Below are 122,583 nucleotides of genomic sequence, written 5' to 3' on the forward strand. Positions count from 1 at the left end.
CACAAAATATCAGTCGCATCTTGCACCATAGGCTACACTTTGTCCATCACGCATGTAAATAACTAGCTTGCCTACTCTATCAACACTTGATTGGTGAAGTAATTCAATGAGCTCAATGTAAAATATATATATATATATATATATATATATATATATATATAAACCAGTACTTTAAAAAAAAAGCTTTATGAATGCATGCATAGAAACACCTACAGTAAAGTGTTACCAAATATTTTCTGTTGCAATCTTCAGTTGGCTCCTCTTTTATTAAATGGATAAAAAAGTATTAGTGTGATACATTCTCAAGTAAGCATTATAAGTGCAGTTTACATTCGGCCATAGAATCAATTACCAAAAAAATACATATTTTCAACTTCTGGAATTGACGTTCTCAACTTTTTTTCAGAACATAAAATTAACCCGATTTCAACGTCCCCAAAAAAACATATTTTCAACATCCAGTTAATATGTATGGTGAAAATGATGAATCAGACACCTTATCGATAGCAACAGCTCATAGTCCTCCTGGAATCAGAAGGTTTTTTGACTCAATGGAGGAACATAGTCAGAGAAATGCTGATGAACGTCTTGCTCGAGCTGTGTATGCAACTGGTTGACCTCTGATGCTCACAGGCAATGTGTAGTATTGGAAGAGATTTCTGAATGTTCTTCGCCCAGCATACACCTCTCCAACCAGACATGCTTTATCTACTCATTTGCTGGATGCAGAGTTCAAATGAAGGTCAAGCAAATCATAGAGAAAGCAGACTGCTCATCTCTGATGGGTGGTCGAATGTTCGTGGGCAAGGAATAATTAACTACATCTCCACCCTTCAACCGGTAATCTACAAGAGCACAGACACAAGGGACAACAGACACGCCGGTCTCTACATTGGAGATGAGCTGAAGGCTGTCATCAATGACCTTGGACCACAGAAGGTATTTGCACTGGTGTCAGACAATGCTGTGAACACGAAGGCTGCTTGGTCTAAAGTGGAGGAGTCCTACCCTCACATCACACCCATTGGCCGTGTTGCTCATGCAATTGAATCTGCTCCTCAAGGACATCATGGCACTGAAAACAATGGATACACTCTACAAGAGAGCAATGGAAATGGTTAGGTATGTGAAGGGTCATCAAGCTATAGCAGCAATCTACCTCACCAAGCAAAGTGAGAAGAATAAGAGCACCACATTGAAGCTGCCCAGCAAAACCCGTTGGGGTGAGGAAGGAGTCTCTCCAAGATATGGCCATATCACAGTCTGCCGATATGGACAGCCCTATCAAGAGGATCCTCTAGGATTATGTATTTTCCAGCAGCCTGAAACCTATAGCAGTAGCCGTTGCATGGATTGAGGGAGACAATGCCATCCTGTCTGATGTTCAAACTCTGCTTGAACATGTAAGAGAAGAAACCGGTACTGCCCTCCCAACTTCACAGTTGCTCCAAGCAGTGGAAACTACAGTTCTGAAATACATCAAAAAGCATGAAGACTTCTGCCTGAAGTCCATACACACCACAGCGTACATGTTGGTCCCCAAGTATGCTGGCAAGAGCATCCTGTCTGGTGCAGAGATCAACAAGGCCTATGGTGTCATCACTACCATGTCTTGCCACCTTGGCCTGGATGAGGGAAAGGCTCTTTGCAGTCTGGCGAAGTACAAGGGCTTTGGGATGGTGATGCAATATGGCAGTTGTGCCAACATATCTCAGCAGCCACCTGCTGGGAGGGACTTTATGGATCTGAGCCTCTTTCCCCTATTGCCTCCATCCTCCTCCAAATCCCACCAACATCAGCCGCCTCAAAGCGCAACTGGTCCTTGGACATTGAGGAGGTCCAGGGAGAAGACATGGAAGCCCGAGAGGAAGACAGTCTAGAAACTGAAGCTTTGGTTATCATTTTACAGATGTACTGTATGTTGAAATGTTTTTTGGAGATGCGATGGATCATTGGGGATCATTCAATATTCCCTTTTGTTGTTCAGTGAAATCATCCCATATGAAGAATCAGCTTCCTAGAACTGTTTGGCCATAATGACCATTGTTATGTTTGGAGGAAAAAGGGCGAGGCTTGCAAGTCGAAGAACACCATCCCAACCATTAAGCACAGGGCTAGCAGCATCCTGTTGTGAGGGTGCTTTGCTGTAGGAGGGACTGGTGCACTTCACAAAATAGATGGCATCATGAGGGAATAAAATTATGTGGATATATTGAAGCAACATCAAGACATCAGTCGGGAAGTTAAAGCTTGGTCGCAAATGGGTCTTCCAAATGGACAATGGCTTAAGGACAACAAAGTCAAGGTATTGGAGTGACCATCACGAAGCCCTGACCTCATCTATAGACAATTTGTGGGCAGAACTAAAAAAGCATGTGCGAGCAAGGAGGCCTAGAAACCTGACTCAGTTACACCATCTCTGTCAGGAGGAATGGGCCAAAATTCACCCAACTTATTGTGGGAAACTTGTGGAAGGCTACCTGAAACGTTTGACCCAAGTTAAACAATTTAAAGGCAATGCTACCAAATACTAATTCAGTGTATGTAAACTTCTGACCCACTGGGAATGTGATGAAAGAAATAAAAGCTGAAATAAATAATTCTCTCTACTATTATTCTGACATTTCACATTCTTAAAATAAAGTGGTGTGCCTAACTGACCTTTTTTACTGGGATTCAATGTCAGGAATTGTGAAAATCTGAGTTTAAATGCGTTTGGCTAAGGTGTATGTAAACTTCTGACTTCAACTGAGTTTATATACACGTATATATATATATATATATATATATATATACATATACACACACAGTAGAATGACTCCATCTACACTGGATGTTTTCTTACATGCTTTTACTGGTCCAGTTATTAGTGTGGATTACATGTACATATTTAACAGGCTACACTCTATCCCGATTAAAAGAAGGACAAGAGAGCATAGCCAATAAGACTATTAGGATGATCCCCTTGTTTGTTTGTCACCGTTTACTGACTGACTGGAATTGCACTTACCACAGTGATTTTAGGAATTCCAATGGAATAGATCTTTAATAGTGCTAAAAAAGAAGGCAACATATGGGTTATAATTGAGACTAATCAATAAAAAATAACATAATCAAGTGGCACAACGTTAACATAAATATATGTCTGTCGTACCACCTGATGTGATTTTTAGAAGCTTGTCTTGCATATCAGGTGTTGCTGGAAGTTGATAGACAGACACCCATAGGCCCACACCACAGCAGCCTGGTATTCACATGGAAGAAAAACAGAAAAAACAACCTATCATGTGATCAAATCCTTTCCCTTTAGAATATACATTATTTGTTCCACAATCTCCACACATCTTTGAGTAGGTAGGTGGAACACATTGAGCAAACGTGGCCATCCTTACTGTGGTCTGTGCTTACCAGACTTCCAGTGAGGCTGCTGCCTACATACAGACTTGTAAGCACTGGCCACTTTAATAAATGGAACACTAGTCACTTTAAAAATGTTTACATATCTTGCATTACTCATCTCATATGTATATACTGTATTCTATACTATCTATTGCATCTTAGCCTATGCCGCTCTGATATTGCTCATCCATATAGTTATATATTCTTATTCCATTCCTTACTTAGATGTGTGTATTAGGTATTTGTTAGATATTACTTGTTAGATATTGCTGCACTGTCAGAACTAGAAGCACAAGCATTTCGCTACACTCACAATAACATCTGCTTACCATGTGTATGTGACCAATAACATTTTATTTGATGCCACCAGAGGTCTCTACACAGCCCCCAAGTCTAGAACAGACTATGGGATGCGCACAGTACTACATAGACAGAGCCATGACTAAATGGAATCAAGTAACTCATCCAAGCAGTAAAATTTGATTTAAAAACAGGAAGAAAAAAAAAGACACCTTATGGCACAGTTGGGACTTTGAAGCAACATCGGCACAGACACATGCATACAAATGTAACAGATGTTAGTCGTACTCTACTTGCGTTGTGTTTTATCCAAATAAATCACCCCACCCTGTGGTCCCAGTTGAGCATTACTTATTATCTGCTGTTGTTAAATAGGAAACAGCACGTTAGTTGTGCAGGGCTTGATGATGTTGATGGCTGTCGATGGTAAAATCCCTTGCATCACATTTTCATACGGGGGCTAAACAAAATACAATACAAAATATAACATGTGTAAATAACTGTTATTAAATAGGAAACAGCATGTTAGTTGTGCAGGGCTTGATGATGTTGATGGCTGTCGATGGTAAAATCCCTTGCATCACATTTTCATACGGGGCTAAACAAAATACAATACAAAATATAACATGTGTAAATAACTGTTATTAAATAGGAAACAGCATGTTAGTTGTGCAGGGCTTGATGATGTTGATGGCTGTCGATGGTAAAATCTGTAGCATGAAAACAACTGTGTTAGCAGTGGGCTTATGTGACCAGCATACTAGCTAACACACTTATATACTGCAATCATATACCAAAGCACATCCCCCCAAAAAACTCAATCCCTAACAGGTACCATATACCCACACGTGTATAAATCAGCAATGTACAGCAAACTTGTACACATAGTAAATACAAAACAGTATTCAGAACGTGACCTACCCCTTGCATCACATTTTCATACTGGGGAGACCTGACGTTCACGATCTCCCCCTATCTGCAAGCGGGGCCAATCACAACACATCTTATTGTCATCAGAGTTTAACTAACCAATAAGAATGCTTGAACATTAAATACACATTTCTTTAGAGGCAAGTGGAAACATAACCAACCCTGTTACAACTGCTTAGCCATTGCTGCTCTTAGTTTTTTCCACTTCAAAATAACAGCACTTACAGTTGACAGGGGCAGCTCTATCAGGGCAGTAATTTGACGAACTGACTTGTTGGAAAGGTGGCATCCTAAGACAGTGGCACATTGAAAGTCCCTGAGCTCTTCAGTAAGGCCATTCTACTGCCAATGTTTGTCTATACAGATTGCCTAGTGTGGCTGAAAAAGTCGAATCCACTAATTTGAAGGGGAGTCCACATACTACTTTATATATTGTGTACGTTGCAAAACTGAAAACTATGTTTTGGTTGGTAATGTGAACCATAGATTAAGCTATAATACACACATACTTTATGTTTATAACTGTTTATTATAATAAAACAACAGGTGCATCCGGCGTTCTGTTTTCTGCTATGTGCAGTTTGCGCCACCTTGTGGACTCATGCTTTCAAATTGCTGAAAACCCCCACTATTGATTGAGTTGCATTCACTCATACCATTCAATCCATTACTGAAGTTTAATCTATTACTTGTAAAACCAGATCAACTGTAGGCAACGTTGAAAAGTAACCTATTAAAATAATTAATATCAAACTAGAAAATATATTTACAAACCCCAGGTAGCCTATCGATAACACTAACGGCTATTATTTTCCAGGAAGAAATGAGAGAAATAGTGTATGGAATCCAAACCCAGTGATACTGTATATTGAGCCGGGTTCTTGCATTTTGCGCATGGTTGCGTGCATGGATTTAGAGGGAGGGGTGAAAAAGTTGCTGTGTCTCAAATCGACAATTGAGCATCACATGACAGTCTTATGTCTAGCAAATGCATGTGCTGATAATCAGATCTCTCCTACACAAGTGAAACAAACCCTTAATTTAGGAATCTGCTCACGTCAGTTGAGAGGGAGGGGTTTGGGGTCTGTTGCTGCAGATGCTGTGGTGTGGATATTGCGTTTATCTCTCTTCTAGTCATCGCTGCCTTCACTTCGTGCTTGTCAACACCGGCGGCATTCGCGCCCTAGATGGCTGCACTTGGCAGTCCTTTGTGAGATTATTTTCCCGAGGATTTTTGACCTATAAGTAAACCATGACTGACCCAACGACACAAGATTCCTTCCCCGTCCCGGATCCCACAATCGTGGATCCTTCAGCTGTAAGAAACGGCGGATGCGCTCCGGAGGCGAACCTATCCAAAAGACCGAGTCAGGGCGATCCTTTCAGTATGGACCGGGACCAAGAGATGAAAATCACTGACAGCGTTGAGGGACAAGGTAGTAAGTAATGCAGGGATTACAAACTTTATTGTTGTAAAAGTAAATCCCCACTTCGATGTGATTGGCACTTCTGGACTTTACTTATAGGCCTACCATCTAGAAAGTGGTTTTTAAAATATATAAATTATGAATTTGGTAAATTGTTAATGTGTTCTTCTAATCATTTACAACGTGCATAATAGCCTATCACATACATGGCAATATGTCACACATTTCTTTGAGAGACAAACAATAGTCAAGCATTTTTCTATTCATTATATTTATCAAGGTGTTAATTGAGTGTGGCATCTATTTTTTTCTGGATGATTCACATAAACCCGTATGTGAATGTGTATAGGTTATCAAACAATACACAAATGAATGTACATTCTGAGCCCTAACTCAGTCTGTAACATATATATATATATATACATATATATATATATATATATATATATATTAACAGAGATAATAAGATACAGTTTACAAAACAGTCCTGCAAGAAAGTAGAGAGTCTTTGGGGATGCAGTGGTTATGAAAATTTACTCAATATTCAGAGGTTTTGTCACTCACTCACTCACTCACTCACTCACTCACTCACTCACTCACTCACTCACTCACACACACACACACACACAGGTTAGCACATTTAAGTCCCTGTTTGAAAGAATTGTGTTCACAACCACAAAATATGCTATTGTTCTCAGAAAGGTGGTGAGTACATCATTAATCTTTACTTTATGGTCACATGCAACATAGTCATACATGATTACTATAGCTTATTTGAACTCAATAACTGACATAAATTCTATACATACCTATGTTATATACACTTATAAAACTGTTTGTTTGGATCCTGGATGCTGATTGGACAAGCAGCGTTCCAAGCCGTGCTGTATTGGCAGTCACAGACACACCTATGCCTGCTAACAGTTCCATCTGAAAATGATCACTACTGTGTTCATTGTTGCTGTCCGAATCATCCAGTGGTGTAGTGGTATACCCACTTATTTTTCCCGTGGGTGTTCCGTATACTCACTTCTTAAATCCCCATTCATATGTACCAAAGTAGTGTAGTGGCGGTATACGCCGTTTCAATTAAGAAGGCTGATGGAAAAGATCAGCATGTTTAGCTTAAAATGTTGATAAACTATTATTTCTTCACTTTTTAGTCGCGACAATGTACAGACGGCGGTAGGCCTTCGCTTAAATGTTCCAAAATGCAATTTGCTGGAAAACAACGTTCTATAACGTGCACCGCACATGCGAGCGGATTCATTGACAGATAGACATATCCGTTAGAAATTTAAAGAGAGGGGGATTTAAACATGCAACATTTATCGTGGGTTGCTAATATGACTAGGATAATGCCTTTGGCTGCTAGACAATGAAAGACAGTTGAAAGAAAATCAATAGAACATTAGAAAGCATATGAGTAAGTCATACAAATAATTGCCTCCACGTTTCTATCGTGGGATTTTGGCTATGCGCTACTTTCAAGTATGATAGGCCTAAAACATGCCTCATAATATGAAGTAAAACGTCCAAGTTTCAAACAAATAAGGAATAGCCTATATGTTTTCTAGCGATGCTAATGGTAGGCCTAACCATCTTCTGGTAGATGGAAAAGCTTTCCCAAAACCTTCTATATTAAATGTTAACTACAGTAGCTACAACGTAGTATACCTGTCAGAATAATATCATGATTATTTACATCAATCCAATAGCCATTTATTTTGCAAACTCCAACTCATGTGGTACAGAAACACTGCTAATCAAACAACAATGCTAGGTGCTTCTACACTTTAATTAAGGGTAACTACACTAAAAATATACATTTCTTAGATTTTTCCAAGACCTCAAAAGTGGTCTCCTGATGTAGTTTAGGCATGGTTATGGACTTAGAACTGTGTTTCCCAACCCTGGCCCTCGTGTACCCCCAGCAGCACACATTTTTGTTGTAGCCCTGGACAACCACACCTCATACAACTCATTGAGGGCTTGATGATTAGTTGACAAGTTGAATCAGGTGTGCTTGTCCAGGGTCACAATAAAAAAAGTGTACTGTTGGAGGTACCCCAGGACCAGATTTGGGAAACACTGACTTAGAACATTCCATTTTCTGTTTGTTTCTGTTTAAAAAATGTGTAACTTTGAGAGTGAAAACCTGAAAAAATGTGCAAAAATCTGAAACTTGTGATTTGGATTTTTACAAGTATCTGTTTCAATGGTAGGATTACTAGTAGCCTACTTGCACAGTACAGTTTGGGTTGGCCTGACTGTGAAAGACCAATATGGGATTTATCATTTCAGGGAATTCAGAGTGTATGTCACTGTTTCTCATAGAATTTTTCACACAGGGCGCCTTTCCTTCACATGTTTGAATGAAAAAAATAAAAATAATTTCAGTATACCCACTTCTCCAGACACCACTATACCACTGGAATCATCTCTTGTATTTATCTTGTATTTATGCTAACTCACACATTATTTCCCCTTGCTTCCAGCCTAGTATTTAGTTTGGTACAGTGGTGATTAATATAACCCTGTCCAGCCTCGGAAACAATGTTTCACTTTTGAATTTCTATTTCTGTAGTACCATACATAGAGTGAACGAGACAACCTCGTTGCTTCATGCATAAGAACAACCTTTGGCCGTGTTATATTGGCCATATACCACACCACCTCGGGCCTTATTGCTTAATTATTCATCATTCATTGTTTTCCATAGAATGCATAGCCCCTCGTTTGTGTATATGTGCCCTTTGTTCACCATGGTGGGGTTGATTATTGTTACTAGGTCCGTTGGTGCGGGCGAGTACCTGTGTGCTGCCCTTGTGGATTGCACAGATGATTACGGGTCTCGTCCCGTGTGTTAATCATTGTGAGAGTGTGTGATTTATTCGAGGTACTCCTCTCTCTTTTGTTTGGGTTTCAACTCTGTGTTTTTGTATGGTGTTTGTTTGGTCTTCGTCCCCGTGCCTTTACACGGCATGCCGTAATTTGGGTGCAATAAATACCCCTATTACGCATTCCTGCGTCTGTCTCCCGAATCTCTTTATACCAACGTGACATGGATATGACCAAGGATATGACCAAGGCCCCAATTATGCTTATCATAACTCCCACCCCTACTTGGCATTCATCTTTGTAATAGTGTGAGACTACACATGGTGGCCCTTTCCATGCCAAATTATGAACACATTTTTTTGTGCTTTATGCTGTAATATTTATGCTTAATGGAAATCCATTACCAATTGGGTCATATGATGACCAGAGCCGTTGTAATGAGATGGTAATATAAAGCCCCAAAAATTATAGTATTTATTTTTAGGGCAATCTCATTAGAAATTTTACAAATAGAGAGGTTCAAGACCCTCATAAAACATCACAGTAAAATAGAGGGATGTATTGCAAAAATAAACAATACAATGGTAGTGAACTGGGAAAGATGGGTTAGTCTGTGGACATCTGAGGGTTGGAATTAAGATTGGAGTGATTGGTTTATTGGCAGATGTGCATGGATTCCAGTGCAATTAGGAAATAAACTTACATTTCATTTTTATGTTTTCCATTAAGTCCTCCAACCAGGGGAGAGGGGGGTATCGGCATAATAAATAAAACAATGCAGTATATATTTTAAAAAAGGGGATTAGAAATTATGCAAGTAATGTTACTTGATAGACTTCAATTCTATCTGCTTATTTCATAGCTGATTTATCGCCTCCCCCCGCCAAGGACCGCCTACTCTAGTACTGTAAGTACCTATCAAAAGCGTCTGTTGAAGACAGACAGGTAAAGTGGTGAAGGAGGTGAAACCCTAACTTCCTTAAAAGGAGCCACTCACCTGTCCTCTGGTTCTTCTCAAGCATGCTTCTCTTCCTCACACTCTTGCAAGCAGGGGAATGCGATGATAGATCTCACTCATATTATTAGAGAACAAGAGTTAAGCAAGTAACCTTAAGTTCTCTTTCAAATACTTGACAATTTAAAAAATATTTTTTATATATATAGTCACATAAACCAGATAGGTGTAGTAAAATGTGTTATTTTACAGGGTCAGCCATAGTAGTACGCCACCCCTGGAGCAAATTAATGTTAAATTCCTTGCTCAAGTGCACATCGACAGATTTTTCACCTTGTTTGCGTATGTATTCAAACCAACGACCTTTGTGTTTCTTGCCCAATGCTCTAAACGCTAGGCTACCTGCCACCCCAATTTCACTGCATCACTATGGGGATATGGCCAACATCTGAATTGCAAAACATACTCCCCGAAGCCAGGGAAGTCCCAACATCAGCAACCCTCAGAGGTCCCGAAACTAAGGGAGTACTGCCCCAAAAAGGTGCAGAGACAACCCATTAAGGAAAAACCTCATATCAAAGTGAGGGGAAGCCCAATACAAGGCGCATACAGTCTCAACAAGAAAATAGCTTCAAGTGTTTTGTCCAAATACTCATGGATTCTAGTCCTAAAAGAATGGACAACCTGACCAGAGAGATCCAGGACCTGAAGAACAGTTTGCGTTTTCTCAGGGTCAGCTCGATGAGTTGGAACAGGAGAACGGCAAGAAGACAGCAATCTGTAAGTCATTGATAAAGGACATCAGTTCTGTGGATGAATCCATGATAGCAATGATTGTCTCGAGGGACAATCAAGGCGGAACAACATGGTTGTGGACGGAATTGCAGAATCTCCACATGAGACCTGGATGGATTCTGAGGACAAAGTGAGGGAAATGATCTCTGAGAAATTGAAGATGGACCACAGGAAGATTGAGGTGGAGCACGCCCACAGGACTGGAAAACCCACCACCGTGATAGGCCCAGGCCGATAGTGGTCAAGTTCCTGAGGTTCAAGGACAAGGTAGCTGTTCTGGAAAGAGCAAAGAACTTGAGAGGAACGTATATCTTCCTCAACGAGGACTATCCTGAAGCTGTGCACCAGAAGAGGAAAGAACTGATCCCAGCCATGAAAGCTGCCAGAATGCATGGAGACACTGCTTGCATCTGTTATGACAGGCTCATTATCCACCCTCCCTCCCAGAAGCCTGGAAGGGGTGAGAGAGCCACGCCTATGGTTTCGGAGCTTCAGCCCTGCAGCACACACACACACACACACACACACACACACACACACACACACACACACACACACACACACACACACACACACACACACACACACACACACACACACACACACACACACACACACACACACACACACACACCAATTGATTAATGGACAGCTGAAGGTGTATGTTTATCTCTTGCTTTGTTTGCTCTTTTCAGTTTTATGTCTATCTCTGATAAGCTACACAGGAAAGTGCTAAAAATAGCCCATATTAATATATGTAGCCTTAGAAATAAGGTTCATGAAATCCATAACTTGTTAACATCAGATAACATTCATATATTAGCCATTTACGAGACTCACTTAGATAATTAATTTGATGATACATCAGTAGCAATACAAGGATATAACATCTATAGAAGAGACAGAAATTATTTTTGGGGAGGTGTTGCTGTATATATTCAGAGCCATATCCCTGTAATGCTTAGAGAAGATCTTATGTCAAGTGTTATTGAAGTGTTGTGGTTGCAGGTTCACTTGGCACATCTAAAGCCTTTTCTTTTAGGTTATTGCTATAGGCCACCAAGTGCTAACAGTCAGTATCTAAATAATATGTGTGAAATGCTTAATAGTGTATGTGATGTAAACAGAGAGGTCTACTTTCTTGCGGACCTGAATATTGACTGGTTTTCATCAAGCTGTGCATTTAATTTTGTTCGGGTTATTAATCAACCTACCAGGGTGTTTACAAACTATACAGGAACAAGATCATCTACATGTATCGATCACATTTTTACTAATGCTGTAGAACTTTGTTCTAAAGCTGTATCCGTACCCATTGGATGCAATGATCACAATATAGTGGCTATATCCAGGAAAGCCAAAGTTCCAACAGCTTGGCCTAAAATAGTGTATAAGAGATCATACAAAAGATTTTGTTGTTACTCTTAGGTGGATGATGTTAAAAATATGTGTTGGTCTGATGTGATTAATGAGGAGCATCCAGATGCTGCACTTTACACAATTTATGCAATTGCTTCTTCCAATTATTGATAAACATGCACCTGTCAAGAAACTGACTGTTAGAACTGTTAAAGCACCATGGATTGATGAGGAATTGAAAAACTGTATGGTTGGAAGAGATGGGGCAAAAGGAGAGGCTAATAAGTCTGGCTGCACATCTGACTGGCTGACTTACTGCAAATTGAGAAATTATGTGACTAAACTCAACAAAAAGAAGAATAAACTTTATTATGAAGCCAAGATCAATGATGTAAAGAATATTTTTTTTTGAGTACTTTAAATGAATTTATGGGCAGAAAGACAAATTCAATTCCATCTTTCATCGAATCAGATGGCTTATTCATCACAAAACCATTTGATGTTGCCAATTATAAAAAATTTAAAAATTGGGCAATGTGGGCAAATTTAGGCAGGAAATGCCAACAACGAACAGTGAGCAATTGTATTCATGCATAAAAAAATGAATAAAGAAAGAAAAGCATTGCAAGTTTGAATTTTGTAAAGTTAGTGTGGGAGAGGTGGAAAAATGATTGTTATCAATCAATAATGACAAACCTCCTGTCATTTACAACTTAGATGGTAAGCTACTGAGGATGGTAGCTGACTATATAGCCACTCCTATCTGTCATATCTTTAATCTGAGCCTAGAGGAAAGTCTTTGTCCTCAGTCCTGGAGGGAAGCCAAAGTAATTCCGCTACCCAAAAGTGGTAAAGCGTCCTTTAATGATTCTAACAGCAGACCCTTAAAATTGCTGCCAGCTCTTAGCAAACTTTGACCAAATAGCATTGTATTTCCCTAAAAACAAATTAACAACAGACTTTCAGCATGCTTATAGAGAAGGGCACTCAACATGTACTGCACTGACACAAATGACTGATGATTGGTTGAAAGAAATCGCTAATAAGAAGATTGTGGGAACTGTACTGTTAGATTTCACTGCAGTCTTTGATATTATTGACCATAACCTGTTGTTGAAAAAACTTATGTGCTATGGCTTTTCAACCTCTGCCATAATGTGGATTCAGAGATATCTATCTAATAGAACTCTAAGGGTTTTCTTTAATGGAAGCTCCTCTGATGTCAAATATGTAAAGTGTGGTGTACCGCAGGACAGCTGTCTAGGCCCTCTACTCTCTTCTATTTTTACCAATGACCTGCCACTGGCATTAAACAAAGCATGTGTGTCAATGTATGCTGATGATTCAACCATATACTCATCAGCAACCACAGCTAATGAAGACACTGAAACCCTTAACAAAGAGTTGCAGTTTGTTTTGGAATGGGTGGACAGTAATAAACTGGTCCTGAACATCTCTAAAACTAAGAGCATTTTTATTTGGTACAATTCATTCCTTAAGTGCTAGACCTCAGCTGTATTTTTTAATGAATGGTGTGGCTGTTTAACAAGTTAAGGAGACTAAATTACTTGCGTTACCTTAGATTGTAAACTGTCTAGGTCAAAACATATAGATTCAATGGTTGTAATATGGGGAGAGGTGTAGCCGTAATAAAGAGATACTCTGCTTTTTTGACACCACACTTCAAAAAGCAAGTTCTGCAGGCTCTAGTTTTGTCTAATCTTGATTATTGTTCAGTCGTGTGGTCCAGTGCTGCAAGGAAAGACCTAGTTAAGCTGGCCCAGAACAGAGCGGTACATTTTGCTCTTAATTGTAATCAGAGAGCTGATATAAATACTATGGATGTCTATGGAGTCTTTCTTGGCTAAGAGTTGAGTAGAGACTGACTTAATCACTTCTTCTTTTTATAAGAAACATGAATGTGTTGAAAATCCCTAATTGTTTGCATTGTCAACTTACACACAGCTCTGACACACACACTTACCCCACCTGACATGCCACCAGGGGTCTTTTCACAGTCCCCACATCCAGAACAAATTCAATAAAGCGTACAGTATTATATAGAGCCCTTATTGCATGGAACTTCTCATATTGCTCAAATAAACAGCAAACCTGGTTTGAAAAAAAACAGAAAAAGCAACACCTCACGACACAACGCCTCTCCCCTATTTGACCTAGATAGTTTGTGAGTTGTTCTGTCCTTACCAATTGATGTTCTGTATTATGTAATTCTGTATTATGTTTCATGTTTTGTGTGGACCCCAGGAAGAGTAGCTGCTGCTTTTGCAACAGCTAATCGGGATCCTAATAAAATACCAAATACCAACTGAGATATGTTCCAAAAACAGTTCCAAATAGGTAAACTCATCAGAATATTGTCCCAAAAGAGAAGGGCCCACCCTCTTCTGAGGGTGGTTGCCCAATGAGAGAAGAGCATGCCACCCTTGCCCAAGCTATCTTACAATCCAAGTAGATGCGAACCGCACGTACTGGACAACGACAGGGACACCTTTCCAGGGAAGGCGACAGGTGAAAAGCCATAGTCTCCTAAGGTGCAACAATGGGAGAAGAAAACAATTGACCTGAGCCAAAGATGGGGTTAGGTACATTAACTTGAAAAACCTCTGGGCAGACTGCAGGCGCGAACAGTGGCTGGCAGAGCACAGTCCAGACATATGCTTAGGGCAGTAGTAAAGCAAAAGTTGGAGGAATATTATATCTCCAAGCTTAAGTACAATAGACATGTCCCAGGACGAGCTAAAAGCTTATCGACTGGGCGTAAGCAACATGCCCCCCTTAGAGACGACACAACAGTTATGGATGAACTATAACTGTCGAAGCCTTGGCAGGCAGAGAAAGATGAACCTTCTCTCCATCCAAAAGATCCCACAGGGAGTATAGGACCATGGAAAACAGAGTGTAGGAAGGAACAATCTGTATAGTCACACCACTTCTCCACAAAAAATGTAACAACTGTAAAACAGAGCGTGCATAAGGGGCTGGCACTCTTTTCCAAGAGACTTGGGCATGTCTCTTTTCCTACTCTCTCCCTTTTTTCTCTCATCGGCTATCCCCGAAGGCTAAAGTGTCCTAGCCTGACGACTTATACTAAACTCTTCCACTGCTCTATTGCTTGCTAAATACTTTAGTCTGAGACTGGCACTATTGAAGTCATTTATGGTGACGAGGGGCACGGGTGGTGTTGTACAAAACAAAGTCATCAGCGATTGGATTGTCTCTAACAAATCAGAATATCAAAGCCAATGACACATTTTCTAACTGCCGCTTTCAAATTAAATCAAACTTTATTAGTCACATGCACCAAATACAACAGGTGTAGATGTTACAGTGAAATGCTTACTTACGAGCCTCTAACCAACAATGCAGTTAAAAAAAAAATATGAATAAGAAATAAAGGTAACAAGTAATTAAAGAACAGCAGTGAAATAACAATAGCGACACTATATACAGGGGTGTACCGGTACAGAGTCAATGTGCGGGGGCACCGGTTAGTCGAGGTAATTGAGGTAATATGTACACGTAGGTAGAGTTATTAAAGTGACTATGCATAGATGATAACAACAGAGAGTAGCAGCAGTGTAAACGAGGGTGGAGGGGGGGTGGGGGCAATGCAAATAGTCTGGGTAGCCATTTGATTAGATGTTCAGGAGTCTTATGGCTTGGGGGTAGAAGCTATTTAAAAGCCTCTTAGACCTAGACTTGGCGCTCTGGTACCACTTGTCGTGTGGTAGCAGCCTACCACTGTTGTGTCATCGGCAAACTTAATGATGGTGTTGTAGTCGTGCCTGGTTGTGCAGTCTTGAGTGAACAGGGAGGACAGGAAGGGACTGAGCATACACCCCTGAGGGGCCCCTGTGTTGAGGATCAGCGTGGCGGATGTGTTGTTACCTACCCTTACCACCTGGGGACGGCTCGTCAGGATGTCCAGGATCCAGTTGCAGAGTGAGGTGTTTAGTCCCAGGGTCCTTAGATTATTGATGAGCTTTGAGGGCACTGTGGTGTTAAATGCTGCACTGTATCCAATGAATAGCATTCTTACATAGGTGTTCCTTTTGTCCAGGTGGGAAAGGGCAGTGTGGAGTGCAATAGAGATTGCATCATCTGTGGATCTGTTAGGGCGGTATGCAAATTAGAGTGGGTCTAGGGTTTTCGGGATAATGGTGTTGATGTGAGCCATGACCAGCCTTTCAAAGCACTTCATGGCTACAGCCATGAGGTTACCTTAGTGTTCTTAGACTATGGTGGTCTGCTTAAAACATGTTGGTATTACAGACTCGGACAGGGAGAGGTTGAAAATGTCAGTGAAGACACTTGTCAGTTGGTCAGCACCTGGTAATCCGTCGGGCTCTGCGTCCTTGTGAATGTTAACCTGTTTAAAGGTCTTACTCACATCGGCTGCTTAGAGCATGATCACACAGTCGTCTGGAACAGCTGATGCTCTCATGCATTTTTCAGTGTTATTTGCCTCGAAGCGAGCATAGAAGTTATTCAGCTTGTCTGGTAGACTCGTGTCACTGGGCAGCTCTCGGCTGTGCTTCCCTTTGTAGTCTGTAATGGTTTGCAAGCCCTGCCACATCTGACGAGAATCGGAGCCAGTGTAGTACGATACAATCTTAGTCCTGTATTGACGCTTTGCCTGTTTGATGGTTCGTCGGAGGTCATAGCGGGATTTCTTATAAGCTTCTGGGCTAGAGTCCTGCTCCTTGAAAGCGGCAGTGCGAATGTTGCCTGTAATCCATGGCTTCTGGTTGGGGTATGTACGTACAGTCACTGTCGGGACGAGGTCCTCAATGCACTTATTGATAAAGCAACTGATGTGGTGTACTCTTCAATGCCATCGGAGGAATCCCGGAACATATTCCAGTCTGTATTCCAATCTACTATCCCCCAAAGTTGATGTATTATCTTGGTGAACTTGTCCTTCTGTGAAATAAATATATATTTCAAACTCTGCGATAGATCCCAAATGAATACAACCACTCGCATTGTTTTTTTTACCCCCTTTTTCGATCTTGTTTCGTTTCTGCAACTCCCCAACCGTCTTGGGAGGCAAAGGTCGAGTCATGCGTCCTCTGAAACATGACCTGCCATACCACGCTTCTTAACACCCGCCCGTTTAACCTGGAAGTCAGCCGCACCAATGTGTCAGAGGAAACACCGTTCACCTGACTGAGTTCAGCTCTACATCGGTTGTAAAGCAGATTAACGTGCTTAATTATAAGAAGTTATTTGGCAACGTCAGTTGTGATACAAACCTTATCAAAACATATAGGCCTATGGTCTAGGCTACATGAGTTGTGCGACTGAGATTTGAAAAAGCCTAAAGAAAAAGTAATGCTCTGTTTCTTGCTGTACTGCACACGCTGGGCATCATTCACAAGTGGTAGGCTAATATTGTCTACCATCAGACTATTCTTAATTTAATCTTGTCTTTACATACGCTAAATAGCGATTGCACAAAAATAGCGAATGGAGGACGCTTTCAATTTCATGCCAGTAGGCTATACTCCTGTTGTAAAACGAAGCAATGTGTTTAATATTGTGCAACATTTTGAAACTAGATTAATGTTTTTGGCTCATATCGATGCTGCATAGTGTCACGAGCGTTGGTTGAATTAATGGACCAAGGTGCTCGCAGGCAACTATACATAGACAAGATCCCACAAAAACCCAGTGGGAAAAGGCTGCCTAAATATGATCCCCAATAAGAGACAACGATAGACAGCTGCCTCTGATTGGGAATCATACCAGGCCAACATAGAAATTAAAAACTAGACTACCCACCCTAGTCACACCTTGACCTAACCAAAATAGAGAATAAAAAGGATATCTAAGGTCAGGGCGTGACACATAGACCATTTTCAAAATGAGAAGTTGCTTTTTAGGGACAGGCACTCTTTAAGGATGTCGTGGTAATTTCCTGTATTACTAAACATTGAGAGAGCAAACCACACACAAGTCAGAGTTATATTATAAAGTCCATCTTTAATTATATATGAGCTTCACCATAGCCCTGTGACTCTCAGATCAATTCAGTGTCTATAAATGAATTCTCTGAGAGTGCTTACAAAACAATTCTTAGTATCATTTATAGCCAAGACACACCCCTCTCAACTCACATGACGAATAACAGATCTTAGGAACATTACAAAGGAAGACTATTAATTGAGAGAGAGGAGTATCTCCTAGCCAGACAGCATTAGCTTTAAATTATTGTTCAGTTCTTTAGACGAGATTCTTATCTCCTTCTTGGTACCACTTAGGACCAAAACATTACCTCATCCAATGGCATATATCAATTGTAAATTCTAGATACTCCCATCTCAAATTCACCCCCTCCCTTCTTGGTACCACTTAGGACCAAAACATTACCTCATCCAATGGCATATATCAATTGTCAATTCTAGATACTCCCATCTCAAATTCACCCCCTCCTGGACAAGATCAGAAAAGACAGTGAGCCTCTTAGGTCATATACTAGGTCAAGATAAGGGCAACCTCAGAAGGGACATACAATGGTTCCAGACACTGCCATACTCCTCCCCCCAATGGGAAAAGTAGGGAGTGACTGGTGTACAGACACTGTGGAGCCCTTCACATGGTTTAACAGATACCCTCACATATGAAGACAATCCTGACCTCTCCCCTCTCTGGGCCCCAAGTGACTTTTCCCTGGAGAAGAGAGAGGAAAATGCAACTGCCAACAGTATTATCGAAAAGAAGACATTCTAATGACAAAAATAAGATAAAACATCTTATTTATCTTTGTTACCTAACTAATTCTGATTCAGCCACGACAAGGAAGTGAAACATTTACCGCTCTACCTGTCTGTCTCCAACAGATGATTTTGATAGGTACTTCTAAGAGTAGGTGGTCCTTAGCGAACCCCATAGTGATACATCGAAACCAGTATTTGAAGAAGTCCTAAAGAGACTCCATGTAGAGATAGAAGTACTGTCGGTGCTGAAGCTCTGGCTGGCCAGGGCTGGGTTTCCCAAAAGCATTGTAGCTCTAAAATACTCTAAATTCCATTTAAACTAAATAGATGAAAGATGATCTTAGTGCTACAGTACAAGTCCAGCATCCCAGAGTCACCTCTTCACTGTTGACATTGAGACTGGTGTTTTGCGGGTATTATTTAACGAAGCTGCCAGTTGAGGACTTGTGAGGCATCTGTTTCTCAAACTAGACACTCTAATGTACTTGTCCTCTTGCTCAGTTGTGCACCAGGGCCTCCCACTCTTTCTATTCTGGTTAGAGCCAGTTTGCTCTGTTCTGTGAAGGGAGTAGGACACAGCGTTGCACGAGATCTTCAGTTTCTTGGCAATTTCTCTCATGGAATAGCCTTAATTTCCCAGAACAAGAATAGACTGAAGAGTTTCAGAAGAAAGGTCTTTGTTTCTGACCATTTTGAGCCTGTAATCGAACCCACAAATGTTGATGCTCCAGATACTCAACTAGTCTAAAGAAGGCCAGTTTTATTGTTTCTTTAATCAGTACAACAGTTTTCAGCTGTGCTAACATAATTGCAAAAGGGTTTTCTAATGATCAGTTAGCCTTTTAAAATGATTTCTTGGATTAGCTAACATAACATGCCATTGGAACAAAGGAGTGATGGTTGCTGATAATGGGCCGCTGTACGCCTATATAGATATTCCATAAAAAATATGCTGTTTCCAGCTACAATAGTCATCTACAACATTAACAATGTCTACACTGTATTTCGGATCAATTTGATGTTATTTTAATGCACACAAATTGTGCTTTTCTTTCAAAAACATGGACATTTCCAAGTGACCCCAAACTTTTGAATGGTAGTGTACATGTTAGATGTAACATATCTGTGTCTGTGTGTCTACAACTGTGCCTTTCTGCTCCTCATAGATTGAAACTGAGGTTTCAGTCTTCAGACCCCCATCATATGTTACTTGGAATCACCCCAACCAATCAATTCAGTGCGTTGAATAATTTATGAGTGTTTTTAATTGACAGCTGGCAATATGGGAGACTGTGGGGAGGAGTGGAATGTCAGAGTGAATTGACATTATGTTGGATCTACCATTTGAAAGGGAGGGTTCCATGGGTTTTATTCATATAATTTATTAACATTCTATGAAAGATTATAATCATAGCCTAGAGTGTCATGGGAATCTAATGACCTATTCATTAGAGGGGAAAAAATGGAATTACTGCCAATATGAGTATGTTGAACATTCTGAATCTATTTAATCCACAAAACCAACATGGATGGGAAATCTATGTATTTCTCTGGGATGAATTAAACACTAGCCACTACAGTGATCTTTACCCTCCGTAGTTCTGGGAAAGGGAAAGTGTGAATCATCCAATGTATGCTGTTTATCATCATGACGGCAAATGTAGTGTGTGTGTGTGTGTGTGTGTGTGTGTGTGTGTGTGTGTGTTTGTGCGTGCATGTGTCTACAGAGGGGTTTGTTGGGCACATGCTTCCACTGCTGATCCTAGATGTGGATCATGTGAGTTGAACGAGGCTGCATCCTTCCCTGCTGCTCTCTCTCTCACTCACTAAACACACACACACACACACACACACACACACAGCTGATTGCAGGTCAGTGCTCAACAAGTGATAAGATCTGTTGGGTCCTGATGACATTCAAATCAAATCAAGTCAAATCATATTTGTCACATGCACCGAATACAACACCTTACAGTGAAATGGTTACTTACAAGCCCTTAGCTAACAATGCAGTTTGAAGAAAAATAAGTGTTAGCTAAAAAATAGATACAAATTAAATTAATAAAAGTAACAAATAATTCAAGAGTAGCAGTAAAATATCAATAGCGAGGCTATATACAGGGGATACCGGTACCGCCTCAAGGTGCAGAGGCAATGTGTTAGTCGAGGTAATTGAGGTAATATGTACAGTTAGGTACAGTTAAGGTGACTATGCATGGATAATAAACAGAGTGTAGCAGCGGCGTAAAAGAGGGGGGGGGCAATGCACATAGTCTGGATAGCCAGTTGATTAGCTGTTCAGGAGTCTTATGGCTTGAGGGTAGAAGCTGTTAAGAAGCCTTTTGGACCTAGACTTGGCGCTCCAATACCGCTTGCCGTGCGGTAGCAGCGAGAACAGTCTATGACTAGGGTGGCTGGAGTCTTTGACAATTTTTAGGGCCTTTCTCTGACACCGCCTGGTATAGAGATCCTGGATGGCAGGAAGCTTGGCCCCAGTGGGACGTATGCACTACCCTCTCTAGTGCCTTGCGGTTGGAGGCCGAGCAGTTGCCATACCAGGCAGTGATGCAACCAGTCAGGATGCTCTTGATGGTGCAGCAGTAGAACTTTTTGAGGAGCTGAGGACCCATGCCAAAGCTTTTCAGTCTCCTGAGGGGGAATAGGCTTTGTCGTGCCCTCTTCACAACTGTCTTGGTGTGTTTGGACCATGATAGTTTGTTGGTGATGTAGACACTAAGGAACTTGAAACCCTCAACCTGCTCCACTACAGCCCTGTCGATGAGAATGGGGGCGTGCTTGGTCCTCCTTTTCCTGTAGTCCACAATCATCTCCTTTGTCTTGATCACATTGAGGGAGAGGTTGTTGTCCTGGCACCACACTGCCAGGTCTCTGACCTCTTCCATATAGGCTGTCTCATCGTTGTCACGGATCAGGCCTACCACTGTTGTGTCATCGGCAAACTTAATGATGGCGTTGGGAGTCATGCCTGGCCATGTAGTCATGAGTGAACAGGGAGTACAGGAGGGGACTGATCACGCACCCATGAGGGGCCCCCGTGTTGAGGATCAGCATGGCGGATGTGTTGTTACCTACCCTTACCACCCGAGGGCAGTCCGTCCGGAAGTCCAGGATCCAGTTGCAGAGGGAGGTGTTTAGTCCCAGGGTCCTTAGCTTATTTATGAGCTTTGAGGGCACTGTGGTGTTGAGCTGTAGTCAATGAATAGCGTTCTCACATAGGTGTTTCTTTTGTTCAGGTGGGAAAAGGCAGTGTGGAGTGCAATAGGGATTGGATCATCTGTGGATCTGTTGGGGCAGTATGCAAATTGGAGTGGGACTAGGGTTTCTGGGATGGTGTTGCTGTGAGCCATGACCAGCCTTTCAAAGCACTTTAAAAGCACGGCTACAGACGTGAGTGCTACGGGTCGGTAGTCATTTAGGCAGGTTACCTTAGTGTTCTTGGGCACAGGGACTCTGGTGGTCTGCTTGAAACATGTTGGTATTACAGACTCTGTCAGGGACAGGTTGAAAATGTCAGTGAAGACACTTGCCAGTTGGTCAGCGCAAGTACCTCCTGGTAATCTGGCCTTGTGAATGTTGACCTGTTTAAAGGTCTTACTCACATCGACTGCGGAGAGCGTGATCACACAGTCGTCCGGAACAGCTGAGGCTCTCATGTATGTTTCAGTGTTACTTTCCTCGAGGCGAGCATAGAAGTAATTTAGCTTGTCTGGTAGTCTTGTGTCACTGGGCAGCTCGCGGCTGTGTTTCCTTTGTAGTCTGTAATAGTGTGCAGGCCCTGTCACATCCGACAAGCATCGGAGCCGGTGTAGTACGATTCAATATTAGTCCTGTATTGACGCTTTGCCTGTTTGATGGTTCGTCGGAGGTCATACCGGGATTTCTTATAAGCTTCCGGTTTAGAGTCCCGCTCCTTGAAAGTGTCAGCTCTACCCTTTAGCACCATGCGGATGTTGCCTGTAATCCATGGCTTCTGTTTGGGGTATGTACGTACAGTCACTGTGGGGACGACGTCATTGATGCACTTATTGAAAAAGCCAGTGACTGATGTGGTAATCTCCTCAATGCCATCAGAAGAATCCCGGAACTTATTCCAGGCTGTGCTAGAAAAATAGTCCTATAGCTTAGCATCTGACCACTTTTTTATTGACCTAGTCACTGGTGCTTCCTGTTTTCATTTTTGCTTGTAAGTAGGAATCAGGAGGATAGAATTATGGTCAGATTTGCCAAATGGAGGGCGATGGAGAGATTTGTACGCGTCTCTGTGTGTGGTGTAAAGTTGGTCTTGAGGTTTCTTCCCTCTGGTTGCACATTTAACATGCTGGTAGAAATGAGGTAGAACTGATTTAAGTTTCCCTGTATTAATGTCCCTGGCCACTAGGAGTGCCACCTCTGGGTGAGCGTTTTCCTGTTTTCTTATGGCAGTATACAGCTCATTTAATGTGGTCCTAGTGCCAGCATCAGTTTGTGGTGGTAAATAGATAGCTAGGAAGAATATAGATTGGTAAATAGTGTGGTCTACTCTACCTCAGGCTAGCAAAACCTCGAGACTCCCTTGGATTTCGTGCACCAGCTGTTGTTTACAAATATATACAGACCGCCACCCCTTGTCTTACCCCCTTGTCTTACCAGAGGCAACTGTTCTATCCTGCCGAAAAAGCTTAAAACCCGCCAGCTGTATGTTATTCATGTTGTCGTTCAGCCATGACTCGGTGAAACATAAGATATTACAGTTTTTAAATATTCAGTTGGTAGGATATATGTGCTCGTAGTTCATCTGTTTTATTATCCAATCATTGTACGTTGGCTAATAGGACCGATGGTAAAGGCAGATTACACACTCGCCGTCGGTTCCTTACAAGGCACCCAGACCTACACCCCCGATATCTCCATCTCTTTCTCCTGCGAATGACGGGGATGAGGGCCTTGTCGGGTGGCTGAAGTAAATCCTTTACGTCCAACTCGTTAAAGAAAAAAAATCTTATTCCAGTACGGGGTGAGTAAATCTCTGTCCTGATATCTAGAAGCACTTTTCGGTCATAAGAGACGGTGGCAGAAACATTATGTGCAAAATAAGTTACAAATAACGCTAAAAAACAGACACAATAAATCCGTAAAATGGCAGCCATCTCCTCTGGCGCCATTATTCCTGCCTCCCACTGAATACAAATCAATGAATGAAGGGACTTGGAGAAGAGCTGTGAAGGTTGTTTTCCACCCTTTTGATGTCACTACATGACTTTGCAATCTCCTATCAGTCAGTGTGTATAAAATGTTAAGTCTTAGTGCTCATTCACACGAAGCCACATGACAATGGAGAAGGAAGACATGCCAGATTCACAATCCCAATATCTAGTAATTCTCTCTCTTTGTGCCTTTTCTTTTCAGGAGTCTGTCTTCATGGGTCCATGATCACACCACAACTTGTCAGCACACTATATTTAACTTCGCAACAGCTAACTTAATTCATCCTTTATCAAAAAGAGCAACAAATTATTGAGCCCTGCCGTGTCCTGAGAAACAATTTAGTCAAGCTAATTAAATGTAGCTGTGTTGTACCTTGCTCTCAGTGAGTCATGCATCCTTTACCTCCCTACAACACCCAGCAAATTACACATTCACTGACCCAGTGCTTTCTTTGCTAGCTGGGAAAGGAGGAGAGGGAGAACTACTCAATTGTGGTTTGAAGCAGTGTTAATTAGCTCTTGTTGTAGTGTATTCTTCTCCTGCCTTTGGTTTGACGTGCATGGGTGCTGCCATTAACCACCAGTTTCTCACCTCTCTACAGGCCTGCTGGAAAGCAGCATGCGACTAAAGCCCCACGAGGCTCAAAACTACAGGAAGAAGGCATTGTGGGTGTCTTGGATCTCCATCGTGGTGACACTAATCCTGGCAGTGGCAGCCTTCAGTGAGTACATATCAGACAGATATCAGACAGAACAGAAGACCAAATCTAACTCTTGTTCATAAATATTGTAGAACATAATTATTTTGAAGCCTTCACAATGCATTGTGAAAAAGAAAGCAGGCCTATGAACTACAATTCATAGATACTCTTGCAATGCTGCCATCAATTGCTAGTCGCGTCATGTCAAAAAGTTCACTTCATGATGACTCATTCCGTTTGGTGTCTTTTGGTGTTTAAATTCAAGAGATAAAGAAGAGAGAGATTGTCTCTTCAGGTTCAAAGCACACTAGGGAATTCCATTCCAACTCCCTGTTACAAGTCACTCTAGGGCCCTTGAACTTTCCTGTGACCTTTGACACCATGAAAAGGGGCCAGGATTGTCTTTATGGTGTGGTGCATTCACTTGGCAGGTTTGACTTTTAAATGTCTCCGTGAAAGGCAGCGGTGTCATCATGTAACCTTTTCAAGCTTTCATCCCAGGAGGATGTCTTTTGTCCTCTTTCAGGTGTAACTGTCTCTCACCTCAGTGTTTTAAATTACAGTTGCAGTGCCTTAAACGGCCTTGCGTGACTCAAAGTACAGCTTACTGTTGCTAGCTGCTGCGAACAGCTGTGGCTCAGAATCAACATTTTGTTTCCTTTCATAAACCAGCTTTGGATTGTACGAAGTAGTTGCACAAAGTGGAGCATCTTTAAACTGGCTCAGTCATATCTTTCTGCAAACTCAACAGAAAAATAGAATATAAAGTGTTGGAGGTTTGGAGTAGACAAAATCAAATCAAATTGTATTGGTCACATACACATATTTAGCAGATGTTGTGGATGTTGCGAAATGCTTGTGTACCTAGCTCCAACAGTGAAGTAGTGTCTAAAAATTCCCAACAATACACACCAATCTAAAAGTAAAAGATTGGTATTAAGCGGGGCGGCAGGGTAGCCTGCCTTGCCTAGTTAAATAAAGATAAAATAAAAGTAATAAATAAATATTAGGATGATCAATGTTGGAGTTGCATGGACTAATATACCTCAGAATAGAATACAGTATATACATATGAAATTAGTAAAGCAGTATGTAAACATTATTAAAGCGACTAGTGTGCCATTATTAAAGTGACCCGGGATTCCATGTCTATGTATATAGGTCAGCAGCACTTAATGATGACAGAAGTGAGTGCTACGGAGCGATAGTCATTTAGTTCAGTTACCTTTGCTTTCTTGTGTACAGGAACAATTGTGGACATCTTGAAGTAAGTGGGGACAGCAGACGATGTGCCCTTGAGCAAGGCCCTTCACTCTAATAGGAAATTCAGATCTATCCAAATAGCTTGATTGTCCACATGGTAATGAGTATCTACAGTGGAATAAACTTAATGTATATTCTAATGTTGCACCTTCCAGAATAGTGGCGTTTGTTTTATTTTATTTTTAATTTTTATTTCACCTTTATTTCATTTAACCAGGTAGGCCAGTTGAGAACAAGTTCTCATTTATAACTGTGACCTGGTCAAGATAAAGCAAAGCAGTGCGACAAAAACAACAACACAGTGTTACACATGGGATAAACAAACAGTCAATAACACAATAGAAGAATCTGTATACAGTGTGTGCAAATGAAGTAAGGAGGTAAGGCAATAAATAGGTCAATAGTGGCGAAGTAATTACAATTTAGCAATTAACATAGAAAATACTGGTGTGCAAAAGAGCAGAAAAACCAAGACAACTATGCGGATGAGGTAGGTAGGTGCGTGGGCTATTTACAGATGAGCTGTGGAGAGTTGCAGCGATCGGTAAGCTGCTCTGACAGCTGATGCCTAAAGTTAGTGAGGGAGATATAAGTCTCCAACTTCAGTGATTTTTGCAATTCGTTCCAGTCATTGGCAGCAGAAAACTGGAAGGAAAGGCGGCCAAAGGGTGTGTTGGCTTTGGGGATAACCAGTGAAATATACCTGCTGGAGCACATGCTATGGGTGGGTGTTGCTATGGTGCCCAGTGAACTGAGATAAGGTGGCGCTTTACCTAGCAAAGATTATAGATGACCTGGAGCCAGTGGGTTATGCGACGAATATGTAGCGAGGACCAGCCAACAAGAGCATACAGGTCGCAGTGGTTGGTAGTATATGGGGCTTTGGTGACAAAACTGATGGCACTGTGATGGACTGCATCCAATTTGCTGAGTAGAGTGTTGGAGGCTATATCGCCGAAGTCAAGGATCGGTAGGATAGTCAGTTTTACGAGGGTATGTTTGGCAGCATGAGTGAAGGAGACTTTGTTACGAAATAGGAAGACGATTCTAGATTTCATTTTGGATTGGAGATGCTTAATGTGAGTCTGGAAGGAGAGTTTACAGTCTACCCAGACACCTAGGTATTTATAGTTGTCCACATATTCTAAGTCAGAACCGTCCAAAGTAGTGATGCTAGTCGGGCGGGCAGGTGCGGGCAGTGAAGAGCATGCATTTAGTTTTACTAGAATTTAAGAACAGTTGGAGGCCATGGAAGGAGTGTTATATGGCATTGAAGCTCGTTTGGAGGTTTGTTAACAGAATGACACTTGACAATTACATGTAAATGAGGCAATGTCTCATCTGTTAGACAAACGGTAGGCAATTTGTGGTTGTTAGTAGTAGTGGTCCTCTGTAGCTAAGTTGGTAGAGCACGGCACTTGCAATGCCAGGATAGTGGCTTTCAGTTCCAGGGACCACCTGTATATGAACTGTATGCATGCATAACTGTAAGTCGCTTTGGAAAAATGTGTCTGCTAAATGGCATGTTTTATACTGAACAAAAATATAAATGCAACAATTTCAAATATTTTACTCTGTTACAGTTCATATAAGGAAATCAGTCAATTGAAATATTTTTTTAGGCTCTTATCTATGGATTTCACATGACTGGGAATACAGATATGCATCTGTTAGTCACAGATATCTTTACAAAAAAAGGTAGGGGTGTGGATCACAAAACCAGTCAGTATCTGGTGTGACCATTTGCCTCATGCAGCACGACACATCTTCTTCACATAAAGCTTATGGGAATGTTGTTCCACTCCTCTTCAATGGCTTTGCCAAGTTGTTGGATATTGGCAGGAACTGGAACACGCTGTTGTACACATCGATCCAGAGCATCCCAAACATGCTCAATGGCTAAAATGTCTGCTGAGTATGCATGCCATGGAAGAACTGGGACATTTTCAGCTTCCAGGAATTGTATACAGATCCTTGTGACATGGGGCTGTGCATTATCATGCTGAAACATGAGGTGATGGCGGTGGATGAATGGCACGACAAAGGGCCTCAGGATCTCGTCACGGTATCTCTGTGCATTCAAATTGCCATTGAAAAAATGCAATTGTGTTCTTTGTCCGTAGCTTATTCCTGCCCATAACCCCACCGCCACCATGGGGCACTCTGTTCACAACACTGACATCAGCAAACCGCTTTCCCAGAACAAGGTGCATCTGTTTAATGATCATGCTGTTTAATCAGCTTCTTGATATGCCACACTTGTCAGGTGGATGGATTATCTTGGCAAAGGAGAAATGCTCACTAACTGGGATGTAACCAGATTTGTGCACAACATTTTGGAGAACTAAGGAATCTTTTATTTTAGCTCATGAAACATGGGACCAACACTTTACATGTTGCATTTATATTTTTGTTCAGTGTATATAACCATATCTCTGTGAGATTGTGTGATGCCTGATGCCTGAATGTGTTTTAATTATTGTGCCTGCTCTATCTACAGTAGTCAATGTCTTCGAAGGTTAAATACGGTGTATTACTGTTCTGCCTGCCTGCTGAGAGAGCACTGTATAATAGCAAAGCTGCTTCATATTCAAAGACGTGTTTCTTCACAACAAGCTGATTTCAGAAAGCCTACAGCCCTGTTAGGGATTGTCTGAAGATTCTGGATGGTGACAAATGGTGTGCTGCTCGATTAATCTGTCCCTCTGTCTGGTTCCATTTGATGCTATGTGAGGAGGGACGGAGAGAGATGGATAGAGAGAGAGAAAGCGGGAGAGATGGGGAGAGAGAGAGAGGAGGATGAATAAAGCACATCAGTGCAATCTCTGTTATGGGTGGTCCAAATTATTCCCATCTGAATGTGGAGCGAGCTAATTTGGCTGAGAAAACAGTCGCTCCCTCCTCTTAACCGTCTCTCACAGCAGTAATTGGCTTGGTTTTAACCCAGTTATAGTCTGAACACAAGTTAAAAATAAACACTCAATGATTCTGGCTATTGAATCGGGCCAGCATCATACCACCCTGCATCCCACTGCTGACTTTCCTCTGAAGCTAAGCAAGGATGGTCCTGGTCGGCCCCTGGATGGGATACCAGATGCTGCTGGATGTGGTGTTGGAGAGCCAGTAGGAAGTACACTTTCCTCTGGTCTAAAGAAATATCCCAATGCCCCTGGGCAGTGATTGGGGACAGAGGGTGTCCCACGTTAGACGGTTGTTCTGACTCTCTGTAGTCACTAAAGATCCCATGACAATTGTCATAAGAGTAGGGGTGTTAACTCCGGTGTCCTGGCTAAATTCCCCATCTGTCCCTCATATCATCATAGCCACCTAATCATCCCCAGGTTCCAATTGGCTCATTCATCCCCCCTCCTCTCCCCTGGAACTATTCCTCAGGTCGTTGCTGTAAATATGAATGTTTTCTCAGTCAATTTACCTGGTAAAGTAAGGTTTGAATTAAATTGGCTATCCAGTTCACATTAAACAGATTCTCCGGTACTTTTATATACTTTTTAGCCAGTAGTTCTGAAAGTAGCGCCCACAAGCCAAAAGTGGTCTCCTAAAATTGCATACTACATCACATATGTGCAGATAATGTGCACCAAGTCATTGCTCTCTCTCCCTCTGTCATGTGTGATTCTTGGCTGGAACTTGAATTGCTAGGGGGCTGGCCCATGTAGGGGGAAATGTAGGGGAAATGGTGCAGCACCTCTTCCAGAAAACAGTTGCTTTCAAACTAGGGATGTCTTGGCTAATTGAGGTAAGACAGTAATTCTGCTCATAGATTATGCATGTATGAACTACACATTGAGACATTCACCCCAAAGTGGTTTAAAAAATACTTAGTAGTCCCCAAATACCAGAGCATGTCTTTAAGATAACTTTGTGCATATAAGGGACATTCTCTTGCAGGTACTAAAACAGTTAAATGTGGTAGCTAGTGCAGGCAAATGTTCACAGGAATCTATATATTGTGTACTGGACATCAGATCTGAAGAATTAATTATCTTATTTGAGACCACTTATGTCGTAGAGGTAGCCCTTTAACTAGAATCATTGGCCTTCGACTTGGTGCTGTGTTTTCCTATGTTGCCCCTAGACCTACAGCTTTCCCCTTGGTTTTAAATAAAACATTAGCTGGCTTTCACAAACCGCTGTGCCGCCAGGCTTAGTACACTTCGCTTCCTCCTTCTCCGTTCCCTCTGTTTTCGAATCAACTTCAAATCTAATCATTTCAGCCAAAGTGCAGCATCAAAATTGCTTTTAGAGCACAGGAGTATAAGGGAATGAATACATTCACATCTTTAGAAGATACTGTTCATATTCCATTCGTATAAAATGATATTGTCATATAATATTCTGTTGTTTGAAGTGGATGAGGCATACAGTGCCTTCAGAAAGTATTCACACCCCTTGACTTTTTCCACATTTTGTTGTGTTACAAAGTGGAATTAAAATGGATTTAATTGTCATTTTTTGTGAACAATCTACAGAAAGTACTCTGTCATGTCAAAGTGGAAGAAAAAATCTAACATTTGTATAAAAAAATATAATGTCAAATAAAACAGTCATATATCTTGATTAGATAAGTATTCAATAAAAGTCAATAAATGTTAGAATCACTGAGTCTTTCTGGGTAAGTCTTTAAGAGCTTTCCGCACCTTGATTGTTCAACATTTTCCCATTATTCTTTTCAAAATTCTTCAAGCTCTGTCAAATTGGTTGTTGATCATTGCCAGACAACCATTTTTAGACCTTGCCAAGGATTTTCAAGCAGAAGTTTAAGTCAAAACTGTAACTCTGCCACTCAGGAACATTCAATGTCTTCTTGGTAAGCAACTCCAGTGTAGATTTGGCCTTGTGTTTTAGGTTATTGTCGTGCGGAAAGGTGAATTCATCTCCCAGTGTCTGGTGGAAAGCAGACTGAACCAGGTTTTCCTCTAGGGTTTTTGCATGTGCTTAACTCCACTCCATTTCTTTTTTTATCCTTGCTGATTACAATAACATGATGCAGCAACCACTATGCTTGAAAATATGGAGAGTGGTACTCAGTAATGTGTTGTATTAGTTTTGCCCCAAACATAACACTTGGTATTCAGGAGAAAAGGTTAATTGCTTTGCCATATTTTTTTGCAGTATTACTTTAGTGCCTTGTTGCAAACAGGATACATGTTTTGGAATATTTTTTTCTGTACAGGCGTCCTTCTTTTCACTCTGTTATTTATGTTAGTATTGTGGAGTAACTACAATGTTGTTGATCCATCATCAGGTTTCTCCTATCACAGCCATTAAACTCTGTAACTGTTTTAAGGTCACCTTTCACCTCATGGTGAAATCCCTGAGTGGTGTCCTTCCTCTCTGGAAACTGAGTTAGGGAGGACGCCTGTATTTTTGTAGTGACTGGGTATATTGATACACCACCCAAAGTGTAATTAATAACTTTACTATGTTCAAAGGGATATTTAATGTCTGCTTTAATTATTTTACCCATATACCAATTGGTTCCCTTCTTTGCAAGGCATTGGAAAACCTCCCTGGTCTTTGTGATTGTATCTGTGTTTAAAATTCACTGCTCGACTGAGGGACCTTACATATAATTATATGTCTGGGGTACAGAGATGAGGTAGTCATTCAAAAATCATCTTAAACACTATTATTGCACACAGAGCTAGTCCATGCAACATATTATGTGACTTGTTCTCAACATTTTTACTCCTGAACTTGTTTTCCATAACAAAGAGTTTGAATACTTATTGACTCAAGACACTTCAGCTTTTCATTTTTTATTCATATGTAAGACATTTTACATGATGGGGTATTGTGTGTAGGCCAGTGACACAAAAGTTCAATTTAATCAATTTGAAATTCAGGATGTAACTCAACAAAATGTGAAAAAAGTTGAGGGGTGTGAATGCTTTCTGAAGGTCCTGTATATTTTAATCTAATGTTATTTAGGTTGGTTTCCAACAATAAAGCTGTACATTCCATGGTGAAATTACAATGTGGTGTTGTGAAAAGATTAAACCTTGTTCGAACATAAATGTACCTGAGGTCATTACTCACACAGTATTCAGGAATTTGACAATGACTGGTCCCAGATTCCATGCCAAATACCATAGGAGTTGGTAAAACAGCACAGAGAGATCTGGGACAAGGCGTTGGAATGTGAGTGACACTTGGAAGGAAAGCTTCACTACAGTTGCTGGGCAGCTGAACATGACAGATGGGTGGAAAAGCCACATTACAATGGATGGCAGTCCACCCCCATTCCGTCTGAAAGCTCTGCTAAACTGTTGGTGAATATCTGTGTCCTAAATGGTACCCTTTTCCTACATGGCTCTGGTCAAAAATAGTGCACTATATACATGTAGGGAATAGGGTCCCTATTGGGACTCACTCAAAATATTTTTTTAGAGAGACAGACAGATGTACAGGAGTCTGGAGGGAATACAATAAATAATTTGTAGCTTTGAAAACACCCAGCAAAGGAAAACATTCTCACCGGCTCAGACATTCATCTTGTCGCCTTTTGCTTGGTGGAAAACACGATTATTTATTCATTTGTTTTTCTTTCCTGTTGGTAAATGTCAAAACAACAAGGAGAGATGGACAACAAGGCATGGTGAATAAAAATGGAATCCATTTGTGTCTATAATTAGAGGGGCCAATCAATGTGTGACATCAGGGTTAACATTTCAAAATGGTTTGATATACATTTAAATATGATTTTCTTGCAGCTTCACATGTGCAGTTACATGAATACAATTCTAGGTAGGCACAATGAGACCATAAATCCACCTAGCAACAACAAAACATCTACATGTCATTCAAAATGTCACAAGAAACATGTTTCTTTGTCATGCCTAGTTGCCAGGTCATTTTGTGCTTTAGTAAACTTCTCTATAATTTATAGCCATGCTAAACATTCCTGAATAATGAAAAAGATAAATAACAGCATTTCTATATGTTTTAATAGATGATATAATAATGGAATATAATACAATTATATAATACAATGGGTTTTGTCAACAAAATCATTAACACTTATAACCAATAATGAAATCATTATAATAAGTTAACTCTTCAAGCATTGTGTGTGTGTGAGTCTGTCTGAAAACTAGCCATCAAATTATTTTTTCCTCTGTCCTTCCTCCACTCCTTGTCTCTCCTTGAAAATGCATTGTAGCCTGAGGAGAAGGACCTTCTCTCCTCACCCCCAAAGTGCTTTGAGAGGGATGAGGGGAATGGTGAAAAAAAGGGGAGAATCTCAGTTGCATTTCCTCGCTGCCTTACATCCTCTTTCCTCGCCTCCTTCTCAAAATCCATTGGATAAGAAGGTGAGAGGGGAAGGACCTCTAACATTCTCATCCAATCAGTTTTGAGGAAAGAGGATGTGACGAATCAGGGAAATACAATAAAACATTATACCAAGCACAGAGGAAGTAAGTATTTGACAGCTATTAAAGCCCCCATGCAGTCTTTCTAATTGTATTTTGAAATCATCACTGTATGTCTAATGAATCCCTCCAAAATTTTTGGCTCTTGAAATGCTCAGTCTGATCGTGTGGGTGTTATGAAACAAATTTGAAGATATTTACATACACAGCCCTGATTTGCTGATAGGAGTGTCTAGAGAGCCTACCCACTTACCCAGATGAACAGTCATTGGTGTTTTATAATCAGATCACATTGTGACGTCATGACGTTCCAGAAGGACAACCATCTCTGCAGCACTCCACCAATCAGGCCTTTATGGTAGAGTGGCCAGACAGAAGCATCTCCTCAGTAAAAGGCACATGACAGCCCGGTTGGAGTTTGAAAAAAGGCACTTAAAGGACTCTCAGACCATGAGAAACAAGATTCTCTGGTCTGATGAAACCACGATTGATCTATTTGGCCTGAATGACAAGTGTCATGTCTGGAGGAAATCAGGCACCATCCCTACGGTGGAACATTTTGGTGGCAGCATCATGCTGTGGGGATGTTTTTCAGCGGCAGGGACTGGGAGACGAGTCAGGATTGAGGGAAAGATGAACGGAGAAAAGTACAGAGAGATCCTTGATGATAACCTGCTCCAGAGTGATCAGGACCTCAGACTGGGTCAAAGATTCACCTTCCAACAGGACAATGACCCTACGCAGGAGTGGCTTCAGGACAGGTCTCTGAATGTCCTTGAGTGGCCCAGCCAGAGCCCGGACTTGAACCCAATGGAACATCTCTGAAGAGACCTGAAAATAGCTGTGCAGTGACGCTCCCCTTACAACCTGACAGAGCTTGAGAAGATATGTAGAGAAGAATGGGAGAAACTCCCCAAACGCAGGTGTGCCAAGCTTATAGCGTCATACCCAAGAGGTGTCACTTGACTGTCATTCATTCGAGGATGTAATCGCTGCTAAAGGTGCTTCAACAAAGTACTGAGTAAATGTAAATGTGATATTTCAGAAGTTTTTTAAAATAAATTGGCAAAAATTTCTAGCAACCTGTTTTTGCTTGGTCATTATGGGGTATTGTATGTAGTGTAGATTGATGAGGGAAAAAAACATTTTTAATCCATTTTAGAATAAGGCTTTAAACGTTTTCTTTGGGGGAAAAAGTCAAGGGGTCTGAATACCTTCCGAATGCACTGTATTTACAAACGATCAAAACGTACACAGACCACAATGTTGTTCATGGCTAATTATCTTGACCGCCATAACAACATAGACACAAATGTTCTGTCAATTCTCCAGATCAACATTAATTCCCACACTTTGGCTGTTGTTCAATTGCGTGCAGTATTACACCCACTCTTTATCATTTGACTGTCATTCAGAAAATCCTTTCCTGAATTAGCTGATGTTGCGCGTTCATTTCCCCATGTAACTAAACAGCTATATCAAATGCGCATCAAACAACTATTACGCATAATTATTGAAGAACCCCATTAATGACCCTATCGATTTTTGTTTAATTCATCTTGTTAAACTTACTCTTTCTGTTAGAAGCATTCAATTTTGCAAGCCATACATTATTTTGGATATGTGTACCCATGAAAACTATTGTCACACTAACATAGAGAGATACGAAATGTTAGTAGGTTACAGTGCTCTAACGAGATCTCCATAGAAATAAAGAGTCTGACAGCAACATTGGCATTCATTCATTGATGCCAAGGGAAACCAGGCACCCCCCAAAAATGTTTTATCTTTCGTCTCTGTGTTTATTTTTCTTCAATTCGCAAGAGGTTGAATGCATCTCACCTGAGATGGCATCCGAGCGCCCCTCTGTCTCTGTATGTGTAGCCCATCTATCTGATACTGTCTGGTCAAAAAGAGTAAGATATTGTTGCCCCCTGTAGCATTGAATGCAAGGGAAGCCAGCGAGTATTTGGCCTCGTGATAAAAAATGTATCAAATAATAGCCAATCAGCATTGAGCTAAACTGAGCGAGCTCAACTGTGAATGGTCCTGGCACACCAAAAAAAAAGAGTCAAGGGAAGCCAATTTGACTTCACACCAATCACATCACATCAAAAGCCAAATGTCATTGACAGAAAAACTTGAATTGTTGCATCTTGTAGTGTTGTACTCCAGTGTCCCTTTCCTAAATTAGCCATTTTTTGTAAAAACATTTTTTTTTTTTTTTTGGGGGTAGATCAGCTTTAATATTGCAGATAGATTGTGGCTTCTGTCAATGTAATTGTCTGCATCATTTCCAATCCCCCATATATTATTTATATATAGTTTCACTTAATTCCCCGAACTGGCCAATGATGCCCCTTGCCTGAAAGGATGAAAGTTCAATATGTAGCTAGCTGTATTAGGCTAATGTTAACTAGCTGACTCATTGTTGCCAATGAAAGGAAGGTAGGCTAGCCAGCAAGCTAAAAAGCATGTACTAGAGTTGCCAACTGTCCCGTATTAGCCGGGATGCCCCTTATATTGGGCTAAATTGGTTTGTCCCATACGGGACCTCCATTGTCCCGTAGATTCATCCAACCACAGTATAGAGTAAACTCGCCAATTCCTGCAAAGTAATTTCTGTTAATGTTCGGTCGGTTTGGCATATCAAGGAAATATGGATAAACATGCAAAAAAGAAAACACTGTGCAGCTACAACAAACAATGTGAGGCAAAAAAGACGTGGGTTAAGCCCGTCAGTGGTGACTCAACGAAAGCTGTCTGTACTTTATTCATCGGGAATTCTCAATTGGCCATGAAGAGGAGAATGACCTAACTCAGCATGCATCCACAGAAATGCACAAGGCCACGCTAGCTAAAGGTGCTAGCAATATCGGTGCATTCTTCGTGACGTCTACTGCAGAAACGGACAAAATTGGAAAACACCTCCGTTTACCAGTTATTGAGCAGTGCCAACAATCACATTCTGAAAGCTAATTGCCCAGCCCACATAGCTCATAATGCCTGCAAGCACGCCTGCGATCAGCTGTCAGTGGATATAGAGACAATTGTTTTATAGATCTACAGCCACTTATCAGTATCTGCTTCCCGAAGAGAGGAACTGCTAGCATTTTTTTTGCCTTTGTTGACATTGAGTGGCGTGAAATTCTGCGACTTGTTTGCACACGATGGCTCTCTCTTCATCCAGCTGTCGATCGTCTCCAGCAAAGGTCCCTTGGGGAGACCTGTCCTGTGGCACTGAAGAGTATTTTTGAGTATGAAGAAAAAACGGAAGCTGCTGAGATTTATGTGATTTTTCCACAAAGTGGGTGTGTTTTTGACCAACTCGTAAAAAAGCTGAAGGAAACAACGCTCTGCGTCACAGATGTTTACAAGGAAGTCCAAAAGTTCAAAATGAATATGCTTCAGCTGAAACAGGACAGTTTTTTTTCCGATACCAGACCAAGCAGCTGATGGACAAACAATTGTCAGCACAAAGGTCCAAGCAGCAACATGACTGTGAAGTTCTATGACACTGTCATTACATACATTGACAAGTGGTTTGATTCCTCACCAGAACATGTAATGGTGAAACTGATCTGCCTCTATGAGGAGCTCTCCTTCACTGACCTGGAGCAGGAGGTGGTTGCCCTCAAAATGACAGAGACAGTCAGTATGGACCAACTCTATGAGGAGCTCTCCTTCACTGACCTGGAGCAGGTGGTGGTTGCCCTCAAAATGACAGAGACAGTCAGTATGGACCAACTCTATGAAGAGTTTTGTGCTAGCCGGGAGGAAATACAGAAAGCCAGACAGGATACCACAAATTCCACCAATGAGATGTAGGTGGCAGTTTTCCATAACCTAGGGAAAGCCAACTTGGTCAACATGTTCAGGATTGTCTCATTTGTCCTCAGTGTGCCAGGCTCAAATGCCTTTGTAGAGGATTTTCTGTCTGATGACCATTAAATGGTCAGACTCAAGAAAAAGATGCAGCACAGAGCTGATCAATAATGAACTTCAAATATCTGTGAACTATGACTTGTCATGTAATGACTTCTCTCTGGCTATGCAAAAGGAGAAAGGACTGCTTGAATCAGTCAAGAGCTGCAAAAAAACAAGTAGACTTGGTGAGGTACTCATGCTCCTATTTTCCTCTTTTGCATTTGAAAAGTAGTTTTTTTTTGCTGTAAAGGTCCAATTTGTGATTTCTTTGATCATTTATTTGGAGGTTTATTCACATACGTTTACATAATGATACAGTTTTAGTAAAGCTATAGACTAAATGGAATATACAAAGGTTTTTCTTTTCCAATTGAATAAGAATATGAATATACACTGTATATTCATTCACACAACACCATACCGCCGTGGCACAATGCATTGGCACGCAACCTTTTGTCCCTTATTTGGTAGGGAGAACGTTGGCAACCCTAGCATGTACTGTATGACAGTGTCATAGACCATTTCAGCAAAATGAAAGAGAGGAGGATGGCATTGGCATTTCTTTACAAGTAGGGTGAGTGAGTCAACATGTTTGTTCTACTTAAAAGCACATACACGCACACGCACAGACACGGAAATCAGTTCCACGGACAGCCACATCATATCACACATATGACATCAGCTGACGTTGATTGTAGCCTAACTCTCCGTGGTTTTAAATCAACAATGTTAGTTGTTTAGTAGCCCGGATATGTTGGAAACATTGACTTGCTTGACTGTGCTGTAGGTTTTGTAACTGTTTGTTAAGTGCACTATGCTTTGTGGACTTCACTAGATAGATGTTGCTCCGGTTTTGTGATGAAACACAGGTGTGGTTGAATTCATTCTGCCACTGTGTCTTCTTATTGTCTCGGCCTTAGGCCTATATATCGTGGTGGCAAGGCATATGAACTAATAGGTTATAGCGCAAACAATACAGTTATCACAACACATATAGTGGGTTGTAATATGGCTTTTTTTCCTGGCTTCGCTTTCCCATATAAGGGCACAAGGCGAGACCCAGATGCAGACACGTGAGGCAGATGGTTTGAGTCTTTGATATTTATTAATCAATCCAAAAGGGGCAGACAAGAGAATGGTTGTGGACAGGCAAAAGGTCAAAACCAGTTCAGAGTCCAGGAGGTACAGAGTGGCAGGCAGGCTCGAGGTCAGGGCAGGCAGAATGCTCAGGCAGGCGTGTACCTTAGTCCAGAAAACAGGCAAGGGTCAAAATCGTGAGGACTAGCAAAAAGAGAGTAGAAGCAGGAGTACGGGAAAACACGCTGGTTGACTTGAAAGGCATACAAGACGAACTGGCACAGAGAGACAGGAAACACAGAGATAAATACACTAGGGAAAATAAGCGACACCTGGAGGGGGTGGAGATAATCACAAGGACAGGTGAAACAGATCATGGTGTGACACCCCAGTGATTTTACCAAGGCACCGCTACTGGACAGCAATATCCACACATTTTACAGGATCAAGCTCATTGTGTAATTAAATTGTGAAATGCTTAGTATGATATAAGGACAAACAGCAACATCATAAATGTAAGAAAAGAAAGGTAGTGTTTTATTTCACATGATTTTTGCCAAATCTGTGAAAACTCCAAGCATGAGAAAAGGTTTAAACATTAGGTTTTGATTCAACTCATGAATTATATTGAGTGTATTTATGTTCCTCCTCCCTTTATATCTTAATGTATTAACGTTAAAAAAGGTGAATTATTATGAATGACTTTGTAACAGTTCCAAACAGTTTGTCCACTATAAGAAATAGACTATAGAATGACCCATTTACTGTGGGACATTTACAGATTTTTCTTCAATGTAATTGTGTTTTCCTCCTCCACATAAAGGCAATATACTGTCAGGTACAGTACATTGATTAAAACACTTAGTAAAGCAGTGATCTATGGAATGCGTTGTTTGTATGAACTGCTATAGGAAAATAATGTGTTACTGGAAAGCAAGGACCAGTGAGTTCAAGGCTGCACAGCTTTTATATCCTCTAGTCTACGGGATCGGTGTCCCTATACCGGGATGGTTGATGCTAACTTGCACTAACGTGACTAGAATGACGTTGTCAGTAACAGCAAACCTTCCAGGACATAGACATGTCTTATATGGGCAGAACACTCGAATTATTGTTAATCTAACTGCACTGTCCAATTCACATAAGCTATCACAGTGAAAAAATACCATGCTATTGTTTGAGGAAAGTGCATAACAACAAACTTTTATAACAGTAACTGGTTTGATACATTCACCTCTGAAGGTAAATAATGTACTTACATTCAGTAATCTCGCTCTGATTTGTCATTCTGAGGGCCCCAGAGATAAATTGTAGCATAGTTTTGTTTGATAAAATCAATTTTTATATTCAAATGTAGGGAACTGGGTTTTACTGTTTGAACCCCTGCTGACTCTGGCTCCACACCCACCCCGCCCATCCATCTAGATGTGTGAAAGTTAGTGTATAAGCTAATGATCCATCATGTATGACATTCCTGGGAGTGTGTAAACTTAAATGTTGTATTGCCATATCATTTTTGTATTTTGTCTATAGTTATGTACTTGAAAATGTAGCAATTGACCAAGTCCGCACATTTGGGCAGACTTGATACAAAATACTGTTCCGTATTGCAATGCTTCTATCACGCTTTAAGGTATGACCCAGGTGCAGACAGTGTTGAAGAAACAAAAGTTTATTCTTTAAACAGGGGCAGGCAAACGACAGGCACCAGAATAGCAATGCGGGCTCAGGGTCAGGTCAGGCAGAGGTCAGTAATCCAGAGTAGTGGGGCAAAGGTACAAGATGACAGGCAGGCTCAGGACAGGCAGAATGGTCAGAACCTGGAAACTAGAAAACAGGAGCAAGGAGTAGGCGGGCGCAGGGAAACAAAACGCTAGTAGGTTCTACGAAACAAAACAAACTGGCCCCAGACAAACAAAGAACACAGGTATAAATACACAGGGGATATGGAGATGGGCAACACCTGGAGGGGGGTGGAGACAAGCACAAAGACAGGTGAAACAGATTAGGGTGTGACAGCTTCACTGGATCAATCTGAAACGTTGCACACACACTGCAAAATCAGAATTGCACCTAAACTGCAATATTATATTATGGCCTTTCTCTTACATTTAAAAACATTTGAAAACGCATGTTTTTTTTGTATTATCTCTTACCAGAACTAATGTGTTATATTCTCCTACATGAATTGATCCTACATTAATCACCTTTCCACAAACTTCAAAGTGTTTCATTTCAAATGATAACAAGAATATGTATATCCTTGCTTCAGGTCCTGAGCTACAGGAGGTTAGATTTGGGTATGTAATTTTAGGCGAAAATTTGGAAAAAAAGGGTCTGATCCTTAAGAAGATATTCTAGTGACTTGTGTTATAACATTGTGTTTTTCCACCAAGGCTGCCCACATGACTACATGGTCACAACCACTCACTGGATGTGAGACATAAACGCTGCCTGATTTCGACCCATCTCTTGCATTGGAGTCATTGGAGTGGACTGCATCTCTCTGAGTCTCTCTTTACTGCGGCAGGTAGTCAGGTAGAGAGATAGAGACACTGGGGTGGTGGACTGAAAGATCTCACAGGGAAGTGTTTGTGTGTGATGATAGATACTTTATTATATGTTAGGACAATGCCTTTGTATCACAGGCACCATGGTGGCAGCAATAGTGTGTGTGTGTGTGTGTGTGTGTTCTGTGTTGTGTTTTGTGTGGGACGTGTGTATGTAGGGATGTATCACTGACTATTTGTCTTGTTTATTATCAGGGCCGCCACTTGCCACAGGGTAGAGAATAATTTTGTAATAAAAGTAGCAATGTGCCTCTCCTCTGTCTCCCGAGGTCTGGTGGTATGAATAAATCTTTGTTACGTGTGTCTAGATGACCGGGCTATGGGCAGATCAGCTGGAGCTGTTTTTAATCATTGATGTAATGGTTATGGTGTGTTGAATGCCTTGGATTCTGGCTTCTGCATGACTTAGTACACAAGCACAGTATCTCATGTGAGGGGTGGTATGTACATTGTTGAGATTTACATTGAATTGGGAATCTATTGTGTGCCGTGAGGTTCATCCAACTATGCTGAATACAGCTTTTTCAATCATCAGGGAATTAATGACACAACATGCCCTGTCTCCTGATACATTCCTTGGCATGTATATTTGCTCCCATTAGGCCTGCATTGTAAGCGTTTACAATGCCTGTTGTAAGTAAACTGATAGAAAGTTGATCTGTTAATCAAACAAGGTATGGTAACCCAATTATGTTGAATTAGTTGAAGTAAGTAACAGGAAGCACCCATTGATACCACAACATTTCTTAGTAAATATCAATGGAAACAGTAGCGTAAAATAAAGTGATAAAGTGCAACCTAATAGGTCAAATATCTCAGCAATGGTTTGTAAGTAAGTAGTAAGTAAGTTTGTATTAATTAAACCTATAGCTAAACTCTGTTAATCAAACGAGGTATGGTATAATAATCTTGTTAGAAGCTCAACAATCCAGGACTGATTCTTGGGGTATGCTATGTCATGAATGAGCAGTCTGGTTTAACCAGGCTATAGGAGAATGCTGTATCATTATTAGACAGACAAACTCCCTCTCAACTGGTCATCATTGCACAGCAGTGACTGAGCCCTCCAACAGGAAGTTCTTAAGTCACATGCCAGATGTAACATTTCACAGTTCCCCCTTTCCTCTCTTCACGCCTAATGACACAATGTTGTGGTCGACTTGTGACTCTCTCCTTCTGATTCTAGATAACACAAACACAGAGGTATTCTCCTCTTTTACATTTTTTTCTTTGCTAAATATTCCTTACCCTCAAAATATGTGTTTGTACCTATCATGTGATGTGTTTATGAAATGCGTTCTTTATGGATATTATGAGAGGTTATGATAATTTTGCTTCAGCTGTGGTTATTAAATATTTTATAAGGCCAAGGAAATGTCACTGTCACGATTTCCGCCGAAGTCGGTCCCTCTCCTTCTAGCCATCGCCGATCCACCTTTCATTTTCCGTTTGTTTTGTCTTGTCTTCCCACACACCTGGTTCCAATTCCATAATTACATGTTGTGTATTTAACCCTCTGTTTCCCCCATGTCCTTGTCCAGAATTGTTTATTGTAAGTGTTTGTGCATGTTATGTCTGGCGTGGGAAGGGTTTTTGTCCCATTGTATATATTTATTGTTTTTGTTCACGGTGATTTTTATGATTAAATTGCGCCGTTGTAACACAGTCCGTGCTCTCCTGTGCCTGACTTCTCTGCCGCCAGTATGCACTCACTACAGTCACAATGAATAATCGCTGATTATTCATTATCGGTTTTATAATTCAGTCATTATTATTTATTATAAAACATCCACATACAAACAACAACATACAAACGCACACCAACATCCTCAACATTACCCCTGTCCAGACCCACCTGCTCACACCCCCGTCTCCAGCGCCCGCATCACTCTCTGCTACATGGCCTCAAACTGCACCGTTTTTGTTTCTCTTCGTCGCCCTTGGCACTTTCAACATATAGTTAATGAAGCATTTGGCCTTTATAATTCACAGTCATTCTGCTGCAACAGTTCACAGTTAGACGTTGTTCAATGAGCTTCGATTTATGCCAAACCCAGACTAAAATATAGCGTTTTCAGCAGAAATTAGATTTATGTTGATACCTTATGCAGTTTCATTGAGTAGAAAGCAGTGTTAGAAAATATTCCATGCAATTGATTAGAGCCAAATTCAGAGAGAATTACAGTAAATAAATACAAAACAACACTTCCAGTTATTGGTCCTTTCCCAAGGGCACAACCAAAATGTCCTCCATAGGATCACATCAGGACATAGACATGACTGGTGTCATATATACAACACAGAGCATCTGCTCACTGTAGTGCTACATGGAATTATTAGGGTACCAGCTCATAGAGACAGTGACAGAGGATCTGTTTCTGCTTACCTTTTGACAATTCCGTCAGTAAATGTCTATTACTATTAATTGAAATGTGGAGTAAATGTTTGATTTAATTCTGATAGGACCTGCCAGCTCATAGAGACAGACAGTGGGCTAACTAATGGGAGTGTAAAGTTCAGGTCAGGTGAATCTGTATGAATCCTATAGTTTCTGTAAGTCATATAACTCATAGTTTGACCCAATCTGCCTACTGAAGCATGTATGTCGCACTGCAGTCCAAGGTCACTCATGGCAACTGAGTGGACTGAGTGTGCCGGTTAGATACAGCAGTTTGTTTATGGGCTTGAGGGCATTAGCTGTTTATGGGATGCAGAGGGGATGTAAAGGGGATGTGTGCTTCAATATGTGCTTCACTGATCCCAGTCCAAAGGGATGTAAGAACGAAAGGGGGATTTTCTGTTGACCAGTCTGACCACTGAGTCTAAAAGACCCTATTCACACTGTGCATTAATATGCAACATACTGTATATAAAATAACCAGTATACTATATGTCACATTCTTATTGTACTGTGGTTAGATACAAACGCTGATGTGTTGCACCATAGTGTGTATAGCTTGCGCAAATGTTTCCAAGTGCAAGGTAAACATCCCTCAAAGAGAGAGATTAGGGTCACATAGTGCTCACTGCCACACCCTGATCACAGACACTTCTCATGGGACTATGTGTAAAATCCCACCACAAATCCGACTAATCCAGCCAGACTGTTGTGCCAAGGGAAAACATCCATACAAGCCCAGTGACCGACCCAACCAGCTAAAAGGCCTAAAATGTGCCTCTTTATGACCTCCTAGCCTGCCAACTAATGCTAATCTCCCCATGGCACTAAAAATAACACCTTGATATATGTTTTATTCAGAGTTTAAAGCAGATACAAGTAGATGTATTCTCTCTCGGCTTGTCAAAACGACAAAGTCATTATCAGTGCACAAATGTTCACTTGTATTTCCCTCAGATAGGCCTACAACATGTTACCTTCTGTCCGTGCCCCATGTAGTCAGTAGTTCATACACAAGGTATATTCGCTGGTGTGCTAATGCCAGTTAATCTGTGTATGACCACTTGGAGCGTGTGTTCTGTACATTTAGTCAAAGGCACAGGTGTACATGTCGTTGACCAACCCCTCTTACATCACAGGTACAGGCAGCTGCTGTGAGGTGAGTTGGTCCAGGATTCTAGCCATCCTGATATACTGTCTCTCTCTCTCTCTCTCTCTTTCTCTTTCTCTTTCTCTCTCTCTCTCTCTCTCTCTCTTTCTCTCTCTCGATGAGTACTCTGGTCATCCTGTTCTGATAGCAGCTGCAGGGGCAGTCGGGGCTTAAAGGGAGTTGTCAAGGAGATGATAAGCTGTCTATCCCTCAGCATCAGGAATTGGCCTTGTCTCTCTCCTGTCTGAGTGGATGGAATCTGTTTGAGCATTACACCAGATTTACCTCTGATCTGGCATGTTGTTTGTTCCGCCCAATTAGGTTTTATGAGTGGCGAGGTCTGCGACCCCACTAGGCCCTAGTAATGCTCCATCAACAGAAAAAGCAGTACTCTTACAACAGCAGCATCAGTCACTGTCACTTATAGAGTTCCCTGTTTAGTGGAGTTCCTTCTTCTGTAGCGGGTTTGGTAAACTAGGTTTGGCCTCGGGCAAATTTTTTATGAGCTAATAATCGGCGGGCCAGAAAATAAGATTTTAAAACAAATAAAAAATATTCATAATTAATTTTGGGGTGCCAAATAATATTGCCAGATTTGGCCCGCCGCAGTTGGTTGGGGAACCCTGTTCTATAGAGACCACCATAAGACCTATATCTTCTGAGACCAATTTAATGGGTGATGGAAAGTCTAGTTTTGCCATGTTTTTGGTAGTGCATCTAATGGAGGTAATAATAAATAGTGTTAATGTGTCTAACACATTATAGGATCAGCATAGCATATTTTCCTCCTATCTTTCACAGTCTATATATACGGTATACCACTCCTCTGCTGTCTGAAAGGAGAAAGTGAGACTTCATGGTGTGAGGAAAGAGATCTGGCATAGGGAATGGTAAGGGGGGCTAGTGAGGCCTTTAAGCGTGGTTGTGATGGCCCACGAACCTGAAGAGGAGGTGCAGAATTTCACACCCACTTTAGCTGTCTCGATTACTAGGGCTAGAGCTGTGACCCTCTCACCTCTCCCACTCCAAACCTGTCAAGTTCATCCGTGCTGCTGTCATTCAGTGAGCAGATGCTACGTATGTGTCACGCCCTGACCATAGAGAGCCTTTTTATTCTCTATTTTGGTTAGGTCGGGGTGTGACTAGGGTGGGTGATCTAGTGCATTTATTTCTATGTTGGCCTGGTATGGTTCCCAATCAGAGGCAGCTGTTTATCGTTGTCTCTGATTGGGGATCATATTTAGGCAGCCATTTCACCACTGTGTTTTGTGGGATCTTATTTTTGTGTAGTTGCTGTTGAGCACTGCATTTACTTTGCACTGCGTTTGTTCTGTATTGTTTTGGTGAGTTTCATTTATTAAACATGTGGAACTCTACGCACGCTGCGACTTGGTCCGTTAATTCTACAAACAATCGTGCCAGTATGTTCTGTTTGACATGGCTCACCTTTCAACTCCGCAGCCACCTCGTGCATCATGCTATCAGTACGAGACAAGCCCGTGCTACTAAATCAAACCCAGAGGACAAATATAGCTCACTGAAACACCTTTACACAGACACACTTTTCAATAATAAATGTCCTCGTTTTCTTTACACACATATGAAATGTCCCTCATCCCCTGCTCTTAAAGCATCTCATTATGTGGTAAATATGAAGCATATTTGAGCTCCCTATGGGAAGAAGCTGAGAGTGCATAGAGCTATCTTTCTTTGCATCAGCATAAAACCTCCTGGAGAAATCAGCACTACATATTGATCAAAGGGAAGTGAGCAGTATATGTTATCCATTACCAAAGGCCTGCTTCAGGCCTTGTATTATAGGGTTATTTGTTACCTGCAATCGCATTTAGCTGTGCTCCAATTTGGCATCCGGAGTAAACTGTTACCTAGCTGTCTTTAATGTATGTATGTTATATACCCTCCTATATAATTGCTTTCCACAGTCCCACAGTTCTATAGCGGAGGTAATGGAAAACAGAAACCAGGCAGCCAGGGGTAAGATATATCTTGACTTCATAATGATTCCAACACTCTGCCATCTTTTTCAGAACAAAAATATATTCTCACATGAGATGGCCTTAAGCATAGATGCATCTATTTTTTACCACGTTCTCAGTTCTGTTTGGTGCCAGTCTGTGAGAAAGCTTGTGAGGAAAGGTGTCTTGACAGGAGTCTTTCTTCAAAAGCTGAACAGTGCCTTAGTTTCCAGCCTGCCTCAAGAGCCATGGAGTTGCTTGTCTATTTCTCAAGCTCCGATGTGTGATATTGGGATGAAAAGACAACGGCTGATTTGAGACAAGTTTCTTGACAAGATGAATTAATTCCTGTACAAATGGAAGGTGGTTTCGGGGGTATCGTTGTTCATCCAAGCAGGGTTACTGTCCTTTACTCAGTGTCCCCTAGCACTGTGTTTCCCAACCCAGGTCCTCGTGTACCCAGGTCCTCGTGTACCCCCTACAGTACACATTTTCATTGTAGCCCTGGACAACCATACCTCATTCAACTCATTGAGGGCCTGATGATTAGTTGACAAGTTGAATCAGGGTGCTTGTCCAGGGTTACAATAGAAATGTGTACTGTTGGAGGTACTCGAGGACCAGGGTTGGGAAACATTGCGCCCAGAATATCAATTAAGCTGCTATATTCTTATAGTTGGTTATTTTGTGGCTTGGAAATGTCATTTTCAGAAAAGTGTCCTGCTATGGGTTGAGATAATTAAGAAGAGTTCAGTGCTATGTAGAAACTAGAACCAAGGTGAGAGAATGGAATCATATGTTTTTCAGAACTAATATAAAATATGCCATTTAGCAAACGCTTCTATCCAAAGCAACTTACAGTCATGCTTAAATAAATGTTATATATAGGTGGTCGTGGGAATCAAACTCACCACCCTGGTGTTACAAGTGCCATGCTCTAACAACTCAGCTACAAAGGATCACTGTCTGAATCCTTGTCCTTGGTCCTGGGAATCAAACTCACCACCCTGGTGTTAGAAGCGCCATGCTCTAACAACTCAGCTACAAAGGATCACTGTCTGAATCCTTGTCCTTGGTCCTGGGAATCAAACTCACCACCCTGGTGTTACAAGCGCCATGCTCTAACAACTCAGCTACAAAGGATCACTGTCTGAATCCTTGAGACGCTAGCCTTCTCTGACATACAGACAGACTGCTCTCGAGACAGCAGAGTAATTTACACTCAATTTGAAGGCAATCACTGGGCACCTCTCTCCCAGATAGAGTTAAGGGTCCTTCAGTCCTTCAACCAGGGCTGTGACAGATACCTCCCTGTCTTGCTTTTTACACAAAGGAAGTGGATATATTCTGTGCATGTACACAAACAATAAGCATAGATACAATGCCTTATTCACACCCCTTGACTTTTTCCACATTTTGTCGTGTGTGACAGCCTGAATTTAAAATGGATGAAATTGAGATTTTGTGTCACTGGCCTACACACTATAATCCATAATGTCAAAGTGGAATTATGATTTTAGACATTTTAACCAATTAATAAAAAGTGAACAACTGAAATGTCTCAATAAGTATTTAACCCCTTTGTTATGGCAAGCCTAAATATGTTCAGGAGTAAAAATGTGCTAAACAAGTCACATAATAAGTTGCATGGACACATTCTGTGTGCAGTAATAGTGTTTAACATGATTTTGTTTGTTATGACTACCTCATCTATGTACCCCACACATACAATTATGTGAATTTCAATAACAGATTCAGCCACAAAGACCAGTTTTTCCCCCCCCCCAATCCCTCGCAAAGAAGGGTACCTATTGAAATAGCAGACATTGAATATCCCTTTGAGCATGGTGAAGTTATTAATTAAACTTATCAATACACCCAGTCAATACAAGGATACAGGCGTCCTTCCTAATTCAGTTGCCGGAGAGGAAGGACACCGCTCAGAGATTTCACCATGAGGTCAACAGTTACAGAGTTTAATGGCTGTGATAGGAGAAAACTGAGGATGGGTCATCAACATTGTAGTTACTCCACAATACTAACATAAATGACAGCATGAAAAGAAGGAGGCCTATACAGAATAAAACATATTCCAAAACATGCATCCTGTTTGCAATAAGGCATTAAAGTAAAAAGAAACATAATAGAGCTAAGTACAGGCAAAATCCTAGAGGAAAACCCAGTTTATTCTGCTTTCTAACAGACACTGGGAGATACATTCACCTTTCAGCAGGACAATAAGCAAAAACACAAGGCTAAATATACACTGGAGTTGCTTACCAAGATTACATTGAATCTTAAATCGGCTTGAAAATCTATGGCAAGACTTGAAAATGGCTATCTAGCAATGGCGAACAACCAATTTGACAGAGCTTGACGAATTAAAAAAATAGTAATGAGCAAATATTGTACAATTCAGGTGTCAGCTTGCTTCAGTTCTGCTGCCACCTAGCCGAACTTGGCTTGCCGAACCGAATGAGTGTGCTCACATACTTCATTGAAAAATGAGAAAAAAGCGGCAATAGTACTATTGGCCCATTTTGAGACGCCATAGCCAGTATACACCTCAAAATAGTCCGAATTAATCTAACATATCTCAAGAAATCTGTCATTAATATTGACGTTTTGACTCACAATTTTACATCTAACTAAGATATTTGGTGCATTATTTCTCCCCCCAAAAAATGTCATGAAAACTAGTCGTCTCTTGTTGAATGATAACAAAGACTTTATTAAATAACCCCTATTGTTGACCAATCACCGACGAGGGGGTGTAGACTTTAGAACTTCGGCTTTCCTCCATAAGAAATGTTGTGTCCCCAAAACAGCCGAAATAAAACCCCTCACCAAAGTCCAAAATGAAAGAAAAAAAACGTCACAAAACGTCATCAAAATAATATGTACAAACTCTTCTGAACTGTTTCGGCTGGGAAGCATGTGGACACCTTTAGAGACTTACCTAGAAAGACTCACAGCTGTAATCACTGCCAAAGCTGATTCTAACCTATACTGACATAGGGGTGTGAATACTCATGCAAATGAGATATTTCTGTATTTCATTTTTAATACATTTGCAACAATTTCAGAAAACATGTTTTCACTTTATCATTATGGGGTATTGTGTGTAGATGGGTGAAAAAAACAACTATTTAATCCATTTTGAATTCAGACTGTAACTTAATGCTTAATAAGTCAAGGGGTGTGAATACTTTCTGAAGGCACAATATATGCTTTCTTGACTCTCATCGTGGGCATATGGGGTCAACCACTGAGTTTGCATGTTACATAGAGAGCCTTTCCAGAAAATGGCATTAGTTGAGCTCTATCTTTTTAGTGACGCATGTAGATCATGACAAGCCCATGATGAGATGGATTTCAGATCAACATTAGACCATGACTAGGCAGACGATCATGTGGCTGTCTGTTGTTATGAGGACATTGTTGTGGTGTGATTTATCTGCCCTGTGGTTTCAGTTCATTTTAAATGACCATACTTACTGATTACTCCATGGCTCACCACATGCTGTTGACTGAGATTCTTTGAAATGCAGGGCTTGTGTTAATGATATTTGACAATATTGATTTGTTATTTATTTTACTTCTCTGACCCTGTCTTCTCTTTCTCTCTGAATCTCACTCTCATCCCTCCCTCCTCGTCTGGGCCTTGTTCAGATCTGAGATCAGACAGAGACTGCCAGTCAGCAGAGACAAGAAATGGCAAAGGCTACTTTCATTCACTCTGTCTCTCAGTTTTCAACCCACCCAAAATGAAGGGTAGAGTATTGAAAAGTGACAATAGAATTTATGATGAGTTAGACATCATTGTTCAGTGATGAATGTGCAACTGAATGTTTGTTCGTGAGACGTTTGTATTAAAGCCTTATGTGTGTGTGGAACACAAGGCTTTGTGATAAAAAAAGAACATTTCCTAAACTTGCCAAAGTAACTGAATGGCTGCTTTACACCTGTGATTTAGTTGAACAGCCAATCAGTGTTGCTTAGGGAGATAATGAAACTGCCCTGTGCTGACAGGATAGGTGTGGCTCTGGTATCAAAATGGAAGTCCCATCCTCCACTGCAATAATCTTTCATTTTCACCACTTCAGTCCAGTTGTTTTTGGTGGCAGAAAAATGAAAATTAGACCACCTAATTACGGCTAGAACTATATGAGGAAGACATTTGGACTCAATGTAACTCTCTTGACAGGCTATATGATATGTGCAATGCCAGGGAAACAACCAAACTTCGCTTATCGCTTTGTCATGTGCATATTAGCATTTTCATAGCCTGTCCTCAGCGTTGGATTTAAAGAGACTGAAAAGTATTTCATGACAGTATATTAATTTATCTACTCCCTGTGTGTGTTCTTTACTAAGTGATAAATAGGTGTGTTATAGAATTACTGGTACTATCATCCAAAGGGATATTAAATTGTCATTTCCAACAGTAGGAGGACATTTAGACAGCGATGTTGTGATGTGTGTGCGTGTGATGTACTGTTACTGTATGAGTCACAGTTGCATTGACGTCACAACATTACCTCTGATTAATCACATCTCCTGCCTTATTTGTGCTGTGCTTCATAACATTGAGATATACTTGATCCCTCACTGTTGTACAATACAAGTCATTAATAATATCACTGTAGAAATATGGTCTGCATCCCGAATATTAGGAAGGTGTTCTTTATGTTTTGTACACTCAGTGTATAGGGAATAGGGTGCCATTTGGGGCTGTTTTGGCACTATTTCATCTTGCGTTAATAACCTCTACTGGATCAGTGTCCCGAAATCAGGAAACTTGTTGCTCAATATGCAATATTTGACAAGAATGTCATTGTAAACAACAGCCGACTTTCTGGGACATAGACATGTCTTATATCGTCAGAAAGGTAAAATTATTGTTCATCTAAATGCAGTGTCCAATTTACAGTTGCTATTACAGTGAAAAAATACCATGCTATTGTTTGAGGATAGTGCACAACAGCAAAACACTTTTATCAAGACAACTGGCTTGATACATTCACCTCTGACGGTAAGTAATGAACTTACATTCAGTAATCTTGTTCTGATTTGTCATTCTGAGGGTCCCGGAGATAAAATGTAGCGTAGTTTTGTTTGTTAAAATCAATTTTTATATCCTAACACGTTCCATGTTGTTTACAGCATTTTGCATGAATTCCGACTCTTTCAACTTGCAACAAAACAATTTATGAAATCTAATTAGCAAAACTTTGTTTAACCCGGTCAAGTTCGGTTTCTGTGCAATCCTCAGATGCTCTAGAAGGCAACCAAACTTGTTTCGTCATTCTACATTGCATATTGGCTACACAACACTACAATTAGCCGATGAAGGTCAGCCATCATTACGCACAATGAGACGAGCAGTGTTCACTTGATTGTCAGTGTCTTGGTCCAATGAAAACCTATAATTTTGAAACATAGCTAGCTAGATAGCCAATGAGCTGGGCTTTACAGTAGTATGTGAATGCCCTTTGTACGACAAACAGCCATCATGCTAGAGCTGTGTGCAACAGTATTCATTCTCAAGGGGAAAGCAAACAGGACGCACAGTGGTTTACATTACGCAGCGTTTCGTTCTCTTTTACAAACTTTTCTCAAAACTGAAAAAGTAAAACATAGCCACTAAGAGTGTAAAAACTCCAAGTCCAAGTATACACATTTGGATGAGAGTATTGCAGAAATTGACCGGGACAGTGACATTGAACGAATGGATGAGGACTCTGAGTGAGCGCAGTTTTGATTCCAGCACGGAATACATTTTTGGAAGGAAAATATCCTAGATCCCTTTCCTTTCCCTTAAAATACGTTTTTGCTTCACATGCTAATGTAGTTGTTTAAATGGTTGCATACTCATTTGAGATATATTTTTTTATTTCAATATGTACAGTGGGGCAAAAAATATTTAGTCAGCCACCAATTGTGCAAGTTCTCCCACTTAAAAAGATGAGAGAGGCCTGTAATTTTCATCATAGGTACACTTCAACTATGACAGACAAAATGAGAAAAGAAAATCCATGAAAATCACTTTGTAGGATTTTTTATGAATTTATTTGCAAATTATGGTGGAAAATAAGTATTTGGTCACCTACAAACAAGCAAGATTTCTGGCTCTCACAGACCTGTGACTTCTTCTTTAAGAGGCTCCTCTGTCCTCCACTTGTTACCTGTATTAATGGCACCTGTTTGAACTTATTATTAGTATAAAAGACACCTGTCCACAACCTCAAACAGTCACACTCCAAACTCCACTATGGCCAAGACCAAAGAGCTGTCAAAGGACACCAGAAACAAAATTGTAGACCTGCACCAGGCTGGGAAGACTGAATCTGCAATAGGTAAGCAGCTTGGTTTGAAGAAATCAACTGTGGGAGCAATTATTAGGAAATGGAAGACATACAAGACCACTGATAATCTCCCTCGATCTGGGGCTCCACGCAAGATCTCACCCTGTGGGGTCAAAATGATCACAAGAACGGTGAGCAAAAATCCCAGAACCACACGGGGGGACCTAGTGAATGACCTGCAGAGAGCTGGGACCAAAGTAACAAAGCCTACCATCAGTAACACACTACGCCGCCAGGGACCCAAATCCTGCAGTGCCAGACGCGTCCCCCTGCTTAAGCCAGTACATGTCCAGGCCCGTCTGAAGTTTGCTAGAGAGCATTTGGATGATCCAGAAGAAGATTGGGAGAATGTCATATAGTCAGATGAAACCAAAATATAACTTTTTGGTAAAAACTCAACTCGTTCGTGTTTGGAGGACAAAGAATGCTGAGTTGCATCCAAAGAACACCATACCTACTGTGAAGCATGGGGTTGGAAACATCATTGGGGCTGTTTTTCTGCAAAGGGACCAGGACGACTGATCCGTGTAAAGGAAAGAATGAATGGGGCCATGTATCATGAGATTTTGAGTGAAAACCTCCTTCCATCAGCAAGGGCATTGAAGATGAAACGTGGCTGGGTCTTTCAGCATGACAATGATCCCAAATACACCGCCCGGGCAACTAAGGAGTGGCTTCGTAAGAAGCATTTCAAGGTGCTGGAAGTGGCCTAGCCAGTCTCCAGATCTCAACCCCATAGAAAATCTTTGGAGGGAGTTGAAAGTCCGTGTTGCCCAACAACAGCCCCAAAACATCACTGCTCTAGAGGAGATCTGCATGGAGGAATGGGCCAAAATACCAGCAACAGTGTGTGAAAACCTTGTGAAGACTTACAGAAAACGTTTGACCTCTGTCATTGCCAACAAAGGGTATATAACAAAATATTGAGATAAACTTTTGTTATTGACCAAATACTTATTTCCACCATAATTTGCAAATAAATTCTTTAAAAATCCTACAATGTGATTTTCTGGATTTTTTTTCTCATTTTGTCTGTCATAGTTGAAGTGTACCTATGATGAAAATACAGGCCTCTCTCATCTTTTTAAGTGGGAGAACTTGCACAATTGGTGGCTGACTAAATACTTATTTGCCCCACTGTATATACATAGACCTAAGGCATACAATGTATTAGCAAAGCCTACGTGTATGTTATGTTGGCCATGACATGCTGTGGCTGTGGTTTTTGAGTGTCTTATTTTTATTTTTTTACCCCCTTAGACCGCTGCGCCACTCGAGAGGCCCAAGGTTTTTGAGTGTCTTATTGCCTATTGGTCCACATATTTCATTATAGTGATTGTGTTCCCCATACTCTATATAATATATTTGTTTATATATATATATATGTGTTGTGTATTTGATTTATTGATGCAGGGCTCATCTGTAAAAGTATTGATGCAGGGCTTACCCCCTGCTAAAATAAAGGTTAAATAAAAATAAGTAAAAGTAAATGTGAGATCTAACTGAATAAAAAAAAATCCTCTATAGTGGTATAGACTCAGATGACCTCTGGGAGCCATCCCCAAAGAGACCACATTCAAGTCCTCCATCCCCCACTCATTCAAATGTAGGAACTGGTTCCTCCAGTCTGACCTCTGCTGCTGTCCCCCTCTTCCGCACCCACCCCGCCTGGCCAAAATACGTAACTGCAGACCTGAATGTGCCTCAGGGCAAAAAGAGCACAGCAGGGAGGCGTCGTTGTACAGTTCTTTGTGTCACAAGAAATCTCCCATCACCTGCACTATCTGTGCTGTTACCTTCTGCTTCACAGCAGACTGCTATGGGACTTGGCATCAGCAGCACAATCTTGTGTTGAGGACTGTGGGTGTTCTAAATACTCTAATTGTAATAGTGTGTAAATGTGTGGTTTCGTCACGTCTCCTCTTAGGACCTTTTATGTAGGAAAACTAATGATCCATCATGTATGACATTTCTGGGAGTATGTAAACTTACATTTTTTATTACCATAGCATTTTTGTATGTTTTCTGTAGTTATGTACTTGAAAATATGTCAATTGACCAATTCGGCCATTTGGGTACATTTTGGCAAACTCTTCGAGGGACATTTGGGAGACTTCATACTAAATATTATGTATCTCCCTCATTCTCGAATGTATCAGTATGAAACTGTGCACACACACTCTGGCCCTATTGTGGACAACATCTAAATTGTCCTTGAAACAGTCTTGATATGTTCGTCAAAAGAGAGATCAGGGTCCAGAGTAACACCGAGGTCCTTCACAGTTTTATTTGAGACGACTGTACAACCATCAAGATTAATTGTCAGATTCAACAGAAGATCTCTTTGTTTCTTGGGACCTAGAACAAGCATCTCTGTTTTGTCCGAGTTTAAAAGTAGAAAGTTTGCAGCCATCCACTTCCTTATGTCTGAAACACAGGCTTCTAGCGAGGGCAATTTTGGTGCTTCACCATGTTTCATTGAAATGTACAGCAGTGTGTCATCCGCATTGCAGTGAAAGTTAACATTATGTTTTCGAATGACAACCCCAAGAGGTAAAATATATAGTGAAAACAATAGTGGTCCTAAAACGGAACCTTGAGGAACACCGAAATTTACAATTGATTTGTCAGAGAACAAACCATTCACAGAGACAAACTGACATCTTTCCGACAGATAAGATCTAAACGAGGCCAGAACTTGTCCGTGTAGACCAATTTAGGTTTCCAATCTCTCCAAAAGAATGTGGTGATCGATGGTATCAAAAGCAGCACTAAGGTCTAAGAACACGAGGACAGATGCAGAGCCTTGGTCTGACACCATTAAAAGGTAATTTACCACGTTCACAAGTGCAGTCTCAGTGCTATGATGGGGTCTAAAACCAGACTGAAGCATTTCATATACATTGTTTGTCTTCAGGAAGGCAGTGAGATGCTGCGCAACAGCTTTTTCTAATATTTTTGAGAGGAATGGAAGATTTGATATAGGCCGATAGTTTTTTTAATGTTCTGGGTCATGGTTTGGCTTGTTCAAGAGAGGCTTTATTACTGCCACCTTTAGTGAGTTTGGTACACATCCGGTGGATAGAGAGCCGTTTATTATGTTCAACATAGGAGGACCAAGCACAGGAAGCAGCTCTTTCAGTAGTTTAGTTGCAATAGGGTCCAGTATGCAGCTTGAAGGTTTAGAGGCCATGATTATTTTCATCATTGTGTCAAGAGATATAGTACTAAAACACTTGAGTGTCTCTCTTGATCCTAGATCCTAGCAGAGTTGTGCAGACTCAGGACAACTGAGCTTTGGAGGAATACGCAGATTTAAAGAGGAGTCCGCAATTTGTTTTCTAATGATCATGATCTTTTCCTCAAAGAAGTTCATGAATTTATTACTGCTGAAGTGAAAGCCATCCTCTCTTGGGGAATGCTGCTTTTTAGTTAGCTTTGCGACAGTATCAAAAATACATTTCAGATTGTTCTTATTTTCCTCAATTAAATTGGATAAATAGGATGATCGAGCAGCAGTGCGGGCTCTTCGATACTGCATGGTACTGTCTTTCCAAGCTAGTCGGAAGACTTCCAGTTTGGTGTGGCGCCATTTCCGTTCCAATTTTCTGGAAGCTTGCTTCAGAGCTCGGGTTTTTTCTGTATACCAGGGAGCTAGTTTCTTATGACAAATGTTTTAATTGTTAGGGGTGCAACTGCATCTAGGGTATTGCGCAAGGTTAAATTAAGTTCCTCAGTTAGGTGGTTAACTGATTTTTGTCCTCTGACGTCCTTGGGTAGGCAGAGGGAGTCTGGAAGGGCATCAAGGAATCTTTGGGTTGTCTGAGAATGTATAGCACGACTTTTGATGCTCCTTGTTTGGGGTCTGAGCAGATTATTTGTTGCAATTGCAAACGTAATAAAATGGTGGTCCGATAGTCCAGGATTATGAGCAAAAACATTAAGATCCACAACATTTATTCCATGGGACAAAACTAGGTCCAGAGTATGACTGTGGCAGTGAGTAGGTCCGGAGACATGTTGGACCAAACCCACTGAGTCGATGATGGCTCCGAAAGCCTTTTGGAGTGGGTCTGTGGACTTTTCCATGTGAATATTAAAATCACCAAAAATTAGAATATTATCTGCTATGACTACAAGGTCCGATAGGAATTCAGGGAACTCAGTGAGGAACGCTGTATATGTCTCAGGAGGCCTGTACGCAGTAGCTATAAAAAGTGATTGAGTAGGCTGCATAGATTTCATGACTAGAAGCTCAAAAGACGAAAACGTCATTTTTCTTTTGTAAATTGAAATTTGCTATCGTAAATGTTAGCAACACCTCTGCCTTCGCGGGATGCACGGGGGATATGGTCACGAGTGTAACTAGGAGGTGAGGCCTCATTTAACACAGTAAATTCATCAGGCTTAAGCCATGTTTCAGTCAGGCCAAGCACATCAAGATTATGATAAGTGATTAGTTCATCGACTATAACAGCCTTTGAAGTGAGGGATCTAACATTAAGTCACCCTATTTTGAGATGTGAGGTATCACGGTCTCTTTCAATAATGGCAGGAATGGAGGAGGTCTTTATTCTAGTGAGATTGCTAAGGCGAACACCGCCATGTTTAGTTTTGCCCAACCTAGGTCGAGGCACAGACAGTCTCAATGGGGATAGTTGAGCTGACTACACTGACTGTGCTAGTGGCAGACTCCACTAAGCTGGCAGGCTGGCTAACAGCCTGCTGCCTGGCCTGCACCCGATTTCATTGTGGAGCTAGAGGAGTTAGAGCCCTGTCTCGTTGTTGTTAGTAATCAGGCCTACTCACAGACATTATTTAGAGTGTTTTATATATGCATATCCTAGTTTCTGGGCCTGAGTAGCAGGCCTGTTCTCACTGTTGTGACGTCAGCAAACTTGATGATTGAGTTGGAAACTTGCATGGCCACGCAGTCATGGGTGAACTGGGAGTACAGGAGGGGGCTGAGCACTCCCCTTTTGTGTGGCTCCCTGCATTGGGGATCAGCGTGCCGGAGGTGTTGTTGCCTACATTCTCCACCTGGGGTCGGCCTGTCAGGAAGTCCAGCACCTAGTTGCACAGGGGTGGGTTCAGACCCAGGGCCCTGAGCTTAGTGCCCTATAAGCTCATCATTGTGGTGTTGAAGGCTGAGCTGTAGTCATCTTATCCAGATGGGATAGGGCAGTGTGCACCATATACAGTGCCTTGCGAAAGTATTCGGCCCCCTTGAACTTTGCGACCTTTTGCCACATTTCAGGCTTCAAACATAAAGATATAAAACTGTATTTTTTTCATCCTTAAGTCTTCGCTAGGTAAAGCCTTGCCTTATCTCAGCTCACTGGTCACCATAGCAACACCGACCCGTAGCACGCGCTCCAGCAGGTATATTTCACTGTTCATCCCCAAAGCCAACACCTCTTTCCAGTTCTCTGCTGCCAACGAGCTGGAACAAATTGTAAAAATCACTGAAGCTGGGGACTTATATCTCCCTCTCTAACTTTAAGCATCCGTTGTGATAGCTGTGCCTGTACACAGCCCATCTGTAAATAGCACACCCAACTACGTCATCCCCATGTCATCACCAATTGTTTTTGCTCTTCTGCACCCCAGTATCTCTACTTGCACGTTCATCATCTGCACATCTATCAATCCAGTGTTAATGCTAAATTGTAATTATTTTGCCTCTATGGCCTATTTAAATCCTTACCTTCCTAATCTTACTACAGTTGCACACACTGTACATAGATTTTTCTATTGTGTTATTGACTGTATGTTTGTTTATCCCATGTGTAACTCTGTGTTGTTGTTTTTGTCACTCTGCTTTGCTTTATTTTGGCCAGGTCGCAGTTGTTCTCAACTGGCCTACCTGGTTAAATAAAGGTGAGATATATATATTTTTAAATACACTTAAAAAAAAAAATGTCAACTCTTGTATTGGTCAGCCTGTTGCGAACTTTGGTGTGTGTGTTCCCAACACGGACCAGTTGCGCTCTGAGGCGGCTAATGGTGGACTTCGCCAGACTGCCAAGAACCTTGCCCTCATCCAGGCCAACGTGGCGAGACACGGTAGTGATGACACCATAGGCCTTGTTGATATCTGCACCAGACAGGATGCTCTTGCCAGCATACTTGGGGTCCAACATGTACGCTGAGGCTTGTATGGGCTTCAGGCAGATGTCTTCATGCTTTTTCATGTATATCAGAACTGCAGTTTCCTCTGCTTGGATTAACAGTGAAGTGGGCAGGGCAGTACAGATTTCTTACATCTGCAAGCAGAGTCTGACTCTGAACATCAGACAGGATGGCATTGTCTCCCTCAATCCGTGCAATGACTACTGCTATAGGTTTCAGGCTGCATACCAGTCTCTCCCAAAATACATCATCCAGGATGATCCTCTTGATGGGGCTGTCCATATCGGCAGACTAAGATATGGCCAGTTCTTGGAGAGACTCCTTCCCCTCCAGGAGACTGTCAAACATGATGACAACACCACCCCAACGGGTGTTGCTGGGCAGCTTCAATGTGGTGAGCTTATTCTTCTCACTTTGCTTGGTGAGGTAGATTGCTGCTATAGCTTGATGACCCTTCACATACCTAAGCATTTTATTGGCTCTCTTGTAGAGTGTATCCATTGTTTTCAGTGCCATGATGTCCTTGAGTAGCAGATTCAATGCATGAGCAGCACAACCAATGGGTGTGATGTGAGGGTAGGACTCCTCCACTTTAGACCAAGCAGCACTTCATATTCACAGCATTGTCTGTCACCAGTGCAAATACCTTCTGTGGTCCAAGGTCATTGATGACTGCCTTCAGCTCATCTGCAATGTAGAGACCAGCGTGTCTGTTGTCACTTGTGTCTGTGCTCTTGTAGAATACTGGTTGAGGGGTGGAGATGATGTAGTTAATTATTTCTTGCCCACGGACATTTGACCATCCATCAGAGAGGATTGCAATACAGTCTGCTTTCTCTATGATTTGCTTTACCTTCACTTGAACTCTGTGTAACTCTGCATTCAGCAAATGAGTAGATGAAGCATGTCTGGTTGGAGGGGTGTATGCTGGGCGAAGAACATTCAGAAATCTCTTCCAATACACATTGTTTGTGAGCATCAGAGGTGAACCAGTTGCATACACAGCTCGAGCAAGACAGTCATCAGCATTTCTCTGACTATGTTCCTCCATTGAGTCAAAAAAACTTCTGATTCCAGGAGGACTATGAGCTGTTGCTATCGATAAGGCATCTGATTCATCATTTTCACCTCGAATAGAACTGAGGGAACTTTATGCACTTGGCCAGATGATTATGCATCTTCGTTGCATTCTTCACATATGATTTTTCACAGTATTTGCAAAAGTACGCAGCTTTTCCTTAAGAAAAAACGGCAGCGCGGCTGGAAGCCCGAGAGGCTGCCCCAAAAATGTATTGGGGGGGGCACACGGAGAGTGTGGCTAAGTCAGGTAGAAGACCTGAGCCAACTCCCCATGCTTACCGTGGAGAGAGAGGGACCGGGCAGGCACCGCGTTATGCCGTGAGGTGCACAGTGTCCCCGGTGCGTGTGCATAGCCCGGTGCAGTACATTGCAGCGCCTCGTATCGGCCGGGCTAGAGTGGGCATCGAGCCAGGTGCCATGAAGCCGGCTCAGCGCATCTGATCTCCAGTACATCTCCTTGGGCCGGTGTACATGGCACCAGCCTTACGCATGGTGTCCCCGGTTCGCCAGCACAGCCTAGTGCGGGCTATTCCACCTTGCCACACTGGCCTGCCTACGGGGAGCATTCAGCCAGGTAGGGTTGGGCAGGCTCGGGTCCCCAAGAGTTCCAGTGCGCCTTCAGGGTCCGGTGTATCCAGTGCCACCTCCACGCACCAGCCCTCCGGTGGCAGCCCCCCACACCAGGCTGTCTCTCCGTCTCCTCCCTACAGGTGCTCCCGCCTGTCCAGCGCTGCCAGAGCCTTCCTCCTGCCCAGCGCTGCCAGAGTCTCCCGTCTGTCCTGAGCTGCCAGAGTCTCCCGTCTGTCCTGAGCTGCCAGAGTCTCCTGTCTGTCCTGAGCTGCCAGAGCCGCCAGTCTGTCCTGAGCCGTCAGTCAGCCAGGAGCTGCCAGAGCCGTCAGTCAGCCAGGAGCTGCCAGAGCCGTCAGTCAGCCAGGAGCTGCCGGAATCGCCCTTCACTCCGGCGCTGCCGGAGTCTCCCGCCTGTCCGGTGCTGCCAGAATCTCCCGTCCATTCGGGACCCATTGATAGGGTCCCCAGTCCAAGGTCCGCACCTTTGGGGTGGGGGGGGAGGGGTACTGTCACGTTCTGATCTTAGTTCCTTTGTTTTGTCTTTTATTTTAGTATGGTCAGGGCGTGAGTTGGGTAGGTTGTCTATGTTAGTTTGTCTATGATTTTCTATTTCTGTGTTTGGCCTGGTATGGTTCTCAATCAGAGGCAGCTGTCAATCGTTGTCCCTGATTGAGAACCATATTTAGGTAGCCTGTCCTTGGCTCAGACGGTGTAGTAGTGTGGGCTTAATAGCATCTCATTAGTGTGCAAGATCTTGAGAAAAAGTCGTACTTGTGATGGAAGAGTGCATTGTGCATGCAGAGGGTTGCAATTCCATTGAATTGGGGATAGTTTAACCTTATGCATGATGTGTATCCCACAAAAAAGTTCACTGTTATAAGCTGCATTTTTTGATGAATTTAAGCAAAATTCCCCAAATTCCCAGGCTTAACTTCCCATTGAAAATGTCTTTACCGGAAATTTCTGACCCCTTTGCAACCCTAATCAAGTGTTGTTCACCAGCAGTGGAGTCAACAGGGGCTAGCATCCCTGTGGAACGATTTCAACAGATTGTGGAGTGAATTTCCTGAGAAATTGAGGCTGTTCTGAGAGCAAAAAAGGAGGGGTGCAACTCAATTTTAATGCTTGGTAACCTCAGTGTATGTTTACCTCAGTAAATGGAAATAAAAGCATAGGTTTATGTCCTTGAAACAGTTGCTTGAAATATATTCTATGTATCTCAACAACTTGAATTCTGTGTTTCGATTTCGTTTGTTGTCAAAATTTCACATTGCTTACAAGCTGATCGATTCAGCCTCTTTGAGATGTGTGTGTGTTATGTGTGTGTGTGAATTGATTTGAAGTGAAACCCAAAACAAAATGCAGATCTCCACCTTCAATTTACACAGGAAGTTAATCCCATATTTTACCCAGTGTAATTCTGAATCAGCATCTCTACAAGGTTGGCTGGACTCGATCAGAATGCAAGACAACAACAATGAGGCCCCCACTTTGTATGATTCCAATCATTCTATGAGAGACTCACTCTAACTGGGCATAGACGTCAATTTAACATCTATTCCACGTTGGTTCCATGTTGATTTTCTCATTGAAATGACGTGGAAACAACGTTGATTCAACCAGTGTGTGTCCAGTGGGTTGTAAGTACCTCACCATTTAAGAAGTCTCCTTTTGTCTGGTTACATTAAGACATGTCCACCAAGGATATCCATTTACCATACTTTGCTACATGTGATATTAATGAGGTTTGATGGTGGCTGTAGAAAGATAATGTGTGCTATGGATTCTGTCTCTGTGTAGAATTGTGACAACCAGTCAGTATTTTCACAATTGTGTGAGGCTTATAGGTCTGGTGGATGACTGTTTGTGGCCCCAGCAGATTGGCCCTTGACCTTTTTCATTACCTATTTCCCCCATCAACAGACCAGCCTGCCCAGAGAGTAACCTGAGCAGGGCTGTCCAGTGCTGCCCACAGAGTTACGTGCCCTTCTGCCCCATTAGAGACAAGTCTAACCATGTTAAGCCACCGTGTTTAACTCAGGTTAATTCCATATATTAACCCATCACTATGGCCAGTCTCCCACCACCCAACACTTCTTTGATTAGAGGGGAAAGGCTGGGAGTTCCAACGATGGCCGCCATTCTATTATCGATTAATCAATCAATCCTCATACAGTTTAGAATCATACCTCCTAATACAGTTTACTTTTCTTACCCTTAGACATGTGTCTCTCTTTTGAATAAATGACACACCTCAATATATCAAATACGGTTGATTTAGCTATGTATGTTACGTCAATATTCCCTCAAAACGCTGGTTGTGGGGTAACAGAGACATGTCGGCGGCCATTTTAGGCTACACCTTAGAACGAGGCCCTGATGCACGTCAGTAGAGAAACACTGCTGGGTTAGCTGCTATGGAAACACAATGACTGACCACTTTAATGTATTCCCAACGCTGCTTCTTGCCACTAAAAGCCAGAGCAGCAGCCCCTCAGTCTAAAAATAAAAGGATGATGTAGACCAGCGAGTTTGGACCAGTCCAGCTTTCCTCTGCTTCTCAACCAACCCAGACACAGCCCTTCTCAGGAGAGGCTCAGCACTGTCTACTCCCGGGGCTGGAACGACACTGGCATGCTGAAAAAGGTCTATTGACCCGAAACATTGTTTCTACTGAGAGATTCATTACGTTGTCTGGGGACTATTCAGGATTACCAATGGTTATCTTCTTTTTAAAATCGAAAATGTCTGCCAATATCTGCCAATCCTTGATCTTGGAGTGAACTATCACTTTAGAACCTTGGTTTGATCAGTACACAGTCACTTTGGGAATCCGCTTCTGGGCTCCCGAGTGACGCAGCGGTCTAAGGCACTGCATCTCAGTGCTAGAGATGTCACTATAGACCCTGGTTCAATTCCAGGCTGTATCACAACTGGCTATGATTGGGAGTCCCATAGGGCGGCGCCCAATTGGCCCAGTGTCGGGCCATCATTGTAAATAAGAATTGCTTTTTAACTGACTTGCCTAGAAGGTTAAATAAAGCTTTAAAAAAAACATTTTAAAACCATGGACCAGTCAGTCTGACTGTGTCCTGTCAAAAAGATTCTGTTCTTCAGCAAATCAATGACACTCCTCTTCTCCCACCCTTCCTATCCCCAACGGGTTGTACTGACTGCTCATATCTCCCTAATCGCCCTAAGGAAAGAAATTGTAAGCAGCTTTCTGCTATGCAGTTGTCCAGGGTGATGGATTGCAAAGCACCATTGGCGCGCAGGACATTCTAGGGACTTGGACAGAGTCCAGACAGAGAATTTGCTGTGTCAATAAACACTGTGCGGAATGTAGCGAGCTGGATGAGGCTATAGAAATCTTGTTCATAGCCTGTCTGGCAGGCAGGATGCATCTCTATCAATTCAGGACTGACCAAGTACTGCTGCTTGGTGATGATTTAGATAGTCTTCTTATTATACTAATACTTTCCGAAAGGCACTGCATGTATCTGACACGGCCTTTGATTCCTACTCACACACAGACCCAGTCAAATCAACCCGGATCAGATGAAAAGACAGGTGTGCACAGCCCTGGTCATCAGGCCATTGGATAGAGAGAGAGAGAGAGAGAGAGAGAGAGAGAGAGAGAGAGAGAGAGAGAGAGAGAGAGAGAGAGAGAGAGAGAACAGCACACACTGGGCTCTCTCTGTGAGATGTTCCACAACCTACATGTGTTGTTATATAAATAATAAACTCACTAGAAAGTCTCTGTGTCTGTGTGAAGGGGAGCCCTACTGCAGAGAGCTGGCAGACAGTAACTGTCTAAACTTCTTCAAGGGCCGCTGCCCTCCATGTAACTGCCAGCGGCAGTCAGCCAGCCGGTAACCAGGGGCTGCTATTGACCCTCCAGTGGGTGAGGGAAAGAGAGGTGTCAAACCCAGCAGAAGGTGAAAGATGACTGAGACCAGAACCGTGGCACTGCTGACAGTCATCCATGTGAGATTGAAAACCCCTGTAAGAAAGAGGCTTAGAGTGATACTGGTTACAAACAGATCTTTCTCCATCAGATTCATTACCTAATTAAATAAACAGCCTATTGCCAGTTAGCTAGTAGCCCTAATGCATCTGAAGCTGAGCTGAGAAGGAAATTGGTGTTAGTTTCTGTTTGCATTTGTGTATGTGTGTGTGCGTTTGTGTGTGTGTGTGACTGTGTTTGTGTGTGTGTTTGTGTGTGTGTGTGTTTGTTTGTGTGGCTGTAAAGGGAGGGTTAGGATGGAGCAGGTGCAGTGTGGAGGACTACTGCTGGCCCTGGTGTGTAATCAGAGCCTAGATGAATCATGTTGTTCATGAAAAAGGAGTTCAGGTGAATCCACAGCCAGTCCCAGTTAGTTAGCCTGGTCTCAAGAGGCACTGTGGAACCATGGAACCTTCACGGAGCTGGGAGTAGACAACATTAGGCTGCTGTAGTGACCTCAATAGATCAACCCAGATTAGACATGCCAAGGTAGCACTGGATACAAAGTGTACCTTTTCATATCAGCCACAACAAGGCAGGCACCAGGCAGCTGCCAGACTCTGCACTCAATGGCCTCAACATAGGAACCAAACAGATATAGCCTGTTCTCACACTGTCTAGTCTTCAGAGGTGTACATCACTCATGCTTTTCTCTATCTCCATAATGTTTAATTACTTTACAGTTTTCCAGGATAATGAATCATAAGCTGTTTAAGATCAGGCTGTGGCAGTGTCAATTCTTGCCACTGGCGAATAAGAGTCCTTAAGGATTTGAAAGCTGATAATGAATTGATTTATTAAACACTAATGTTTATTGTATACATTAGTAAACACTAATGTTGTTTGGCCTCTAATGTGTTGGTGGGTAAATTGAGTTAGCCCCAAGAGAAATGTGTTTTGTGTGTGTGTGTGTGTGTGTGTGTGTGTGTGTCCACGTGAAATTACTCTAAATTACATCATAGACTTTCTATGGCTCTGTAAGCCTCTACAAATCACTTTAACAAACCGTCCAGTTTTTAAAGATTTGTATAAAATAGGACCTAATTATTTACAGTGCGAGTAAAATAGTTTTCCTTGATGATATGGGCGTACCTCAACAACAGAATATTGTGGGTATATACGGGCCATTAAAAATATTCAGGAGAGTAGACTGCTGATTGGCCAGCTCCTCCTCTATGAGGAAATAACAAGAATGTTCTGTTGGAGATCAAAGTTCGAGGTGGGGTGTTTGAAGTGTTTTTTTTCTCTCCAATTAATGCTTTGGGCACAAATACACTAGACGACTAAAAGTATGTGGACACCTGCTCGACAAAGCTCTCATTCCAAAATCATGGGCATTAATATAGAGTTGGTTCTCCCTTTGCTGCTATAACAGCCTCCACTCTTCTGGGAAGCCTTTCCATAAGATGTTGGAACATTACTGCGGAGACTTGCTTCCATTCAGCCACAACAGCATTAGTGAGGTTGGTTACTGATGTTAGGCGACTAGGCCTGGCTCGCAGTTAGTGTTCCAATTCATCCTAAAGGTGTACGATGGGGTTGAGGTCAGGGCTCTGTGCAATCCAGTCAAGTTCTTCCACACCGATCTCGACAGACCATTTCTGTATGGACCTCACATTGTGCATGGGGTATTGTCATGCTGAAAAAGAAAAAGGGCCTTCCCCATACTTTTTCCACAAAATTGGAAGCACAGAATTGTCTAGAATGTCATTGTATGCTGTAGCATTAATATTTCCCTTCACTGGAACTAAGGGACCTAGCCCAAACCATTAAAAACAGCCCCAGACCATTATTCTTCCACCATTAAACTTTACAGTTGGCAGTATGCATTGGAGACAGGTAGCGTTCTCCTGGCATCTGCCAAACCCAGATGCTTGGACATGGAAAGCCATTGCATGAAGCTCCCGATGAGTTCTTGTGCTGAAGTTCTTGTGTATGAACATACACTACCGGTCAAAAGTTTTAGAACACCTACTCATTCAAGGGTTTTTCTTTATTTTTACTATTTTCTATAATGTAGAATAATAGTGAAGACATCAAAACTTTGAAATAACACATGGGATTATGTAGTAACCAAAAAACTGTTAAACAAATCTAAATATATTTTATATTTGAGATTCTTCAAGTAGCCTCCCTTTGCCACCTGGAATGCATTTCAATTAACAGGTGTGCCTTCTTAAAAGGGCGGCGGGGGGGTATTTGGTAAAAGACCAAGTCCATATTATGGCAAGAGCAGCTCAAATGAGCAAAGAGAAATGACAGTCCATCATTACTTTAAGACATGAAGGTCAGTCAATCAGGAACATTTCAAGAACTTCAAGTGCAGTCAAGTTATTTATCCCCATTATATTTGTCCTGAATTCTCCCAATTAAGTTGTTCCTCTGTTGGCTTCTCGCTGCGCCCTCCCACGGCTCAACGTAAATCAGATCAGTCAGATTCTGTAGAGTGGCCTCAGTTCTTCACCAGTAAATCATCAGTACTGCAAATATGCTTTTCAAAGGTGTATAATTGTAATTTGCCAGCTTACTCCATGGATTTGCAATAAGAGAAAACAAAGCAGTTATTTTCAGTTAGCCAAAATTAAATCTAATACTGTAAAATGTACGTAGTATATGCAGTAGACTACAGTTGGCAGATGCAGTCCGACAGGATTTAATATCAACGGCGATTGTTTTTTAAATGTATTGTCATTTTGGTGCAGTAAGCCTTTGCAGACAGTTAGTGAACAAACATCCTGGTGGAAAAGTGATGCCGTTGTTTGGTGCTACTATGCTGTGTTTTCACACTCAGCTGGTGTTTTGTGAGAGAATGTGCTGAGATGTCCTTCAGCAGCACACAGCACGATGTGTCTCAGAGCTGTGAAGAACATTAATATACTGACACACTGGAGACCGTTTTTCCTCAAAATATAACATTTTTAACACTTTCCATGTCTATTTTGTTGTTGTGGGTCAATGTTGATACCACTGAGGACTTTCTCCTGTAATGTGTATTTGTGCCATGCTTTAGTCCAGGCGCCTGCACCCCACTTTTTTTGACACAAACTCTCATAACAACAGAAGCCTCAGTGGCAGGCAGGCAGCCGAATCCCAGGTGGCACTTCCCTTACTGAAGGAATCGATCGTTTGCATTGAAATCAATTTAGGAGAGGGCCTGAGAGGTGCTGCAGACAAAGGGGAGGCTGGGGGAGCCAGTGTGGACTGGAGCGAGAGGGAGGGGGAGGAAGGGGGAGAGAGGGATGTGGGTTCCTCCCCTGGCTCTGCAGGGGAGCTGTGGACTGGAGCCGGCCTCTCAGCCAGAGTGGAGCGGCCCAGTGCTGTAGGTCCTGAATTATTAAACACAACATATTGCAGCTGAGCAGCGGGGTAAAGCCATGTCGGATGTGTCTACTTTTCAACTGGGCCGCTGCTCTGAGGCTCTGTGAAGGACATAGGGGGGTGTTTTGGGAGGAAGCAGAGGACAGAGGGGGGTGATTTGGGAGGAAAGGGAGAGGTCCGAGTGGTTTTGCAGGGGGAGGCTGAAGCCCCTCAGAGGTCTTATTGTATAAGCGCCTGTTAATTAAGAAGAAAAGATCCGGGAGCCAAGGGCTTTGTTTAAACCAGCTGCTGCTGCACCAAGGATTTAGTTATGTTTATCAACATGAGACAATTAGCTAACGGACCAAGATAAAGTACTAAACCATTGCTAACCTCTCTCAACAACACTGTTCTCAACTTCACTCTTACAGTATGTACAGTACATGCAGACACACACTAGACACACACACACACACATGCACACACACACCCTGCAGTGATCTGCCAGTGATTTCTAGAGCATCCCATTTCCACGAAGGTTTGAAAGTCTGCCCCTGAAGAAGATGATAGTCTGTTTCCCCTTCTTATTATTTCAAAGGACAGGTAACGCACTGAGTTTTCCTGGGATCAGAATTGCACTCACGGTGGTGAGGCTTGTTGCATTCTGAGTGGCATAACTCTAATATCCAGTCTCCTTTGAACGTTTTCTCTTAATCACTAAGAGGACTGGCTTCAAATTCCTTGATTTTCCATAGTTAATCAATAGCAACCTATGGACCGTTTAAACTAGATTAAAGTTATGTACACTGTATCTCATCAGTGAGATAGGACTATACTATAGTAATCAGCCTCAGAGCATCATCATTAGTCTGAGTGATGGAACAACCATGCTAGCTAACAGTCTCTGCATGGCAAAGTGAAGGAATTCATGGAAGCAGTGCTCGTGTTCTCCCGTGTAATATTACTGGCACAGAGGCTTTTGCCAAGCAGATTCTTTTATTTTAATGGTTAACACTGCATCCATCTAATATAAGAGATGCTATATGATTGCAGGTGACCCTCCCCAATTCATCGCAAGATCATTGACTACACCCGGAATCTGGGTCTCGCCCCTAAGAAGAGGGAGGAGGGAACATAATTACATTTCTCGTTAGCCGCAAATGATTCCTGCGAGTCTGTCAGAGCTATTTGTCATAGCAGGGTGAATGATGGGTTTTTTAATGAAGAGGAGTGGAGTTGGGGTTTAAAGGGGCGTGAATCACAGTTCATGGCGAGGTGTTATGCTTCTCCCCTGGGACAAGGCTGACAGCAATTTATTTTGTTCTAGTAGATTTTGTATTGATCCTCTGAAGGGATTTAGCCAGAATCTGGGTTTCATTTAAAGTACTAGGACCGGGTTCCAAACCAGAAACACTCTCTAGAAAGCAGAGCACTGTCAATTTTTATTTTATTTTATTTTTTATTTATTGAACCTTTATTTAATTAGGCAAGTCAGTTAAGAACAAATTCTATTTACAATGACGGCCTACACCGGCCAAACCCTTACCCGGATGACGCTGGGCCAATTGTGCGGCGCCATATGGGACTCCCAATCACGGCCTGTTGTGATACAGCCTGGAATCGAACCGAGGATCTGTAGTGACGCCTATAGCACTGAGATGTTCCTTAGATCCTGTGGTTGGGCCACTTGGGAGCCCAACCAGCTCCTAATAGGAGGAGCATGGTTATCTTTCCTCCAAGAAAGAAAGAGGATAGCTACACACTATATTGCTCAGATACAATACATTTGACAGCAAGCTACCTTTATGAGGGCATCTTTCTACCAAGCTACTTCCTTTCAGCTCTACAGCTCCTCTCCCTGCTTTAATGTCTTGAAGTAAGAGGTGGGGACTGATGTGAGATCAGTTGCTGTAGTGTAGTGTAGCATCTTGCGACCCTGGGCTCAGCAGTGCCACTCCTGCCAACTAAACGACCCTGCTTTGCTTTGGCGTTCACCCAGTCCTTATATAACAGGCTCAGCATTAGGACATTACTGCTGTAGTTAAAACCCTGCCAAGTTCATTAGTATCTCTACCTCAGATAATTTAGGATCTTTGCAGGTGTTTAGGGTCCCAAATCAATTTCTTAGCGAAGGTAGTCATTTCAGTACTAAAATGAGACTCGATATGCAGTAATATATCTGAAAAAGCTGACTGATTCTTGAGTATGCGCTGTGTGTGTGTGTGGGTGTGTGTGTGGTATATCACCAGATTTCTGGTTATGGCACATTACTGTATGTGTGTCTGACATGTTGAGAAATGAGGTAGAAAAATGAGATGTGTTTAGTTGCCACTGAGAGCTCCGCTGCGATTTGTCTTACTTATGGAAATACCTAGTCTCACTTTTATGATCAGTGATGAAGATAGAGAGAGAGGAGAAGGCTGTCTGTGAGTTAGAGAGGGGACAGTTGATGCTGAGGAGACGGAGAAGAAAGGGACATTAAGGTGAGGAGTCACAGTCCAATTAAACTTAGCCCTGTGAAAATAGTGTTGTTACAAGATTCATAGAACAGAACAAAAGAGCAAATGAGATGCAAAACCCTGTATACAGTACTGTTTTCCACAGAATATTATATACTGTATTGTGTGTAAGAGTAGTTCATCAGATGTGAATATGTCAATTGTCAAGCCAACAACGGAAGCATCCTATATCTTCAATAACAACATCTTCATCTGTGTCTGTATACTATCTATGTTCTCCCCAGCTAAAGTGCTGCTTGTCAGGCATGTTTGGCTCCCTGATAAATGTGTGGTATCAGCCGAGTGCTGAGTGCTCCTCCATGCGCCTCCTTTCATAAATCACAAAGAGATCTTCTTCACCAAAGCTTTGTAGCACTGCCGTCTCTCTTTGTTTTGACACGGAACGGGTACATTTTCAGACACGCCAATCGCCTCTGAAAGCAAAGCTGGGTAAACTAATCACTAGCATTAATACCAACAACAGAGATCTATCTACCTTGTGTTTTCATGAGTCTGTCAAGTGAGACTTTTTTTTGCCTTTTATCCAGCTCAAGTTTTTGCTTATACTTCGCAATAAATACTGAGGTATTTTTCTTTGACTCCTTGGCTGGATAAAAGGCTACACTTATTAGCGTCATTCAATACTTTTTCGCCCCATCACCCAACACACTAGCCCCATCCCTCCCTCTCCTCCCCTCCCTCACCCGTGGTCATTGCTCTGGAATCTAGACAGTCACATTTCCAGGCTTACCCTGGTCCCTGACCCATTTCACCAGCATGGAAGCGACTCTTGTCTCTGTATCCCTGTTGCCCCTCCTCATTACCCCACACAGTGTGTTCTCTGTGGAAATGAATGCATGGATTAATGATCCCACTTTGTGCTGAAACAAATATACCATTGCTTTTGTTATAGGCTAACTGCTGTGCTGGTTAGTGCCCAGGCTAATGATAAGCATCACTGTAGTGACCTGCTGTATTGCTTGTCTTGTTCTGGGTTCTGTATCTGCACTCACTCTGAATGAGTGCATTTATGTATGTGGCTGCATGGTTCAGTGCCAATAGTAGTGAGTCTGTCTGTTAGTGTGGGTGCTGTGCTTGCAGGGCAGACTAACATTCTGGGCACTATGTAGGGAATAGGGTGCCATTTGGGATGCATCCCTGGTCTGGGAGAAGAGAGTGCGGAGCTTTGGCAGCCCTTGGCAGGCTGTGTTGGCTGGCGTCCTGGTGCCTTGATCCAGCCTCCAGACGGCTTGGGAAGAGAACAACCTAAGGGCTCCCTGTACAGGACTGGATGCTGACAGTACGGCCAGCAGATCCACTCATCCTGCTTCACGCTGTACTACTGCCGCAGCTAGCAGACCAGCTGTCACCAGGAGTGAGCCTGTTTGTTCCTCTCTCTCACTTGACTGTTGGACTGTCAGACTGTCCTGCAGATCCCTTTTTTGTTTGTGTTATTTGCATCGACCTGGCCTACGGTGTTGACTGAGGGGATAAGAGGAAGTTGGTAGTTCTAATATGGTGCCAGTCTGCCAGAGCATCTTAGCATCACGCGTCATGGGTCTGTCTGTCACCATGGTCCCCTACGCCACAGACCCTTTTTAAGCCTTTTAAGACCTAGACCAGAGAGGTCACACCATAGCCTCCATGGCAGCCATTGATTGGTGGATCAAAGATAGAGAGACTGAGATAAAAGCCCTGTTGAAACTCTCCTCCAGCTCAGCTCGCACTCAGATTGCCCGTCTCCATGGTGATCTGCCTAGCGACAGGGCGCCCCGTGGGACTGTTACCGCCCTGAAAATGAATGCATCACATAGGAAACTTAAAAGCCCCCAGCTTCACAAGGACGGAATGAACAGAAACGGATGGAGAGAATATGGAGGATTTGGGCCAGAATCAGATGAATCAAGCTTGTTATTATAACCATTAAGTGCCTGATGAGTCAAATGCTACAAATGTATAAGATGCTTTGATGGATAATCTTCTGTTCCATTCTCAACTCTAACAATCCATTATTGAGGAGAAATCAAATGGAACGTGTTAACAGATCTTTATCCTCTATGCCTTTCAAACCTTCCCTGTGTAGGATTATAGCTGTTTAAAAATCCATACCATTTTTGCTCAGAGATTATTACAGTATAGTGCTAATCTCGGAATAATTCTCCTCAAATTCAAGCTACACTTTAAAAGGTGTGCTGATAAAATGAATTATGTACAAACATAATGGGTTATCAGTGTTTTGATCTTTGATTCTGAAAAATCCTAAACTATTTACATAACAAAAATAATTTCTGTGTGTGTGTGTGTGTGTGTGTGTGTGTGTGTGTCCGTGTGTACGTGTGTTTGTCTGTGTTTGAAATAGCAATATTTACACGGATGTTGCTGTTATCATTACTTTTGCTGTTAGAATCCTTTGTATTTTGTTCCTCAGGCATTCATTTATTCTCTCCCTCTCTCCCTCTCTCTCTTTCTCTCTCTCTTCTCTCTAGCTGTTTCGTTCATGAGACACAGCGCGTCAGCATTTGGATTTGCAGTGAGTTCCATTTATACTTATTAATTAGTCATAAAGTCATGGTGTTAATTTATTAACTCTGGTGGGGATCAGATGCAAGTTGTCTGCCATTGTTTCCTTGGTAACAGCACATCAGAACACTGTGTGATAACAGAAATATCCCCACAGATACTGTGGGAAGCTCTAGGATGCTATAAAAGAAGCTATCATGTCATGTCAGGTAAACGAGAACAGGTTACTAGAGAGAGTCTGCATATTAGACATGGATGATAATGGATGATAATGAGGAGCTGGATGATGGAGGATAATGAGGCGCTGTTAAGGCCATGTCTATAGAGGGGTCATAATAGTTTGGTTCGGACACTCCGGACAATTTTGTGAGAAGACCGATTTTCTGCTTGTCTCATGGTCTGACATACACCACAGGTGTGGAAGTGCGACATCGGCGGATGGGTTTATTTGAGGCAGATATCTCTATTTTAAATTGACAGATTTTAATGGGGATTTGTATCCTACTGTCCAGTAACCAGCCTAGTCTATTAGTAGAGCATATGGAGTAGGGGGGAATGGGAGGTGGGACTAGAGTTGAGTGTTTTCCTGAATGTACTAAATACTTTGTTATTTGATGTATCCTCACTGGAGGCCTAATCGCAGGTTGTCTGTCTTTGCAGTTTGACGCCACGTTGGACGTGCTATCTTCAATTATCGTGCTGTGGCGCTATAGCAATGCCGCAGCTGTCCACTCCGCCCATAGGGAGTACATGTGAGTGAAACGGGCGCAACATTCATATTCATCTCATTGAACATACAGGTTGCATGGTGTTCCCTATTAGAACATTCCATGTACACCACCGTAGCAACAGTTCTCCCTCCTCTAGTAGCCTACTGGGTTATTATCTTCAGAAACCTGCCTTGTACTTTGCCTTTGGCTCGACTCTATATCAGTGTGTCTCATACATTACATTATTGAGCTGTTGAGACATTAAATGTATTTCTAGTCCAGGCAGCCACATCCAGGCACAGTATATCTCTCCCAGTGTACAATGATACAGGACATCTTCCACAGTAATACAGGGGTTCGTCCCAGTCTACATCTTGTTCCTGGTTGACGGCCTTGTTCTGGCATGTCACAGCTACTTCCTCAGCACTGCAGGCGCTACAATGATAAAGGACAATGGCGCCCATCTACCATCCATCTTATGCCCGCCTGCTGTAAGGGGGGATGGAGGTGGAGGGAGGGAGGGATGGATGGAGACATTCTCATTCCTCCTTTGCGGAAGTGTCAAAATGAGAGATAAATGGGGAAGAAATGGCAGAGGAAGCAAACATCTTTCTCTGGCGCCAAAGTACTGAGCTGTGAAGCTGCTGCTGTAACCATAGCCAGGAACCCAGAGAACAGACGCGTTTCACTTTTATTTAATTGGAACAGATCTCCTCTGCCTCTCTATGCCTGATTACACCTGTGTTAAAGTAGAATTCACAATCAGTTATGGCTCCCTGGAGAACCAATACATCTATTTAAGTGTACCACGGTGAGGTGCAGCAAAAAATAAATTAAAATGAACTTAAAAATATGTTTTTGTGAATATTTTTTGCTTCCAATTTTACTGGAGGATGACAATGGAAGAAGCCCTAAGACTTGATTTCTGTCTGTCCACAGAGCGTGCGTGGTCCTTGGGGTGGTCTTCATCTTGTCCTCCCTGTGTATTCTAGGAAAAGCAATCCATGACCTGGCCACCAAGCTGCTTCCAGAAGTGGTGAGAGACCCCCCACATACACAGATGTGCACGCAAGCATGCAAGCACACACACACACACACACACAATCATAGGGCGATTACATACCCTGTATTTTCAGAAGCTTTTCTCAAATGCTTCCCCGTGTTTTATACTGTATGTACTGGCAGGTGGCTTTTTATAGCCCCAGTTTGTGCCTGTGACGTCAACGAATGCCGCCGGTTCCTCTGTCTCTCTCTGTTTCACCTGCCCATGTGATGGAGTGCAAGAGCTGCTGAAGTAAAGGCGAGGAAAAGGAAGCAGTGAAAATAGTGACTAGTTTATGACACTAATCCCGGAATAGTCTCATTTCGCTGTTGCCAGGCAATGCAACCTTTCCTACACCTCTGTAGATTGATGCATCAAAAACATCAACAGGACTAAAGTTACCGAATCAAAACAACTGTTCAGAGATTTCCATTCTAGGTAGACAACTAGATACACTATGCACTAGCAGCTATGAGAGCAGAATTAGCACTTTTTCAGATTTAGCCCTTACAATTTCTTTCTTTATATATTAAGTCCACAATTTGCACATATCCTATGTGTTACTGCAATGTTTGAATGAATGCAAATATATTTCCACTCTCTCTCCCTGTTTTCCTTATTTGCTGTATTGGTTTGTAAATTAGTGGTTTCTCTCTCTGATTTGGAGCCGACACCTGTAATCAGTGGAGCAGAAGGACTGATAAGTCTTTTAAGTCTGCTCCATGGCAACAAAGTGCCAACAGCTGCTGTGCGATGCAGCCACTGGTCTGAAAACGACCAATTAGCTGCACATTACCACGTCAGGAAGTACAGACCTACAGCCCAGCCTAGCCTTGATCTCTGTTGTAAGGATAGAGATGGAGAGAGGGAAATGGGTCGAGAGAGAGTGGGTGGATAGGAATAGAGGGAGGGAGAGTGAATTGGGGAATAGAGGAAATCGTGTGCGAAGGGGGGGTAGGTAAGCAGTGAGAAGGAGCGAGAAAATGAGAGGTAGAGAGAGACAGAATCAGAGCGAGGGGAGGAGTGATAGTTTGAGATGAGTGCCTGTGAGGGGATATCTGTTTGAACCAGCAGCTCTGCTATGTTAATCAAGCCAGTGAGTCTTGTGCTCAGGAGGATATGCATGTCCGGGGAGGGCCCATCACTGGCTCTTCTTCTGGCGCATGCAAGCACAATCTAAAAATATCTGCAGTATTTCAGCTCTCTCTCTCTCTCTCTCTCTCTCTCTCTCTCTCTCTCTCTCTCTCTCTCTCTCTCTCTCTCTCTCTCTCTCTCTCTCTCTCTCTCTCTCCAATTCAATTCAATTCAATTGGCTTTATTGGCAAGGGAAACACACACGTTTTGACATTGCCAAAGCAAGTGAAATATCAACTGTACACATATCCTGTTCATTCTGGCCCTTCTTTGGACAATGTGTTCTGGGACAGGTAGCGTGTCCCATGAACAGGTCAGGATTCCATAGCCGCAGGCAGAACAGTTGAAACTGGAGCAGCAGCACGGCCAGGTGGACTGGGGACAGCAAGGAGTCATCATGCCAGGTAGTCCTGAGGCATGGTTCTAGGGCTCAGGTCCTCCGAGAGAGAGAAAGAAAGAGAGAAAGAGAGAATTAGAGAGAGCATACTTAAATTCACACAGGACACCGGATAAGACCGGAGAAGTACTCCAGATATAACAAACTGACCCTAGCCACCCAACACATAAACTACTGCAGCATAAATATTGGAGGCTGAGACAGGAGGGGTCAGGAGACACTGTGGCCCCATCCGATGATATCCCCGGACAGGGCCAAGCAGGAAGGATATAACCCCACCCATTTGCCAAAGCACAGCCCCCACACCACGAGAGGGATATTTTCAACCACCAACTTACCATCCTGAGACAAGGCCGAGTATAGCCCACAAACATCTCCAACCAAGACAGGAAGATCACATCAGTAACTCAACCCACTCAAGTGATGCACCCCTCCTAGGGACGGCATGAAAGAGCACCAGTAAGCCAGTGACTCAGCCCCTGTAATAGGGTTAGAGGCAGAGAAACCCAGTAGAAAGAGGGGAACCGCCCAGGCAGAGACAGCAAGGGCGGTTCGTTGCTCCAGAGCCTTTCCGTTCACCTTCACACTCCTGGGCCAGACTACACTCAATCATATGTCCCACTGAAGAGAGGAGTCTTCAGTAAAGACTTAAAGGTTGAGACCAAGTCTGTGTCTCTCACATGGGTAGGCAGACCATTCCATAAAAATGGAGCTCTATAGGAGAAAGCCCTGCCTCCAGCTGTTTGCTTAGAAATTCTAGGGACAATTAGGAGGCCTGCGTCTTGTGACCATAGCGTACGTGTAGGTATGTACGGCAGGACCAAATCAGAGAGATAGGTAGGAGCAAGCCCATGTAATGCTTTGTAGGTTAGCAGTAAAACCTTGAAATCAGCCCTTGCCTTAACAGGAAGCCAGTGTAGGGAGGCTAGCACTGGAGTAATATGATACATTTTTTTGGTTCTAGTCAGGATTCTAGCAGCCGTATTTAGCACTAACTGAAGTTTATTTAGTGCTTTATCCGGGTAGCCGGAAAGTAGAGCATTGCAGTAGTCTAACCTAGAAGTAACAAAAGCATGGATTAATTTTTCTGCATCATTTTTGGACAGAAAGTTTCTGATTTTTGCAATGTTACGTAGATGGGAAAAAAGCTGTCCTTGAAACAGTCTTGATATGTTCGTCAAAAGAGAGATCATGGTCCAGAGTAACACCGAGGTCCTTCACAGTTTTATTTGAGACGACTGTACAACCATTAAGATTAATTGTCAGATTCAACAGAAGATCTCTTTGTTTCTTGGGACCTAGAACAAGCATCTCTGTTTTGTCCGAGTTTAAAAGTAGAAAGTTTGCAGCCATCCACTTCCTTATGTCTGAAACACAGGCTTCTAGCGAGGGCAATTTTGGGGCTTCACCATGTTTCATTGAAATTTATAGCTGTGTGTCATCCGCATAGCAGTGAAAGTTAACATTATGTTTTCGAATGACATCCCCAAGAGGTAAAATATATAGTGAAAACAATAGTGGTCCCAAAACGGAACCTTGGGGAACACCAGAATTTACAGTTGATTTGTCAGAGGACAAACCATTCACAGAGACAAACTGATGTCTTTCCGACAGATAAGATCTAAACCAGGCCAGAACTTGTCCGTGTAGACCAATTTGGGTTTCCAATCTCTCCAAAAGAATGTGGTGATCGATGGTATCAAAAGCAGCACTAAGGTCTAGGAACACGAGGACATATGCAGAGCCTCGGTCTGATGCCATTAAAAGGTCATTTACCACCTTTACAAGTGCAGTCTCAATGCTATGATGGGGTCTAAAACCAGACGGAAGCATTTCGTATACATTGTTTGTCTTCAAGAAGGCAGTGAGTTGCTGTGCAACAGCTTTTTGTAAATTTTTTGAGAGGAATGGAAGATTCAATATAGGCCGATAGTTTTTTATATTTTCTGGGTCAAGGTTTGGCTTTTTCAAGAGAGGTTTTATTACTGCCACTTTTAGTGAGTTTGGTACACATCCGGTGGAAAGAGAGCCGTTTATTATGTTCAACATAGGAGGGCCAAGCACAGGAAGCAGCTCTTTCAGTAGTTTAGTTGGAATAGGATCCAGTTTCCAGCTTGAAGGTTTAGAAGCCATGATTATTTTCATCTGTGTCAAGAGATATAGTACTAAAACACTTGACGGTCTCTCTTGATCCTAGGTACTGGCAGAGTTGTGCAGACTCAGGACAACTGAGCTTTGATGGAATACGCAGATTTAAAGAGGAGTCCGTAATTTGCTTTCTAATATTCATGATCTTTTCCTCAAAGAAGTTCATGAATTTATTACTGCTGAAGTGAAAGCCATCCTCACTTGCGGAATGCTGCTTTTTAGTTAGCTTTGCGACAGTATAAAAAAGAAATGTCAGATTGTTCTTATTTTCCTCAATTAAGTTGGAAAAATAGGACGATCGAGCAGCAGTGAGGGCTCTTCGATACTGCACGTACTGTCTTTCCAAGCTAGTCGGAAGACTTCCAGTTTGGTGTGGCGCCATTTCCGTTTACATTTTCTGGAAGCTTGCTTCAGAGCTCGGGTATTTTCTGTATACCAGGGAGCTAGTTTCTTATGAGAAATGTTTTTAGTTTTTAACCTGTAGTGACACCCCATCCCGTGAACGGGACCATTGTCATCATCTGACACTAATTAGCATAACGCAACGGACATAAATCTTCCTAGAAAATATTCCTATTCATGAAAATCACAAGTGAAATATATTGGAACACAGCTTAGCCTTTTGTTAATCACCCTGTCATCTCAGATTTTCTAAATATGCTTTACAGCCAACGCTAGACAGGCATTTGTGTAAGTTTATCATAGCCTAGCATAGCATTATGCCTTGCTAGCAGCAGGCAACCTTGTCACGGAAATCAGAAAAGCAATCAATGTTACGGTTTTCTTCCATCGAGAGAGAGTCGGACCAAAATGCAGCGTGGTTAATTCGATACATCTTTAATGATGAAGAAAACACGATAAATACAAAAACAATAAACGGAACGTGAAAACCTATACAGCCTATCTGGTGACAATAAACAGAGACAGGAACAATCACCCACGAAACACTCAAAGAATATGGCTGCCTAAATATGGTTCCCAATCAGAGACAACGAGAATCACCTGCCTCTGATTGAGAACCGCCTCAGGCAACCATAGACTATGCTAGAAAACCCCACTAAGCCACAATCCCAAAACCTACGAAAAACCCCCATACACAAACACACCACAAAATAAACCCATGTCACACCCTGGCCTGACCAAAATAAATAAAGAAAACACAAAATACTAAGACCAGGGCGTGACAATCAAATTAAATAGTTTTTTTGATGAACTTCGGATGGTTTCACTCACGAGACTCCCAGGTAGACAGCCAAAGTTCATTTTTTCCCAAAATATTATTTTTGTAGGCGAAATAGCTCTGTTTGTTCTTCACGTTTGGCTGAGAAATTGCCCGGAAATTGCGGTCACCACAACGCCGAAATATATTCCAAAGTAGCTCCATAATATCGACAGAAACATGGCAAATGTTGTTTAGAATCCATCCTCAAGGTGTTTTTCTAATATCTAATCGATAATATATCCGTCGGGACAATTCGTTTTTCACAAGGAACGATTGGAGTAATGGCTACCTCTGTATTTTACGCGAGAATCTCTCTCGGAGCCACCATGTGACCACTTATGCAATGTGGCCGCCTACGGCTATTCTTCAACTGAAATGCGTAAAACTACGTCACAATGCTGTAGACATCTTGGGGAATACGTAGAAAGCGTAAGCTCGTTGATGGTACATTCACAGCTGAATAGGGAGTCATTGGAACGCAGCGCTTTCAAAACCTGGGGCACTTCCGGATTGGATTTTTCTCAGGCTTTCGCCTGCAACATCAGTTCTGTTATACTCACAGACAATATCTTTACAATATCTTTAGCTGTCAATTATATGCATATTCTAGCATCTTTTCCTGTCAAAATATCCTGTTTAAAACGGGAACGTTTTTTTTCTCCAAAAATTAAAATACTGCCCCCTAACACCAAGAGGGTATTAACTGATTTTTGTCTTCTGACGTCCTTGGGTAGGCAGAGGGAGTCTGGAAGGGCATCAAGGAATCTTTGTGTTCTCTAGGAATTTATAGCACAACTTTTGATGCTCCTTGGTTGGGGTCTGAGCAGATTATTTGTTGCAATTGCAAATGTAATAAAATGGTGGTCCGATAGTCCAGGATTATGGGGAAAAACATTAAGATCCACAACATTTATTCCATGGGACAAAACTAGGTCCAGAGTATGACTGTGACAGTGAGTAGGTCCAGAGACGTGTTGGACCAAACCCACTGAGTCGATGATGGCTCCGAAAGCCTTTTGGAGTTTGTCTGTGGACTTTTCCATGTGAATATTAAAGTCACCAAAAATGTGAATATTATCTGCTATGACTACAAGGTCCGATAGGAATTCAGGGAACTCAATGAGGAGCGCTGTATATGGCCCAGGAGGCCTTTAAACAGTAGCTATAAAAAGTGATTGAGTAGGTTGCATAGATTTCATGACTAGAAGCTCAAAAGACAAAAAACATAATTTTTTTGGTAAATTGAAATTTGCTATTGTAAATGTTAGCAACACCTCCACCTTTGCGGGATGCATGGGGGATATGGTCACTAGTGTAACCAGGAGATGAGGCCTCATTTAACACAGTAAATTCATCAGGCTTAAGCCATGTTTCAGTCAGGCCAATTACATCAAGATTATGATCAGTGATTAGTTCATTGACTATAACTGCCTTTGAAGTAAGGTATCTAGCATTAAGTAGCTCTATTTTGAGATGTGAGGTATCACGATCTTTTCAATAATGGCAGGAATGGAGGAGGTCTTTATCCTAGTGAGATTGCTAAGGCGAACACCGATGTCTGGTTAGACTGTAAACTCTCCCTCCAGACTCACATTTAAGCATCTCGAAACCAAAGTTAAATCTAGAATTGCCTTCCTATTTCGCAACAAAGCTCCTTCACTCATGCTGCCAAACATACCCTCATAAAACTGACTATCCTACCGATCCTTGACTTGGCGATGTCATTTACAAAATAGCCTCCAACATTCTACTCAGCAAATTGGATGCAGTCTATCACAGTGCCATCCGTTTTGTCACCAAAGCCCAATATTCTACCCACCACTCCGACCTATATGCTCCCGTTGGCTGGTCCTCGCTACATATTCGTCGCCAAACCCACTGGCTCCAGGTCATCCTTAAGTCTTTGCTAAGTAAAGCTCCGCCTTATCTCAGCTCGCTGGTCACCATAGCAACACCCACCCGTAGCACACGCTCCAGCAGGTATATTTCACTGGTCATCCCCAAAGCCAACACCTCCTTTGGCCGCCTTTCCTTTCACCCAATAGACATGGGAATTTATAAACATTGTCAGGATGTTAGGAAGTGCAACTCAGTTTCCACCTAATTTTGTGGGCAGTGTGCAGATAGCCTGTCTTCTCTTGAGGGCCAGGTTTGCCTACGGCGTCCTCTCTCAATAGCAAGGCTATGCTCACTGTGTCACAATTTTTTGAAGCATACTCGGACCAAGGCGCAGCGTGAATGGAGTTCCACATCTTTATTATGTGAAACTCAAAACAAGAAACAAACAACGACTGTGCAGTACTGAGGTGTAACATGCACTGACTCAAAAACAAGATCCCACAAAAAAAATAGTAGAGAAATGGCTGCCTAAATATAATCCCCAATCAGAGACAACGATAAACAGCTGCCTCTGATTGGGAACCATACCAGGCCAACATAGACATAAAACAACCTAGATAAACCACCCTAGTCACACCCTGACCTAACCAACATAGAGAATAAAAGGCTCTCTATGGTCAGGGCTTGACACACTGAGTCTGTACATAGTCAAAGATTTCCTTAATTTTGGGTCTGTCACAGTGGTCAGGTGTTCTGCCACTGTGTACTCTATGTTTAGGGCCAAATCACATTCTAGTGTGCTCTGTTTTTTTGTTAATGCTTTGCAATGTGTCAAGTAATTATTTATGTGTTTTCTCATGATTTGGTTGGGTCTAATTGTGTCGCTGTCCTGGGGCTCTGCAGGGTCTTTTTGTGTTTGTGAACAGAGCCCCAGGACCAGCTTGCTTAGGGGACTCTTCTCCAGGTTTATCTCTCTGTATGTGATTGCTTGGTTTTGGAAGGTTTGGGAATCGCTTCTTTTTAGGTGGTTGAAGAATTTATTTTCTGGATTTGGATAATTAGCGGGTATCAGCCTAACTGCTCTGCATGCATTATCTGGGGTTTTGTGTTGTAAACTGAAGATATTTTTGCAGAATTCTGCGTGCAGTCTCAATTAGGTGTTTTTCCCGTTTTGTGAAGTCTTGGTTTGGGAGTGGACCCCAGACCTCACAACCATAAAGGTCTCTATCTCTGTCTCTGTTCAGCCTCTTGTTAATAAGCCCCCAGAATACTCTTGGTTCCTGTTTAGGTAGCTGCTGGTAGGCTGGTTGTTTCAGTAGAAGAGGGCCTGTGTGGTCTAAGCTTTGTAAGCCTCAGCTGTCTGGTTAGATGTGTTACTCAGGGCATAGCTTCCGGCAGAGTGTAAGAGAAGTAGAAGAAATAATGTGAGTTAATTTGGTGCTGTATAATACAATTTAGTGACTGAACTGATCCATAAGATCTGTCTTTACACAGACATCCACCCTCACACCAACTCTTTAAAGATCTCTCTCCATCTCTCTCTCTCTCTCTCTCTTTCTCTCTCTCTCTCTCTCTCTCTCTCTCTCTCTCTCTCTCTCTCTCTCTCTCTCTTTCTCTCTATGTCTATGTGTTGATATCCCTCTCCATCCTCCTTCCATTGACTCTAAACATGGATGAGTGTGATGGGAGTGAGTTTAACAAGCTTTGATTCATTCAATGTCTTGGCCTTATTGGTCCAAAGACTAATTTAGCTGTCTCTCCTCAGTAGGCTCATCAATACTGTACTATACTATACTATACTATACCAGGGCCTGTTGCCAAATCAAACCTACACCTGGGGTCTCCATCAAGCCACACACACACATCTGCCTTGGCGCCTCATTTATCAAAGGGGCATGTGCACAAAAAAGACTCTAAACCTAAACTCTAAAGGTTGGTATTTATACATCTTGAACTTGAAGAGAAAGTGTGTGCATCTCCACGCAATCTCTCAGACCATGCGTACATACAACTTCTAGTGGTTGATCAAGCAAATATAGTTATTTTGGGGGAAATGGAGATGTTTGATGCACAGGAATTATAATGATGGTAGGCTAATAAAAACATTAAAACGTAGGCCTAATGATAAAACAGATGCATTTGCCTTTGGTAAGAAGATCACATAGCAGCATGTTGACTAATATATTTATTTTACTTTTATTATATGGGCCTAAATCATGATCATATTGCAGGGCATGTCTCTCCTCTGCTACACAATAAATATTAGGCTACCATTTATCGATTGTTCATTCAATAGCCAACCATGCCTGAAAGTAAATAGACCGGTAGCCTATGACAGTATGGGTAGCCTACAGTATTGCTGGGTGATCGGAGCGCGACATCATAGACTATTTAATCCCAGGCGGGGTTAAAATCCCAGGCGGGGTTGTAACATGGCTCTTGTTTATCAATGAAAACATGCGTATATGTTGACAGTTTGATAAACCCTAATAATTTGGAACATGCAAATCCTACAATCTCCACGTACGCCTGAATTTTGTAAGAAATGTACATGAGAGGTTATCCATCAACCGGACAGGATTAACTGGCCTGGGTCCTAGTTAGACACCAAGTATGGTAGATAGGGGTCATTGCTCCCAATTCAGACTGGGGAGGACTGGGGGGTAGAGAGTGATCAGGCAGATGGCCTCATTTGGTGTGTATATATATATATGTGTGTGTGTGTGTGTGTGTGTGTGTGTAGCAGTGTATGGATGTGATTCCTATCATGTCCACCCTACTGCTCCCTCAGAGTGCCCAGTGAGTTTGAAGCCTCATTAAAAATGGAGGAGGGATATTGGTTTCCCAGCTGCTGTGTGGGAGAGGACCTTTAATTTGAACCAGGGGAAAACAACAGAAAGAAAGAAAGAGAACGAAAGACACCTTCTGTATTTCCTCTCTCTCTCTCTCCCTTTCTCTCTCTCTCTCTCTCTCTCTCTCTCCCTCTCTCTCTCTCTCTCCCTTTCTCTCTCACTGTCTCTCTCTCCATTTATCTCTCAATCTCTCCCTCTCTCTCTCTGTCCTGCCCTCTTTCTCTCTCTCTCTCTCTCTCTCTCTCTCTCTCTCTCTCTCTCTCTCTCTCTTTCTCCCTTTCTCTCTCACTGTCTCTCTCTCCATTTATCTCTCAATCTCTCCCTCTCTCTCTCTGTCCCGCCCTCTTTCTTTCTCTATCTCCCTCTCTAGCCTCTCTCCCTCTCTTTCCCTCCCTCTCTCTTTCCCTCCCTGTCTCTTTCCCTCTCTCTCTCTCTCGCCCCCCTCTCTCTCTCTCTCTCTCTCTCTCACACACACACACACACACACACACACACACACCCAACAGTCTCGCAGCCAGTAGGTGTTTAAGTCTGAACACGTCAAGGGAAGACAAGATATCTACACATTAGAGGGAGGAACAAAAATACGTGTTGTTCAGTTTTGATGCCAGACTGCAGTTTGACCTTATACTGTAAAGGCTTGTGATGTAAAGAATGACGCATTAACAAAACAAGAATCTAAAAAACAAGATTGACACTATTGAGTTTTACAGAGAATAAACATTTATATCTAATAAAAAATAAATCCTACTCCATGTACAAGGCACTGAAATTGACCATCCTATTAACAGTAACAAGATATGTGGCATATTGCATCAAGACAACATGTCTACACTAAGCTGATTGTCATCTCTTTGTTTTACTAATACTCTAATACTGTATCATGTGTTTGTAAAGCAGTGTGTTATTACCAGGCTCCTCATAAATGTAATGACCTTGTGGAGAGGAGAGGCACCTGATCAGGCCTCTGATCCTGGCTGTGCAATATTAATGATACTGCTGAGGACAAGAGCACCCTGTAACCCTGTGACTCATCACTCTATATTTACTACTTTTTCCCCTTTTTATTCTCTCCCCTCTCTCTCCCCTCTCTCACTTTCTCTCTCTCAGGATGACTTCCTCTTCAGTGTGTCTATTGTCAGTGGGATTGTATGTATCATCCTGGCTGTGTTCAAGTTCCTGCTGGGGAGAGTGCTGACCAGTAGAGCCCTCATCACTGACGGTAGGCTGGGAAAGACTGACTCACATGTCCAAATTCCAAACACACATGCGCACGCGCACACACACACAAACACACAAACACACACACACACACACACAGAGAGAGAGAGACACTGCACACACACTTGCACTCACAAATACTGAGGGCTTACACAGCATGCCTTGTTGAACTGAAGCCAATTAAAGTAGAGATATAAGGCCTGGTGCCAGAGAGGTGAGAGCAATGGAAGAGAGGCGGAAAAACAAATGAAGGTAATAAATAAGAGCTGGAGGCGACTGGTGTACGTGGTTCAGCTGTAGACGCTCCGCCCCTTCCCTCCATCCCCCTCCCCTTCTAGACTCCTTCCTCTCTTTATCTCTGTCTTTATTGTTTTTTGTCTCTGTCTCTGTCTCATGCTCTCCACCCTGTCTCTCCAGCAGGCTTCACAACACACACAGCAACAATCCAATAAACCTGATGTTGCTGTTCTGCTTTCAGACCGTCCACTTATCTCCCACTAGACACATATGGAGGCAGGTGCTAGATCGAAGCACATGACTGACTGGTTAGGAAAGGGTCTCTGTCTTTCACTCTGTTTCGGGGGTGCAGGGGAGCTCACCTGCACTGTTACCACAGGCATTGGAATAATCAAAGAGGTTTGACTCTGACTGACTGGATTTGCATGTCAGATATTCAGAATAGAGTATCTTCGTATATTTTAGTTCTAAAAGAGTGAAAGAAAAGGAAACGTCATTGTGCAGATTTGTATGATAGCCAGGTAAATGCACATGCACATAAACTCAGACTGCTGAATGAGAACACACCTGGTTTGTTTTATCAGATGTGAAAAGGTAGATGTTGTTATTTATTATAGCCCATCTCCTTTACTTTGCCTAATCAACATGTTCCATTTTCCCTCTTGTGGTTATTGATGTGGTTCTTCTCTGTGGCTGTAGCTTTTAACTCCATGGTGGGGGGCATCATGGGTTTCTCCATCCTCATCAGTGCTGAGGTGTTCAGACACCACCCTGACGTCTGGTACCTGGACGGATCCATCGGCGTCATCATCGGACTCATCATCCTCGCTTACGGTGTCAAGTAAGAGACATGTAGCCTACAAACACACACACATACAAATGCAAACAGACGCACAGACACGCTCACAAATGTAAACAGACAATCACATGTCAGACAGTCACATGACACACCTGTACACACACTCATATTATGCACAGACACCCACATACCCATTATATACTGTATTCTATTATATTCTATTGTATACCCATTATATACTGTATTCTATTCTATTATATACCCATTATTTACTGTATTCTATTATATACCCATTATATACTGTATTATATTATATTATATACCCATTATATACTGTATTATATTATATTATATTATATTATATACCCATTATAAACTGTATTCTATTCTATTATATTATATACCCGTTATATACTGTATTCTATTATATACCCATTATATACTGTATTCTATTATATTACATTATATACCCATTATATACTGTATTCTATTCTATTATATACCCATTATGTACTGTATTCTATTCTATTATATACCCATTAAAAACTGTATTCTATTATATTCTATTATATACCCATTATATACTGTATTCTATTCTATTATATACCCATTATATACTGTATTCTATTAAATTATATTATATACCCATTATATGCTGTATTCTATTCTATTCTATTCTATTATATACCCATTATATACTGTATTCTATTATATTATATTATATACCCATTATATACTGTATTCTATTATATTATATACCCATTATATACTGTATTCTATTCTATTATATACCCATTATATACTGTATTATATTATATTATATTATATACCCATTATAAACTGTATTCTATTATATTCTATTATATACCCATTATATACTGTATTCTATTATATTATATATCCATTATATACTGTATTTTATTATATTCTATTATATACCCATTATAAACTGTATTCTATTCTATTATATACCCGTTATAAACTGTATTCTATTCTATTAATTTTAAACGGTATTATATTCTATTCTATTCTACTATGCCGCACTGACATTGCTCATCCATATTTGTATATATTCTTAATTCCATTCCTTTACTTAAATGTGTGTGTATTGTGTGTATTGTTGTGAAATTGTTAGATATTACTGCACTGTCGGAGCTAGAAACACAAGCATTTTGCGACACCCGCAATAACATCTGCTAAACACGTGTACATGACCAATAAAATTTGATTTGATTAGCCATAAATAGGAACACATATTGACACGTGCACATATGCACACACATTCCCCCATGGGGAAAATAAAGTATTTATCTTATCTTACATTATACACAGTCAATCATCTAATGTCTTATGACACATCTTGTCTGCCCTTGTATCCCACAATATATCTGTCTTCTCTCCCTTCAGACTGCTCCTGGACATGGTACCCCGGGTGAGACAAACCAGGAACTACGAACGCTTTGAGTGAACGCTCCTAGGACCAGGGTTACACCTGATGCACCCCCTTCCCCTTCCCCTCCCCGCCCCTCCTCTCTTTCTATCTCACACACACACACATAAGCACACACACACACACACACACACACACACACACACACACACACACACACACACACACACACACACACACACACACACACACACACACACACACACACACACACACACACACGCACACACACACACACACACACACACACACACACAGGCCCTAGCCTGGAGAGACTCTGAGGGCAAAATAGTAAAAGACATTATGATGTTGTTGGCGTGTTGGCCAACCTCTCAATCAAGGTTTTCCCACCTAGCCACCCCTTTCTAACTATTTGTCTTTACCTCCTGTCCATCATTATTACTATCCAGAAAGAGGGAATGAAGAGGTGAGAAAAAGGATTATGAAGAGGCTGGCATTAACGGCAGGTCCAGAGAGATCAGCATTTGTTTGCCATGTGTATCTGAACCCACTGCTGTTGCTAAGCGACCTAGAACCCCTGGCATTTTTTGAGGCACAAGATCCTTTTCATATTGCCCAAACCTTTTTTATGTTCCAACCCTGATTAGTATAAACTTCTGTGACTTTCAAAATCCCTATGCATTGTTAGAATCTGAATCATTTATAATGGTGGAATCATGCCACTACTTTCTGCCCTTGTCTGTTTTCACAGATCTCTATGGTTCTGTGTGTGAGTCTCCATTGCTCTTTGAGATTAGAAGCTAAAGTTGAAGTCCTAAGTTTACATACACTTAGGTTGGAGTCATTAAAACTCATTTTTCAACCACTCCACAAATGTCTTGCTAACAAACTATAGTTTTGGCAAATCAGTTAGGACATCTACTTTGTGCATGACACAAGTAATTTTTCCAACAATTGTTTACAGACTGATTATTTCACTTATAATTCACTGTATCACAATTCCAGTGGGTCAGAAGTGTACATACACTAAGTTGACTGTGCCTTTAAACAGCTTGGAAAATTCCAGAAAATTATGTCATGGCTTTAGATGCTTCTGATAGGCTAATTGACATCATTTGAGTCAATTGGAGGTGTACCTGTGGATATATTTCAAGGCCTACCTTCAAACCCAGTGCCTCGTTGCTTGACATCATGGGAAAATCCAAATAAATCAGCCAAGACCTCAGAAAAAAAACTGTACACCTCCACAAGTCTGGTTTATCCTTGGGAGCAATTTCCAAAAGCCCGAAGGTACCACATTCATCTGTACAAACAATAGTGTGCAAGTATAAACACCATGGGACCACGCAGCTGTCATACCGCTCAGGAAGGAGACATGGTCTGTCTTCTAGAGATGAACGTACTTTGGTGTGAAAAGTGCAAATCAATCCCAGAACTACAGCAAAGGACCTTGTGAAGATGCTGGAGGAAACAGGTACAAAAGTATCTATATCCACAGAAAAACGAGTCCTATATCGACATAACCTGAAAGGCCGCACAGCAAGAAAGAAGCCACTGCTCCAAAACCTCCATAAAAAAGCCAGACTACGGTTTGCAACTGCACATGAGGACAAAGATCATACTTTTTGGAGAAATGTCCTCTGGTCTGATGAAACAAAAATAGAACTGTTTGGTCATAATGACCGTCGTTATGTTTGGAAAAAGGGGGAAGCTTGCAAGCCGAAGAACACCATCCCGACCGTGAAGCAAGAGGGTGGCAGCATCATGTTGTGGGGACAATTATGTGGATATATTGAAGCAACATCTCAAGACATCAGTAAGGAAGTTCATGCTAAGTCGCAAATGGGTCTTCCAAATGGACAATGACAACAAGTACAATTCCAAATTTGTGGCAAAATGGCTTAAGGACAACAAAGTCAAGGTATTGGAGTGGCCATCACAAAGCCCTGACCCTCAATCCCATTAAAAAATTGTGGGTAGAACTGAAAATGCAGGTGCGAGCAAGGAGGCTTACAAACCTGACTCAGTTACACCAGCTCTGTCAGGAGGAATGGGCCAATTCACCCAACTTATTGTGGGAAGCTTCTGGAAGGCTACCCGAAATGTTTGACCTAAGTAAAACATTTGAAGGATTCTGACCCAGTGGGAATGTGATGAAGGAAATATAAGCTGAAATAAATAATTCTCTGACATTTCACTTTCTTAAAATAAAGTGGTGCTCCTATCTGACATAAAACAGGGAATTTTTACTAGAATTAAATGTCAGGAATTGTGAAAAACTGAGTTTAAATGTATTTGGCTAAGGTGTATGTAAACTTCAGACTTCAACTGTATGTAGCTATAGTACATAAACAAGATATACAGAGTGGAAGTCTAGGTAGGTCTGTGAGCAGGTCACACAGCTGGAGTCATATATTGTAAATGAATGTGCCCTCTGCAGTGCTTCTCCTTGCTTCTCCACTGACACGACCCAAGTGGGAGTAGAGGGCACAGAGATAAATCACACATGTATCTATCCCTATGGTAGAGGACTATGTCTAGTCAGTCCGCTGCAGTCATCCACTCTCTGGCTTGACAGAGAAACAAAAGAGAGAGAGGCCCAAACAGCAGGGCCAGGCCAGTTTTTGGAGAATTGTGGCTGCCCATAGAGCAGTGGTAAGATAGAGAGTACTGTATTGTACATGCACAAAGCAAAGCACACCAGAGCACACCAGACCTTGACTGTCAAGCAAGGGAGTGACTAGTTCACAATCAAGGCTGACTTGAGGGTTGAGTGCAAAAAGCAAACTGTTGGTACAGTGTCAGTAAAACAATATATGACATTACAGTGTCACACTGAAAAGCTGAAAACAAAGCGCACACGTTTTTCAATCCCTATCCAGATGGGAGCACTAATTATTGTTCCACTGTGATCTAAACTAGAGAATGGTTAGGTAGCTACAGTGATAACGCTTGTCCCAGATAGGCTTATCACACTGTTTTGTTCTAACAGTGTTCAATCTTGTCATAATAATGACTATATCCCCCCCCACTACCTTGTCTGGGATGACCATGACGATATAATTGATAGTCATATGTTTCAGTGCCATACATGCTCAGATTCCTAAACTAAGACAACATTATTAGCCAGCTTATTTGCTTGGCATGCCATATTTGTGTTTACAATTATAGATATTTATCTGTCGGTAGAAGTTGAGAGAAAGACTGAGGGCAAGGTGTTTTCTCTTATTTGTGAGACAGAAGTAACTGGTTCAGGTAGTGTAGTGTACGTATGTAGTGAATACTGAATTGCAAAATTGTACTCATAATTTTTTAAGCAAAATTAGAATTATTAACATGTCCTGTGGTAGCCAATAGATGTGATTATGTGCCATGTTTTACAATTACACTTAATTCTATGGGGATACATTCGAGTTCTTTTGCAAAAATGTAAACATTCCCACTTCATCTGCCTGTCCTGACAGTATGGACAATTACCAACATAGAGATTCAATATTATGTGACGCCATAGATCTTTATACACATCAGTGATCTGCTTCACAGCATATTGGATCATCATTAAAGGCAATGTCTTTTCTCTTACTGTTTACCTTCGCTTAAACCTCATAGCAGTAATGCCAGCACGTTTCGTGTATACTGTACGTAAATGATTGTAGATACAAAACATGAAATGTGTACAAATGTTTAATACACTGTTTAGATAGAGGCTTCTAGCTGTAGCAAACCAATAGGAATAGCCAGACTTGACAGATGAATTGTTCTAGTGCTATTTGTTCTTTTCTAAATGGTATATTATTATTAGATTATATTTACACTGTAAGTTCTGCTCCGCTTTGAGTTGATACACTGTAAACTTGTAAAGTGATAATTTTCTTTATGTCTACTGTACCATTCAAAAATTTGGACACACCTACTAATTCCAATTTTTTAAATATTTTTTACAACTATTTTCTACATTGTGGAATGATAGTGAAGACATCAAAACTATGAAATAACACATGGAATCATGTTGTAACCAAAAAAGTTCCCACATATGCTGAGCACTTGTTGGCTGCTTTTCCTTCACTCTGTGGTCCAACACATCCCAAACCATCTCTATTGGTTTGAGGTCAGGTGATTGTGGAGGCCAGGTCATCTGATGCAGCACTCTATCACTCTCCTTCTTGGTAATATAGCTCTTACACAGCCTGGAGGTGTGTTGGGTCATTGTCTTGTTGAAAAACAAATGGTAGTCCCACTAAGCGCAAACCAGATGGGATGGCATATCGCAACAGAATGCTGTGGTAGCCATGCTGGTTAAGTGTGCCTTGAATTTTAAATAAATCACTGACAGTGTCACCAGCAAAGCACCCCCACACCATCACACCTCCTCCTCCATGCTTCTCGGTGGGAAACACAAATGCGGGGATCATCCGTTCACCTACTCTGCATCTCACAAAGACACATCTAGCCGTGATTGGGAGTCCCATAGGGCGGCGCACAATTGACCCAGCATCGCCAGGGTTTGGCCGGGGTAGACCATCATTGTAAATAGGAATTTGGTCTTAGCTGACTTGCCTAATTACATTTTTTTTTAACCTCTGGGTCTTCCTTTCCTGTGGTGGTCCTCTTTAGAGCCAGTTTCACCATAGCGCTTGATGGTTTTTGCTACTGCACTTGAAGAAATGTTCAAAGTTCTTCAAATTTTGCGGCTTGACTGACCTTCGTGTCTTAAAGTAATGATGGACAATTTTTTTCTCTTTGCTTATTTGAGCTGTTCTTGCCTTAATATGGTCTTTTACCAAGTAGGGCCATCTGCTGAATACCACCCCTAACCTGTCACAACATAACTGATTGGGTTAAACCCATTAAGATGGAAAGAAATTCCACAAATTAACTTTGAACAAGGCGCACCTGTTAATTGAAATGACTACCTCGTGAAGCTGTTTGAGAGAATGCCAAAGCTGTCATCAACGCAAAGGGTGGCTAGTTTGAAGAATCTCAAATATAAAATATATTTTTGATTTGTTTAACACTTTTTTGGTTACTACATGATTCCATATGTGTTATTTCATAGCTTTGATGTCCTCACAATTATTCTACAATGTAGAAAATTGTAAAAATAAAGAAAAACCCTCGATTGAGTAGGTGTGTCCAAACTTTTGACTGGTACTGTATATCAAGGATTGAGAGTGATCTGTTCACAGCTCATCTTTTCAACTCACCAACAGCACAGGCATTTGTATGGTCCCTTCCCCCACAAGATGACAGTCTCATAAGTCTTTAATGACTCAAAATGACAAAAGCACAGACTTTAGACCATCCAAATAAGCACATAAATAGGTGTTTCGTATTATTTGTAATAGACAAAGAAATTGTATACTTACTAGATTGTGCTCTGATAATGTATAATAACACTACTAGTATCATTCCTGGTCTTACATTGTTACATTTTGTCCGTGTTTACTGCTTAGAAGTGTAGTATAACACTCACAATAACACTGAATTTAATAATCAGCTGAATTTATAGATGGTGAAAAGGATTGGAAAATCAAAACGGTACGTATACTCTCATGCCAGTCAGTGTATTAATTCCAGTGTATGATGTCATACAACTGAGTTGTGCTGTGTATATTGTAAGGTGAACATACTGTAGATGTGATAGATTGACTGATGCTATAGGAGCAATATTGATTTTGTATTGACTTCAGTGTATGGATGTTTTCTCCTAAATGTTGCCAGATGATGTCTCGTAAAGCTGAATTCTTGCTAGTCATCTCTGTTACAGTAAGTCCCGATTCAAAGCTGTGAAATCATTTCTAGATATGTGTTTAAGGATGTAAATGGCAGCAATTCTCTTTGAATGAATTGGGCCATGCGTTTGACTTCATAATAAATACAATACAGGTATACAAATGAACACACTGGTAAGGTAGGGAAGCAGACACAAACACAAAAGCACAGTCTCACAGACAGTGTGCAATCATAGTGATGCCTTCTACTAATCATTTAATGAAGTTATATTATACTATAGCAATACAAGCCACTGCTTAGCTTTGCTTGGACTGACACAAACCTAATCTTTAAAAGTAACATGCTTTTCAGCTTTTCTAAGACACACACACACACACACACACACTCTCTTCTTGACACATCTTAATGCAAAATACGCCTGTGAAGAGTTTGAGAGTAGAATTATGTGTCTGATTGTAAATATTTTAATGGTATTACATATGATGTAAACACTATGTATATTTATGTAGGACACATACATTATATATATGACAATGTGGACCTCTGTCACAGAGGAAACGTTTTATTGAAAAATAAAGTTTTATTCTGCTCATTCATTAAAAATGTTGAGTCACTCCTTTCTTCCTACCTTTGCATACTTTACATTTTAATTAAATAATACAATAAAACAAATGAAATGATAAATACATATACAAATAATTAAATAATACAAAACAAATATGGAAATTCTCTCCGGTGTTAGAAAAAGCTAAAGCATTACCTGGAGTATAATAATAATAATAATAATAATACAAATTCTACTCCCCATGGACAAGTGAGAAGACTCCGGGCAATGAGGTCATGCAGATGAGTTTGTGCTGCCTGTACTTCCATTGTAAACCACAGAGGGGGCAGCAGAGACAAGCTGATACAATTATTGGGCTGCAAGTCTTCTAAAAGCAGTTTTTGTAGATTAGCTTTTTTTCTTGAAGTTAGGGTTGGGGTTATGGATAAAATTAGAGTTATGGCTAGAGTTAGGGTTTAGCCTGGGTGTGGACATGAAGCTAGGGTTAGGGTTGAGGCTCGGGTTACGGTTGAACCAAGGTGTGGACAGGAAGCTAGGGTTATGGTCAGAGTTGTGATTGAGTTAAGAGTTAGGGTTGAACCAGGGTGTGGACATGAAGTTAGGTCTAGGGCTGTGGTTGAGGGTTAGGGTTGAACCGGGTTGTGGACATGTAGCAGAGGAGGCTGGTGGGAGGAGGTATATGAGGAAAGGCTTATTGTAATGGCTGGAATGGAATAAATGGAACAGATTCAAACGTTTGGTTTCCATATGTCTGATGTGTTTGATACCATTATATTTATTCCATTCCAGTCTTTACAATGAGCCCCTCCTACAGCTCCTCCCACCAGCCTCCTCTGACACACAGTTAGGTTCGTGTTAGTTGTTATGGCTAGGCTTAGGGTAGATTATATACAAAATAGATGTAGTGAACATAGAGCAGTAAGAGAATGAGCAAATGTACAGTGGATATACAAATTTACAGTATAAATATAGCAATATCTACACTCACTGGACAGTTTTTTAGGTACACCCACCTAGTACCGGGTCGGACACCCTTTGCCTCCAGAACAGCCTGAATTTCCGGGGCATTCTACAAGGTGTTGGAAATGTTCCACAGGGATGTTGGTCCATGCTGATGCGATGATATCACACATGTTGCTGCAGACAGGACGGTGGTACATTCATTTTGTGAACAGCCGTTCCATCTCATCCCAAAGATGCTCTTTTGGGTTGATGTCTGGGCCCTGCTCAGGCCACTCAAGTATACTGAGCTCTCTGTGCCATGTTCCAGGCAATGTTTTTCCACTTCTCAATTGTCCATTGGTGGTGACTGCGTGCCCACTAATCTCGTCTTCTTGCCTGATCTATTGCAATAGCCCATCCGTGACAAGGATCGACAAGTTGTCCGATCCGAGATGCCATTCTGCCCACTACTGTTGTACTGTGGTGTTATTTGTCTGTTTGTGGCCCGTCTGTTCACAGTTGTGCTAAGTCTGCTGGATGTCCTTTGGGTGGCGGACCATTCTTGATACACACAGGAAAATGTTGATCGTGAAAAACCCAGCAGCGTTGCAGTTCTTGACACAAACCGGTGCGACTGGCCCCTACTAGCATACCCCGTTCAAAGGCATTTCAATATTTTGTCTTGTCCATTCACCCTCTGAAAGGCACACATACTGTACACAATGTATGTCTCAATTGTCTCAAGGCTTAACAATCCTTCATTAACCTCTCCTCCCCTTTATCTACTCTATTTGAAGTGGATTTAACAAGTGACATCAATAAGGGATCATAGTTTTGACCTGGATCCACCTGGTCAGTCTGTATCATGGAAAGAGCAGGTGTTCTTAATGTTGTGTATATCAGTGTGTGTACAGTTCAAAGATGGCTTCAATCAGTGTGCAGCATAGACTGCATAGTCTCTTAATGTCTCTGGTCCAGATGGCTGGTTGGTGATGCTCACAGCACGGGGGAAAGAAACTGTTCTAGTGGCAGGTGATTTTGGTCTTCATTGACCTGAACCGTTTGCCAGGCAAAAACTGAAGGAGGACCGAGTTAGGGTGCAAATATGTTTTGTGTCTCCAACTTCTAACCACTAGGTGTGAGCATAGGCCAGCACACAGTTAGCTTGAAACAGGTTGGCCACTGCCTAAGACACACAGTTCATTGGAAAGGGAAAGGGGATATCTAATCAGCTGTCCAACTGAATGTATTCAACTGAAATGTGTCTTTCGCATTTAACCCAACCCAGCTGAATCAGGGATGGTATTTATGTAATCGAGTTGTATGCAAAAAAAAAGCTGGACAGTCAGAAGTCACAGAATGAATACCTTGAATCCTAATTTCTTTGGAATATCAGAAAGGATAGTATAACTACTACAGTGAGGTTTTAGCTGTTAGCTTTGGATATACTGATGAGAACTGCACCCATGAAGGCACAAAATCTTCACCAAATTTTGCTCGGCATATAGTTCCCATATCGGCCTTCTTTATTTGATTATAAAACCATTAATATGACGTGTAATAAAGTGATAATATTGAAATGTTAAAATATTGTGGTATTAACTTACATAGCATTACAAAGATAGTTGTCTCATTACCGAAATGTTTGCTGTTAGGACAACCTTTATTGCACACAGAGTTAATCCATGCATCTTATTATGTGATTTGTTAAGTAAACATTTACTCCTGAACTTAACAAAGGGGTCAATACTTATGCAACCAATATATTTTAGTTACTTATTTGTTATTAATTTGTAAAAATAATGTTTACATTATTTTTTACGTTGACATTATATGGAGTATTTTGTGTAGATCAGTGACACACAAAAAAAAATCACAATTAAATCCATTTCATTTTCATACCACTTTGTAACACAACAAAATGTGAAAGAATCCAATGGGGGGTGAATACTTATATGATGGGCAGTGTATCTCCCCAGACCCAATTATTCACACAAAGCCAGAATACATTCATATTGTGAACAGCCTCATTGCTCTACCTTAATTGCTGTTCTGCATTACATTCAAATCCAAAACCGCAGATACGATGGTGTGACTTGGCTTCACAACCAACACATCATCACACAATGTTGATACAGTGTTCTCATGGAAACAAATGATTCTTGCCATACAGTTCAAAACCAGTAGAGCAAACACCCATTAAAACTTTGTTCAAAGTTTAGCATATACCACTTAATGATTAAAGTTGGATACAGTGCACAGTACTTTAAGAGTGAGTGTGTCACTTTTGACGACGCAAATCTGGCCATTCCATATCCTTTTTTTTAATGTCGAAGTCTATGGTCTTACTTACCTTCCTAAACTCTTGAATAAATCACCTGGAATCTCTGACTCATTCAAGTTATTTACCCAAAGGAAAACATTTTGATATCGAACAACAATCATTTAAAACATACTTTGTGCAAATCACTTAATTACCGAAACTGGTTGTCTGCCGTACCTACTGTATATTTGACAAAGCCACAAAATGTAAATTGGTTAAAAAATTATCCTCAAAGGTTGATGATTCACATTCAGATTAACTTCAATTAAACATTTACTGACGGATATGTACAGTGGCTCCTTTGTTTTCTCACACAATCACCTCGTTGTCCCTGTGATTTTTGTATCTGCTCACCCCCCTTTTATCCCCAACGCCATCCTTTCAGCCCTAATTGTTGGTAGAGTAAGTTAGTGTAATCACTGGTATGCTATGTGATTAGGCCATGAGTTGCTCCCTGGATCTGAACAGCTCAGGGGGGACACAAGAGTTGGAACCAAGAGAGATGTACAGTGCCTTCATAAAGTACTCACACACCTTGAGTTTTTTCACATTTTGATGTTACAATATGGAATTTTAAATTATTTAATACAATGATTTAATGCGAGGCACTGGAAAATCTCCCTGGTCTTTGTGATTGAATCTGTGTTTGAAATGCACTTCTCGACTGAGCAACCTTACAGATCATTGTGTGGGGTACAGAGATGAGGTAGGCATTCAAAAATCATGTGAAACACGATTGTTGCACACATAGTGAGTCCATGCAATTTATGTGACTGTTATGCAATTTAAGCTTTTTATGAATTTGTGAACTTCCCTTTTGACATCATGGAGTATTGTGTGTAGCCAGTGACCATTTATGAAATCAATTTTAAATTCAAGCTGTAACACAACTAAATGTAGAAAAAGTCAAGGGGTGTGAATACTTTTTGAAGGCACTGTAAGAGAGAGAGAGAGAGAGAGAGAGAGAGAGAGAGAGAGAGAGAGAGAGAGAGAGAGAGTAGACACTATGGAACACAAAGCTTTTACTATATCATCCTGGAATATACAAGATCTGAGGTCATCTGACTTTGGCCTATAGAGCAGGAACCCAGATTTCATCAAAGAAATTGGAAATGCAGACATTGTCATTCTACAAGAACATGATATAAAGGAGACGGACCCACTGGTTGCCCTCTAGGTTACAGAGGGCTGGTAGTCCCATCCACCAAACTACCAGGTGTGAAACATGGAAGAGACTCAGGGGGGTATGCCAAAACAGGAACATTTTACATCTGGCTAGAAATTAATAAGGAAATTATCTCAACAGAGACAAATGTCCTCATGTGTGCTACCTATATCCCCCCAATAGAATCCCCATACTTTAATGATGACAGCTTCTCCATCCTAGAGGGGGAGATCAACAATTTCCAGGCTCAGGGACATGTACTAGTTTGTGGCGACCTAAATGCCAGAACTGGACAAGAACCCTACCCCGAGGTGACAGCATTCCCTCCCACATATGCCCCACCAGACACAATTACGTCAACATAACCAACAAAAACGGGTCACAACTCCAGCAGCTCTGTCGGACACTGGGTATGTACATAGTCAATGGTAGGCTTCGAGGGGACTCCTATGGTAGGCACATCTATAGCTCACTGACCTCAACCCAGAGTATCTTAAAAGCATTCACAGTCAGCCCACTGACACCCCTATCAGATCACAGCAAAATCACACTCTACTTGAACAGAGCTATGCTCTATTATGAGGCATCAAAGCCAAAGCAACTGAATAATATTAATAAATGCTATAGCTCAAAGAAAAGTAGGGTGGAAATCTACCAAAAAACAATTAGGCAACAACAAATTCAGTTCCTTCTAGACAATTTCCTGTACAAAAGGCTTCACTGTAATAGTGAAGGTGGAAACGTGGCAGTAGAAACCCTAAACAGTATATCTAAAAATGTCAAGCAGACAACCTAAGAAAATTAACAACAATGACAAATGGTTTGATGAAGAATGCAAAAACCTAAGAAAGAAATTGAGAAACATGTCCAACCAAACATATAGAACCAGAAAACCTGAGCCTACACTTTCACTATAGTGAATCACTAAAACAATACAGAAATACACTCTGGAAAAAGAAGAAATCAGCTCAATGTAATTGAAGAATCCATAGAATCTAAAATTGGAAAACAAACAACAACACAAAGAGTTATAGATCCAAAACGGAGATGTATGGATAAACAACTTCTCCAATATTTTTGGATCTATAACAAAGAACAAAGAACAAAGAATGAACAGCAAAAACATATACATGATCAAATACAAATCTTAGAATAAACTGTTAAAGACTACCAGAACCCACTGGATTCTCCAATTACATTGTCACGTCCTGACCATAGAAAGCCTGTATTTTCTATGGTAGAGTAGGTTAGGGCGTGACTAGGGGTTTTAGTCTAGTTTATTATTTATATGTGGGGTTCTAGGTTTATTTTCTATGTTGGGGTTTGTGTATGATTCCCAATTAGAGGCAGCTGGTAATCGTTGTCTCTAATTGGGGATCATACTTAAGTTGCATTTTTCCACCTGTGGGTTATGGGATATTATTTATGTTTAGTTGCCTGTTAGCACTGCATTGTTAGTCATGTTTTGTTTATTCTTTATTGTTTTGTTTTTTCTAAGTTTCACTGTCTAATAAATATGTGGAACTCTACGTACGCTGCACCTTGGTCCGTTTATGCAAACGATCATGACATACATTGAATAAACTACAGGACAAAATACAAACCCTCCAACCCAAAAAGGCCGGTGGGGTTGATGGTATCCTAAATGAAATGATAAAATATACAGACCACAAACTCCAATTGGCTATACTTAAACTCTTTAACATCATCTTCAATTCTGGCATCTTCCCCAATATTTGGAACTAAGGACTGAAAAGTGGAGACAAATTTGACCCCAATAACTACCGGGGGATATAGTAAACTTGGGAAAATCTTCTGTATTAACATTAACAGCAGACTTAACAGCCAAAACAATGTACTGAGCAAATATCAAATTGGATTTTTACCAAATTACAGTACGACTTACACTTCACCCTGCACACCCTAATTTACAAACAAACAAACCAAAACAAGGGCAAAGATTACCACAGGTAGCCTAGTGGTTAGAGTGTTGGACTAGTAACCAAAAGGTTGCAAGATTGAATCCCCGAGCTGACAAAGTAAAAAGAAATCTGTTGTTCTGCCCCTGAACAAGGCAGTTAATCCACTGTTCCTAGGCCGTCATTGAAAATAAGAACTTAACTCTTAACTGACTTGCCTGGTTAAATAAAGGTAAAATAAGATAAAAAGAAAATACACATACCAATAGGTGCCCTTCTTTGCGAGGCACTGAAAAACCTCCCTGGTCTTTGTGGTTGAATCTGTGCATAGAATTCACTGCTAGACTGAGGGACCTTACAAATAATTATGTGGTGTACAGGGATGGGGTAGTCATTCAAAAATCATGTTTAAAACAATTATTGCACACAGAGTGAGTCCATGGAACTTATGTGATTTATTTTTTTATTCCTGATCATATTTAGGCTTGCCATAACAAAGGGGTTGAATGCTTATTGACTCAAGACATTTAAGCTTTTCATTTTTTATAAATGTGCAAAACAACTTTCAATAAACATAATTCCCTTTTGACATCATGGAGTAATATGTGTAAGCCAATGACAAAAAAACACAATTTAATCAATTTTAATTTCAAGCTGTAGCACAACAAAATGTGGATAAAGTCAAGGGGTGTGAATAATTTAAGGCACTGTAAGAGAGAGAGAGGGAGAGAGAGAGCACATACTATAAAATAATAGAAGATAATAAAACACCTGATAGAATGTGCAAGCAAATACTCACAAAAGTTATGATTACAGCTGTTCCGTGCACAGGACGTACCAGACTATTAAATCTGGTTTCTGAGTATTTCATATTATTTGGTAAGTAAATCTAAGACACGCCATATGTTATGTTTCCTATGGTACACCATGTATTAATTTGTGGATGTCCAACAACCATTCTGTATAATATTTTACAAATAAAAATTAGTATGATATGTTACAAATTTGCTAAATGTATGATATGTTACAAATTCCAATGCTAATGTTATCTAGGTGGCTAATGCTAGGAGTTTTGGATAGGGGTTAAGGTTAGGTTTAAGGTTAGGAGTTAGGTTAAAGGGTTAGGGTTAGGGGAAGGGTTCGCTTCCATGCTTTGTAGTTGCAGCAAAGTAGCTAAAAGGTGGTTGCAAAGTTGCAAATGAGATAAAATGCTAAAGTTGTCCGTGATGAGATTCAAACACACAACCTCTGGGTTGCTAGACGTTCATGTTGTAGACCTCCCCAGCCACCCCGATCAACCACCAATATTTCGTTTTAGCCTTAATTAAGTAACCTTCTGTCTTATGTAAGCATACCAAACATAACACAAAAGAGCTGATTTGTGAGTCCTGGACTTAAATTTACTATGTTATGTCTAGTCTATGAGACCAGGCTGGACTATTGTAAACTGTAGGCTGTTTCATATGAAAACAAACAAATGAAAGTGTGATATAATATCTTATTACATTGGGTAAAATGGATGCCCGATACTTCATTCAAATGCAAAACCACAAAAAAACATGACTCTACTGCTGTGTTCAATAGAGTACATTTACAGGCTACACATCTACGGTAATCATTATACAGAATTCTATAGAGAGCGCGTATGCAGCGGCATACCAAGGATCACTTTGCTATTTCATTTTGAATTTGAAGACCCCTTGATGTATCAAAAACAAACATTACATTTTTTTTAAATGAATGAAACATTTTATTTGGCCTTACTGCTATTAGCCTATACAAACGTAGAATAACATTCCCCAACATTTTGTAATGGAAGTTTGTTCTGAAGTATCTGCAATATATTTGCGAGATATAAGATAGATCAGGAAACATTGTTTTTCTTTTTTTTTAACCCCTTATTTTTGGTACTAAACTGTCTAAGCCCTGTCTAAGCCTGGATAGGAAATTGTTTTACGAAGGATAATTTAGCTATTTCATTTTGAATTTTAAGACACTTTGAAGTGTAAAATACTAATATAAAAATGATTGAATGAAACATTTAATTTGGCCTTACTGCTATCAGCTCTTACAAACATATTGAATAACAGATTCATTACACGGAACAAAGACCAGCCACCAATAATAAATCCGTGGTATTATCTTTAAAATGTTATCACTTGAGAAAATGAGTGCTATATTTAGGAACAAGGAAGGAGATGTCCATACATTATGTGACCCCTTTTTGTTATCTCTTCCCCCAAATCTTGCACATACCCTAAGAAGTGTCAATATATAAATGTAATTCATTTCTGGGTCAACTTGAACCCGGTCGCTTGCTTGTAGAAAATATATATATTGTTGTGTAGGCCTCGACACTCTGTTATGGGTATTTAACACACTACAGCCATGCATTTTGTGACAGTCAAATGATTAAAGGTATGTAAGGAAAATAAATAATAACAATGTTAGTGAAATTCATGAGAAAAAAATATTTGAGTAATGAAAAATGAAGAGCAGAACACTGAAAGGGAATGTATAACTTCTACAGTGCCTTGCAAAAGTATTCATCCCCATGGCATTTTTCCCATTTTGTTGCATTACAACTTGTAATTTAAATGTATTTTTATTTGGATTTCATATAATGGACATACACAAAAGAGTCCAAATTGGTGAAGTGAAATGAAAAAAATTCTAAAAAATAAAAATGGAAAAGTGGTGTGTGCGTATGTATTCACCCCCTTTGCTATGAAGCCCCCAAATAAGATCCGGTGCAATCAATTACCTTCAGAAGTCACATAATTAGTTAAATAAAGTCCACCTGTGTGCAATCTAAGTGTCTAATTGTCTCAGTATATATACACCTGTTCTGAAAGAGTCCCAGAGTCTGCAACACCACTAAGCAAGCGGCACCACCAAGCAAGCAGCACCATGAAGACCAAGGAGCTCTCCAAACAGGTCAGGGACAAATTTGTGGAGAAGTACAGATCAAGGTTGGGTTATAAAAATATCCAAAACTTTTAACATCCCACGGAGTAGAGGTCGACCGATTAATCGGAATGGCCAATTAATTAGGGCCGATTTCAAGTTTTCATAATCGGAAATCAATATTTTTGGATGCCAATTTTGCCAATTTTGTTATTTATTTAAATGTTTTAACACCTTTTATTTAACTAGGCAAGTCAGTTAAGAACACATTCTTATTTTCAATGATGGCCTAGGAACAGTGGGTTAACTGCCTTGTTCAGGGGCAGAACGACAGATCTTTACCTTGTCAGCTCTGGGATTCAATCTTGCAACCTTACGGTTAACTAGTCCAACGCTCTAACCACTTGCCTCTCATTGCACTCCATGATGAGCCTGCCTGTTACGCGAATGCAGTTGAAGCCAAGGTAAGTTGCTAGCTAGCATTAAATTTATCTTATAAAAAACAATCAATCATAATCACTAGTTAACTACACATGGTTGATATTACTAGTTTATCTAGCATGTCCTGCATTGCATATAATCGATACAATGCTGGGGGATGATTTAACAAAAGCGCATTTGCGAAAAAAGCACAATCGTTGCACGACTGTACCTAACCATAAACCCCAATGCCTTTCTTAAAATCAATACACAGAAGTATATATTCTTTGCAAGCACAGCGCTGTTTATGACTTCAAGCCTATCAGCCTAATGGCTGGTGTAACCGATGTGAAATGGCTAGCTAGTTAGCGGGGTGCACGCTAATAGTGTTTCAAACATCACTCGCTCTGAGACTTGGAGTAGTTATCCCCCTTGCTCTGCAAGGCCCGTGGCTTTTGTGGAGCAATGGGTATTGCTGCTTTGAGTGTGGCTGTTGTCGATGTGTTCCTGGTTCGAACCCAGGGAGGAGCGAGGCAATACTAAAGTGCGTATAAGAACATCCAATAGTCAAAGGTTAATGAAATACAAATGGCATAGAGAGAAATAGTCCTATAAATACTATATTAACTACAACCTAAAACCTCTTACCTGGGAATATTGAAGTCTCATGTTAAAAGGAACCACCAACTTTCATATGTTCTCATGTTCTGAGCAAGGAATTCAAACGTTAGCTTTTTTACATGGCACATATTGCACTTTTACTTCTCCAACACTTTGTTTTTGCATTATTTAAACCAAATTGAACATGTTTCATTATTTATTTGAGGCTAAATAGATTTTTATTGATGTATTATATTAAGTTAAAATAAGTGTTCATTCAGTATTGTTGTAATTGTCATTATTACAAATACATTTTAAAAAATCGTCTTATTAATAGGCATCGGCTTTTTTTGGTCCTCCAATAAATCGGTATCGGTCAACCTCTACCACGGAGCACCATTAAATCCATTATTTAAAAAATTAAAGAATATGACACCACAGCAAACCTGCCAAGAGAGGGCCGCCCACCAAAACTCACGGACCAGGCAAGGAGGACATTAATCAGAGAGGCAACAAAGAGACCAAAGATAATCTTGAAGGAGCTGCAAAGCTCCACAGCGGAGATTGGAGTACCTGTGCATAGAATCACTTTAAGCTGTACACTCCACAGAGCTGGGCTCTACGGAAGAGTGGCCAGAAAAAAATGCCATTGCTTAAAGAAAAACATTTTGGTGTTCGCCAAAAGCATGTGGGAGACTCCCCAAACATATGGAAGAATGTACAGTAGTTCCTCCTTTAAAAGTTACGTCATACTGCGGCACACCCTGCGTGCTGCTGCAGCATTCTGTGGCAAGTCATTTAATTCTCAGCCATTTCTTCTTTTACTGCAAGTTATTGCTAGTTTGATTAGCATTTTATAGACGGTTTCACTCTTGGAGCGCACACTGGATGTTCGGGCCGAGAAGTAGGTTTGATTTGAGCGTCCTGGCCTTACAATGGCAGTCAAGCACCCAAGCTAACGTTGGCTAGCTACTTCCAGACAAAATGAGACCACTCTGACCATTTTACTCGTCCTAGCAGAACTGGTGAGGCAGTTTTCGTGTTAACCAGAGCGTTGGTGACTGCAAATGTGCTCCTGGAAACAATTTAATTACGCTTTTTTTTCTGACATTTACTGATACCGGCCATATTCAACCGGTGTTGGGCGCTCGTAAAGTAACTATTCTGTACTCTGGTACACTCAGACGAGAGTGCTCTGAAATCTGTGTAGATCATAGGCTGGACACATAAAAAGTTTAACGTTCTTTTCTGATTAAACTAGTTCTATGCATCCGTCGTGGGGCCCAGTTTCATAATATGACCATATTTCCCAGCTTCTTGCTGTCGTTTTGAAGTAATCATGTAAAAACAGGCCTTATTTTAGTGCATTTTTCACCCTGCCAGCTCCTATTAGTTCTATTGCGCACCGTGGCACCAACTCGCCTTCCGACCGTTCTATTCCCAGCTTATTGTTCAATGTCACAATGCCTGCTTTGCTATTGTTGGCAATGAGAAAGGCTCACAGTTTTTATAGTTAAAATGTAAAAAAACAAAATGTAAAAAACAAATAATATTGGACTGCGGTCTTCCCATTGTTTCCTATGGGGAAAATATAGCCATGTCAGTCTATTTCGCCAAATATCTCGCAATGTGTATATTTAGATTTTTCTTTAAATCGGGTGTAACCGGTGTGAAATGGCTATCTAGTTAGTAGGGTGCACAGTAATAGCGTTTCAGTTGGGGGCTTCACTCGCTCTTAGACCTTGAAGTAGTTGTTCCCCTTGCTTTGCAATGGCCGTGGCTTTTGTGGAGTGATGGGTAATAATGCTTCGAGGGTGGCTGTTGTCTGTGTGCAGAGGTTCCCTGGTTCAAGCCCAGGTAGGGGTGAGCAGAGGGCTGGAAGAAAAACTGTTACAAGGGCACCATTTTAATCAGGAGAATCTCCTCTTTGTAATTATGTAAGTTTGTGCAGTGAGCTCGTTTGTCATCAATTACTAGACCAGAAATAGTCAGTTTTTATTTTTCCCTACTTTTTCATTACACAGACATAAGCACAGTTGACAGCATCGAGTTGCGGATGTTCACTTCCTATACAAGTTGTTTTCTTCCAGTTTTGTCCGACAAACAGATTGTAGTGGTAAAATAAAACGGATACATTTTTAATGGAATTCTAAGCATCACTCCAGTCAAAATAGGCTCTGCGAGCATTCGATTCCATACATTTTCTATGGGCTCGCGCTAGTATTCCAGTTTAGCCAACGTTCTTAAGCCGTTTTTCAGCCTTGGGTGAATTTTGACTAGTTCTATTGTCCAGCCTATAGATAGCCAGAGGTAATTTACGAAAGCACCCAAATGTCCATTGAGAAAGCACAGCAACTATACCATTTAGCCAAGCTAAGAATGATGAGAATAATCAAGTCAATAAACGTTGGGTAGTTAGCCTATAGTTAACATACTGGCAAGTTTGATGTATAACTACTAACGTTAGGTAACTAGCTAACATACCGGTACATACTGCTGTAATGATATGCTATGTGGTTTGTAAGGACAGCGTAGTTAACAAATTGTCAGCCAACATAACGTATAAGGTAACTTATTAGAAAAGTTATTACATTGAGTTGCAAGCTACCCCTTGGTAGTTAGGGCAAATCTGGTCTGTGATAGGAGGTGGGCGGGGGTTCACACCTAGCTCAGCTATTAGACTATTCTTTAGTAAAGGTTGAATAGTCTATTCTGCTATTAGCCCTCCTCCCCAACTTGCAATAAATTGCTTTTCCCATCTCATTGATTTCCCCCTTCCATGTGTCATTCTGCTCCTGAGTGGCTCGCTTGTGGGCATGCTGGCAGGACATGGCAGCATCTTCGGTTGTGGGTCAACAATTCTGCATACAGTAGCACGTTTGTATGAAGGTGTGGTTATTCACAGGCAAATTGTTATATGCTATGGAGGTACATTTGTGTCCTTTTGTCGAGAGCAAAACCTTTTTTATTTTCAATCAAAAAGAATTGTTCTGAAAGCAACTTTTTTTCCGACAAAGGAAGTCAAATCTGACACCTACGAAGAGGGCATCTCAGGTAAGCAGCACTGGGCTGTATTGACGTATCCTAAAAATTACATCTGCTGCTTTAGATTGAACGGTCACATCTCAGTTATTGTTTTCATAACTATAAAAAATAATCTGTTCTTTACTCTCAGAGAGCGAGCTGACTAATGGGTCGAAAATGTAGATATTGCCAGACGTTTACTGTCTGAGGAACAGGTCGTGGAAGCTTTATTGTTGGCAAAAGTGTCCATAACCAGAGGTAATTAAACTGTTCTGCGTTCTTTTTTTCCATATCTGCCTGTCTTGTTGTACATGGAACCTGTCTCTCATGCATAAAAAAAACCTTAAGATGTCAGCTGCTAATTTTCAGATTTACACCACATAAACACAGCCATTTTCACTGGACTATCTGTTGCTTCCAAGTCATGATTTCCCTGAGGGTTAGCCTTGCAATAACCAAGTGGTGAGACACAGAGCCCTCTCTATGTACAGTTGAAGTCAGAAGTTTTTCAACCACTCCACAAATGTCTTTTTAACAAACTATAGTTTTGGCAAGTCGGTTAGGACATCTACTTTGCATGACACAAGTCATTTTCCCAACAATTGTTTACAGACAGATTATTTCACTTACAATTCACTGTATCACAATTCCAGTGGGTAAGACGTTTACATGCACTAAGTTGACTGTGCCTTTTAAACAGCTTGGAAAATCCCAGAAACTGATGTCATGGCTTTAGAAGCTTCTGATAGGCTAATTGACATCATTTGAGTTAATTGGCGGTGTACCTGTGGATGTATTTCAAGGCCTTCCTTCAAACTCAGTGCTTGACATCATGGGAAAATCCAAATAAATCAGCCAAGACCTCAGAAAAAAAATGTAGACCTCCACAACTCCACTGGTTCATCCTTGGGAGCAATTTCCAAACCCCTGAAGATACCACGTTCATCTGTACAAACAATAGTGCCCAAGCATAAACACCATGGGACCACACAGCCGTCATACCGCTCAGGAAGGAGACGTGTTCTGTCTCCTAGCGATGAATGTACTTTGGTGTGAAAAGTGCAAATCAATCCCAGAACAACAGCAAAGGACCTTGTGAAGATGCTGGAGGAAACCGGTACAAAAGTATCTATATCCACAGTAAAACAAGTCCTATATCCACATAACCTGAAAGGCCGCTCAGCAAGGAAGAAGCCACTGCTCCAAAACCGCCACCAAAAAGCCAGTAAACTTCCGACTTCAACTGTAAATGTGTCAGGTGCACTCTGTCAGGTGTCTGCGTCACATACACAATCTTTAATTGTTTGTCCTCGTGTCTGTTTTTCAGCATAAAGTACAAGACACCAGGTGAGACCACACACAATAACAGTCTCTCTTCTTCACGTCATCCTTCTCCTTAAATCCTTAAAAGGTTTTTATCAGGTTATACTGGTTATACCCCTCCCGCATACCCGTCCCGCATCTGAACTAGCTGACACAGAGGGTACAGCATGATCACAGCTGAGATGTCACTTGGTCGGGTCAACAGGAAGTATTATTAAAGAGATGCTTTCTATTGAAATAAGAATCAATTCTAATAAAAAAACAACAATCATGCTCTCTCTATCCATCTGTCACTCGTCTACAGGTATGTTTTGATGTGAGAGAGGAAGCCAGTCCCGTCATCGCCACCTCACCGGCCAGATCCCGTTGAAGGGATCAAAATCGATATCATCCGGTGAAGCTGGAGCGCGCCAAATTCAAATGACAAAATTGTAATATTAAACATTCATGAACATACAAGTTTCCGACATCATTTAAAAGCTTAACTTCTTGGTAATCCAACCGCGTTGTCAGATTTCAAAAGGCTTTACCGTGAAAGCATACCATGCGATTATCTGAGGACAGCGCCCTGCATACACCAGCATTTAAAACATTTTCCAAACCAGCAGAGGCATCACAAGTCAGAAATGGCAATAAAATAATCACTTACTTTGTAGAACTTCCTCTGTTTGCAATCCCAAGGGTCCCAGCTACAAAACTAATGGTCGATAAAGTCCTTTTATATCCCAAAATGTCAGTTTAGTTGGTGCGTTTGATTCAGTAATCCACCCTTTCCACTCGTTCAACATGCAGACAAAGGAATCAGAAAAGGTACCAATAAACTTTGTCCAAACAAGTCAAACAACATTTCTTATCAATCCTCAGGTACCTTAATATGTAAATAAACAATACAATTTAAGACTATGTTCAATACCGGAGATTAAAAATGAGGTGCGCACCACAAGACTACAGTCAATATGAGAGTCACCTTGAAAAACAACTAATTCATTTTTCAAAAAACAAGCCTGAAACCCTTTCTAAAGACTGACATCTAGTGGAAGCCAAAGGAACTGCAATCTGGGATCTATTTCTATATTCCATAGACAAGCTGCCATGTCAGTTCTGTTATACTCACAGACATTATTTTAACAGTTTTAGAAACTGAGTTTCTATAACAAAGTGTTTTCTGTCCAATGTTACCAATTATATGCATATCCTAGCTTCTGGGCCTGAGTAACAGGCAGTTAACTTTGGGCACGTCATTTATCCGAACTTCCGAACACAGCCCCCTAGCCCTAAGAGGATTCGTAAATTAACTTTATGACAAAAAATATGCACAATTGTCTCTACATTAACTAACATATTCATCTCAATTGTACTTTTTTTTTTTGCTTGACTAATGTTTTGTCAGCCATCTTTGTTAAAGAATGCCACAAGGCAAGGGTGGCTCATGTCAAAATTAATCTTTGGAACCACTCAATATGATTGGTCATATAAAAACCTTGGGACCCAAATGCATAATGAGTGCTCGAACTCCCCCTTGTGGTGGTCTGGAGTAATGAATCTGTGACGCCGGCTAACTAAGTCCCACGGTGCAAGTTTGCAACTTTTAAAAGAGGAACCACTGTACTCTGGTCAGATGAGACTAAAATATCGGTTTTTGGTCATCAAGGAAAACGCTATGACTGGCGCAAACCCAACACCTCTCATCACACCGAAAACACCATGTTGGTGGCAGCATCATGCTGTGGGGATGTTTTTCATCGACAGGGACTGGGAACCTGGTCAGAATTTAAGGCATGATGGATTTCGCTAAATACAGGGAAATTCTTGAAGGAAACCTGTTTCAGTCTTCCAGAGATTTGAGACTGGGACGGAGGTTCACCTTAAAACAGGACAATGACCCTAAGCATACTGCTAAAGCAACACTCGGGTGGTTTAAAAGGAAACATTCACATCTTGGGATAGTGAAAGCCTAGTCAAAGCCCAAACCTCAATCCAATTGAGAATCTGTGGTATCACTTAAAGATTGCTGTACACCAGCGGAACCTTTCCAACTTGAAGGAGCTGAAGCAGAATGCCTTGAAGAATGGGCAAAAAATCCCTGACTATATATGCCAAGCATATAGAGACATACCCCAAGAGACTTGCAGCTGTAATTGCTGCAAAAAGGTAGCTCTACAAATAATTGATTTGGGGGGTGAATACTTTCCTCATGATGCCATCTATTGTGAAGTGCACCAGTCCCTCCTGCAGCAAAGCACCCCCACAACATGGTGCTGCCACCCCCGTGCTTCACGGTTGGGATGGTGTTCTTCGGCTTGCACGCCTTCCCCTTTTTTCTCCAAACATAATGATGGTCATTATGGCCAAACAGTTCTATTTTTGTTCCATCAGACCAAAGGACATTTCTCCAAAAAGTACAATCTTTGTCCTCATGTGCAGATGCGTAGTCTGGCTTTTTTATGGCGGTTTTGGAGCAGCGGCTTCTTCCTTGCTGAGCGGCCTTTCAGGTTATGTCGAGTTAGGACTCGTTTTACTGTGGATATAGATCCTTTTGTGCCTGTTTCCTCCAGCATCTTCACAAGGTCCTTTGCTGTTGTTCTGGGATTGATTTGCACTTCATCCCCTTCCTGAGCGGTATGACGGCTGCGTGGTCCCATGGTGTTTATACTTGCACACTATTGTTTGTACAGATGAATGTGGTACCTTCAGGTGTTTGGAAATTGCTCCCAAGGATGAACCAGACTTGTGGAGGTCTACAATTTTTTTTCTGAGGTCTTGGCTGATTTCTTTTGTCCCATGATGTCAAGCAAAGAGGCACTGAGTTTGAAGGTAGGCCTTGAAATATATCCACAGGTACACCTCCAATTAACTCAAATGATGTCAATTAGCCTATCAGAAGCTTCTAAAGCCATGACATCAGTTTCTGGGATTTTCCAAGCTGTTTAAAGGCACAATCAACTTAGTGTATGTTAACTTCTGACCCACTGGAATTGTGATACATAGAATTCTAAGTGAAGTAATCTGTGTTAACAATTGTTGGAAAAATTATCTGTGTCATGCACAAAGTAGATGTCCTAACCTATGTAGTGCGGCGCCGACAGATGGCCGCCTCGCTTCGCGTTCCTAGGAAACTATGCAGTTTTTTGTTTTTTTTACGTGTTATTTCTTACACTAGTACCCCAGGTCATCTTAGGTTTCATTACATACAGCCGAGAAGAACTACTGAATATAAGATCAGCGTCAACTCACCATCAGTACGACCAAGAATATGTTTTTCGCGACGCGGATCCTGTGTTCTGCATTACAACCAGTGTAACGGAGTGGATTACATGCAGCGACCAAAAAAAAAAACGACTCAGAAAAAGAGGGAAACGAAGCGGTCTTCTGGTCAGACTCCGGAGACGGGCACATCGTGCACCACTCCCTAGCATTCTTCTTGCCAATGTCCAGTCTCTTGACAACAAGGTTGATGAAATCCGAGCAAGGGTAGCATTCCAGAGGGACATCAGAGACTGTAACGTTCTCTGCTTCACGGAAACATGGCTAACTGGAGAGACGCAATCCGAAGCGGTGCAGCCAGCGGGTTTCTCCACGCATCGCGCCGACAGAAACAAACATCTTTCTGGTAAGAAGACGGGCGGGGGCGTATGTCTTATGGCCAACGTGACATGGTGTGATGAAAGAAACATACAGGAACTCAAATCCTTCTGTTCACCTGATTTAGAATTCCTCACAATCAAATGTAGACCGCATTATCTACCAAGAGAATTCTCTTTGATTATAATCACAGCCGTATATATCCCCCCCCAAGCAGACACATCGATGGCTCTGAACGAACTTTATTTAACTCTCTGCAAACTGGAAACGATTTATCCGGAGGCTGCATTCATTGTAGCTGGGGATTTTAACAAGGCTAATCTGAAAACAAGACTCCCTAAATTTTATCAGCATATCGATTGCGCAACCAGGGGTGGAAAGACCCTGGATCATTGTTACTCTAACTTCCGCGACGCATATAAGGCCCTGCCCCGCCCCCTTTCGGAAAAGCTGACCACGACTCCATTTTGTTGATCCCTGCCTACAGACAGAAACTAAAACAAGAAGCTCCCACGCTGAGGTCTGTCCAACGCTGGTCCGACCAAGCTGACTCCACACCAAGACTGCTTCCATCACGTGGACTGGGAGATGTTTCGTATTGCGTCAGACAACATTGACGAATACGCTGATACGGTGTGCGAGTTCATTAGAACGTGCGTTGAAGATGTCGTTCCCATAGCAACGATTAAAACATTCCCTAACCAGAAACCGTGGATTGATGGCAGCATTCGTGTGAAACTGAAGGCACGAACCACTGCTTTTAATCAGGGCAAGGTGTCTGGTAACATGACTGAATACAAACAGTGCAGCTATTCCCTCCGCAAGGCTATCAAACAAGCTAAGCGCCAGTACAGAGACAAAGTAGAATCTCAATTCAACGGCTCAGACACAAGAGGCATGTGGCAGGGTCTACAGTCAATCACGGACTACAGGAAGAAACCCAGCCCAGTCACGGACCAGGATGTCTTGCTCCCAGGCAGACTAAATAACTTTTTGCCCGCTTTGAGGACAATACAGTGCCACTGACACGGCCTGCAACGGAAACATGCGGTCTCTCCTTCACTGCAGCCGAAGTGAGTAAGACATTTAAACGTGTTAACCCTCGCAAGGCTGCAGGCCCAGACGGCATCCCCAGCCGCGCCCTCAGAGCATGCGCAGACCAGCTGGCCGGTGTGTTTACGGACATATTCAATCAATCCCTATACCAGTCTGCTGTTCCCACATGCTTCAAGAGGGCCACCATTGTTCCTGTTCCCAAGAAAGCTAAGGTAACCGAGCTAAACGACTACCGCCCCGTAGCACTCACATCCGTCATCATGAAGTGCTTTGAGAGACTAGTCAAGGACCATATCACCTCCACCCTACCTGACACCCTAGACCCACTCCAATTTGCTTACCGCCCAAATAGGTCCACAGACGATGCAATCTCAACCACACTGCACACTGCCCTAACCCATCTGGACAAGAGGAATACCTATGTGAGAATGCTGTTCATCGACTACAGCTCGGCATTCAACACCATAGTACCCTCCAAGCTCGTCATCAAGCTCGAGACCCTGGGTCTCGACCCCGCCCTGTGCAACTGGGTACTGGACTTCCTGACGGGCCGCCCCCAGGTGGTGAGGGTAGGCAACAACATCTCCTCCCCGCTGATCCTCAACACTGGGGCCCCACAAGGGTGCGTTCTGAGCCCTCTCCTGTACTCCCTGTTCACCCACGACTGCGTGGCCATGCACGCCTCCAACTCAATCATCAAGTTTGCAGACGACACAACAGTGGTAGGCTTGATTACCAACAACGACGAGACGGCCTACAGGGAGGAGGTGAGGGCCCTCGGAGTGTGGTGTCAGGAAAATAACCTCACACTCAACGTCAACAAAACTAAGGAGATGATTGTGGACTTCAGGAAACAGCAGAGGGAACACCCCCCATCCACATCGATGGAACAGTAGTGGAGAGGGTAGCAAGTTTTAAGTTCCTCGGCATACACATCACAGACAAACTGAATTGGTCCACTCACACAGACAGCATCGTGAGGAAGGCGCAGCAGCGCCTCTTCAACCTCAGGAGGCTGAAGAAATTCGGCTTGTCACCAAAAGCACTCACAAACTTCTACAGATGCACAATCGAGAGCATCCTGGCGGGCTGTATCACCGCCTGGTATGGCAACTGCACCGCCCTCAACCGTAAGGCTCTCCAGAGGGTAGTGAGGTCTGCACAACGCATCACCGGGGGCAAACTACCTGCCCTCCAGGACACCTACACCACCCGATGCTACAGGAAGGCCATAAAGATCATCAAGGACATCAACCACCCGAGCCACTGCCTGTTCACCCCGCTGTCATCCAGAAGGCGAGGTCAGTACAGGTGCATCAAAGCTGGGACCGAGAGACTGAAAAACAGCTTCTATCTCAAGGCCATCAGACTGTTAAACAGCCACCACTAACATTGAGTGGCTACTGCCAACACACTGTCAATGACACTGACTCTACTCCAGCCACTTTAATCATGGGAATTGATGGGAAATGATGTAAATATATCACTAGCCACTTTAAACAATGCTACCTTATATAATGTTACTTACCCTACATTGTTCATCTCATATGCATACGTTGATACTGTACTCTATATCATCTACTGCATCCTTATGTAATACATGTATCACTAGCCACTTTAACTATGCCACTTGGTTTACATACTCATCTCATATGTATATACTGTACTCGATATCATCTACTGTATCTTGCCTATGCTGCTCTGTACCATCACTCATTCATATATCCTTATGTACATATTCTTTATCCCCTTACACTGTGTATAAGACAGTAGTTTTTTTGGAATTGTTAGTTAGATTACTTGTTCGTTATTACTGCATTGTCGGAACTAGAAGCACAAGCATTTCGCTACACTCGCATTAACATCTGCTAACCATGTGTATGTGACAAATAAAATTTGATTTGATTTGAACCGACTTGCCAAAACTATAGTTTGTTAACAAGACATTTGTGGAGTGGTTGAACAAGTTTTAATGACTCCAACCTAAGTGTTTGTAGACTTCCGACTTCAACTAACTAACTTTAACTGACAAATTTAAGGGGATTTTTTTATTATGCTAATTGAATTTCCGTGGGTTCCTGGACATCGACTTTGAGTTAAGAGCCACTCGACAGGGGCTGGGTCTCCTTAGGTGGTAAAACCATGTGATGAGAGACTCTGAATTGAATGGACTCTGTTGACTTCGAGGGCTGTGCCTTACGTCAGTGCAATCCCATTAAAGTTATGGTTGGTGAGCGCTTTTACGCCACAGACCCAGGATGACTCCAAAATAAGGATAGCTCTGTTGAGGGATGCATCCCACTTACGTCAATGCAATTCCATCAAAGTGGGAGAGAGCACCTGGAGAGAAAAGATTAGATCTAAGACATGCTTTGGTGAAGGCTTTTACCTTAGCACGAATTCAAGGACTCCAGGATGATGTTTCACAAATTGGAGTTTTGAGCCGGTTCGGCAAGATGGGTGTGTGCGCATATACGTGTGAGTATGTGTGCTGGTGCATGTGTGTGTGCTCTTTCAAAACAATCATATAAAAATATATATATTTGAAGAAAACAGTGTTTTCGGGAACGTGTAAACAAATCATGTAAAAAATCTTCACATTCAGACGTGTGAAGTTTCACATGCAAATTTATTTTCCCACAGGTTTTTTTTTTCTCACCACTTACAGTTACATCTGGTCTCCCTTCCAGGAACTGACAAGTACCGACCATGCTTAGCTTTATAGGCAAACCAGCAGTGGGATGCAGGGTGCTATATCGCTGGAATTTATTTGTACCGGTCACGTTCTGACCTTAGTTCCTTTGATGTCTTTGTTTTAGTATGGTCAGGGTGTGAGTTGGGTGGGCAGTCTATGTTATTTTTTTCTATGATTTGGTATTTCTGTGTTTGGCCTGGTATGGTTCTCAATCAGAGGCAGCTGTCAATCGTTGTCCCTGATTGAGAACCATACTTAGGCAGCCTGTTTTCACCCTTGAGTGGTGGGTGATTATATTTCCTGATTAGTGCTTTTGTCATTCACCTTACGGGACTATTCGTTTATCATTTATTGTTTTGTTCAATATTCGATTACTTTATTAAAAGATATGAACACTTACCACGCTGCGCATTGATCCTCCTATTCTTCCACCACAGACGAGCGTTACAGTACCACAACTTGCAACTGGAAAAAAAGCTGCGGAAAATTGCAGGAAAGAGGAAGGAGTTTTATTTAACCATGCTATGATAAAATAAAATACTGAATAAAAATGTTTTGCATCCATTTACAATTCATTTGTTCTCACCTTTTTTTGTTTTGGGTACTTTTGGGTTTGTTTTGCTTTAATTATAATTATTTTTGTTTGCAATACTATGAATTTTGTCATCGACTTCAGAGGTTTTGCTTGATATTAATGGCTTAAAATTGACTGGTGGGGTAGATCATCTTTTATAGTGCAACTAGATTGTAGCTTCCATCAATGTAATTGTCTGCATCACTTCCAATCCCCCATATATATTTTTTGCAAATGTTTATATATATACAATGGGGCAAAAAAGTATTTAGTCAGCCACCAATTGTGCAAGTTCTCCCACTTAAAAAGATGAGACGGGCCTGTAATTTTCATCATAGGTACACTTCAACTATGACAGACAAAATTAGAAAAAAAATCCAGAAAATCACATTGTAGGATTTTTAATGAATTTATTTGCAAAAATGGGAGAACTTGCACAATTGGTGGCTGACTAAATACTTTTTTGCCCCACTGTACACACATACATACATACATACATATCATTTTTCCTTTTACTTTCTAACCCTACCACCCCTCCCCTAATTGGATTAAACTAGTTTACAAAAACACTTAGGATTCTACTTCCAGTTTATACATACTATATACATTTTATGGACACAGTCTATTTCACAATAGTTCTATTTGTTTTTACACCTGTCCTTCCCCTACCCCCTGTTTTTCTGATGTCCATCCAGTTTGATTTATATTTGCTATATCTTTCAAACTGTGCTCTTTCACAAAAGTTCTTAACCCATATACGTTTTCCGGACAATGTGTATTTTCATGTTTGTGTGTGGGGAAACCTTATTTATCTTGAGGCAGAGTGTTTTCTTGTTCAGACAACAAGACTTGTTGTCTTGTTCAGCTTCCGCTTTTCCTGACAGGTCTGTTTCTCACACAGCAGCTCAACTTTCCTCCACAAACTTCCTTTGAAGACTCCCATCCCTTTTTTTGTCAGCAATTTTTTTTCTGCATCTTCTTGACTTGCTTCAGTATGAACTTCGGGAACAAAGAGAAAATATGCACTGTCTATATGGCAGACAAATTGCAGCACGGCTGATCGCTAGTTCCCTCAGCATCGAAGTCAGTGCTCAAGAAAATAACAAACTGACAATCACTTATTCTTTATGTTCATTGAAGGCGAGACAAACAGGGTATTGAAACATTGACGTTACAGTTTGTCCTTTAAGGCAGTGCTTCCCAACTAGGGGTTGAACTAGGACCCCTGGGGGTACTTGGCCTATCAACAGGCTTTACTTGAGATGACTCATGAGACAATAGACCTACTGTTAAAATGCAGGGGGTACTTTAGGGGTACTCCGAGCAGAGCAAAATTCAGTTGGTGGTACAGTAACAGAACAAGGTTGGGAACCACTTCTTTAATTAAGGGACAAGACGATTATGCAGCACATAAAGGGATTCCAAGATGACAGTGTAGAATAATTTTTTACAAGTGTGAAGATTTTGTTTCCCATTATCCAGGTGTGAGCTGTCCTCCAGATGGGACTTATAGATCTCTATTGTGTCTTTCCGTCAGCTCTTGCTGATAAGAAGCTTAGCTGTACAATATGTGTTTGGTTGACACTAGCAGAAGCTGATAGCTGAAGACTGCTGTGCATCCCAAATGGCACCCTATTCCCTATATAGTGCACTACCAGAGCTCTGGTCAAAAGTAGTGTACTATATAGGAAATATGGGGGCATTTTGGACGCACCACTTCTGTGGTGCACTGAGTTGGATCACTATGTTCAGACCTGTATATTTAGTTATCATGGCCTGAATCATTGCTCTTTAAAGATAGATCCAGGGGTTTATATATGTAGTGTCTTAATTTGATCACCCAATTTAACATTTAGTGTTTTGAGGTTTAAAAAAAGGCTTCTGAAGTTTGTAATTTACACTTTGAATTTCAGACCCCTACAAAAATGTACATTCATTATAATCCACATAATAATTCACATGTCCTGTTGCTGCAGGATTATTTTCCTGCTGTAGCAAACTGGCTCAAACTAAGATCCTACATCTGTAGACAGGGGTGGGAGGCTGAAGGATGTGAACGTAGAGCCAGTACCTCTCTGACTGACATGTAGGAGATGGGAAGATTAACAAACAAATCTTTACAGCTTGCAGTTTATCAAGACTGAGTTCCCATCACATTTTATAATGACATATAAATATAAACTGACACTACGGACAGCTGCAATTCAGTAATTCAGTCAAAGCTGCACTTATCATGCATGTCAAAGTATTGATACTGTAAAAAATGTTTTTTGTTGAACAAATCCTGATTTGACTGTATGCATATGGGGCGGCAGGGTAGCCTAGTGGTTAGAGCGTTGGACTACTGGAAGGTAGACCAGCTCACATTGGACGTCCTCTCGTAGGCTGCATCTATAGTGGTCGATGAGGGCTCTGTCATTCCAGCCTGCTCCAGGGCCCAAGGTTCGGAATTCAAGGGCGAAGCCCTGGGCGCTCCTCGTCCCCTGCCTCAAATGGAAAAGCCTCTCCCCCGCCACTCTGCCCTCAGGTGGATGGTCGAAGACGGCCCTGAAACGATGGGTTAAATCCTCAAAGTGGTCTGAAGCCGTGTCTCCTTCTCTCCAACTGGCGTTTGCACACTCCAGCGCTCTTCCTGTGAGGCAGGAGACTAGAGCGGCCACTCTCTCCCCTCCCGAGGGTGCTGGGTGCACAGTGGCCAGGTAAAGGTCCAGTTGTAGCAAGAATCCCTGGCACTGTGCTGCCGTTCCATCATTCTCCCTGGGAAGGGAGAGACATTCCTCTGGAATTCTCTCCGGGTGGAGACAACCCCGGTTGTGGAGCGGCGATGGCTAGAAAGCCGGTGACGTCGATCGCCACCCGAACAAGGAGAGGAGCCGACATCGGCGGAACTCGTGACATCTACAGTATACTTCAGTTTATTATAGAATTATATAGTAAGTACTGTAATATTCTATAGTATACTGTTGTATTTTTTCACGTGGTTACATCACCCAGAGAAGGCTGGAGGTTTAGTAACCCATACATGCATTTTGCCAAATGTACTGTGCTTCAATTGTCCATTGGACCAAGTACACTACAATCGCCTGCCGCTTGTCTAATTGCCCATGTGATTATCATGTTTCCCCACGGATTGTGCATTTTAATAGGAGCCTGTCAAATCCACTGATCACACCTCAGTTATGGGTTAAAGATAGTACCAACCAATATATCATTGGAAAGCAGCACTCTCCACACAGTGAACAAATTGGTGAGGAATGTGGTGAAGTTGTTTGAGCTGTTTGAACTGTGATGAATTACTTATCTAGGAGTCTTTGGTTTGTTATTACTCAGTGTCGACTTTCTGAACACAGATTCGTATATATTATATAATACTTCAAATAAAATCAAACTTTATTTGTCACATGCGCCGCAAACAACAAGTGTAGAGCTTACCATGAAATGCTTACTGACAAGCCCTTAACCAACAGTGCAGTTCAAGAAGAGTTAAGATTTTTTTTAACCAAATACACTAAAGTAAAAAATAATGAAAAGTACCACAATAAGAATAACAATAACGAGGCTATATATAGGGGGTACCGGTACTGAGTCAGTGTGCGGGGGGGGGTACAGGTTAGTTGAGGTAATTTGTCATTTGTTGGTAGGGGTGACGTGACTGTGTATATAAAATAAACAGTGAGTAGCAGCAGTGTACAAAAGAGAGGGGGGCGGGAGGTCAATGTAAATAGTCCTGTGGCAATTGTATTAATTGTTCAGCAGTCTTATGGCTTGGGGGTAGAAGCTGTTAAGGTGCCTTTTGGTCCTAGAATTCACGCTCCGGTACCGCTTGCAGTGCCGTAGCAGAGGAAACAGCCTATGACTTGGGTAACTGGAGTCTCTGACAATTTTATGGACTTTCCTCTGACATCCATGACCTATTATATAGGTCCTGGATGGCAGGAAGCTTGGCCCCAGTGATGTACTGGGCCGTACGCACTACCCTCTGTAGCGCCTTACGGTCAGATGCCGAGCAGTTGCCATACCAGGCGGTGATGCAACCGGTCATGATGCTCTCGATGGTGCAGCTGTAGAACCTTTTGAGGATCTGCGAACTCATCGTTTCAGTCTCCTGAGGTTTTGTCGTGCCCTCTTCACGACTGTCTTGGTATGTTCGGACCATGATAGTTCGTTGGTGATGTGGACACCAAGGTACTTAACTCTCGACCCGCTCCACCACAGCCCAGTCGATGAGAATGGGGGCCTGTTCGGCCTGCCTTTTCCTGTAGTCCACGATCAGCTCCTTTGTCTTGCTCAAATTGAGGGAGAGGTTGTTGTCCTGGCACCACACTGCCAGTTGTCCTGGCACCACACTGCCAGTTCTCTGTCCTCCTCCCTATATGCCATCTCATCGTTGTCGGTGATCAGGCCAACCACTGTTGTGTCATCAGCAAACTTAATGATGGGGTTGGAGTCATGTTTTGCCACGCAGTCGTGGGTGAACATGGAGTACAGGAGGGGACTAAGTACACACCCCTGAGGGGCCCCAGTGTTAAGGATTAGCATGCAGACATGTTGTTGCCAACTCTTACCAGCTGGGGGCGGTCTGTCAGGAAGTCCAGGATCCAATTGCAGAGGGATGTGTTTAGTCCCAGAGTCCTTAGATTAGTGATGAGCTTCATGGGCACTATGGTGTTGAACGCTGAGCTGTAGTCAAGGAATAGCATTCTCACATAGGTGTTCCCTTTGTCCAGGTGGTAAAGGGCAGTGTGGAGTGTGACTGGGATGGCGTCATCTGTGGATCTGTTGGGGCGGTATATGAAACATGTAGGTATTACAGACTCGGTCAGGGAGAGGTTGAAAATGTCAGTGAAGTCACTTGTGCATGCTTTGTCAGTGAAGTTGGTCCGTGCATGCTTTGAGTACACATCCTGGTAATCGGTCTGGCCCAGCGGCTTTGTGAATGTTGACCTGTTTAAAGGTTTTGTTCACATCGGCTACCGAGAGCTTTATCACACAGTCATCCAGAACAGCTGTTGCTCTCGTGCATGGTTCATTGTTGCTTGCCTCGAAGCGAGCACAAAAGGCAATTAGCTGTTTTGGTAGGCTCACGTCACTGGGCAGTTCGCGTCTGGGTTTCCCTTTGTAGTCTGTAATAGCTTTCAAGCCCTGCCACATCCAACGATCGTCAGAGCCAGGGTAGTAGGATTCAATCTTAATCCTGCATTGACACCTTGCTTGTTTCATGATTCGTCTGAGGGCATAGCGGGATTTCCTATAAGTGTCCAGATTAGTCTCCCGCTCCTTGAAAGCGGCAGCTCTAGCCTTTAGCTCGATGCGGATTTTGCCTATAATCCATGGCTTCTGGTTGGGATATGTATGTATGGTCACTGTGGGGATGACGTTGTCGATGCACTTATTAATGAAGCCAATTATCAAGGTGGGGTACTCCTCAATGCCATTGGATGAATCCCTAACATATCCCAGTCTGTGTTAGCAAAACAGTCCTGTAGTGTAGCATCCGCGTCGTCTGACCACTTCCGTATTGAGCGAGTCACTGGTACTTCCTGCTTTAGTTTTTGCTTGTAAGCAGGAATCAGGAGGATAGAATTATGGCCAGATTTGCCAAATGGAGGGCGTGGGAGAGCATTATGAACAACATATGTACAAAAATAAATTACACAAAATGCAAAAAAACAAAACAAAATACACAATTGGTTGGGAGAATGTAACATGTCAGCCATGTTCTTCGGTGCCATGTACTTGAATAACTTTTGTGGATTGCATACTGTAGATGTAATTTCTCCTTTTTCCTACTTAGATTCCCCTATTCCAAGAGTATCTATGGATGTTCAGATTCCCTGAAACATTCCATGTGTACTTTTCTCCCTTC

At 41.7% G+C, this 122,583-nt stretch overlaps 1 protein-coding gene across 2 annotated transcripts; it reads left to right on the top strand.

The window, feature by feature from the left end:
* Nucleotides 1-5,599: 5,599 nt before the first annotated feature.
* On the top strand, nt 5,600-88,051 carry LOC112246703 (transmembrane protein 163-like). Of its 2 annotated transcripts, none has more exons than XM_024415192.2 (8): nt 5,600-6,068; nt 24,553-24,672; nt 72,844-72,887; nt 73,538-73,629; nt 74,527-74,623; nt 85,332-85,443; nt 86,379-86,520; nt 87,886-88,051. In XM_024415192.2, exons 1-8 carry the CDS (start codon nt 5,882-5,884, stop codon nt 87,944-87,946), a joined length of 855 nt encoding a protein of 284 aa, XP_024270960.1. In that variant the 5' UTR covers nt 5,600-5,881; the 3' UTR covers nt 87,947-88,051. The 2 variants fall into 2 exon arrangements, with proteins under 2 accessions (XP_024270960.1, XP_024270961.1); XM_024415193.2 differs by having other exon boundaries at nt 5,600-6,065.
* The last annotated feature ends 34,532 nt before the right edge of the window (nt 88,052-122,583 follow it).

This window comes from Oncorhynchus tshawytscha, linkage group LG03 (assembly GCF_018296145.1).
Source record: "Oncorhynchus tshawytscha isolate Ot180627B linkage group LG03, Otsh_v2.0, whole genome shotgun sequence".
NCBI lineage: Eukaryota > Metazoa > Chordata > Actinopteri > Salmoniformes > Salmonidae > Oncorhynchus > Oncorhynchus tshawytscha.

Bases quoted from the DNA above. Each gene is read 5' to 3' on its own strand.
- LOC112246703 (XM_024415192.2), top strand. From the start codon at position 5,882: ATGACTGACCCAACGACACAAGATTCCTTCCCCGTCCCGGATCCCACA. The intron at 72,888-73,537 runs GTGAGTTCCATT...CTGTCTTTGCAG, and splicing joins CGTCAGCATTTGGATTTGCA to TTTGACGCCACGTTGGACGT. The intron at 73,630-74,526 runs GTGAGTGAAACG...GTCTGTCCACAG, and splicing joins TCCGCCCATAGGGAGTACAT to AGCGTGCGTGGTCCTTGGGG.